Below are 144179 nucleotides of genomic sequence, written 5' to 3'. Positions count from 1 at the left end.
CTCGTTTAAACCTCTTTAACACTTTTACCCAACACTCTACTTGTTCCACATTCAAATCCGATGCAATGATTACCGGAAAAGTGCTATCTCTTCTCAAGAATACATACCTCAAATGAGGTGGTAGGGCCATAAGATCTAATTTTGGAGCCACCTCAATAGATGGTTTTGTGGTGAGAGAATCGCGATGCTTTATATCTAACTCCAATTCCTTTAGTTTGAACCAAAATTCACCTCGATCAAGTGCCGCAACCAACGACCCGTACTCTTCAATACCCTCACTCTCAAAATTCATGATCACTGCCACTAGTGCCTCAACACCAAGGCGCTCTTTGATTTGTACCTCAGGCGTACTCTCAACCCTTTCGAATATAGCAAATACTGTTTGGACCTCACCACTCTACTTCATGGATCTACAAATGTTAAAAGTTGCTTCTTCATTCTTTAATCGAAATTACATCTGCCCTTTTTCCATGTCAACCAAGGTGAGACCGATAGCAAGGAACGGCCTCCCAAGAATAATAGGAACCTCAAAATTGACCTCACAGTCAAGAATCACAAGTAGGTCGAAAATATAAATGACTCCACCTTCACTAACATATCGTGGAGTATCCCAATAGGCCTCTTCATTGTTCGATCGGCCATCAGTAACTGCGTCGCTGTGGGCTTTTGGTCACCCAAACTCAACTTCTTGTAAATAGAGAGAGGCATGAGATTTATGCTTGCACCTATATCACATAGTGCTTTAGAAAAGTGTAACAACCCGATGGTACATAGAATAATGAAAGTGCCTTGATCTTCTTTCTTTTGCACAAGAAACCTTGTAGCAATAGCACTACCATGTTGCATTCGGTCATCATCCTTAAAATTTACCAATCTCTTCTTTGTAACCATATCTTTCATAAACTTGGCATAATCGGGAATTTATTCAAGAGTATCTATCAAAGGGACATTGATGGAAAGTTGTTTCAATATAGTAATAAAATGCCGGTATATACTGTCCTCGGTGTTCTTCACCAATCTTTGCGTGAATGGTGGTTGTGGTCTAGGAATGGGGATCACCTTTTGGGGTATCTCTGCTTCTTTCACCGCTTTGTCTACCAACTCACCATTAGCTTCTACTACCTCATCATCTTTTCTCACCTCATCTTCTAGTACAGACTGTATAGGTGGATCAATGGTTTTCCTACCCCCTCGAGTAGTAATCGTCATGCAATGTCCATCATTTTTTGGATTTTGAATGGTATTGCTAGGAATAGTACCCAATTGACGTAGGTTCACCGCAGTAGACAATTGGGCCATTTGCAACCCAAGATGATTGATTCAAACAGTATGTGCATCCACCTTTTGCCCAACATTAGCCAAATTTCGTCTCAACTACTTGGCGTGCTCATCACTAGCAGCAAACATCCTCATCATCTTTTGTAACATATCTTCAACTCATGCCATACTACCTCCACCATCCCTAAGAGCAACTTCCTAATTTTGAGGCGGAACATAGGGACAACCTCGATCGTATCTATTACCATAGTTACCCCGGTTGAAGTTGTTGTCACGGTTGTAGTTTCCGTCTCGAACATAATGGCTCTCTCTGTTGTAGTTCCCACAGTTCCGACCTTGATTTCCTTGACCTTGGAACCACTTCTCCTGATTGGAGCCTTGGGCGTTCAGTTGAAAACCCCCCGTCTTCTCATTCACTGTATAAGAATCCTCTTCATAGTAGTAGTCATCCTCTGGCGGTGGTGGTTTAGTCAAATAATTCACCGCATTTACTTTTTCTGCTCCCCAGTGACATTTTTCAATACCAACCCGAGCTCAATTGTCATTTGAGCCATCTCTTCACGAATCTCATATGCGGCCGGGTTGTGTGTAGCTTGCACTGCAAAGGTGTTTCTCCAAGTGTACGAATTCCTAGTGCTCCAAGCCTTATTGTTGCGAGAGATTTTATCCAACTTCTCCGCGATCTCTTCATACATGCATTCACCAAACCCCCCCACCCACCCACCCGCAATAGTATCTAGCACTGCCTTATTATTATCATCTTTCCCCCGATAGAATTACTCTTTCAACGACTCATCATCAATGTTGTGGTTTAGGACGCTTCTCACAAATGAGGTGAATCTATCCCAAGATCTACTCACCAACTCCCCAAGCAATGCCACAAAGTTGTTCACTCTATCTTTGTGGTTGAGCTTTTTAGACATTCGGTAGTACTGTGCTAGGAACATATCCCTCAACTGGTCCCAAGTATAGATCGAATTATAGAGCAACTCAGTGAACCACATTACAGACTCTCCCGTTAGTAAGAGAGGGAACACTCTTAACCCGATAACATCCATGTCCAAGTTTGGACTCCCTACACAACTCTTACACACCGACCTCAGTTTAGTGATGTGATCATGTGAATCCTCAAATGGTAACCCCGAAAACAAACCTCTGGCAGTGACCATCTGCATCAAGCTACTAGTTACCACGAATGTGTGACCCTATGGTAGAGGAAGTTGGATAAGAGGCCGTCAGAGTGAGTGATGTTGATGTTGCCCCTATATAAATCTTGAGGGCGTGAAACTGGAGGTTGCCTCTTCAAAGCACCATCGCCAGGGTTCTCCACAATCACTTGGTTGTGAACATCAACCGACGGAGGAAGCTGATGGTTTGATCCCATCAGCTATATTTGCGGGATTCTATTGGTTATTCATTCTGCGGAGTGTCCGGTTAAGTTCAGGATCGAATGGTACGATTAGTTCTCCTTGAATCCCTGTATTTGGCATACACTAAAGCTAGACCTGAGACAAACAAAAACAACAAAAAAAAGTAAAATTAGGAAATTGTGGACTAAAATTCAGTAAATGTTCTTAAAGTTAATCTAAACCCACCTTCCACGGCAGCGACGCAAAAATTTGATACGCTCAAATTACATTTTCCTAAAGATGTATAAGCGATCGTATCAATTAAAGAACCCAAATATAAGGTTGGGGTCGATCCCACGAGGAAAATGATTTAGACTTAACTTTGATATACGATAACCTCTATTTAGTCAAGTCCTTTCCGAAATTAGTAATTAAAAGGGGGGTTTTGTGAAGCAAAATTGTTGCAAAGTTATGAAATCAAACAAGTAGCAAGAGCGAATTATTAGTGTTTATCGAGTTGTGAGAGAAACTAAGGTGTAAGTGTTCCTCATAGGTTCATAACGCCATAATACTAGCTATAAACATTCTTTCCTAGTGTTTTGCATGCAAAATGATAAGTTCTGTATCTCTAAATTCTTGGCCCGGCATTTAGAGAATTTCACCCCGTACCTTGGTCCAGCTACGTGTGTCTAAGTTACTAACCCTTAACTTTACTTCATATTAACCATCATATCCTATGTTTGACTTAGTTATTACTTCGCACCAATCAAAACTAGCCTATTAGATAGTATCAACTAAAATCTATGTCGATAATTCTTTTCCTATTAACTACCCCCTTGGTCCGCAAGTAGCAATAAGGCGAGTTCTAACGCGTGCACTCATTAAAAAGATTTCTAGACGAAAGAATTATCGATGCATGCAATAACCTATTTGAGAATTGTTATTTATCTAGGTTTATTTTGTTAATCACCCATGGTTCCCACAACCCTAGTTATGGATTCAGTTACCCATGCTTAGAAGAACACAATTCATAATTGATAAATAATAAATCATTAACTTACTTTGACAAATTCGAAAAAAAATCCATAAATTCAACTTGAAATCACACAATTATCTTGAACACCAAATCCGAAAATTTGAATTAATTGCAAAAACAAATCTACAAGGACAAAAGTATGAAATTTGTAAAAGAATCCAAAACCAAAAACGATGTTTTTCACCCTATTTATAATAAAAATAGTCCTAAATTAAAAGGATATAAAATAAGGAAAGTTTGTCCAAAATGCGGCTTCAACTGAGGACCCCCACAGACAGTCCGTCGATCAAACGACGGACCGTCGACTGCCTCTGTCGGTCCATACTTAGCATCTTTTCTAACCCTACACTTTACACCTTCTCGAATCTAATCGACGGACCAACAACACAGTCCTTCGACTCACTTACGGTCCGTCGATTTTTCTCGTCATTCTATAATTAGCTTCTCTTCAACATCAGGTACTAGGACAGTCTCTGATCACATTGACGTTTTGCTAGGATGCTCGGTCGACCGACCGTCGATCCTTCCGTATCGCCACACTTAGTCAGAATTCTCCGAGTTGCTCCCAGAAGCCTAAACCTTCAATCGACGGTTACCATTTACGGTCCATCGATGGAACGAAGGGACATCGATGGCTTCGTGGGTCACTTCTCCACTGATTCTTCACAGCATTCTGCATTTTAGTTTTAGACAACTTTCCTGCAAAACAAAGACAAATCATATTAAAATTACTACAAGAAGGCTCTAGACACACACTAATCTTAAGGAAAAAGAATTGAAAGTACCGTGAAACCATGGTACATCATTCACACATATAAACAATGGCAACATTTGAACCATTATACAATTACTCAGGCAACAGGCTTCCATAAGTAGTCACTAAGCATTTCAAACTCAAATCATAACATTAGGCTACCATCATTCAAAATAATATAGCAATACACCATTCCAAAAGAGACTCATTTTAACCATAACAAATTCTAAGATGCTCTAACTATATCATGACACACATTTCTCAACATAACATTCTATTCCACATAGGTCTCATATATAGCCACAAAGGACATCATATCCGCATAACCTATCATTTCTCATATTTCACATACATAGCCATAATTGGCATCACATAATCAAAGCATGCCAAAAGTCACCTTCACACATACTCATCAAACCATAAAACCAACATAAGCATCAAAACTCACCTTTTCTCCTCAAGCATATAAATACCATCTCATCCAAGCAATCACATATAAAACACAACCGGACAAGAAAACATATAGAGAGATCTTATAGAGTTAAGTTCTATGGCACGATATGAGAATGATAAAGAAGGGAAACTTTATTGACCTATAGTCTCTAGCTCATAGATGTGTCACGACTCACCACTGGTGATCGAGACTTTACTAGACGTGGCAATATGAGACTTTTGGAAAATAAAACCACTTTCATAAGCATCATGCTCTGATACCAGGTTTGTCACATCCGGGGAGCACCCCCTAGAAGTAACATGGCGTACTTGACCTCTCGGAGGTGTTATACAAGCCCATAGTTATCATTCATCGCATTGTCATAGGTAAATTTTGTAAAAAATTTAATACATTCATAGCACTTCATATGCTAGAACATCATTTCATTTTATATAAAATATCATAATACATAGTTTAATACTCTACTCTCTTTTTTTTCATCCTAGACTCAACATCATAAAGAGTATTTTAGGGACACGGCCCTTACAACGTAATATATAAGTACAATGTATAAGATTTTACAGTAAACTAGACATAGGACATCCTTGCACGTAAGGATTCATTTCCTTGAGATTGGGAATCACATACCAAGCGCTTCAATCATAGAGACGTCCTTTAAGCATCCATAACCTACACTTTGTGTAAAAAGTAGAGATGAATGGAGTTAGTACAAGAATGCACTTAATATGTCAACCATGCATTAAAAGGACATTTTTACTTGAAATCATATTTCATGTTTTTCGTGAAAACTTCATAAAACCTTTATACTATAGCATTTATATCATTCGTATAATTCATATAGACATATTAAAAGACCAAACATAATATAAAATCACACACAAAATTTAAGCCACATTTGGGTTCACTTCAATGTGAGCTATTTATACTTTACAGTAAGTATTTTCCTCTTTACATTGAATACCTTTTCTTTAACTCCTTAACCTCCCAAGTAACCCTCTGGTGATACTTGGTGACATGCATCACCTTAAGGCCACAACGAATCATTCACACATCCTATGTAAGCCAACACATGCCATCATAGAAGTATAATACCTCAAAGACACATTTAAGCTAAGACCATAAGATCATTACAATAAGCTACATCAACTTACACATCTATTCAATTCACTTCACATAAATGCATTATAAGGCCTTACTAGTGCAATGTATATGTCAAACCCCATAACCTCACACATACTTAGTAAACATATCATAAGACCACAAGTCTTATCATCCAATGCATACATCATCGAGTAACTGAAGACAACTTCATTCATGTCAGCAAGACCCTCATCACATAGTCATTAAGACCAACATATTGCATATAAGAACAAGACCACATCATGTAGACTCATACCATGCACATCTTCATATCAAGTAGACAAATACTAAAAAGTCATGAATAAGGAACATACATATAAACACATGCATTAGAACACCTTCATAGGATTTCCCTCAAAATCCACTTGTGCAATGCATAGGTGAAGTACCATAACCTACCTACACTAAGCAACTACTCTTAGGTTATCCTAGTTAGGGTCCTTAATTTACTTCATCGTCCCGTTTACTTTATTAGGGAAACTATAGCCTTAACAGACACTATGACCATGTGTGCTACATGGAATTTGGTGTTCTGAAGTCGTACACCAATGGAAGGTGTTCTTACCTAGCCAAGGTAGAATATTAACACATGCTAGCATACTAGTGAATTCACTTGCTAGATCCTATGTGGATAGAATAGTTATTGAACTTGGAGGTATAGATGTAAACATCTATCAATTCCCTTGGGCTTTGAGGTTAATCACCTCATGAGTCTTGTGGTGACCTACCTTCCTCCAATGGGAAGGGACGCCCCTCACTTCAAGTTCACCCGGTGCAAAGCTAAGTTCCCTTTATTTAAAAGTCTTTTATTAATTTTACTTTATAAATTAGGCTTAGAAGATTCATCCCTTCATATGCTTAGCTCATAGGTCATAGATGAGAGTTCATTAACCTAAATCATGTGAGAAACCCTTTCACTTGGACATAGCAAATGTAAGCACCTATCTAGATGTAAGGTTCACATGAGCACACCTTTCAAGGTCCTTCTATAACATCTCACAATTCGAAATAACTAGGAAGAATCTAAAATTTTGAAATAATCATTTTTGGAAATAATGAAAATCTGAAAATTTGTTTAAGTTAGGAAAAATTCAGTATTGGTCAACTTCAAACGGCCAAAACTCCTAGTTCGGGATGAGTTAGTTGTAATTCCAGATATGGTTGGAAATCTCTTGGAATGATCTTTCCAGCGCCACCAAGTTTGCGAGATATCGAGTTCGTATATGAGTAAGATATGCCATTTAGAAGTTGGATTATTAGAATAAGGAAAGTCTAAAATCGGATTTTAAAAGGGTAGTTTTCTCTTTTCCTTACACTTTCATTTTCATTCATTTTTTGCAATTACTAAGGGGTCCAAACAAAACTAACTTAATTTACACTTTGGAGATTTTGAGTTAGTATTTTAGAGAAGAGAAAAGAAGAGAAGAAAGGAAAAGAGAAGAAAGATTCATCAAGATCATCAAGTTTAGCTTGTGGATTTCGTCAAGGGGTTATCCCTGCGAGCTATGTGAGATTATGTAGTGTTGGGTCCGTTCACCCAGCAACAATCATGTTTAATTCTGCGATTTTATTCCTAAAAGAGTTAGACATTGATGTTCTTGAGTTGTGTTCTTAAATTATTTTCTGTCTTGAACTTACATGTGAATTGTGATTAATGGGTTTTCTTGAGGCATTTTACTGATGTTAAGAGTCGTTTCAAATTAGATTCTAGTGTAATTGTGTGTTGAATCAGAATTTAAGAAAGTATTGAGAAAAGGAATTAATTTAAAATGATTTAGGATCAAAAAACGAGTTGAAAAACTCGTCAGACACACCTGAGGAGCAGGTTGCACGACGCACCCCCATAGCGCCAGGCAGATTAAGGCAGCGCGTCTGCAGTGCACTCAAAACGAGCCTCAGAACTTTGGGTCTGGTGTGAAGCTCTCAGGATGCGCCCAAATCATCATTTTCACCAGTTTTTCATCATTCAGTCTGCTTAAGTCCTTTCAAAGTGTACTAACACTTTTTTGACTGATTCTACCTACTCTAAATGACTTCTAAGCATCTGGAAATCATCCAGAAACATGAATCATAATCATGAATTCCATAAATTCAGATTCAAAAAAAAGATAAGAGTCGAGTCTAAGAGTTAATAAGCAATTCAAGATGACTTCATAAGGTTTTCAAAAGTCTTTCTCAAACATTTTACTTTGTTTAAGGCTTAGAATTTCAAGTTGAGTAAAGAGTAAAAATTGAAGTTCATTTTTTCAAAAGTATATGGAAACTACGAATTCCAAAGGGTTTAAAATGTTTTCACATTTAAACAAGAAAGAAAGGAAACTTTAATTTCCAAAATAGTGTTTGAGATAGTAATTAAGTAAAGAGCCTTTGAGCGAGCTTTTCGGTAAAGAGCCTTTGAGAGAGTTTTTCAATAAAGACTTTGAGATATTTTTTGTATAGGGACTTTGATCTAGTTTTGAGTAGAGAGTCTTTGAAGTAGTCTTCAGTAAAGAGCCTTTGAGCTAGCCTTTTAGTAAATAGACTTTGGACTAGTTTTCAGTTAAGAGTAAATGCTTTCATAATTAAGCAGTAAAGGAAACTTTGATTTCAAAGATATACTTTGAGCTAAGATGTTGAGAAATTATCTCAAATAATAGAAATAAGTATGTTTTTTAAAAAAAATATAAGAGCTAGTATCATATTTTGGGATTAGTATTAAGCACCGATATGGGGGAGAGTTCGGACAATTCACAGCCACCACAAACTATGTAGCCACCATGGGTAGAAAAGGTTCATATGTTTGAGATGATTTCTTAGTTCTTTTTAGTATAGATTAGTGTATTCACTCGTAGTTCAAGTTCTATACTTATGGAAAGGTATAGGACGGTCCTAGCAGCGTTAGACAAAACAGTGTATCATTACAATAACTCTTAAGTGACGATTGTCGGTTAGAGAAACTCCAAAAATAGTATTTTGTATTTTTATATACATTAGAAGTATTTGTATTTTCATATACAAATAGAGTTCATATTGTATCTTTGCATACATAGAGAGTTAGTTTGTATTTCTAAATGCACAGAGTTGAAAATCATGTTTAAAGCTTTTCTTTATATTGCACTTGTTTTAATATACTTTATATTGAAAATATTTTTGCTATGTTGAGTTGAGTTGAGTCAGTTAAGTTCTTCAGTTCCTTTCAAGCTTATGTCTATTTAGCATTCCAACTCACATACTCATACATTCAATGTACTGATGTCAGTTGGATTGAATCATTTTATGATGCAAACATAGGTAATCAGGATCATCATCCAGCGCATCATTGATCCAGTTGATCACTCAAAGTCAGTTGGTGAGCCTCCTTGATTTCCGTAGGATCCTTTTATTGTTTCAGTATTCTAGTTCAATAGGTAGTATTGGGTATTTTCCCGATATCCATCTTAGTTTAGAAGGCTACATAAATAAACAGTCAGTTAGTTCTTTTGTCTTTACTTTGCTATTGGCATATGTTAAGATTTGAATGGCCACTTTGGCTAAGTTAAATGTTTATTTTTAAAACATTATGGGTTCAGTTTGAGAAAGTTGAGTTATTTAGCATTTGAATCCTTTTTCTTATTAAATTTATCCGTTGAGTAAGTAAGTCATGCCAAGGGTTCACTGGGGCCAGCAATGGTCCTCGAGTGCCGGCACGCCCAAGGTATAGGCTCAGAGCGTGACACCAACCATCACCCGAGACCATACCCCAACCCAAATCCAAAATTTGACCTTAACCTCGACCCGATAATTGACTTCGAACACTATCCGAAGTCACGCCCCAAGCCTACAACCTAGATGTGATCAGAACTCAAGAATCATTATTGGTCCCAAAGAGAACCCTTTGCCTGACTCAATAATCAGTAGGAGACTTACTCAACACTACATGAACTCAAATGCAAAGATTTAATTTAGAATGTGGTGACGAAGTTTTCTTCTTAATTTTTGGCCCCAGTTCATATAGAATTAGTTGATATCTTCTAAAATCTTTTAGATTTGTATACCCAAAATAAGTAAATGAAAATATACTCAAATATCTTCGAGAACGACCCTCAAACTAAAACCCACACCTCAAGAACACATCAAACTCCAATAATAAAGATTCGAAGACCATAACTTCAAGAAAACTTGTCTAGAACTTCAATACACAGATTTCATGGACAAATTTAAAATATATATCCATGATTTGCGTAGTGGTGAACGAACCCATCCCTATGAAAGAGTACATACCTTGAAAACTTGGTAGAGTTTAAAAGAGAACTCAAATATCTTTCATTTGATATCTCATAGGTCACTCAACTCATCTTGTACAGAAAGTTATGGTTATTTGAACTTGACCCAAAACTCATAATCTAAGAGAAACTTGAACAAACCTCAGTTTAGATCTTTCTAATTTAGTTCTTTCTAGATTTAGCTCTTTCAAAGACCGAGGTGTTACACCCGAGACCTAACCCTAACCTCGAGTTGAGACATGACCCCGACCTTGAATTGAGAAATCAACCCCATCTTTGAACCCAACACGCGACCCCAACCCTTACCCAACCCAGATCCTGATCTTGACCCGCGATTGGACTTTAATTTCTCACACGACCCCAATATAAGACCTGCAGTTGGCTCAAACCCCAACATAATTTAACCCCAAATCCAAACCCATACCGACCTAGGACCCTGACCTAAGTCCTAACCCTGACTGGTGACCTACCCTGACATGATAGTGACTCCGACATCAAAATACCAACCTCGACCATAAACCCTAACTTAAAACATGACCTGAACCGCGACCTGAGATATTGACATGAGATTTGGCCCCGATATGTGACCTAATCTCAACCCCAACAGCAAACCTTGATTCAACCTTGACATTTCCACTCGACTTTGAAATCTGAACCCTAATTTGACATTGACACTCGAATTGAGATTTTTACTCGAGACTCAACATTGAATGAAAACTTAATTCTATCACAACATTCAACCCCAACCATAACTAGACACCATATACAAACTTGATCTAAAACCTACCTTGAGACCTGACCCGACCCCAACTCGAGACCCACCTTGAGACTTGACCCTAACCCCAACCCCGATGTGAGTCTAATATTTTCTAAGCACAAATCTCTATCTCCTCAAGAATTTCAACATAACCAAGAGAGAATTTCCTTGAAACATTATGAAAGCATTGTAGTAATACTTTGGCCACAAATTCGTGCCAAAATCAACAAATTGGGATGTGGATTGCCTTTATATGAAACATTTCATTGCTTAGAAATTTTACATAGTAGATATTAACACAAAAGAATAATGTCAAAAAATCTGTAACGGGTATTTAAATAAAAACATAACATTGCATTGTATAAACTAAGGGGAAGATTAAAATTTCCAAAAATATTGTCCTACCAATGTTAGATTGGTTAAATAATGTCTTTAGATAATTCGACAGATATCCATCGAATGAAAAAAAAAGGAATAAAAATGAATAAAGAAGGAAATTGAACTTTGTGCATGTTTAAAGAGATTACTATATATCGAGGGAGTACTTTTTAGAAGTCTTTTTACATTGTTTTAAAACATATTCTAAGATTTGACTACTTGAATATGAGAATGAGGAGAGTTGAGTTCATGTTTTCAAAATGAATATGGGGTAACTATGTATTCTCAAAGTGTAAATGCTTTTACATTTATAATAAAAGGAAACCTTGATTTTTAAATAAGCTAATGAGGAAATTTGTGCATCTTCTCTTTTAAGATGATCTTTTAAGTAATAATATCAAACTTTGAGGATGACGAAATGTTTTCAAACATATGAGCATGAATTATATTATTGCAAGTAGTATTGAGCATTGATATGGGGACGAGTTTAGAAAACTCAAACTAGTTTATTTGTGAGTTGAACACTTATGTTCATTTGAGTAAAATGCGTGAACTATTTATATATGATATTCCTTTGAGTCGAGTTTGTTTTGAGATTTCTATTTCAACTGAGCAGTGAGCCAAGCCAAGGGTGTAACATCTCGCAAATTGAAAGAACTAGAAAGAGCTAGAATTAGAAAGTAGAGTAATTCTTTTGGAAATAATAAAAATCTGGAAAACTGGTTAAGTTTAATTAAGTTTGATTTTTTGGTCATCTTCAAACGGACATAACTCTAAGATCAAGATGAGTTAGGTTTACTTCCAGGTATGGTTGAAAATCTCTTGGAATAATCTTTGCGCGGCTTCCAAGTTTGCGCGATTCCAAGTTTGTATGAGTGAGATATTCCCTTTGGAAGTTGGACTATTTAAATAAGGAAAGTCCAATCCGGATTTAGGAAGGGCATTATGGTCTTTTCACCCTATAATTAATTAATTTCACTTTTGGTAATCAAGTTGGTGTCTAAACTGATTGCATTCAGTTTATGCTTTTGAGAAACAAGTTAGGGTTTGAGCGAAGAGAAAAGAAAAGGAGAAAAGAGGAGAAGAAGCAAGGAATCGTCAAGTTCTTGAAGCTAGGCTCGTGGATTTGTTAAGGGGTGATACCTACAGGGTATGTGAGTTCACATAGACTTGGGTCTGTTCACCCACACGCCAAACCTTTTTTATATTGTAATTTCGCTCTAAAAGATTAAGAATTTGATGTTCTTGAGTTGTAATCTTAAATCACTTTCGTTCTTGAATTGAGGATGATATTGATGAGTTCTTGAGAGTTTAAGATTGATTATTACAGTTTTTGTGTTAGATTCTTGTGTATATGTTGTGGGTATGTGGATCTAAAGAGATGGAGAAAAATTGAAATTAGGCGAATTGGGCTAGAAAATGAAGAAGAAAAATGTCGAGCAAATGTGGAACCCCATGCTTGAAAAGAAAGATGTCATTCTTTTTTAAACAAATTAAAAAAGAAAGGAGATCATTCTTTTCGGAATGTAGAAATCTATTTTTTTCATATTTTATTTGTGATTGTAATCACTTTAAAATTTATTTAAAACAATTTTCGTAGTTTAAATTAATAAAGAATTTATTTATGATAAATTTTAATAGCCTTATCTTCTATTATTTAATCCCACATGATAGGATAATATCAATTACAATTACTTAAGAAAAATACTAAACATCAGTTTGATCTATTATTGAATATTTTTAATGAAGAGAAAATCAATCAACATTATTTGTAAAAATCTTCATGTTCTTATCATAATATAGTAAATGGAGCTTACCGAAATATAGCGTGTATATATATCAACGTATAATGGGTCTTGATATATTGGGTCGTGGTGATAAATAAAAAATCATATTTGAAATATTAGTATTTTATTATAAAATTCCGTAACAAAATGGATAAAAGGGAGTTTAATTGCAAATTTTTTTTATTTTTAAACAATAATATGTAACTCTTAATGAATATGGTCATGAGATATAATAAATAAAACTTGAATCAGTAAATACTTAAATATGATCATGTCGTAGTAAATACCACGTAGCAAGTTCTTTTTCTTTTTGATGATGATGATGATTCTGAAGTAAGAAAAAATTAATATGGTAAAGATTTAATAGCTTTTACCTTTTATTAATTTCAAAATCCTACATAATAGAAAAATAATTCAGTGACAAGTATCTAGGAAAAAATACTAAACAACAATTTGGACTATTATAGATATATAATTAATGAAGGGCAACAAGTCAATCAAAGAATATTTGTAAAAACTTTCATGTTCTCGCCATATATAAATATAGACAAATAGAGCCTACCAAAATATAGTGTGTATGTACATCAACTTGTAATGGGCCTTGATATGGTAATAAATAAAATAGCATATTTGAAAGTTTAGTATTTCCATAAGAAGATTTCAAAAACGAAAAATATAAAAGGAACAACTCATATCCTAATCCTACCTACACAAAACTCAAATTTCATATTGGAACATTTTATCAAAGGCATAATACATATATTGGACCTTAAACTTGGCTTCAAATTTTAACTTTGACCTCCAACTTTCATAATGCACAAACAAGAACTTTAACTATCCAACTTTTAAATAAATAAACACATGAGTCCTACATGGAAAAATACACGTAGGACAGCACGTAGGACAAAAAATGACATGTAGAATGACACGTAAGACATGTGTGTCTATTTGTTCAACTTTATACAAGTTTAAGTGTCTTCTTATGCACATCCAACACTAAAAGGCATAAATGTAATTCGAAACCAAGTTAAAGGGCATATTTATGTATTATGTCTTCATCAAATGGACTCATCCATTGTCAATGAAATTAATGTGTTTCCCCAGATTTCTAATGCTAAAAGAGGTCCCGTTCATTCATCCATTACAGGTAACAATTTTAGTTTGGAGATTAATCTAATTGCTAAACATGCTTACACTTGTGGTGACAACATTGTTGAAGGGTGCCACTCTAATGCTACATGTGGTACTAATAAATACAAGTTATTATCATGGGATATTTTTGACAAAGACATTTCTGCATTTGATTTTCCTTATCCATTATAAAAGTTTAAATCGGATGGTGTTCATAAAATTTTGGAGACTAAAGATGATCTTATCCAACGAATCTTGGAGTTTGTTCGTACAATGGAGAACGTTATGCCTCAGTTACAGGATGACAATAGTGTTTGTGTCATTCTAATATTTGTTAAGAAAGTTTATGTTCCTCCTCAAGAATTTGAACTTACTAAAGTGAATATGCTTTTCCATTATTATGCAAACTTTGCACCACTATTTTGGAATAAAGTTCGTGATGAAATCAAGCTATATTTGGGACAGGATCCATCGCGTTTGTATGAAGAATTCCAACTCCTAAATGATTTCGTGTAAACAATTGCAAGGAAGACAATTAATCGGAAAACATATTTCAATGAGGATTGTGAAAGGGCACTAATAGATTCTTTAGTTGATCTAGCTAGAAGAGAATTCATGCCATTGCCTGTAATAAGATCAATTATGCAATACTTACAGAAAGTAGATTTTACTGAAAATGAATTGACAGAGGAGTGTTCGATATGCATGAGCAAGTGCTTACCTGGTTCAGAAGCATACAACATGCCTTGCAACCATAGTTTCCATTCTGGATGCTTTGAGACCTGGCTTCTGAAGACACCAACTTGTCATATGTGTCGATTCAAGTTGCCACCAACTGAGTAAAAGTAGAAGTGTTCATCCATTTCTGGCTATTCGTTATTTGCATCGTTGTTTTCTGTTAACTTGTTATTCAAATTCTTAGTTGTAATTCAGGTACATTAAGAGTAATATATACAAGTATTTATGTGGGAAATTGATTTGTTTCAGCTCTAATTAACCTTACTTTTCTTGTTTATTGTAAGGAAATTATGATGTAGTCTGTAAACCTGTCGCGATTATCTTTGCAAAATCATTAGTTTAGTCTGCAAGTAATTAGGAAATTGGATTCCAAAATCGAAAAGGAAAAATAAAGGTTAATAGTGCCTATGACGAAAACAATACTAACAATGTATAAAATTTCCATCTCTTATTTTTGAATGCCTTTATCACTGTACAATGGTCCTATATTTATACAAGAATGAAAATTCTGCTGCATTATTTCCTATTAAAAGAATGTCATCGACATATACGGCAGCTATGGAAATAGAGGAGCCTAGTATTTTAAAGAAGAGAGAATAATCATTTAAAGAATGACTAAATCCTTTAAAATTAAGAGCAGCAGTTAACCTAGCATATCATTGTCTGGATGTTTGTTTAAGTCCATAAATGGATTTTTTTTTTTGCAAACAGACATGGTTAGGAGTAGGAGGGAAAACACCAGGAGGGAACTTCATATACACCTCTGCATTAAAATCGCCATGCAAAAATGCATTGTTGACATATAACTGAAAAATACCCCAATTATGTTTCACATCTGTAGCTAATAGACACCTGAGTGTGGTCATCTTGACCACGGGTGAAAAAGTTTTATTGTAATCCACACCTTCTCTTTGAACATATCCTCTGATCACCAGCCTAGCTTTTAATCTTTCTATAATGCCATCAGTGTGTGTGCTGCTTTACTTTATAAACCTATTTATAAGGTAGTGACCTCTTACCTTCTAGTAATACAATAATCTCCCAAGTTTTGTTAAGTTCTAAAGTTGTAAGATCCTTGTCCATTGTTTCTTGCCAACCGGGATTATGAGCAACCTTCATATAATTGAGAGGTTCTTGTATACTAGAAATGGAGTTTAGCATAACTTGATTTGTAGGAGATAAAGCACTAAAATAAAAAGACTGAGAAGCAACAGGACTCGAGAAACAATTAGAAGAAACATCTGTAAAATGAATGGCATTGCAGACATACGAATCTAAATAAGCAGGTTTCTTGTGTGTCCTATTGTATTTTCTTAAAAGAGTATAAAAATAGAAGAAGGTGAAAGAGTGCACAATAGGAATAATGGAATTATTTTCAAAATAAAAAACGTGAGAATTAGAAGAAAAATCTTCAATAGGAGAAGCATTATTAGGATCAGAAACACAACATCATCAATAGTAGACTCGGAATAAGGAGGAACATGAGAAGGATTAGACATATTAGGTAAATGATTTGAAGATGAAGGAAAATATTTTTCAGAAGAGGTGTACTTAAAAAATGGAAAATATTCATGGAAAATTAAATCCCTGGAAACAGATATTTTCTTGGTCTGGAGATTGAGAACTTTATAACCCTTTTTACCATAAGGATATCCTACAAAAACACAGGGATGGGATTTGGGATCAAATTTAGTTCTGTGAGTTGGTAATGTAGATACAAACACACACAACCAAAGCATTTTAAGTGACGATAGGTAGGTTTGGTATTAAACAATATCTCAAAAGGTGTTTTTGATTTTAAGACACTAGAAGGAAATCTGTTTATAAGGTAGATTGTTGTTAACAAACATTCTCCCCAATAGCTAATAGGAAGATGGGATTGATATAAGCGAGCCCTTGAGGTTTCCAACAAATGCTTGCGTTTTCTTTTTACAATACCATTTTGTTGAGGAGTGTGTACAAAAGTTCAGATTGCAAATTCCCACTACCCAACTCAAAAGCATTATCAGTTCTAATTATTTTGACTCTTGTATTGAACTGCCTATCTACCATCTGAATGAAAGAATTGAAGGATAGTAAAAGCATTGGACTTTGTGCTAACAAGATATGCCAAACCCTACTAAAGTCATAAACAATGGTAAGGAAATATCTAAAACCATTATGAGTGGGATGTTTATAGGGTCCCCAAGTGTCAACATGAATTAGTTCAAAATTAGAAGTAGTAGATATGTTTCTTGAGATAAAAGGGAAGCTTAGATTGTCTAGCCATAGGACAAACAATACAAGGAGAAGAAAACTTGAAACAAGATGTAGAATTAGGAAAACATTCTTCATATTACTCATTGGCATATGGCTAAATCTGTAGTGCCACAACTTTTCTTTTACATTGGAATCAAAACAACTAGAACAAGCATTAAAGACATCTCCTAGAAAAGTAGAAAAAGAGAAACTATGAAGCTTAGAATTGACAGGAAACTTGGAATTGATAGGACTGTTGGTAGAGACTATTGGCTGAATGATCTTGAGGATATAGAGATCATCTTGGTCTTTACCAATCACCTGAGGGCTCTTCACTGAAGGGCCCTGTAAAATCAAACAAGAGTTAGGGGTAAAAAAGATGGACTTCTGAAGCTGCTTGCATAACTTGTGAATTGATATGAGATTGAATTTAAAATAGGGAATGCGTAGCACATTTTCTAAAAAAAATGTGAAGAGATTTTCACAGAACCATTATGAGCTACTTTGACTTTGTGAGAATTTGGGAGAGTGAAAATTATAGATTTAGTAAGAAGTCCAATATTAATGAAAGAAATTTTATCAGAAGTTATATGCTCTGAAGCACCACTATCTAGTATCCAAGAACACTTATCAATTTTAAGTAAACTGGCATGAGTTCAATTTTAAGTAAACTGGCATGAGTTTTAAGACATTTGGTCATACCTGAAGATATCATGTTGAAAGATGAATCTCCTTGATGCTTCTGATTCATCTTCGGCAAGAGCCCCAAAAGTTGAGCAACATTCTCTGGAGAAAGATTGTTCACACTTGCAGCATCTGAATTTCCCTGTTGTGAACTTTCCCCTGTATACGCATTTAAAACAGGAGATAGCAACTCGATGTATTGAAGAATATAATAACTATCCGGTTTGTATATATAAAAATACAATATAACTCTGTGAGAGTTTTTCTAACCGACAATCATCACTATGAGCTATGTGACAATCCATCGTCTCACCCAGATTGTCAAAATTGTCCTATACATTATCGGGGTATAGAACCTCTCAACTAAGTGGATCCCCTAGTCTATGCTGAAAAAGCATTAAGGAATCATATAAAAAGTATGACCCTTTCTGCCCACGTTGGTTACATGATTTATGGCGACTTGAGTAATCTGAACTCATTTTCATATCGGCGCTTAATACTACTCCCAAAAATGTACTCAACTCATATGTTTAAAAGAACATATCTCTTTCTCTGGTTTGAGATAATTGCTCAAACCACCCTCTTAAAAGAGGTAACTACTCTTGAAATATTTTTGAACTCATAACTCACTCAGAATCCTTAATTTCTCTTTTATCAATATAAAAATTGATGCACCTTGGGAATACATAGCCCCTGATACTCATACTTGAAAACTCTTTCTCAAAAACATTTCAAAACCATATTACAATATGATCATTCATGACTCGGAAATTCATACTCCATAAACATTGAGGTATATCTAATACCATATTGCTCATACATTGATGATATACTCGATTGTCATACGAATCATGCTTCACAAACTTTTTTCTCGAAATTCATCATTACTTTCTCAAAAGTCGGTTTAAGAACTCAATTGTAGTCTTTAAAAATATTTTCAAAATTTATAACTCAAATCATAGGGTTCATAGGAAATTATGGACATGAACGACTCAACTCAAAAATGTTAATGATACCTCTCATCTCAGGACTGCTCGACTGTAGGGTTCATGCAAAATTGTGGACATGAACTACTAGACTCAAGGACCTTCATGGGTAACATTTAGGAGCCCCGTAATTAGAAATATAATCTCAAAATGATTAGGAACCCAATACTCAAGACTTAGAACTTGAAGATACTACTCCTCTCGAAGATACTCAATCGATGGAGTTCATGCGGAATTAATGGGTATGAACGGTTCGACTCGAGGGTTTAAACAACCATATGGAACACATGTATAAAAATCTTCTCATTCTCATTCTTACTTCCTCAAACTAAGTTTAAAATTCAAGTATTGGCTTTGAAAAACTTCTCTTGATTTATTATTCAAAAGAGGGTTCATGCTGAATTTTTGACATGACAAGTCAACTCAAGGATCTCAATAAAAATATAGAAACTCGATACTTAGGAATATAATTTTAAAAAGAATCGAGAATTCAATAAATCAAAATCAACTTAGATCGAGAATACTCAAATCTAGCAGCAGAATTCTGGATTTCTATTTTACTGATTTGAAAAGTAGATGTAGGGCGTGAGGACGAACTAGTCAACACTATGATACCTTACATACTTGAAAAAACAAGGTTCATAAAGAATATTGAATAATATTGAAGAATCTTGAAGAAGAACTTTATTAGAAGCCTTGAAACACTAGCTTAAAGGTAAACAATCAAGAAAATCTTTCTTCAGATTCTTAAATTAGTTTCTTAAAATCTCTATGGACAAGAATTATGATTTTCGTTAGTGATTCATAATCATATGGAGGAATTTGAGTTGAAAATAATGGAATTCTTGTAGAAAGACTTACCCTAAATAAGAAATTATGAATCTTGAAAAAGATTGAAAGAATCTTGAATGGAGTCTTCTACTTCGATTTTTTCTTAGGGTTTGAGAGAGAAGGGAATGACAGATTAAAAAAATGAAAATCTGATCATTTTGAGTCTTTTATTAGTCATGAAATTCGTTTAAAATTTTATTGGAGGTAAAATAAAAACAACCCTTTTTAAATATTTTCTCGTCGGATAAATTTGTAACAACACTGTATAGGTTACTAATATGGTCGTAAGTTTTTACTCCGGAATGGGATTGACGCAGAATTCATGACGTTGAAAAGTATATTCAAATAACTTTAATTTAATAGGTTATGGTCCACAAAAAATCTTATATTCTAAGATATATGGTTGTTTGAAGTTAACCCAAGTAGAATCTTACATCAAAACTTAATCGAAAAGGAAACTTCAAAACATATATCAAGTACTCATAGAGAAATTAAAGTATTCAATATTTATTGATAGATTCGCAAAAGAAATTCATGACTGGTGTATGGGTGAACTAACCCAACACTATGGAAACTTACATACCTCTTAGGGATCAAACTGATGGCGAAAATCTATATTAAAACTCAAAAACCTCGATGAACGCCTTGATCCTTTCCTCTTTTCTCCTTTTTTCTCTTCTTGAACTCTCAACTAAAACCATAGGCGTATATGGGGATTATATATTTGAACCTAATAAGATTAGACCCTTAAACCTTACAAAAAGAAATTAAATCTAATTTGGTAAGGAAAAGATCAAAATACCCCTCACTATTTTCGCGTAACTTTTTTTTACTAGACAACTTAACTTCGAAAAGGCATATCTCACTCATCTGAGCTTGAAACTTAGCAAACTCGGTGACGTTGGAAAGATAATTCAAAGACCTTTAATTTTCCATTTTATGACATACCTAACTCATCATTTACTAAGAGTATGGTCATTTGAAGTTGATCCAGAACTCATAGCTTAAGCATAACTTGCAAATTTTCAAATTTTGCTATTTATAAGTTAGTTCTTTTTAGAACTCAAGGTGATATATCTAGTGGCCTTAAAACTCAAGAATTTTTAGATTCCTTGGTAAAATTTTGCTCAGATTGAAAGACGGTTCGAGTCTTAGCTCAAAAATTTCCATGGTGTTGCACAAGTGTAGAAGCAAAGAGTGCGTATCGAACAACATGGCACTCAGCAAGTAACCCACAAAACAAGGAAAAACTAGCTAGAAAAATGAGAACTCCTTTCATCCCAACTGAACCGCCACGACTAAAATCTGCATAGAAATTAGCCAATATAATCGTTCACAATAAGCGGTTCAAAAGGTTTCAGAGTCACGGTTGAACAATTACATTTATATAATTCACACGAGTTAAGATTATAACTTACAATAGTCAAGTTCAATATTGGATCAATAGTATAATTGATTGAAAGAAATCGTTGAAATACATATTTGATAGGCAATCCCTTTGATGTTGGAGCTATAATCGATCGTAAATTTGTTTGGAATAAGTTTCGAATTCAATTCGTTTGAACACCAAAAACTCGTGAATTGAAAGTTTAATTTCAAATGCAAAGTGTTTCGAACACAGAAATTAAACGTTTTATTTTAAATTCATTTTGATTTTTATATCACTGTTGATTTTGATTTCGATGCAACAATTGAATGGTCTGAATGGATTAGAATTTTGTTGTGTTAGCTACTTGAAATACAAAAAAAGAGTTTGAATACAATTTGAATTATGTGATTAAAAGTTGTTATTTTTAATTATGAATTGTGATTGTTACTATAGTTTAAAATTTGTTTGTTTTGTTAAGGTGATAAAATTTTGATTGAATATATTTAAGTTTCAAAGCAAAGAATGGGTGAATATTTTGAATTTTTTTATGTTGGCGGCTTGGAATACAAAAATTTGAAATACAATTTTTTGATGTTCTACAAGTTAAACATAACATATTATACTTTTGAAATAAAAATAGATAAGAAATGCATTTTTTGTGACTTAGGATTTTTTCAAAATACAAATCGTGATTTCTTCACCTTACTTAAGATTAAAGATAGGGGTTGGGCGGGTAGTGAAGGCTCATTTAGTATATAACGACCGGTAGTAGTAGCTTCCTCCTCTCCCTGATCCTTTATGTCTTTCTCTACCGGGCCCCATTCGTCAACAAGCATTTTTATAGTCAATCGAGTACTAACGTTCGCCAACCTCTATCCAGCCCCCTATGGACAAGGGGACAAGTAAACCATCGCTTTAAGGCGCGTAGTAGTGGTAGCTTGTGAGCTCTCCTCTGAACCCTATTCTTTTTCACTGACATCTCGCTCGATAGTAATAGCTTCCTCCTCTCGTCGTCCCACCCTGCAACTAATAAATTAGGGAAGACCCAACATTTTCTATTAGCATAAGGAAGGCACTAGCTAGCACGCAACCTATAAAAGGGTTTTACAACTCCATTTGATCATGTTGCGAGTTGAGTCTTTCAAAGGACGCGGGGATATAGCAAGTAAGTAGCAAGTTTCTCCCCTTAGGACCGTTGAAAGACTAAGCGGGAATCATAAGGGCGCACAACCAAAGAAAGTCGTTGTGCGGGGATGCACATGTCCAAGGACTTTTGTTCTTCATGGTGTTTGTTATTTTGGCACAAATCATTTTGATTCTCAAAAGAAAGAATTCGAGAAGTTTCAAACCAGCTCCTGGCCTTACCCGGTGGAACTGAACGAGGGTATTTGGCATGGGCAGAGAGAGCATCAAAAGGGTTTATCAAATTGTAAATTTGTATGTTTTTTATGACTGTAATATAATTTTTGTTGGTATATAATTTAGTTATGGAAGCATTAGTTTCTGATCGTTCATTGTTAATGATGGAATGTAAATAATTTTTATATTGATTACTGATGAGTGGTGGACTTGAACTTATTTGAGGCTTTATTCTTATGATTTTGTGGCACTCAAGTAGAGAAAGAGGCTATTACCCTTTGAATTGTGTTAATTATAGGTGTTTTGTTGCTGGAAAGAAAATGATGAATAAAAGTAGAAAAAAATTGAACCTGATAGAAATTGAGACCCGATGTCGCACCTAAGGAGGAGAGTTTGGTTTTGAAAACAGTCAGCTTGCAGTCAAAGGTCACTTAAGAGAACACACATGACTCGCTTTTGTAAACTGGCTAAAATTGGTGAATTTCGCTCTTGAAAGTATTACTTTTGCGATGTTCGCTTAAGTGAACTCTCTGCCTCTCTTGCAAAGCCTGCCCAGCTAGTAAAGGGCAGAAATTGGAATTTCATAAGAATACAAAGAGGTTGGATAGAAACATTATTGAAGAATTCATTTCATATAAGATTTCTTTTAAGAAAGTTTTTGTCTATTTTCAACTTTAACCAATGAAGAACCCTAATTTGTAGATCTTAATTTTGGGTTGAGACATAGAAGGCAAATTACCTCATAATTCACTTCTCTTTGAAGATTGTGTTCTTGATAGTAAAATATATTTTCCCTTCATCATTTCTGCGTTTTGCATTGCCAGTTTGTGGGAGTAATTGTGTATAAAATTGAAGCTTTTGTGCTAGAAACAGACAAAGCTAGTTGGGTATTTGATTTATTGCTCTATTGCTTTTGTAATTCTTTGATTCCATATCTAATTTTATGAAGTTCAATATAGTTCTCATGTTGTAATCTATGATTTAAGAGTGCATGTTTAAGTTTAACTTTCGATCTTTCTGGGTTTCTCGAAAGATAAATTTGTAAAGTGGATTATTAGGTTAATAATCATATTTTGTTTTGAATCCTAAATTTGAGACCAAAAGGAGATATTTAAGGGTTACTTTGTTGAATGCTAAATTTGCCAGAAATAGGAGTTCAGATTAAGGTCTTAGATCCAAAAGAAAATATAGTGATATAATCCTTTGATATCAAAAAGAGATTAGTTTCAATTGATAATGATATAGCCTATCTATGATTGACTAAGCATGTATTGTATTGCAATGGATCGTTGAGTTTGGATAAATTATAGATTTTCCCAAACTCATATATCCCTTGCTTGATATTGTCTTTACCTAAAGCTTTTAATTAATTGCAAATATTGCTCTTGGCATTGATAATAGTGTATTATTAAGTCTAGGTTTAAACTCATATCTATATATTCTTTATCTTTTCAAGTTTAGACAAATTGTTCCTTATGGAATACGACCCCGACTCTTAGTTGGCATTTTTATTGACGATGACCGCTTACTCTTCGAACTTGTTTTGAGGATAATTTGAGCGTATCAATTACACAATAGAGGCTATAATGATGAAAGAGTATGTAACCTTTAGAAATTTATTAGAGAAAATTTCTAAACAAATTGAGTTGCTTTGAGATACAATTGTATGAAACTGAATTACAAGATAGAAGGTAGCAATGTGCGTTTGGAAATACACACCGAGATGAGTGTAATTCATAAACAAGAGAACAAGATTTTAAAGTGAGAGTGAAATACAAAGTGAGAATAAAATACAAATCTTGTTGGCATACATTTCAAATAATAAATACAAACTAACAATAAATACAAATTGAAATGAATATAATTTGAGAAATGACATAATTAATGGATACAAATATGTTAAATAAATACAAAACAAAGGAATAGAATGCAAATCATGTAAGTAGTTGATAATGAAATACATATATGAAAGGGACCGAGGGAATACATATACATATCAATTGAATACAAACTAAACTTATGAAGGCAAAATGATGCAAAATAGAGAAGTAACTAATTTAAAATTGTAGTTTGTTTATGACTTGTATCAAAAATATTTTTAAAAAAATATGAAAATTGTAGTTCGTTCGAGTTGAAAATGTATGAAAATGAAATACAATTTTTAATGATTTTACGATTTCAAAGAAAAAAAATTTGTGAATCTTGATGAGAGAGAAGTGGGAGTTCGATTTTAAAAAAACATGGAGGGAATGGGAAGGGAGAGAAAGTGGGTCTGATTTTTAGTTTAAGGAACTTTCATGTATAGCTACCATAATTAAATTAATTATTATGAAAATTACGTGGTTAAGCAAACTTATACTACTTAATTACTCATTGTAGCTATAGTTTGTTACAACCACTCGCTACTAACATTATACATTAATTACGTGGGTTGACTTCAAATTTGTATTATTAGCCACGTTTGTAATCTGTTTAATATACAATTATATAATCGATATACATATAAATTCACCTTTCTCCCACTCTCTTCCCTCTGTTGCTCTCCTCTCTCCTCCCTCTCCCAATTTCGTTAGCCTTTCTCCTCCCTCTCCCAATCTCGCTAGTCATATACAAATACATATGTATGATATATAATTTTCTAATGGATATACATATCCCACTCTCTGTCCTCTCTCTCTCGCTTCTCTACTCTCTCTCCTAATCTCTCTCGTATCTCTCCTCTCTCTCCCAATCTCGCTCGCCTCTCTCCTCTCTCTCCCAATCTCAATAGTCTCTCTCCTCCCTATCCCAAATTCTTTTGCCATATTTATAAATGCATATGCATAATATATGATTATCTAACTGATGTACATATATAATTCACCTCTCTCACACTCTCTACCCGCTCTCGCTCGTCTATCTCCTTTCTCACTCAGTCTCGCTCGCCTCTCTTCTCTCTATAACATGTAGCTATGAATTTTAATTATCAAATTATAGTTATAGAGAGTAATTAATCTATTTTTGAGTGATTATATATGAAAATTCCTCATTATTATTCTCCCTAGCTAAAGTTTCCATAATTATTAACCATAGCGATATTTTTAAGTTGCTACAACAGTGATCGGTTGTATAATATTTTTTCGATTTCACAAAACGTATAAAATTCCTTAATTCATGGAATATTAGCTCGTAAGAATTTCTTATTAGTTATATCTTCTTCGTACAACGCAATTGATCCCTTGATTTCATCTTCGTACATCCTAATCAATCTCAGTGAAAACTCATTTTCATTCTAAGAGATCCTGATAACGAAAACTTTAATTCAAGAACAAATCAATTGATTTCATCGTTGATTATACAACAGGTACATAATACAATGAATTTCACCTCTTTTTTGTTAGTTGTTTTAGAGGTTTGGTTGAATTGATCATACAACAGATAGTTGAGTGTTATAATTGAAGAATTTGTTTCCATTGTATTTGAATTGTTCTATTAATGAGGAATATATATTTATACTTGTATAAATTGCTTAATAAAACTAATTTTAGATTATTATTCTATAAATTATTCACTTATCAGAGCTTTGGTTGACTGGTTGTTTTCAACTGTTTTTTATTGAGTTAGAGTTCGTATAAATTAGTATTCATATATATTAGTTTTAGTCAAATTACTATTTTATGATTCATTGATAGATGTTGCTTATGTGGAGCTAATATCTATACAAATTAATGTTCGTATAAATGTAAACTTGATATTTGTAGTTGTATAATTGTATTATTTCAGTCAGTAATTGTATAAAATAGTTTAAAGAATTAATTTATGTTAATTATTGTATAAATTAGTATGTATAAAGATATTTCGATTTGGAAAAATGTATAAATTAATTTTAGTCGAATTGTTATTTGAATATGTATAATTCATTTATAACTATAGTTTATTTGGATTTAGTGTATGCATAAATTAGTGTTTCGTATAAATTTAGACTTGATATTTGTAGTTGTAGAATTAAATTATTTCAGTCAGTAATTGTATAAAATAATTGGAAGAATTGATTTGTATAAATTAGTTGGTATAAGTTGATTTTGATTTCAAAAAGTGTATAAATTAGTGTATATATAAATGGATTAATAATAACTGATTGATACTGATATTCAATTGTATACATGAATGTTTTTCACACCTATTTTAGTAATACATTCTGAAAAATGGAATGATGCAAACAGTTATGTTGACTATGTTATTGAGGGAATTGTTTTTAGAGAAAATGCATCTTATACAGAGTTGTATAATATAATTGCAACTTAACTAGTTGTGGGTGTAACTTTGAAGGTACTAAAATTTGAATATAAGGTTGATTAGAGAAGTACTAGGATAGTGATGCACAATGAGCAATACTAAAACACGAATTCTGGTCGAATTTATATAAATCAAAACATTGTTGAAGATTTATATTTTTCAATATATCCATTATCAGATAAAACAGAGTGGATGGTCTCTGGATACGTAATGACTTAATAAGTTCTGCCTCCAATATTTAAAAGGTCTCCTGGAAGATTAAAAAAAAAGTCTTGTGACAAATTAGCAAGAAAATAGTTGAACGTAAGGGGATAAATACATGCATTATTTGTGGCATTGCAGGTCACAATATACGCATGTTCTTTGTCACGACCCAAATCGGATCGCGACTGGCACCCACACTTACCCTCCTATGTGAGCGAACCAACCAATCTAAACCTTAACATTTCAATGGAATAACAATAAAAAGTAATGCGGAAGACTTAAACTCATTAATAAAAACCAATTCAATAACTATCAATATTCAACATCTATTATTCCCAAAACCTGGAAGTCATCATCACAAGAACATCTACGATCAAATGACTAAACGAAGAGTATCCTAAAAGCTAAAAATACATAAGAAGCTAGTCCATGCCGGGGGTTCAAGGCATCAAGACATGAAGGAGAAGATCCAGTCCAAGCTAGAAGCATTAGCTCACCCTGAAGATCCGGTGTGACGAAGACTGGCTTGAGTTACTGTTGAGTCGAAGATGACGGCACGTTTGCTGCACTCCACAAATAACAAGAAGAAAAACATAAAAGTAGGGGTCAGTACAAACCACGGGTACTGAGTAGATATCATCGGTCAACTCAAAATAGGGAACAGTATGTATTAAGCAATATCATAAAATCAACTAATATCCTTAACATGCAGCATTTATAGTTACCATAACCCTTGGTCACAACACCAAGCACATCAATGAGGACTCACACCTCCTCATCATACTCATTTGGGAATTTAGTTCATTAGATTGGATATATTATCATATTTCAAGATTCATTATCTTTATTCCCCTCGATTCGGTACGTGACACTCCGCTCCTCAATATACTATCCTGGTACCGGAACGTGGCACCCGATCCATATTCTATCCTGGTGTCGGAACGTGACACTCCGATCCTCATATACTATCCTGGTACCGGAACGTGGCACCCGATCCATATATATTCTATCCTGGTGTCGGAACGTGACACCCGATCCATATTCTATCCTGGTACCGGAACGTGGCACCCGATCCATATTCTATCCTGGTGTTGGAACGTGACACCCGATCCATATTCTATCCTGGTACCGGAACGTGGCACCCGATCCCCTAATCTCACTACTTTCATTCATCAAGCCTTCTTTCATACCAAGGCATCATCATTATCAAAGTAGATTAGGGTTTCTTTTCAAGATTTGGGATTCAATAGCTTCATCATGCTTATTTATTCATAATTACATTATCACATCATTCATGCAAGCATACAATTAAGCATATAGAAGGGTTTACAATACTACTAACACATATCATTCACTATTAAAAGTTTACTATGAATAGCATGAAATAACCATAACCTACCTCCACCGAAGAATTGAAATCAAGCAAGTTAATCCTCAAAGCTTGGTGTTTTCCTCTTCTTCTCGATCGTTTCTCTCTCTCCCTTCTTGTTCTTTCTATTTTCTTATTCAAACCCTCTTTCTTTTACCCTAATTAGTATATAATTAATAATAAAAGATGGCAATAATACCCCACTAATTAACTTAGGGTTACCTCTTTTAACCCCCAAGAATTTGAGTTATTAATATAAACCCACGAACTTCATAATTAAGGTAAGAATAGTCAAAAACGTCCCTTAAAACTTAACCAGAAATCCGACTCCAACTGGGATTGCGCAAGCTGTGACGGGCCGTCGCGCCTGCGACGGTCCGTCCTACTGTCCGTCGCATAGTTCAGAAACTTGATTTTGGGTGAATGGCCTGTGACGGTCCGTCACACCTGTGACGGTCCGTCACACCTTAGACGGTCCGTCCTGCCACTCCGTTGCGAAGTTCAGAGAGTCGATTTTCAGTACCCAATTTCAGATTTTCTAAGTGTTTTGAAACGAGACCCTGCGACGGTCCGTCGTTCCCATGACGGTCCGTCGTGGGGTCCGTCGCTTCTGCCAGTTTTTCCAGAATTGAAGTCTGCTACTCAAAACGACTAAACAGGTCGTTACAATAGATACCAATTTACCCATCATTCGTCCCCGAACGATCAAAAGAAGGAAAACAAGGGCGAAAAGGAGTACCTGAATCTGTAAAAAGTTGTGGGTATTTTTCTCGCATATCCACCTCCTTCTCCCAAGTGGCTTCTTCAACGGGTCGATTCTTCCATTGCACCTTGATGGATGCAATCTCTCTTGACCTCAACTTGCGAACTTCTCTATCTAAAATAGCAACAGGCTCCTCCTCATTAGACAAGTTCTCATCAAGCAAAATTGAATCCCAACGGATGATGTAGTTTCCATCCCCATGGTATTTTTTCAACATCGACACATGGAATACCGGATGCACTCCGGACAGCCCTGGAGGCAAGGCTAACTCATAAGCCACCTCTCCTACTCGCTTAAGTACTTCAAATGGTCCAATGTACCTTGGACTTAGTTTACCCCTTTTACCAAACCGCATCACCCCTTTCAGTGGTGAAACTTTCAACAAGACTTGTTCACCCTCCATGAACTCTAAGTCTCTAACCTTTCGATCTGCATATTCTTTTTGTCTACTTTGCGCCGCTAGAAGCTTTTCTTAAATAGACTTCACTTTCTCTATCGAATCCCTCAAAAGGTCAGTACCCCAAGGCCTAACCTCAAATGCGTCAAACCAACCGATGGGAGACCTACATCTCCTACCATACAATGCTTCAAATGGAGCCATATCAATGCTTGAGTGATAGCTATTATTGTATGAAAACTCTGCTAAGGGTAAGAAGCTATCCCAATGGCCACCAAATTCTATCACACACGCACGAAGCATATCCTCCAACACTTGAATCGTCCTTTCAGACTGACCATCGGTCTGTGGATGGAACGAATTACTAAGGTCCAACCTAGTACCCAATTCCGCATGCAATGTTTTCCAAAACTTAGAAGTAAACTGCGTACCTCTATCTGATATGATGGATAGTGGAACCCCATGCAATCGCACCACTTTTGAGATGTAAAGTTTGGCTAACTTTTCTGCATTGTAAGTCACCTTAACCGGAATAAAATGAGCAGATTTAGTTAACCTATCAACAATCACCCAAATGGAGTCATACTTACCCATTGTCTTCGGAAGACCAACCACAAAATCCATTGCAATTCTTTCCCACTTCCATTCCGGAATGGGCATTCTCTGAAGTGTTCCTCCGGGCCTTTGGTGTTCATACTTTACTTGTTGACAGTTTGGACATTTGGCAATAAAATCCACAATGTCACGCTTCATTCTACTCCACCAAAAGTGTTGTTTTAGGTCACGATACATCTTGGTTGCACCCGGATGTATAGAATACCTTGAACTATGAGCCTCTGTCAGAATAGTGTTGATCAAATCATCAACTCGGGGTACACATACCCTTCCCTTGATCCTCAAAACACCTTCCTCATCAATTTGTGCCTCCTTAGCCTCTCCTCGCAATACCTTATCTTGAATGTTGCGCAGTTTCTCATCATCAGACTGTCTTCCCTTAATCTTGTCAAGAAAAGAAGATCTTGACTCCACACTAGCCAACAATCCTCCCCTCTCATTTACTTCTAATCTCATCAAGTCATTAGCTAGAGTTTGAACCTCTCTAGCCAATGGGCGTCTAGAAGTTTGCAAGTGAGCTAGACTTCCCATGCTTCTCGCCTTCCTACTTAAAGCATCCGCTACAACATTCGCCTTCCCCAGATGATACAAGATAGTGATATCGTAGTCCTTTAGTAACTCCATCCATCTCCTCTATCTTAAGTTCAAATCTTTCTGAGTAAAGACATACTGAAGGCTACGATGATCCGTATAGATCTCACACTTAACCCCATATAAATAGTGTCTCCATTATTTTAATGCAAACACTACCGCGGCCAATTCCAAATCATGAGTGGGATAGTTACGTTCATGCACTTTTAATTGTCTTGAAGCATAAGCAATCACACTCTTCTCTTGCATTAGTACTGCACCCAAACCAGAATAGGATGCATCACAATAAACAATGAAGTTCTTACCCTCTACTGGCAAGGTAAGGATAGGTGCGGTAGTCAACAAAGTCTTGAGCTTCTGAAAGCTTTCCTCACACTCATCCGACCATACAAATGGAACATTTTGCTTAGTCAAGTTCGTCAGTTGGGAAGCAATAGAAGAGAATCCCTTGACGAATCGGCGGTAGTAGCTAGCTAACCCAACAAAGCTCCTTATTTCTGACACATTAGTAGGTCTTACCCAATTCTTTACTGTCTCAATCTTAGAAGGATCCACCATCACTCCTTCTTTAGAAACCACGTGCCCCAAGAAGGACACTGCATCTAGCCAAAACTCACACTTAGAGAACTTGGCATAAAGCTTTTTCTCCCTCAACATTTCCAATACCATTCTCAAATGCTCTTCATGTTCCTTCTTGCTCTTTGAGTATACCAATATATCATCAATAAATACGATCATGAAGAGGTCCAAATATGGCTTAAAAATCCCGTTCATCAAGCTCATGAACGCAGCAAGGGCATTCGTAAGACCAAAAGACATCACTACAAATTTGTAATGCCCATACCTCGTTCGAAAAGCAGTCTTTGGCACATCCGTTGCCCGTATTTTCAATTGATGATAACCGGATCTCAAGTCAATCTTAGAGAAGACACAAGCACCTTGTAACTGATCGAACAAGTCATCAATGCGGGGAAGAGGATACTTGTTCTTTATGGTTACCTTGTTTAGTTGTCTGTAGTCTATACACATTCGAAAACTCCCATCCTTCTTCTTTACAAACAAAACCGGAGCACCCCAAGGAGATGCACTTGGTCTAATAAAGCCTTTGTTCAATAACTCTTGAAGTTGTGCCTTTAACTCTCTTAACTCTGCGGGAGCCATTCTATAAGGGGGTATAGAAATGGGGCGTGTGCCCGGTTCGAGATCGATACAGAAGTCAATATCCCTATCTGGTGGCATACCAGGAAGATCTGCAGGGAATACATCCAGAAACTCACGGACTACTGAAACCGACTCAATCAAAGACACTTGGGTAGTGTCATCCTTGAGATGTGCCAAGAAAGCTAAACACCCTTTACTAACCATTTTTTTAGCACGAAGAAAGGAGATGATACGCACCGGATTGGAAGTGTAGTCACCCTCCCACACTAACGGATCTGTCCCAGGCTTGGCTAACGTCACCGTTTTAGCATTACAATCCAAAATCGCAAATTGCGAAGAAAGCCAAGTCATACCCAGAATCACATCAAAATCATCCATTTCTAAGATAACCAAATCTACATAAGTGTTTCTCCCCACAAAGTTCACCAAACAAGACCTATATACCTTATCAACTACCACAGACTCACCCACCGGAGTAGAAACACGAATAGGCATATCAAGTAATTCACAATGTAAATTTAGACCATTAGAAAATGAGGAAGATACATAAGAAAACGTGGATCCAGGATCAAACAATACAGAAGCCATGCTATCACAAACCAGAAGATTACCTGTGATGACAGCATCAGATGCCTACGCTTCAGACCGCCCAGGGAAAGCGTAACAATGGGCCCTATCGTTCGTCTGTCCGTTGCCCCTACCATGTTGTGATGTAGTGGCTCCAGGTTGCCCATCACCTCGGCCGTTCTGGTGACCACCATTACCTCGACCACCACGTCCTCCAGAATAACGGCCTCTGCCATGACCACCTCTACCTCTAACATTTGGAGGTCTATAACTCTGTTTTGGACAATACCTCTTAATATGTCCAATCTCCCCACATCCATAGCACTCTCTGGGTTCATGCATAGGTCTCTCAGAGAAGTGTTGACCGATCGGAGGTGGACCCCCAACTACAGTCTGTAGTGAAGACTGAATGGGTCGAACTGAGTAACCTCCGGAACTCTGTCCTCTAGAGTGGGAACCATTAAACTCACCCCCCTTCGAAACCTTTTTGATGTCGATGTTGTGGTGAAGTCGTCTGGCTTCACTCCTTCCACTTCTATCACAAAGTCTACCACTTCTTTGAAGGATTTTGCCGTTGCCGCTATCTGTAAGGCCGAAATCCGCAACTCTGATCTCAACCCCTTCACAAACCGGCGAATCCTCTCTTGTGGACTGAAACAAAGTTGAGTGGCATATCTGGATAGTGCGCGAAACCTAGCCTCGTAAGCATTAACTGACATCCTACCTTGCTCTAGGCTCAAAAACTCATCCCTTTTCCTATCCCTCAAAGTCCGAGGGATATACTTCTCCATAAACAAGCTAGAGAACGAGGCCCAAGTCATAGGTGGTGCCTCTATTGGTTGACACTCAATATGTGACCGCCACCACATTTTGGCGTTCCCTTGAAACTGATAAGTCACAAACTCCACACCAAACCGTTCTACTATACCCATCTTGTGTAGTAGCTCGTGACAGTCAACCAGAAAATTATAAGCATCCTCCGATTCAGCACCCTTGAAGACCGGAGGTTTCAATTTCAAGAACTTACTGAAAAGTTCATGCTGATCATTTGTCATTATAGGCCCAGTAGTCAGACGTGGAAATGTGCCTATGTCCAATGGAACATCCATGCGGGGAGCCATAGTAGCCGCATGTTGTACTTCTGAAACCGGAGGTGTTGGCGCAGAAAACACTGGAGGTGCCTGACCTTGATCAGATAACCCGCTAAGATAAGCCAGAACCTGATTGATCATCTCTGGGGTAGGTTGGGGTGGCATTTCCTCATTTTGCACTTGTTCAGTTTCCCCATCCTCCCCTTCTCTTATTACTTCCTCAGTCGGTGGAGGAGTCACTGCCCTAGTATCAGATGGGCTAGGTGCTCGTCCTCTTCCCCTAGAGGACGTCCTCCCACGACCTCTACCACGGCCCCTTGCCGCTGTTCTTCCTCGAGCCACAGCCCCAGTGGCTGGCTCAGTTGTTTCTTGTCTGGCCGGTGTTGGTGTTGACGTAGTCGTTGCTCTAGTTCTAACCATCTGTGAAAGAGAGTGAAGATGGTCAGATACCAATTCGTATCGCCTAGATACCAATTGGACTCAAGTAGTAGCACGAAAGAAAGAATGAAAGAGTGAAACTTTCCTAAAGTCTTATAGCCTCTCAAGGAAAAGTAAAGGTGTCCCCCTACCGTTCCTTAAGACTCTACTAGACCTGTTCTTGTGTGATGAGACCAACGAACCTAATGCTCTGATACCAAGTTTGTCACGACCCAAATCGGATCGCGACTGGCACCCACACTTACCCTCCTATGTGAGCGAACCAACAAATCTAAACCTTAACACTTCAATGTAATAACAACAGAAAGTAATGCGGAAGACTTAAACTCATTAATAAAAACCAATTCAATAACTATCAATATTCAACATCTATTATTCCCAAAACCTGGAAGTCATCATCACAAGAACATCTACGATCAAATGACTAAACTAAGAGTATCCTAAAAGCTAAAAATACATAAGAAGCTAGTCCATGCCGGGGGTTCAAGGCATCAAGACATGAAGGAGAAGATCCAGTCCATGCTAGAAGCGTTAGCTCACCCTGAAGATCCGGTGTGACGAAGACTGGCTTGAGTTACTGTTGAGTCGAAGATGACGGCACGTTTGCTGCACTCCACAAATAACAAGAAGAAAAACATAAAAGTAGGGTCAGTACAAACCACGGGTACTGAGTATATATCATCGGCCAACTCAAAATAGGGAACAGTATGTATTAAGCAATATCATAAAATCAACTAATATCCTTAACATGCAGCATTTATAGTTACCATAACTCTTGGTTACAACACCAAGCACATCAATGAGGACTCACAGCTCCTCATCATACTCATTTGGGAATTTAGTTCATTAGATTGGATATATTATCATATTTCAAGATTCATTATCTTTATTCCCCTCGATTCGGTACGTGACACTCCGCTCCTCAATATACTATCCTTGTACCGGAACGTGGCACCCGATCCATATTCTATCCTGGTGTCGGAACGTGACACTCCGATCCTCATATACTATCCTAGTACCGGAACGTGGCACCCGATCCATATATATTCTATCCTGGTGTCGGAACGTGACACCCGATCCATATTCTATCCTGGTACCGGAACGTGGCACCCGATCCATATTCTATCCTGGTGTTGGAACGTGACACCCGATCCATATTCTATCCTGGTACCGGAACGTGGCACCCGATCCCCTAATCTCACTACTTTCATTCATCAAGCCTTCTTTCATACCAAGGCATCATCATTATCAAAGTAGATTAGGGTTTCTTTTCAAGATTTGGGATTCAATAGCTTCATCATGCTTATTTATTCATAATTACATAATCACATCATTCATGCAAGCATACAATTAAGCATATAGAAGGGTTTACAATACTACTAACACATATCATTTACTATTAAGAGTTTACTACGAATAGCATGAAATAACCATAACCTACCTCCACCGAAGAATTGAAATCAAGCAAGTTAATCCTCAAAGCTTGGTGTTTTCCTCTTCTTCTCGATCGTTTCTCTCTCTCCCTTCTTGTTCTTTCTATTTTCTTATTCAAACCCTCTTTCTTTTACCCTAATTAGTATATAATTAATAATAAAAGATGGCAATAATACCCCACTAATTAACTTAGGGTTACCTCTTTTAACCCCCAAGAATTTGAGTTATTAATATAAACCCACGAACTTTATAATTAAGGTAAGAATAGTCAAAAACGTCCCTTAAAACTTAACCAGAAATCCGACTCCAACTGGGATTGCGCAAGCTGTGACGGGCCGTCGTGCCTGCGACGGTCCGTCCTGCTGTCCGTCGCATAGTTCAGAAACTTGATTTTGGGTGAATGGCCTGTGACGGTCCGTCCTGCCACTCCGTTGCGAAGTTCAGAGAGTCGATTTTCAGTACCCAATTTCAGATTTTCTAATTGTTTTGAAACGAGACCCTCCGACGGTCCGTCGTTCCCATGACGGTCCGTCGTGGGGTCCGTCGCTTCTGCCAGTTTTTCCAGAATTAAAGTCTGCTACTCAAAACGACTAAACAGGTCGTTACATTCTTGTAATAATCAGCAAAGGGAAGTTAGAAAAGATTTCATTTGAATCGTGTATGGTGATTTTATCCATTTAATATTGTCTCACTTTTGCATTTTAATATTATCTTATTTGTATTTGATACATAATCGTGGTTGGTATTTCAATTTAGTTTTAAAATGCTTCAATATATTTCATTCGGTATTAGACTGTAAAGGTAATCCTAAATCTATAACTAAATTTAACAAGTACTCTTTTGTATAACTAGTTTTGATATGTGTTATATTAAACATTGAGCATTGTGAAAGTTCAGCTTATATAGCATATGATATTTTTGGATAATTTTGTATAATTAATTTTGATGAATTCATAAATCAACAGGTAACATTTGCAGAAATACTGAGTCCACTATATACTTTAATTTAACTATATAATTGCATATGACATATAAACTGACGAACATTTATGGTCAGCTTGTATTCTATAGTAATGATTTCATTTGTATAATAATTTCTTAATTAATTATTATAAATTTTCAAAAATTATTTTATAATCTGTCAAACTATTTATTTGTACAAAATTAGTATATATCAATTTATATTCACAAAAAAAATTGTATAATATATGAAACATCATCAAATGGAAACACAAAACATAATTTATTAAAAAAAATAATAAATCCTATAAAATGTTGTTCTCGTCAAACTGAAATATTAAAAAAGTACTAGTGCTACTATGAAATTCGAAACAAAAATAAAAAAAAACATACAATGAAACTAAGAATTGTGATATGTTCAATACTATCGAGATCAACATGAGATCTGAGTGGCTTGTCTAGTGTCTCACTATCACTAATCGCCTCAACGAATTTTGAGCATGCCATAATTTCACAATAGTATCGTGTATTTTCTCCGCATTAAATCAGGAGCAAATGAACCTAATGAAATACCATTTTCATCACTAAGAACTCTGCTTTTGCTGAAATATATACAAATACGGAGTTATACAAATATGAGTATAACTGGAAAATAAAAAAATTTATGCAGTTTGATAAACAAATATACAACATAAATTACAAAATAATGATAACACTATTGAAATATACGATTTTGATTTGTATATACATGTACAAATATATACAAACAGTTACAAATGTGGACATAAATTTAGATATAATTTTAAACATCTACACAATTATATATTATACAATTGTTTAAACATGTACATATATACTATACAATTGTAAAACAAAAGGATTATACAATTTTAAAATAAATATACAACACATATTTTAAAATAATGAAAACAACTATCAAAATATACAATTTCAATTTGTACGTACAAATAGAAATATACAAACATTTATAGATATGGATACAATTTTAGATCCCAACTTCAAATATTTATTCAATTATATATTATACAAATTACCTCAATCCTTTCAAAATGTAGTTGTTCAGTTAAATTGATTTGGGCATCTCTTTGTTACTTGTTGATGCAATTTTTTTGCTTTACGCTTCTTCTGTGAAATCAAAACATCAAATGATGTGTCTTCTTTATGTTCATTCACTTTTTTATTCTTTCTTTTTTAATTTGAAGCATGCATGACTTTGGACATCTTCAATGGGGTGTTACAGGAATTCAATATAACCTTTTGTTGATTAACTCGAGATTTAGCAATGGATATTGAAATTCCTTGGAAATCCTGAGTTAAAGCCAAAGAAAAAAAATGAAAAATCATCCAAATTTGTTGTATCAGGAGGTATTTCTTCATCCATATTTTTGATTGTATCAGAAGAAAAAATTGAAAAATAACAAAAATTTGTTGTCATATACAAATATAAAATACTAGAATATGACTGAAACCGCCAAAACAATTACGTAAAAAATCTAGGGAAAATTAAGAGAGAGAGATTGAAATTTTGAAATAGATCTATACTTAGGGATTTAAGGTGAAGAAATTTAGAAGGAGGAATATGTAAAGAGAATCAGTAGCGCCTGAAATGGAATAAAGAGGAACACTTATACAAATTGACAAGCATAATTGTGACCAAAAAAAATAGGTGGCTAATGATAAATAAGATAAATTGTACCTATTTTAAGTAATTAATTAATATATGCTTATTTTTCTATGTAATTTTCCCTATATATTATTCAAATGTAACACATTTACATATATACTATACAATTGTGAAACAAAAAAATTTATACAATTTAAAAATAAGAATAGAACGCACGTTTCGAAGTAATGACAACAACTATCAATATATACAATTTCAATATGTATATACAGGTAGGGATATACAAATATTTCTAGATATGGATATAATTTTAGATATAAACTTCAACCATTTATTAAATTATAATTATACAAATTACCTAAATTCTTTAAAATGTAGTTGTTCAGTTGAATCAATTTGGACATCATCTTTTTTACTTGTTGATGTGATTTCTTTCATTGTAATCAAAACATCAATTGATATGTCTTCTTTATGTTCATCCACTTTATTGTTCTTTCTTTTTGAATTTGCAACACGCATGACTTGAGACATTTTGAATGGGGTATTACGGGACTTTGATGTAACCTCTTGTTGATTAACTCGAGATTTAGAAATGAATCCTGAAATTTCTTGAAAATCATGAGTTAAACCTAAAGAAAAGAATGAACAATCATTCGAAATTTGTTGATTCAGATATACCGTATAGTGATTCTCCTAGAATGTGTTTCTTCATCCATGATTTTGGTTGTATCAAACGAAAAAAATTGAAAGGGCACAAAAAATCACAATTATATACAAATACAAAACACTAGAATAAGGTTATAACCGCTAAAAAAGTTACCTGAAAAATCTAGGGACGAATTGAGAGGGAGAGATTGAAATTCTGAAATAGAATTATAATTAGTGATTTACGGTGAGAAAAAAAAAGTTAAAAGGAAGAATAGGTAGAGAGAATCAGTAGTACATGAAATGGTATAAAGAGGCGCACTTATACAAACTGACAAGCGTAATAATGACCAAAAATAAGTGGCGAATTGTAAATAAGATAAATTGTAGCTATCTTAAGTAATTAATGAATATATGTTTGCCTTTTCATGTAAGTTTTCCTATATATATCATACAATTGTGAATTATAAAATTTGAAAACAAGTATTAAACACAAATTTCAAAATAATGAGAACAACTATCAAATATACAATATCAATTTGTATATATAGATAGGGATATACAAACATTTATAGATATGGATACAATTCTTGATTTAAACTTCAAACATTTGTCGTACATAGTATACAAATTACCCCAATTCTTTCAAATGTAATTGTTCAATTGAATCAATTTAGGTATCTTCTTTGTTACTTGTTGGTGCAATTTCTTTTGTTTTACGCTTCTTTTTTTAAATCAAAACATCAACTGATTTGTCTTTTGTATGTTCATCCATTTTTTTGTTCTTTCTTTTTGAATTAGCAACATGCATGACTTCAAGAATCTTCAATGAGGTATTACGGGACTTTGATATAACCTCTTGTTGATTATCTCAAAATTTAGAAATGGATTCTGAAATTTCTTGAAAATCCTAAATTAAACTCAAAGAAAAGAATGAAAAATCATTCGAAATTTGTTGATTCGGTTTTATACCTCTAGTGATTCTCCTAGAAGGAGTTTCTTCATTCATGATTTTGGTTGTATCAAACGAATAAATTGAAGAGACACAAGATGTCGCAATCATATACAAATACAAAACAATAGAACAAGACTATAATCGCTAAAATAGTTACCTAAAAAATCTAGGGACGAATTGAGAGGGAGAGATTGAAATTTTGAAATAGATTTATAATTAGTGATTTAAGGTGAAAAAAAAGGTACAAGGAAGAATATGTAGAGAGAATCAGTGGCGCATGAAATGGTATAAAGAGGCGCACTTATACAAACTGACAAGCGTAATTATGATTAAAAAAATAGGTGGCGAATGGTAAATAAGATAAATTGTAGCTATTTTAAGTAATTAATCAATATATGTTTGCCTTTTCATTTAATTTTTTCTATATATATTGTCACGCACCGAGCCTACCCTCTGATTGGGACCGACACTTGAAGACCATTGCTGGCCCTCAAGCGAACCCTTAACCTGACTACTTAAATCAGTGGAATCTCAACTTTGACACGAGTAAAACATAAAAAAAGAAATAAATGACACTTGAGTCTTAATAACTGAAAACAACTCCAAACTGAAATACTATAGTCTATGAAGCCTCTAAACTATCTAGAGAGGGATGTCGGGACAGACCCCAAAACATCCTAAAAACTAAGCTAATATAGAAATGAAAAGGATGTCCTCCTGAATGCAATGAGGCTCACCACAAACTCTGAAGATCAATCTGGATCAACGAAGCTGTCACGACGCACAAGTACCCCTAAAAGTTAGGGAGAACCCTTGGATTGGGACAAGGCCTACTTCTCCCTTTGGGGTCTTGTACAAGCCCTTTAACTATAGTTCATTACATAAGACATGAAAAGTAGTGCGGAATTAAAACTTTTCATGACATTTAATATAAAAAGGAATTCTTTCATAAATACTTAGAGAATCTCATCGTCACAAGCCAACTCAAAGACACGACAAAATATCTTAAGGACACAACCCTTTACATTGAAAGAAATACATAATAAGTCTTTAACTAAAGAAACTAAGAAAAGGACTATGCCCTCGGATATGTGAGGACATACTTTGTCTTGAGAAAACCTTTCCCAAGCTTGTCTTCTAAACTTCAACCTTGCTTCCAAAACCTATACTTATAGTATAGAAAAGTATGGGGTTAGTACAAATAATGTACTAAGTGTGGCATATGCAAAAACATGCAAAAATGGACATTTTAGTAAAAACATATTTTCATGCCAATTAAGTAAAACACTCAAGATATTGAAATAAAACAACATAAGAATCACCATTTAACACTTAGACAAAGATTACATAATTTTAACCAAAAGGGACCATTTTACAGTAAGCTTTTCGAAATTACAATGAGCTCTTTTTAACATTACAGTGAACTATCCTTATTTTAAAATAGTGAACTTTCAAGGCTAAGCAAAGAGAAAATGAACTCATTTCCTTAGGAGATTCTCTATCTAAGGTTACCCTAAGACTCACCAAGGTGAGACATGAAAAAAATGCACATACACCTCCTTCAATAGACACCAAAGTGATCCTCATGACTACCCCTTTATGGCTTACTCACCTCGAGAGAACAAGCCCCCACTCAATGACAAGACATTCGAAGAACAACTCAAGCAACACACCAAGACTTCCCTTTCGGAATTCCTACTTAGTGCAATGGGTAGATGGCGTCCCATTCCACAACCTACCCTAAGTAATACACTCTTTTAGAAGGCTTAGCACCAGGACTCCCCTTTCGGAAGGTCTAATAGTGCAATGAATAGATAGCGTCCCATACGACCACCTTCCCTAAGTAGTACGTTCTTTTAGGAGACTTAGTTCATTTAATTCGTATAAGACTCACCAAGACTCCCCTTTCAGAATGCCTACCTAGTGACTATGGATAAATAACATCTCATTCCACTTCCTACCCTAAGTAGTACATTCTTTTAGAAGACTTATCACTTTAATTACTTTTGTTAGGTTAACTTAACCGACATAGACCATGACAGATAGATTTGGAATTCCTATATTAACCGCTATCGAATGAGGGATCCTCACTTGCCTAGAGTAAGGCCATTTTCTTAGCTTTTACATGGCTTTCTTAATAGCTACACCTATGTGGGTGAATAGTTAAGGGATAAGGAGATTGCTACTAAGTAACTCATTCTCTACTAACGAGGAGTACTCATATAAAGAGGTACATTGGAATAAAACATCTCAACTAACGAAGTGTAATCACCCCTTCTTGATATCCTCTCGGTGCTAAGCATAATTCCCCACAGATTCTCCACATTTTATCATGTAGGTCAAGGATAACTAGTGAACACGATATCTCAACTCACGAAGGGTATTCATCCTCCGACCTATCTTAGAAAGCTCTTAGGATGCAATGAGATTGCTACTAAACACTTCATCTCAACTCATGAAGAGTGTTCACCCGAAAACTCCCATTTTTACTTAACTTAGATTCATTCATTCATTTAAGTGTGTGTGTAAGTACATGTGAGCACACCTCACACATAAGCATCATTTCATTTACATTTAACTTCTATATATGCTTAAACCTTCATTCACATTACACACTTTAACATGCTCAACATATATGCTTACTTCATTTAGGCATAATCTATGCAAAACATACAATTCAAGATTCATAATGCATATCAACATGAACCTCATCATTATCACTTCATTTCACACACTAGGCCTTCAAAATCATACTCACAATACATACCAAACATGACCAAATACAATAAGTGAACACCGCCACCAAGAAGATGGACCATACTACTCAAGAGCATTTCATGATAAGAGATATACCATTTAACCAAGATTTCACCACCTATAATCAATTCTTCAATCATAATAATATGGCCCTTAGGGCAGTAGCTAAACCATAATAACAACATAAGGGAACTAAAGCTTAAACACTACACAATCATGTTCATTTAACCCTTTTCTTAAGCCAAAAGTTGGAAATATACATAAACATGAGTTCATCAGGATTTTGACATTAAAATTATCAATTAACAATAAAAGAAACATATTTGAATCATTAAAACACTTTTACATGAAGACCCATGCTTATAATCAAAACTAGAAGAATATAGAGTTTGGTAACACTTTTTGAAAATCTTTTGGAAATAACTCCTTGAATGGAAGAGGGTTCAAGGATGAATACCATATCTCAAGTAGAATAAAACCCACTAATTTTGATAAAGAACTCGACTACCAACAGCCTTCCTAGCTCCTTCTTGACTTCTAGCTTCTACAGAGTTTGAGAGAGTCTTTTAAGAGAGAGGGATTTCGGGTTTTAGGAAATGAGGTCTAAAATTAGGTCATAGGGTTAGAAATACTTTAATATACCTAAACAAACCTAAAACTATCACCGTAGGTTTATAAAAGGCTTGGTGTGAATTTACCAAACACCCCAAGCCAAAACAGAAAATGATAGCTTTTCACATCCAGCATTAACGACTCCCAACCAACAGACCGTGTGTCAAAGGACGCCCCATTGGTGAGGGTTCATTGGTTGGGTATGCAACCCTTAAAACATGCAGACCTGCATGTCCAATCGATGGACCAAGTCGATGAGCCATCGATTGGTCAAGTGGCCATCGACTGGTTCCGTTGGTGGACATTACCACGCAATTCTAAGCTAAGTCTTGGGCCCTTCTCTAGGGCCCCTCGTAGGTCCTAGGTGGGGTCGTACCCGGACGTTAAACCCCTAAACATAGTCTTCTAGGTATTAGGAACATCCTATACCAATTTCAAACAAAACAAACACGTAAAACTCACTCAAACACATCAAGATGCATGAACACTTTCTAAGACACACCTTCCAAATGTCATGGACGTTCTTGGACGATTGACCTCCAAACTTCACACACTACCTAAGAACACTAATTTAACTCATTTTATTAAAAATTAACTCAATAAACAATCACGAATCTCTACTTCACCTTAGTTTGTTTTAGGGTGTTACAGAAGCGCTGCGTGCTGATCTTGGGTCATGCGTCTGCATCATGAAATGATGCAGGCCAACTGACATCAGTACATTGAATGTATGAGTATGCGAGTTGGAGAGCTAAATAACCACTTAAGCTTGAAGGTATTAGATGAGTTTACCTTGGCTCTTCTCAACTCAGAGTATACTTAACTCAAATGATATACATATATAGCAGTTTAAATCACATACAACTTAGTTCGTTAAAGGAAATGCAATAACAAACTCAACTTTACTTATATAAGAAAGTAATATCGCCTCTGTGGGAGTTTCTCTAACTGACAACCATCAATATGAGCCTAAGTGATGATACAACTTCTTACCTCACATTGCAAGAGGATCATCCTACACCTTGCCATTGGTATGGAACCGTACTCAACTTAGTGGATCCACTAGCTCTCCTTACGTGATCATCTAAAAAGTATGACACGTCAATTCCCATGTTGGCTACATGGTTTACATGGAGACTTGAGTTAATATGAACTCTCATCTCCATATCGGTGCTCAATAATACTCCTAAAAAGTACTTTAGCTCATACTTTTAATAAAACTTCCTTTTTTTGGGTTGAGATAATTTACTGAACTCATTAGCTTTAAAAAGCTCCTTTTTGGAAATCAATGTTCCCCTTTTAGTTCAAAACTCTTTTGGAACTTCTAGTTCCCCTATTTACTCAAATGTGAAACATTTGTAAAACATTAGGGAATACTTAGTTCCCTTATATATTTTTGAGAATTGAACTCAAATTTTGCTTTTTACTTAACTTGAAACTTTAACTCTTAGTGAATACTTAGTTCCCTTATAGCTTTTGAGATATGAACTCAACTCTTTACTTGACTTAAATTGAAACTTTAACTCTTAGGGGATACTTAGTTCCCTTATAGCTTTTGAGAAATGAACTCAAACTCTGTACTTAACTTGAACTTTAATTCTTTAAAACAAAGTGAAAACATTTGTGAAAGACTTCAGAAAACTTTACCTTGCCTTGCTTCTTAACTTCTAGACTTGGCTTTTAACTTCTTTGGCTTTGATGTTACTTTTTTTGAATTGAATTATGAATTCAAGGATCAGGATATCATGTTTATGGATGATTTCACGATGTTTAGATGTACCTTAGAGTGTTGGAAACAACTAGGAATGAGGGGTACATCACTTACAAACTAGTACAAAAAGATAGAAAAAGAGCGGGGTCTCTAGGGAGTCCTGGAGCTCTGAGAGGCGCAGAGATCCATAGCTTGAAGGAAAGTGGCTGGTCTCAGGAGCGGCGCACCAGAGCCTGACGGACAAACTCTGTCCTGAGGGGCTTTAGAGGCGCGGCACCCCATCACCCCCCCAATGGGTTTTCCGACTTTCTTCTTCGTTTTTCATCTCTAAAACTTCCCAAACTCCCATGGATCTAACCTTAAACACTTAGGATCCATAATTAACTTATTACCCAATGATTTAGACACGAAAAAGTCCTAAAACATGGATTACAACTAACAACGATCAACAACAATCCAATCAACAAAAATGCCAAACTTTCTTTCAAGATTCCAACCACTAACATGAGTTAATTCATGAACTTAAATGATAAGAATGAAATTGGTGTGTGGGTGAAGTAACCCAACATAAAGAGCCCACATACCTTGTTAGGGATCACCCCCAACGAAAATCCACGAAGCTAAACTTGGTGTTTTCGCGTCTTCTTCTTCCTTCTCCTCTTTTCTTCATGCTTTCAAAACCCTTGTTTATTTTTCTAAGTGCGTAAATTGAATGGGATCAGCTTAGACCCCAACATATTACTCCAAAACAAAATAATTAATTGATTTAAGGAAAAGACCAAAACACCCTTACTAAATCCGATTTTGGAACTTTCCCTGCTCAACAGCCCATCTTTCGAAGGTCATATCTCACTCATACGACCTCAAAAATTTGCAAAGTTGGCGTCGTTGGGAAAATCTTTTAACAAAATTTCCATCCATATAAAGAACTCACCCAAAATCCTCCTGAGATTGAAGTTATGGTCGTTTAAAAATGCCCAAAACTCACTTTTGAAATCTAGAATTTTTCAAGATTTTCCCATTTTTTTCCAAATTTAATTCTCCTTGCTTTTCTTAGCTTAATTTTAGTTTGTCTAGAATACGAGATGTTACGTACACATACACATATATACACAAATATGAATTATACAATTGAAAACAAGTATACAACACAAATTTCAAAAAATGACAACAAATGTCAAAATATACAATATCTATTTGTATATACAGATAGGGATATACAAACATTTATAGATATGGATACAATTCTTGATTTGAACTTCAAACATTTATCGTATATATTATACAAATTACCCCAATTCTTCCAAATGTAATTATTCAATTGAATCAATTTGGATATCTTCTTTGCTACTTGTTGATGCAATTTCTTTTGCTTTACGCTTCTTCTTTGAAATCAAAACATCAACTGATTTGTCTTCTTTATGTTTATCCATTTTTTTGTTCTTTATTTTTGAATTAGCAACATGCTTTGGGCATCTTCAATGAGGTATTACAGAATTTCGACATAACTTCTTGTTGATTAACTCGAGATTAAGCAATTGATCCTGAAGTTTCTTGAAAATCCTGAGTTAAACCTAAAGAAAAGAATGAAAAATCATCCAAAATTTGTTGATTTGGTTGTATATCTCTAGTGATTCTCCTAGATTGTGTTTCTTCATTCATGATTTTGGTTGTATCAAATGAAAAAATAGAAAAGACACAAAAAATCGCAGTTATATACAAATATTAGATACTAGAATAAGACCGAAACCGTCAAAACAGTTACCTCAAGAATCTAGGGACGAATTTAGAGAAAGAGATTGAAATTTTGAAATAGTTTTATATTTAGTGATTTACGGTGAAAAAAAGTTTAGTGGAAGAATATATAGAGAGATTCCGTACTACCTGAAATGGTATAAAGAGGCACACTTATACAAACTGACAACCATAATTATGACAAAAAATAGGTGGCAAATGGTAAATAAGATAAGTTGTAGCTATTTTAAGTAATTAATTAATATATGTTTGCTTTTCAATGTAATTTTTCCTTTCCGAAACTTTCGCAAATAACCACTACAATAAACTTAGGTATGATCCATAACTATAGTTTGCATATTTACGGGCTGCAATTAGAGTTTAAGCTACACCATTCGTATAATTTGCAGGATTGTAGAATTCACGGGTACATTTGTATAATTCAGTTTAAACTCGAATTAACGAATTTATACAATGAAAAACTTCAAAAGTGTAAATATTGTACAAATTTTAATTATTCAAACGTGCTAATTATACAAAACTAAAAATCTGAGCCATATAATTATTACTAAAAGTAGATCGTGCATTGTAACTTAAACAAACTATAGTTATGTTAACTAATTAACTAGTATATATATTTGCTTATACACGTTTCCCCTAAAATTAATACGACGTTTGATTTGCAATTTAGAAACTCACGTAACCAATACTATACTTATATAATTCTAACTAGGGAAAATTGTATATAATGACAAACTAATAAATCAAATTAATTGCTATAACCACCATTTGATTTAACTGTGTCCTGTAGCAAACTGTTTGCCAGCCACCTCTCTCCCTCAAACTCTCGCTCTCCACTCCCCCCTTTCGCTCCATCTCTCGCTCTCTTCCTCTCACTTTTTATACAAACACAAGTGTATAAAATCTATTTCTATTTGTATAAAGCAGAGGAAATTGTATAAATACATATATTTTTGTTTCTTCTCTCTCCCCTCTTCCAGTTCTCGCTTGCCACTCTCCCTATCTCGCTCGTCATCTCGCCTCTCTCGCTTATACAAACAGAAGCGAAATGTGTAAATTGTGTTTCTTTTTGTATAAAACGAGAGAAAATTGTATATAAACATGCAAATACATATATTTTCGTCCTATACACTTATAATTATACAATAAAAATACTCCCTTGCCCAATTTCTTCTGCCTTTCTCTCTTTCTCGTTTTATACAAATTCAAATTGTATATAACTTCTATCTTTTTCGTTTTATACGATTCGATTCAATTGTATATTCTCTGCCCAAGTCTCTTATGCCTTTCTCTTTCTCATTTATACAAATTCAAATTATATAAAATTGTTCTATACACTTATAATTATACAATTTGTTTTATACACTTCGTTTTATACAATTTTCTGCCCAAGTCTCTTTCTCTTTCTCTTTCTCGTTTAATGCACTTCGTTTTATACAATTCGATTTAATTATATATGTATAGCGAATTATACATTTATATATTTACTATGAAATGCAATTATGCAAACTTTGCAATAACATATAATATGAGTTTTATGTTTGCTATATATGAAAGTTTTCCTTCTAACTATCTACCTAAAAGTGATTATTTGTCAAAAAAAATTCAGATTTTGCTTTTATGGGCCGAAAGGTTGACTACAGAGTCAAAGCCCAAATTCGTATCTGAAAAACTCAACGTCCTCTTCCTCAGTCATTTCACTTCAGTTCCAGTATCCGTAAAGCTCCGACAGACGGCGAAACTGGAAAGACACGATCAACAATGGCGGGAACTTCACGGGGAAGTACTCGGAGCAGAGCTTCGAAATCTTCCACTGAAAATCCCCAAATCCGTAATCCTAATCGTATTCTACGGAAGGATAAAACTAGAAATAACAGCTTAATTCGCATTTTCAGCGTCAACCTCAAATTCCTTATAGGATTTGGAATTATTGCCTTCGCGATCGCACTTCTTTTCATTTGTACACTCATTAATCCCATGGAGAAACCTCAAAAACCAAGAGTTATCACTCCACTTCCAGCTCCAAAACTAATGGATCTTCCAATGGTAAATTTAACTCACAAACAATTGATTTCTTTTCCATTTACAGATTTTCTCTTTTCATTTTGATGATTCTTTTTTTTCCCCTGCAGTTTCAAGGAGAGCATAGAGAGAGCTTGTATTGGGGTACTTACAGGCCTCAGGTTTATTTTGGAGTTCGCGCAAGGTAAGTATATTCTGCTCACATGGTTTCATTTTCTACCTCTTGGTATACTTCTTGTGTATGGGTTTTCCTTTTCTCCTACAACATAAATCATATATTATTTGAATCAGTATATTTCTCATTGGTAGAATTTTTTTTATTTCATATAAGTTTGGGTTGTATCATTTGGTGTCTTTTGCCTATAAGTAAAAGTAGTAGAATGTACGTAGAGGTGCACACATGGGAAGTGTCATAAGTCTTTTGCCTATAACTGAAAGTAGTAGAATGTAAGTAGAGGTGCACACCTGCGAAGTTTCATAAGTCTTGCTTTAGGTTGACGGAGTACAAAATTAGTTAATATATATGAATGCTCACAATAGTATTTGGAATGAATTCTTCCTTGTAGAAAATGGATGTTGAGGATTGGTAGAGTTGATCCAACTAGTTTGAGATTGTGACATGGTAGTAGTAGTTGTTGTATCTTAAGCGACAAGGTAAGGATTAGGGCTTAAAGAAAGTTTTATGTTTTTAGATGGTTCTTTCTTCTCCCTTTATCTTTTAATTTTAAATTGTCCATGAGTCAGGTTTGTCTTCATGAGTCTTGGTTTGTGATGTAAATAATGTTGTTACCGATGTATCACAATCTATAATAACAAAAATTGTGCCTTTCTCTGATAAGGAAAATAATTATGTCCTTTCATCACAATAGTATTTGGGCATCAATCAACATCAAGAGATAGCAAACCATTCTTTTTCTTGGGAAACATGGATATTTTTTTAATTTCTTTTTGATGACTATCTTCAATGATTTTTTTAGTTAACTTCTGTTCCATTATGGCAAAAAAAGATTGTTCTTCTTAGAGTGAGAAAAATCTTTAGAGCTTTTAGATATTAGTGAGAATGTTAATGGATGTTTTTTTTGCTAATTGAAAAGAGTCGTCATTTTGAAGATGACTGAAAATTGATGAAACTTTTCATATAGCATGTACTTGAATTTCAATTGCTATGGTCCTTTTGTAAGGATAGAATCATGCATAGGATACGGGAAGCCTCTACCAAAAAATGGATAGAATATAGGATGGAGGGATACTGCTAGGAGAATTCTTTAGTTCCTAGGCAAACCTTGCACCTTCTTTGTCGCACCACACCAGAGTTTTCATGTACAAATGTTGCAGTTGAACAAGTTTGGTTGGAAAATGGGGTAAATGTTGCAAAAGTGGTGAATAATATGATCAAAATTGCACCCAAGGGTGTAGCCTAGTGGTTAATAAAGTGGGATTGATCACCATGAGGGCTCAAATTCAAATCCTAGTAAAAACAAAAACTCTAGGTGATTTCTTTGTAATTGTTCTAGCCTTAATGGACAATGTTATCTCGTATCTATTGCTGGTGGGAGGTCCTGTGGAATTAGTTGAGGTTCGCACAAGTTGACCCGAACACTGCAGTTATAAAAAAATATGGTCAAAATTAAACCAACTGTAGAAACATTTCATATTTCCTGAAATCTCAAACTGCTTGAGTGACACCTTTATCGATCCATTCCATGTATCCTAAAATCGGAAGTGATTTTTTTCTTGGAACTGGTAACATTTCCTAGATTGAATGTGATTCAAAGCCGACTTAACTAAAAGATGGCAAATTACATCCAGCATTAGAGTAACACATCTTTCCCATAACCAATTCTTCCTCTATCATCCGCCAAAACAAGAAGCTACGAGGGTTGAAGAAAACAAATGATTTTGAAATAGGAGAAGACTTTCATTGGGTTGATGGTTGCCGGTGTCCATCACACAAATGAACAAGGTGAACTCAGGACATGTATGGGTAAAAGCCTACTAGGTCTTCTTCTTCATGCTTGGTCTGAAGGTAATTGCAAATCCATTGAAGATATTTTTGGTGGTTTTGTTGCATTGGATGTTGAAACAAAAGAACAATCGAATCTAGTTTGGGCTTGTTTATGCGTCAAAGTTTCTCTCTTAGATCCTCCTTTAGGAGTGAGGGGGAAATAGGAGACTTAAAGTATTGTGTCTTGATCGCAGATGACACTATTCCTTCATCATAATGGAGCAAAGTCGATGGTTATATGAGTAGCTACCTTGAGTCCCAAAATGCTAGTTGCAGTCAGTAATAGACATGGTTGATGTAGTGGTGGACCACGTGAGTGACAAACAACGCCAAGATTAAAATGATGCTAATGAACCTTTTGGAACAAAAAACATAGATTGGCCCTATTATTTTAAAGAGTCCAATGTTATAAGAGGGAAAGCAGAAGTTAAAAAGTAGCCAAACCAAGCAAGGCTAGCAAGTTTTTATGGCAAAAAAGTCTTACTTCTAATTCATCCATCCCTCCTCAGCCTCTATAGAACATTTAGATGAAGCCTGCACATATACTACACTCGATCCATGATCTAGTAGTTGATGATGAAGCTGAGTGAAGGAATTACTCTTTTTGTGTGCCAAGGTCAGTCTCTACCACCACTCCTTCAGTTGCTGACTCAGATTCTGAATCGTCGTTACAATTAAAGTGATTGTCTCTTTCTTCCCTTATGTGATTCTGACGATCAAATTCAAAGTCCTATAGTAATTGAGACATCAAAATGGAGCAATTCGAAATGGGGAAAGCATGCAAGACATTTAGAGTAAATGCTTATGGGTTTGAACATAAATCCTAGATATGATTCTATGAGTAGTGGAAAGAGACAACTCCATTAAAAATCTATGAAGCATAAAGGAGGAGAAAGGAAGTCTAAAAAGAAAGGAGAAACTAATGAAGGTTGATATGCTTGGTGAATTGTGACGGGGGAGAAGAAGAACAAGGGGAGGAATACCAATCCTTTTCTGGCTGAAATTAAATTTTTGATTGTTGAATGACAATGAGAAATTTTTTTCTTAATTTTTGATGTGTAATATTTATAGATAGAAAAGTTACCAGTTCCAAAATTTTGATAAATTTTTATAGTCCCTTTGTCCAAAAATACTTGTCCACTATTGACTTTGCACACTTTTTAAGAAACTATAAATAAAAGGGTGATTTTGCTATGTCACCCTTTAAATATAATAAATACTATGCCTTGAACAAATAACTGGGAAATGACTATAATTAATGAGAAGGATAAATTAGGAAGTAAGTGTTTCTCTGTATAGATTTTGGTAGTTATTGATTATGGTTCCTTTAGTTGTATCTGAATCTGTTACTGTAATCCTTTCCACCATCAGCTTGTCAATAGTGTTAAATCTTTTATGGGCTGTAGCCATCCTGTGAAAATACTTGGTATTTTTGTCTCCGTGTTTGAGCCAATATACTCTGGACCTCTGCCTCCAAGCTATTTCCTTGTTTTCTGCAACATCTTCAAACTCCATTGGAAGATATAATTTCTGATGTAACTCATCCTCTAACGGTAATCTCAACTCTTGAGTCTTGTCTAAAATTGACAGCTAATTTAGAATTGCCTCTTTCCTCTGATTCCAATTCTTCCTATTCTCCAGCTTCCGTTCTTTTAGCTTCCCTATTAGCATCCGCAACTTGGAGGCTAGTTTATAAGAGCCCGTACCAGATGCTCACCATTCTTTAACTTTGCCCGTGAAACCCTCCACCCTTAACCACCACTATCAAACTTGAAGTAAGGATTCTTCAAATTTAGATCTCCACATTGAAGCATAATTGGATTGTGGTCTGAACCTATTCTGGGAAGCATGTTATGTTTAATCAGTGTGAAGGTCTCATCCCATTGGGAAGAGAATAAAAACCTATCAGTTCTGCAGGCTGACATATGATTGTCCCCCTTTCTCCATGTGAAGGACCCCACAAAATCCAAATAAAGAAGGATCGTTGAACTCCATCTCATTGATCCATTCAGAAAATTCCGTCATTGGCGTAGTAATTCTATATCCTTCAGATCTTTCGTTTGGATATCTTGCGTCATTAAAATCTCCACAAGCTAACCAAGGCCAACTACCCAGCTTTGATGTTGATGAAGTCTTGCCAAAGTTCTCTTCTAATTATTGGGTCACAAAAGGCAAGATTTACTGCCCTGATTCCAAAGAAACCAGGTGCTACAGACTTGAAGGAGTTCAAACCAATTTATCTGGTTGGTGGGAATTGGGATGTACAAAATCATTGCTAGACGGTTAGTGAAAAGGCTTAAAATTGGTGAACAAGCTGGTCAAAAGAGGACAAAATGTTGTTACAAAAAAAAGGACAAAAATTCTCCCAGACACGAATCCCAATGTAATTTTTAAAAAGCATCTCACTATCTAGAAAATCCACCGGTGGTAGGAGAAGAGCAGTGATCATCACCCCGGAGTGGTCTCGAAATTCCGGATGGATGGACATTGCAAGAAAATTATCAGTTTTTACCAATGCTAAGGTTCAGAGAACAGTTAATACAACACACAGGGAAACAAAGGAGGGTCTATCATATGCCGATACTGTCAGAAGTAACAAATGGACTACAAGAGATTTTAATGATGCCAAGATACAACAAAAAGGCAACTTGCTGGTTATTACAGATGCCATACCAAAATCCCAATATGACAGTTTAGCTAAGAGTGTGGTGGGAACGTTGCCGGAAGAACTCCCAGATATCACATTGTCATAGATACGTAGATGGATTGGGAGTACCTGGAGACATCATCATGGCATCAATATATATGACTTGGGGAATAATCGATTTTTATTTGAATTCTCCAATAGGACTGTTGCAGAACACGTCGTAAGAGGACACTGGTTTTGGAAAACACACAAGTTGAATCTTCAATGGTGGTCGCCGACTTCGAACTCTATCCATGAAAAGCCGGAGCAGACTTGGATCAGGGTAGTGGGTCTACCCCTCCAACTCTGGTCCCAAAAAGTCTTTCTAGAGAGAGGGAATTTCTGTGGAGGTTGGATTCGGACTGAAGATGAGACGGAGCTTCGTAATCACTTGAAATGGGTGAGGTTAAAAGTGAGAGGTGATGGTGACTCTGTTCCTAATTCAATACAGCTGGTTCATGAGGTTTTGACTTTCAAAGTTCATATTTGGGTGGAGACGCCTTGAGGGTGGTTTATGATGAGAGAACTCCAGCTGCCCCAAAAAACCAGAGGTCCAAAGTCTTGATTGAGCATAGAGGGGATGAGAGCCTTTTAGGCTATACAGAGGTTTCTGGACACGTGGGCTCTTCGTATGATCCAGTAATTCTGAAACAACGTGTTATACCAGCACGTGAACCTTTGCATCTCTCAACGACTCCTAAGAAATCCAAACTTGTAAGAAAGGGGGAAAAAATGGGCCCGGATCGGCTGACACAATTCATTTCAAGTGGGCCTTTCATTGAAGAACCATTCACTCAGTTAAATGATCCAATCATTGCGGAACTTGAAGCCAATTCTACTCCTTCATCAGCCTCTAGGTTCAATAAAATAAAAGGGACAGAACTGGAAGAAAATGAGATGAAAAATGAAGCTGATACAGAAGATATTGTTGATATAGAAAAAGTGGAACTATCAGACAAGTGCCCAAACTTCCCTGAATCTCATCTACCTTGTGGAAAACTTTCGTTTCCAAGAACTTAACTCACAGATAGGTGAAGAGAACAAGTCTTTGACAACAATTGAAGATGTAGTTCCTTTAAACCAACGTAGTCTAGAGGAAGATGATGATGCAGATTTTGACATGCCAATTTGGATCCTCCAGAACATCATAAAATTAGCGAAGGATTTCGGAGTAAACATTAAGGGATGCAAAGAGGAAACTACGAGGCTTTTCATGAAGATCGACAGTATGAGATAAAATAACACTGACAAGGGGGGGGGGACAACTTGAATTCAACTTCAGTAGTTAAAGGCTCAAAAGAACTTAAGAGTCTAGAATGTGGGAGCAACTTCAGAAGTAATTGTACTAGACTCAGGGAGGTTTCACATTAGCTAGTGATAAATGACAATCAAGATAATTTCATGGAATGTAAGGGGCCTAAATCAGGCAAATAAGAGGTGTGTAATTAAGAATCTAATCCAAGGGTGGAAGACTGATGTTTGTTTTTTTCAAGAGACCAAGATCCAAGGGGATGTGAGAAACATTATTCAAGATTTATGGGCGAACAGAGGAGTTGAATTTTGTCAACTTGAAGCTAGTGGTACTAGAGAGGGCATCCTAATTCTTTGGGACGGGAAAGTTTGGACAGGGGAGGTTAGCAGTGTGGGAGCACACTCTATATCCTTCAAGTTCACAGGTAAAAGTCTCGACTTCACCTGGGTAATTACTAGCATACATGCTCCAAATAATAGAGAAGAAAGAGAAGAAGTCTGGTGGGATGTTGGGTTAGCTAGAGGTCTGTTCAATGGCCCTTGGGTAGTTTGTGGGGATTTCAACACCGTTAGATTCCCCTCTGAGAAGAAAAATTGTTCAAGGATCACAAAATTGATGACTGATCTCTTCGATTTCATTGAAGATATGAGCTTATTAGACCTTCAATTAGCAGAAGGAAGGTACACATGGAGGAAAGGGGACAAACATGACATTGCTGCTAGGCTAGATGGTTTCTAGTGTCTGATGAGTGGAACGAAGGCTTCAAAAATATCAAGCAATCAATTCTGCAAAAGGTCACTACTGACCACTCCCCAATTTTATTACAATGTGGGAAATTGGGAGCCTGTGAGGTCTTATTTTAAATTCGAAAATTGGTGGCTGCAGACTGAGGGTTTCTTGGATAGAGTCAAGGAATGGTGGAGGCCTTTTGACTGTGAAGGAAGGCCAGATTTCATCTTAGCGTTTAAGCTGAAAGCATTAAAAGTTAAATTGAGAGAGTGGAGCAAATCAGCACAAGGAAATTTGGCTTTACAGAAACAGACATAGTCAACCAACTTGCTGAATTTGAGAAAGTCCAGGATCAAAGAGCTCTCTGGGTAGAGGAGATCCATTTAAAAGCTGAACTTCTGCTAGGGTTTGAAAATATAGCTAAATATGAGAAGATTGCATGGAGACAGAGATCAAGGGTCAATTGGCTGTAACAGGGCAACAACAACACCAAGTTCTTCCACAGAACTGCCAACTCACATAGAGGATACAATAAATATAGATGAGTTAAATGTGGGTGGTGAAGTAGTTAGAAATCCAGAAGACATAAAGAAGGAAATTACAACCTTCTATCAGAACTTATATTCTGAAATAGAAGCTTGGAGACACCTTCAGGTGGGTGCTGAATGAATCACAAAATTAATGCCGAAGATAACTACGTGCTTCAAAAGGAATTTGAGGATCAAGAGATCTGGGATTGTGTCAAACTCTGTGCTAGTGATAAAGCAACTGGTCCTGATGGTTTTACCATGGCCTTCTATACCCATTGTTGGGAGGCTATTGGAAAAGATGTGATTGCTACAATCAAGAACTTTTATGAGAGGTGCGTCTTTGAGAAAACTCTTCCCATGTGGCTTTAATTCCAAAAAAAATTGGTGCTAAGGAGCTCACTGACTTCAGACCCATTAGCCTAATTGGTAGCGTGTACAAGATCATCTCCAAAATTCTCACCAAAAGAATCAAAATGGTTATGCACAAACTGGTGGACCCCCAATAGTTGGCCATTATAAAAGGGAGACAAATAATGGATGCCATTCTTATGGCAAATAAGTGTGTTGATGCTAGAACTAGAAGCACGGTTCCGGGCATCCTTTGTAAGCTAGACATTCAAAAAGCTTATGACCATCTCAATTGGAAGTATCTGTTGGAGACTCTTTCTAAAAAAGGTTTTGGAGATAGATGGTTAAGATGGATGAAGTTTTGCATCAGCACTGTGAAATTCTCTGTTCTAATAAATGGCTCTCCTACAGGTTTTTTCTCTTCACAGAGAGGTTTAAGGCAAGGAGATCTATTATCTCCCTTTCTTTTTATTATAGCTATGGAGGGACTAAATGATATGTCGAAAATTGCTCAAGAAAAGTCGTGGCTGAGAGGTTTTAGGGTATCCAGTAGAGTGGGGGCTGATTTGGAGATTACTCACTTACAATATGCAGATGACACTCTTGTCTTCTGTGATGCTAACCAGAACCAACTCAAGATTTTAAGGGTAATTTTCGTTCTTTTTGAAGCTATCTCTGGGCTTCACATGATTTGGAACAAGAGTTTCTTGTATCCAGTAAATGAAGTTCCTGATTTACCCTCTCTGGCTAGGATTTTGGGCGGAAGGACGGGAGTTCTACCAACTACATATTTGGGGATGCTGTTGGGAGCCTAAAGCAAATCTATAGGCATTTGGAATGGGGTGATTGAAAAATGTGAAAAAAGGTTGGTGAATCGGAAGAGCCACTACCTTTCTTGAGGAAAATTAACACTGTATTAGATTCTATGCCTGTATATATGATGTCACTTTTCCCTATTCCTGATGGTGTTATTGACAGACTTGATGCTTTGAGGAGTAATTTCCTGTGGGAAGGAAATAGTGAAACCAAGAAATTCCACTTGGTAAAGTGTGATACTCTGATTAAGAGTAAACAAGCAGGGGGGGATGGGGATACGGAATTTAAAAATTCAAAATCAGTGCCTTATGATGAAGTGGCTATGGTGATTTGCTTCCAGAGAGCAAGCTCTGCGGAAAGACGTAATACAAGCTAAATATGAAATGGAGGATCTCTGGATAACTAAGACGGTCACTAGCACTTATGGATCAAGCCACTGGAGAGCCATCAGAAATCATTGGCCAAAGCTCAGAGAAAACTGCAGTATTAAATTGGGAAATGGAAGGAATAACTTCTTTTTGGGAAGATAGATGGATAGAACAAGGATCTTTAATAACCTTGTTCCCGGATATTTTCACCCTAAACCAGCAACAAAGAGCCACTGTAGCAGAGATGTGGTCAAACCAAGGGTTGAATCTGAGCTTTAGAAGACCTCTAAATGACTGGGAGATCCAAAGGTTGGTGGAGTTTTATAAGGTTTTGGGGCAGTTCAAAGGAACTATTGATGCACAAGATAGTTTGGTAAGGCAGGATCACAACCGGGACAATTTCAGTGTTAGAAGAGCGTACAAAAAATGTAATCCTTATAACAATCAGGGGAATGGGTGGCCATGGAAGTTGATATGGAAAACTAAAATCCCCTACAAGGTGTCTTGTTTTACTTGGTTCCTTGCCAAGCAGGTAGTTTTGACCCAGGAAAATCTCATGAAAAGAAATATTCAACTGAGTCCTAGGTGCCTTCTATGTGGTGAAGAAGAAGTAGAGACTGTTAACCATCTCTTCCTGTACTATAGAATAACCAACATTTTGTGGAATGTCTTTATCAATCATAAGGACATGAAATGGGTTATGCCTAGGAAAGTTACGCAGACCCTGAAGTTATGGAGCAGTTATGCAAGCATTTCCGAGATGAAGAAAGGTGGAAAATTATTCCAGCTTGCATCTGGTGGTCCGTGTGGGAAAAAAAGAAATCTCAGATGCATCCAAAACAAGAGCAATTCCATCCAGAAGATTGAGATGAATTGCTTAGTTTTGTTTCTTTTTTAGTGTAAACAGGATTACATGCTAGATCTAGAATCAATTGAAAATGTTTTAGGTTCCTTGTAAATTTTGCTATAGGATTAAAGATCTTTTGGCTACTCTCCACAATTGTAATTAGGAATCTGTAACTTATTGTGGCAGGTTCTGGTTTTTGTTTTGGAATAGAATACAAGTTGTTATTGTCTCACAATGTCAAAAGCATTGTATGACTTTTATAAACGGGAGACAGATCATGGATGTAAATCTTATAATCAGTGAGTGTATAAACTCAAGAAGGAAAGGTGGAGTCCCAAGATAATGTGCAAGCTGGATATCAAAGGCCTAAGGTCATGTGAAATTGGAACTATTTATCGAATACTCTTAGACAAATGGAGTTTGGAGTGCTGGTTGAAATTGATTGAATACTGTATAAAACAGTCAAGTTCTCTGTTATGATGGATGGGGAAACAATGGGTGTTTTTCATCAGAAAGGGGCTTAGACAAGGTGATCCTTTCCCCCCTTTTCTATTCATCCTTGCTATAGGGGGTTCTGATAGCATGATGAGAATTGCAACTCACAAGAGGTGGATCAGGGGCCTTCAGATCAGTGATAGAGTGGGGGACGAAAAGTAGATATGTTCTATGCTTTATGCAGATGATACCATCATCTTCTCGAAGCCAGTAGCTAAACATATCAAATATATCAGATTAATCCTGGTCCTCTTTGAAGCTTGTGAGAAATTTTGGAGAAAATATTATTGAATTGCGTATCTAAATTGTTACATGAAGATCCTATTTATAGACACTACATTGGAAACCTTTTCCAACTAGAATTCCTATTCTTATTCCTATTCTAATTCCTATTCTAAGTAAGAAATACGTATTCCTATTCTAACACTCCCCTCAAGCTGGTGCATACAAATCATATGTACCTAGCTTGTTACAAATGTAATTAATACGAGGACATGTGAGAGACTTGGTGAACATATCTGCAAGCTGATCATTCGACTTCACAAATTTTGTAACAATATATCCTGAGAGTATCTTTTCTCTGACAAAGTGACAGTCAATCTCAATGTCCTTAGTCTTTCATGAAACACTGGATTTGATGCGATATGAAGAGCCGCTTGATTATCACACAGAAGTTTCATCTGATCAATTTTGCCAAATTTTAGTTCTCCCAGTAACTGTTTGAGCCAAACTAACTCACAAGTTGCTGTCGCTATTGCTCAATATTCTGATTCTGCACTAGATCGAGCAACCACATTTTATTTCTTACTCTTCCACAACACCAAATTACCTCCAACTAAAACACAATATTCGGATGTCAACGTCTGTCAGAGGGTGATCCTGCCCAATCAGCGTCTGTATATCCAATGATATGCTCATAACCTTGATCCTCAAAGAGTAGTCCTTTGCCGGGGCTGACTTTATATATCGAAGAATACGAACAACTGCTTCCCAATGACTATCACAAGGGGAAGTCATAAACTGACTTACAACACTCACAGGAAAGGAGATGTCTGGTCTAGTCACTGTGTGATAATTCAACTTTCCAACAAGTCGTCTATACCTTTCAGGATTACTAAGTGGCTCCCCTGTCCCGGAAGAAGTTTAACATTCGGATCTATCGGAGTGTCAATAGGTCTACATCCCATCATTCGTGTCTCCTCAAGAATGTCTAAGGCATACTTGCATTGAGAGATAACAATGTCTGATCTAGACTGAGCAACCTCAATACCTATAAAATACTTCAATCTGCCAATGTCTTTAGTCTGAAAGTGCTTAAAAAGATATTGCTTTAAATCGGTGATACCCTTGATCATTATCGGTGATAACAATATCATCAACATAAACAACCAAATAGATACATCGACCTGGTGCAGAATGTCGATAAAACATAGAGTGATCAGCTCCACTACGAGTCATGCCGAACTCCTGAAGTACTGTGCTAAACTTCCCAAACCAAGCTCGAGGAGACTGTTTCAGACCATAGAGTGACCTACGCAAACGACATACAAGGCTACTAGACTCCCCCTGAGCAACAAAACCAGGTGGTTGCTCCATATAGACTTCTTCCTCAAGATTACCATGCAGAAAAACATTCTTTATGTCCAACTGATAAAGAGGCCAGTGACGAACAGATAGAAAAAGACAAACAGATGCTATATTATCCACAGGAGTGAAAGTGTCACTATAATCTAGCCCAAATATCTAAGTATACCCTTTGGCGATAAGACGAGCCTTAAGTCGATCAACCTGACCATCTGGACCAATTTTGACTGCATAAACCCAACGACAACCAACAGTAGATTTACTTGCAGGAAGGGAGACAAGCTCCCAAGTACCACTCTTATGTAAAGCAGACATCTCATCAACCATAGCCTGCCTCCATCTAGAATGAGAAAATGCTTTACCTGTAGTCTTAGGAATGGAAACAGAGGACAAAGATGACACAAAGACATAATAGGGTGATGATAGACGATGATAACTTAAGAAGGTATATGCGGGTTAGTATTTCGAGTAGATCGTATACCTTTTTGAAGTGCAAGCGGTGGGCTAGGTAGAGGCAAGTCTGCAGTAGGAGCATGGTCTGGCGCATGACATGAATCATCTGGGACTAGGGTTAGACGTGGATGGCGATGATAAGTTAGTAGTGGTGGCACTGCAACTGGAGATGTAAACGTAACTGTAGATCCCTCAAAGGTTGGCACAGGTAAAACTTGAGGTACGGGTAAGACCATAGAGACATCAGTATGATCAGAAGATGTATAGTAAGGCTGAGACTCAAAAAATGTAACATCAGCGGACATAACGTATCGATGAAGATCATGTGAATAACAACGATACCCTTTTTGAACTCTAGAGTAACCAAGAAAGACACATTTGAGGGCACGAGGAGCTAATTTATCTTTCCTTGGGCTAAATTATGAACAAAGCATGTGCTCCCAAAGACACGAGGGGGAATAGGATAGAGATGTGACTGAGGAAACAGTATGGAATGTATAACTTGATTCTGAATAGACGGAGAGGGCATTCTGTTAATTAAACAACAACCTGAAAGGACTGCATCACCCCAAAAACACAGTGGAACATGGGATTCAATGAGGAGAGTGCGAGCAGTCTCTATGAGATGCATATTCTTTCTTTTTGCGACACCATTTTGTTGAGGAGTGTATGGACAAGATGTTTGGTGAATGATTCCGTGGTGAGGCATAAATTGCTGAAATTGGGATGATAAGTATTCTAAGGCATTATCACTATGGAAAGTACGAATAGAAACACCAAACTGATTTTGTATTTCATCAAAGAAACTTTTGAAAACAGAAAATAACTTAGAATGATCTTTCATAAAAAAAACCCGAGTACATCTTGAATAATCATCAATGAAACTAACAAAATAAACGAAATCCTAAGGTGGAACTGACTCTACTAGGACCCCAAATATCAGAATGAACTAATGAAAAAATAGACTCTGAATGACCCTCAGTGCTACGAGAAAATGTAGCACGAGTGTGTTTCCCAAGTTGACACGACTCACAATCTAATGTAGATAAACTAGACAAACTAGGCACCATCTTTTGCAGTTTGGATAGATTCGGATGTCCCAGACGTTTTTGAATTAGATCTGGGGAATCTATAACGGAGAATGCTGTCAAGGAATTTGCAGAGGTAAGATAGTAAAGGGGTTGTGATTCATGTCCTGTTCCAATCATCTGTCCTGTACTGCGGTCCTGTATGAGGAAAAAATCATCGAAAAAAGTTATGCTACAATGTAGGGATTTCATCAAACGACTAACAGATGCTAGATTAAAAGGAGAACTAGGAACATAAAGAACAAAGTCTAGGGTGACAAAAGATAGGGGTTTGGCTTTTCCAACCCCTTTTGGTTTTGTCTGGATCCCATTGGCTAAAGTAATAGCTGGAAGAGATTGCTAATAAACAATATCGGATAAAAGTGATTTATTACCAAAAATATGACCAGAAGCACCAGACTCCACGACCCATGTTCCAACAGTACTAGATTGCGACACACAAGCAAAAGAATTACCCGTGACAGACACATCAGGTTGTGCAACCGAAACTACTTGTGGAGACGTTTGCTTATTTGCACGATACTGAAGAAACTCATCATATTCTATCTGAGCAATATGATTGGATGGTTGATTAGGTTGAGCACCATATGCTACTGGTGGAGATGACTGTTTACTTGCGCGATTTCGAAGGAACTCTTTATATTCCTTTAGAACAACAGGATCATAACTGGGTGGTGGACCATGCAAAATATGACATATGTCACGAGTGTGTCCAGACTTATGACAATGATGACACTTGGATCGAGGTTTACCAAAACGTCCTCCCCCTCGCCGATTCTCCGTAGACTGATATGTACGGTTTTTAAAGGTTTGAGATGCGAGAATAGAGAAGTCAACAGTGGGTGATGAAACGACTTTGTGATTAGGAGGTGCCACAAAACGAAGGAGGTGAGAGAATAATTCATCGATTATAGGAACTATAGGGCTAGCTAAAATCTGATAATGCACAGAATCATTATCAGGAGGAAGTCCAGCAAGAGTAAGAACTAGAAACAATGTTTGTCTATGTTCTTGTTGTTTTTCCACATCCGTAGTTACTGTCATCAACGTGTCGAATTCCTCCATGACTGCCTGTACCTGTCCCAAGTAAGTAGACATATCGGATTCTTGTTTCTTTAAGTTGGTCAATCGAGATATCACATCATAGAATCGAGAGATGTCATTAGTGTATAAAGCACACGCCTTTTCCCAAACTGTATAACACGTTTGGAATGGGCGAAACAAGGGCATCAATTTGGAATCAATCGAACGCCATAGGAGATTACATAAGTCTTGTTCGTTAAGTGATCGTGTACACCTTGACCCTTGCACCACAATTCAACAGACGAAGCCCAAGATAAATTGTTTGAACTTCCCAATAGAAGTTCTGAAGTGATTATAGGGCTAGAATTTCCAATCCCTATATTTTTAGAACCAAAAACATCACATCCAAAAGACATTATGCTAAATTTGTCTCGGGAACAACAAAAAAATCTTGATTATTGAGATCTGATCGTCGGAAAATTCAAATCTTGAAAAAAATTTGCCGGAAACAGCTTGAAACTAGCCGGAACCCTAATTCTGGCGATCCAATCTGGTCGGAATCAGAAAAAAAATTACATAGTCAGCCTCGGAATGAAGAGGCGACTCAGATAGAAAAAAAAATTGTCGAAAAAACTGGCCGGAAAAAGTCACACGCGCCGGCGCATGGGTCTGATAGTTCGCCTCGAAAATCCTACCGGCGGCGCGTGTAGCACTAGTTTCCGGTGGGGATGACTGGGCTTTGCTCGCCGGGAAATTCCGCAGCTAATGGTGGTGTCAATTTTATGAAAACCGTGACGGAAAATAATAATTATCCAGACAGCAACTAGGTTACCGGAAAATATTAATTTTTTAATTTTTTTTTTCTCACAATTGCTTTGATACCATGTGAGAAATATTGGAGAAAATATTATTAAATTGCGTATCTAAATTGTTACATGAAGACCCTATTTATAGACACTACATCGGAAACCTTTTTCAACTAGAATTCCTATTCTTATTCCTATTCTAATTCCTATTCTAAGTAAGAAATACTTATTCCTATTCTAACAAAGCTATAATAGGTTTGAGAGTTAAATGGGGAAGAGCAACCTATTCCCAATAAAGGAGGTCCCAAGATTCAAGAGTTGGCAAAACATTCTGGGATGCAGAATAGAACTGTTGCCTACGACCTATCTTGGAACGCCTCTGGGTACTTAACACAAGGCATTGGAAATCTGGGATGGGATTGTTGAGAAAACGAAGAGGAAGTTAGCTAATGGGAAGGCCCAATACCTGTCTCTAGGAGGGAGTTAGCTAATGGAAAGGCCCAATACCTTTCTTTACCCCTTCTTGTGATGTCCCTATTCCCACTTCCAGCAGAAGTGGTGAAAAATCTTGACAGGCTGAGGAGAAAATTCCTATGGCAAGGAAATAAAGAAGGGATGGGGTACTGCTTGGTAAACTGGAAAACCATGATTCTTAGCAAAAAAAGAGGGGGCTTGTAAATCAGAAATCTGAACCTACAGAATGAAAACTTGATAATCAAGTGGTTGTGGAGATACACTTGTGAGGAAAGAGCCTTGTGGAAAGAAGTCATAGTGACCAACTATGGTTAGCTCAGTCCCTGGTGTACGAAAACTGTCTGTGATTCTTATGGAATGGGCGTTTGGAGGACTATCAAGAACCTATGGCCAGTATTGGAAGCAAATATTTGTCTCAAGGTTTGAAATGTTACTAAGACAATTTTTGAAGGATGGGTGGATTGATCTAAGTCCTCTTAAGGAGGTCTTCTCCAGACTTGCACCTAATTTGTGTGAATCGTGAGGTAACTGTTTCTGATTGCTGGACAACAACAGGTATGGGACATCTTATTTCAGAAGATTACCAAATGATTGGGAGGTAGAATGAGTGGCTCTTGGTTGGTTACTAAGAGGGTATGACTAACTCAAGAAGTGTTGCAGAGAAAAGGAAGAAAGCTTGTTCCCCGATGTTTCCTATATAATATGACAGGGAAAACAAACAAACACCTATATTTGTATTGCAAGTTTACTACCCAGCTATGGAGCCTCTTCCTCATCACTACATGCACTAGTTAGATCATGCCAGAGCATACATCAGACCTTCTGAGCTGCTGGGTTAGGAGGGGTGGAAGCAAGAGCCAGAAGAGGTAGTGGACATTAATCCTATCATGTATGTGGTGGTCAATATGAAGAGAAAGGAATGATAGATGTTTTGAAGACATATCCAATTCCATTCATAAAGTAAAATGGAATTGTATTTTATCTTTGCTCTTTTGGTGTAAACAGTTGTGTATATAATATACTGCTCAATTATAAATTTAATGGGAAGTTGTAATTGCTTTTTTTTTTTTGAGGTGGCCAGCATACCCTTAATGCTAGAGACTACAACCTTACCAGTTTGAAAAAAAGAGATTCATAGAATTAATGTGGATAGATAGACTTTCTTGGTTATTGTAACTTGAGCATAAGAATAGAACAAGTTCATCTTTCGCTGACATAATCAGAAGAAAGTATCTTAATCTTACAAAGTGGTGATATCATTTCACCGCGCTTTACCTAATTCCTAATATCATGAAATGAATGAATGCGAGCAGTTTCATGCTATGACATTTGGTGCAGAGATTTGCACAAATACATGGTAAAGTTCTGCACTCACTGTATATTAGTTTACCATTTCTATTTGAATATTTGAGGAATTGAGGTTATGGAAAACAGAAAGATGTTGGAGATAAATAGAATGCTATAATGCTAACATCCTGGTGTTTATATCCCGTTATCCCATTGAAAATTTTGAGTAGATTTTGTTGGTTCAACTTGAGAAAAGCGATGACTAACTGTGTCACAATTGAGCATTTCTGTCTAGGCAACGGACTTGTTGATGGATCAGTTACCATGGTCTGTTGGAAATAGAAGTTTTACTTATACTGGGGATGCCCATAGTGGTGGTGTCTTGTCAAATCTTTTATCATTTCTCTATTGTTTGTATACTACATGGTTCTTTTTTTTATATGTTTGTAATGGACTCTTTTATGGAGCTTCACTTTATATGTTCTTATAATATAAAATGCAGGACTCCGCAATCATTAGTTGCTGGCTTAATGTGGCTTGGAGTCAAGAATGAGAGGTATTTCATGCGTCATGTATGCCAAGATTCAGATGAGTTGAAACAATATGGCTGGACTAGTCATAATGGACGGGATTATGGACATCAGGTTCTGAGTGAACAGACAATGACCTTGACTACTAGTTTTCTGAAATCCAAGGATCATGGTAGTGGCTATGGTGGAGACTGGGCTGTTCGAATTGGAGTGCAGAGCAATGAGTACTTCTCCTTACCATCTCTCATGATCTTCCTTTCTTTAGCCTGATATGCAAATACTTGGCTCTTGTTAATGTCGTGCCTGTCAAAGTAGAAATTTGTATACAGTCAGGTTATCTAGTAAGGAAATAGCACGTTGCTCCGTCTTATGTAAAGCGTAGTCATTTGCTACAGATTTTCATCTGTTTTCTGCAATTAATGATATATAGGTGTCATTGGTTGATTGAATGACCCAGGCAATCAACAAAATGAGTTTGTCTTTATTTCATCAACTCCTTTCTTGTTTGGTATCATGTTGTGAATATGTCTGCAGGTCCATTATGCATTATGTGGACTGTTTTGTTGGAGAGGAACAGATGTTAAAAGGGAAGAATATCATATTTCTTTTATAATGAGTAGGTGTTTACATGATTTATACTTTTGGTTTAGGTTTGTCTGGACGATAAAAATTTTTGTACTTTGAGTGTAGGAGCTATAACGTAGAAAATGTGAATCACTTTCTGATTTTTTTGGAAAATATGAGGATGTAGTGGAGAAACTGTAATGTTGAGGTAGATTGTACTCCATACAGTACCATCTTGGTTCTGATTTTAATAAAATTTACTTTATCTAGGAAAAAAAAAGGTATTTCTTGGAAGATATATCTGTATATATTGGTCAAGAAGAGAAAGCTTCTTTATACTTTTACATCCCATAAAACAAGAGCATTTATACAAAGAATCCTTTGACTATAATAGGAAAGGCAGTGAATTACAGCTAAATAATAAAATCAATCATCTCCTACAATTTGGCAAGAGTAAAATCTCCTAGAACCATGCCTTTTAAATTATGCTAATCAACAATATGTAAGATCATTTCAAGTTGAATAATAAATTTCATGTTTGATGGTATATCTTGACTTAAAGTGCACGTACAATACATTAGAAAAATGTGTGGTAAAATTGCTGAATGAGATTAGAGTGCCAGGACTCTTGAAAATTTGTTTTCCCCTTGCATCTTTAAAGCAGTGGGATCAGTGATTGTGGCTGTTGGTTATTTTTTCACGGATGATCATCATTAACTTAACTAGGGTATTCTGTTCTCTTATTGAAAGTCTCTACTGCATTTACTTCACAAGTTAATTTTGTATTGCGACCACTTTAAGCATGAGTGATATTCTTTTCTGAAAAGCTGTATTTCCAACTGAAATCTTACTATAGTTATGAATTTGTATCTCCGTCTCATGTCTTTTATCCCTTGAACAATTGACACTCAAATTTCTTCACAGATCTGTCCCTGATGAAGAAATGTTAAAAACCGCACACTTGTTTTTTTATGTGGCTGATGAAGGCGGGAAAAGTCTTACTTTGGGTAGCCGAGTCTTGGATATTCATGGTGATTCTATTTTGGCATCAGGATCACGTAGTGACATTGGAGACTGGCAGCTCCACTTATTTTCAGAGGTAATTTGCTGACTGATTTTCAAATGCAATTGAAACTCAACTATCTCAGTGATCTTCAATCAGCTGTGATTATGCATCTATTCATATGGGTCTTTGACCTTTTAACTATTGCCTTATACATGTTTTCTCAAGATGTGAAGCTCTTCAGGGAAAAGGCTTGGGCTAAAATCTCTCTTCTGATTTTTGTAGGCTTATTATTTAAAGAGGATACCGATCTATTTAAAAAATTGTTTTTAGCGGCACTGAATATTTGAAGTGACAATGCTACATTGAGTAGTCTTTCTCTTTTCTTTTCCTTTTTTTTTGTGTTCTTATTGGAGGTTTCTATGTCCTTCATTTCTGTTGCTTTGTGAGGATAGCTAAGTAGGAGCCTAGGAGGTCTTTTGCGGTCCTCGGGTAAGGTTAGGCACACAATAATCATGCTTTCCAATTGTTTGTCACGTACAACTTTTGGAGGTATGTTGCTTTGATTAAGTTTCTGTTAGATGCTAATGGATTCATTACAAAATATATATCGAGGGCTATTTTTTGGTTCACATGAAGATGAACTCAGGAAAATATTGCTTTAGCATGAACTCAGGGTGAAGTAACCCTCCAGAATCCAGACAATTGAGCTGGAGAAAAGTTTGTGAAAAGTAGCTGTTCAAACCAAAACCGACTTCACTCTTGCGTGTTGAACTATAAGGATGATGGTTACTGTAAGGATATAGCTTGGTAGCGAAATAAAAAGTGCAATAAGGAGGGGATATGACTAAGAATACAAGGTGTATTACAAAACTTTTGGAAGAAGTAAAAGTCGAGAAATGCTAACCTGTCATGCTTTGCATTTCCAGTCTTTCTAAAATTAGATGAGTTGGAAATAAAAAAAAAAAAAGAACCTCAGTCATTTCTACCTTATATACTAGTTTTAGTGGGGTAGTTAGAATGTTAGTTTCCATGTTTCTAGAGGAAAGGATTCCACGAAACAAGACAGTGGGGCCTGATAAGTAAGGAGGAAATGGTGGAATACTCAACCAGCTTGTATATGGTGGAAAATTTGGAAGAAAAAAAAGAGGAACTTGAGGTGTTTGAAAGGCAAATATAGTCCATTCAGAAGATATATGTTAACAACACTTTTTGGTTCTGTCTTTGGTGCAAAATTGAACTTGTAGATGCAGTGCTCTGTTAAAGAGCTTCTAGTATCCATACATGTTTAGGAAGGGACATAAATCTTTTTATTTTATTTTATTCTTCACAGAGTTTCCAGAACACTCAGTGTTGCTTTGGATACAACCATTCACATTTCAAAGAAAAATTCCTATAGGGAAGGATGTAATCTCTCAGGTCTAGATATGGCTTTTTTTTCTACCAAATTTCAGTCAACCACGAAGAGAGCTTTGCAAAGGGGAGATAACTGTTAAACTTGAGTTAGCATGCTGGTTTTGAGGTTGCTTTATACCAAAGTGAGGTTGATGATGACGACTTAGTTGCATCTTTAACACCTTATACATGTATATACACTGCTTTCATCACTAAATTGTACAAACAATAAATCCATATAAGGCCAAGGGATTGTTAGCGTTTAAAGATTCTTTTTAAGAAGCTTGTGTTTTGGTCATTCAAAGCATTGTTAAAAAGATCCATGTAACTAATATTTCTGCCTTCTTTTCAAAAGATAGGTATGAATAAATGTTATTTCTATAGGAGAACTGACCCCTTCTGATCTTAGATGTTGTAATTATATGGGAGAAACCTTGATTATGTTGTTATCACTTTCTTTCCTGAAGACTGCATGACTGAGATCCCTCTATTATAATGTTGTTTTCCTGTAGTTTATTGCTAATTCTAGAAGATTGCTTTGACATCGTTTTATTACTCTTTTGAATTGCAAATCTGTACTTCATATTTTAACACTACAAGAACTGAAATATTAGCTCTGAATTGTACTCTATGACCCTCTTTTTAATGTTTCAACAGGTGGTCCTATTGTTTATCATTTATCTGCGGTTTGATTTTAATTTGAAGAACTTCTTGTAGGATGTATCTGGAGTACATTATTCTGGCTTCAAGACACCTCACATTCACAATCTCTCTGATCTAGTCCAGGCAAATTTGGCAGTCCAAGTACGCATACTATTCATATTTGTAGCTACATTGCTGGAAGTTATGTCAAATCTTACAGTTTGCCTTCTACCTTAGTAGTTGGCCACTTAGTCTGTTGCTTGCTTTTCGTCCATGTTTTGTTAGGCAAGACAATTTGGCCATTTACAGCTTTCGGACTCATCTGATGATTCTCCCAGCATTTTAGTATTTCAGGTACGTTCTCAGTCAATTATAACTATCTTCAGTACTGCTGATCTATATATTGTTAAGTATGTTTTTTTAATCCAGATTTCTGCTAGGATTCCTTTCAAAGCAGACATTGTTTTTCTTTCTGGAACCAGTACTCGTGATTCAAGAGTTGAAGAACGGGCCAGCAGGCTGACAGGTTTATGCTGAGTTCATTAGAGTATGATTGGCATAAAAAAGAAATCTTTAGATATTTTTGTTGATAAGTGGAAATCTTTAGATTCTTTTAAGCCCATGTGGGTCTATGTGTCCTCACTGTCCATATCGATCCGTTTAAGCCCATCTGGGTCTAGGCGTATACTTTTCCAAAGTTCAACCTAATCCAAACACGGAGGATAAATACTTAGGAAGCTACAGAACTCGGGATCCTTTTTCTGTAAATTCCTGTTATAAGTTTTTGGTTGCTAGACCGCAGAGTAATAACTCATGGCCTTAGAAGAACATATGAAGACTAAAGCCACCACTTAAGGTGGCTTATTTTGTGTGTGGTAGTTACAAGAAAAACATTCTTGAAACAGGATAACCTCCAGAATAGAGGTTTCAAGTTTGAAACAGGTGCCATCTTTTTGGAACAAATCTAGAAACCATTAACCTTTTTTTCCCACTGCACTGTTGTTTCATAATGATGAACTTTATTTCTGAGTATGCTGTGAATTAAACGGACAATGCCTGAAGATACAACTGATTTGATGAGAAGCTGAGAAAGAAGGGGCATGTCAAAAGAACAGCAGAAATGGCGGAGAACTATTCTAACATTATATGGTGGCTATTTAGAAAGAGTCAAAGAGAGAAACGTGAGATGCTTTCAAGATACAACCTACTATAAATAGAAGATAAAAAAACATTTATATACTTTTGTTTTCTTCTTTGTCGAAAGAAGAATTAATTAGTGATGTAGAATCGCTACTAGACATTCTTGAATACATGCTGATTTGATGAGAAGCTGGATCATTCTGTAAATATTTCAAGCACAATTCATAGGACATAATACTTGCCATTTTCTCATCAAATAATATTATGGAAGCCAGTTACTAAATTCTCAGGAGTCCCTATTATGTGAACTTTCCTCATTGACCCTAAAGTTAAATAGTATATTCCGTATTTCTTATACGTGTTTAAGAATAAGTAAAACTGTCAATTTAAGTAAGCTGTATAATCCCACAAGTAGGGTTTGGGGAGGGTAGGATGTACGTAAACCTTACCTCTACCTTAATGGGGTAGAAAGGTTGTTCCCGACAGACCCTTGGCTCTAAGCATGCTAACCTAGTTGAAATTATTATGAATTTTCATTATGCATTCCCCATTTCTATTGCCATATCCCGTATACCAGTTGACGTTTGACCTTGGTCATTGTTGTCTGATTCTAGGAGCAAAAGAAATGTTATTCAAAAAATTTCTTGCCCCGAATTTTTTACTAAACCAAAATTGTGTGAGAAATATAGGAAAAAAATATTATTGAACTGTTGTTGTGTCTACATTATTACATTGAGACCCTATTTATAGACTACAATTCTTTACCAAGTAGGATACTATTCACTTTTCTTATTTCTATTGTATTCCTATTCCTATTCTAAATAAGATTGTGTAAACCTATTCCTATTCTAATAGGATTGTATAAACCTATTCCTATTTGAGTAGGACTGTATAAACATATTCATGTTCTAACAGTAACTATATGTTGATTAAGTTCAGTTTGGGGAAATTATCTATGTTATATTTATTTTTTTCTATCCTCATCCTGAACAAAACTCTTCCCATTGTTCCAGGTACTTCATTGACTAGTTTATTCTCTGAGAAGCAAAAGGAGTTCGACAATAAGTTTAAGAAAAGCTTTATCCTATCTGATGAGGTATCAAACAATTTATAATCTGTGTCCCAGGTTATGCGACAAATTGCATGAGTGTGAGATATTTTTAAACCAAATTTACCTTGTACCCACACAAATATTTGCAGTACAGACCTAGGTGAGTAAAATCATACATGTTATGAATGTGTAATTATTTTAACTGAAACTAACCCATGTTTTACTATTAAATTTGCTGCATCGATCTAGGAAAGTAAGCATACTGAATCCATTCAATGCTCCTAATGCCGTCAATGTAGTTATAATGTTTTTCTATTTATATCGATGCACGTCTAAAGTTCACTATGTAATTTGATCACTTTGGACTGAATTCAATTTCAATCTGTGAATACTCTACAAGTTCTTTCAGATTGTGGAAAAAATATGAATGTCTATCATGCTTCTTATTAAAAGGAATGACTATCGAGCTGATGACAAAATCGTACCACTTGTTGTATGCTGTATTACTTGCAGTTGGAAGCCATTTCTTTGTATTAACTTCCATGATGCAACATATCTCTCTATATATATACATATAATGCTGAACTTTTATGTCTTATCTTTACAGCTTGGTTTGGAGCCTGTGACTGTTGGTAAGGCTGCTCTTGGAAACATGTTGGGTGGGATTGGATACTTCTTTGGCCAGTCAAAGATTTCACTTCCATCAATCTCCACTGTAAGAGATCCTAGAAGTGATTCCCTGCTATTTTAGAAAACTCGCAACATGTGCAATAACCTAATGACAGTGTTAGATAATTCTATTTTTCTCATATATGCAAGAAAATATCTAGAGCTCTGTGATGAAGAGCATATCATCATATCTGAGCCTACAATGTAAGAGCTTTAAAATATGGCCGAATTAGGAAGTTACTCAAGTAACTATACTTTTTCTCTTCTATGTTTGTCAAGCAAGAATATTTCGGTAATACTGCATTTAAGAATCACGTCAGTCAGTCTATGATGGGAGAATTTTAGGAATGGTGCTATTAGTGCTTGAGTGGTTACAGGGATTATCTGCTGTTTCTCTTGACTTGAGACTAAAGTTGACTAGAGGAGAGGATACGTTGCTGAAATCTTGAAAATAAAGAGTTTTAAGAAGTATAGATGAGGACACCTACTAGGTTCATGTTCTCATCTCCAATTGCACACTTCTCAAGGGGCAAAAAAGCAGAAAATGTCCTTGTTAAAACGTAAAACTAATTACAAATATATTTCTTCATGCTAAAGTTGCAATTTCATAACTTTTGACATCAAATTTCACTTACCTTCCCAGAAAGGATGATAAATGGAAGGATTCCCCAAACTGCCATCTAGTCAAGTTGCCATTTGTTTCTTGTTTCCTTGGCTTCAGGAATCTAATGAGCGGGGAACTCGCATAAAATTGGCTTCCCTACATAACCCCAAGTATATGCTTCAAGATTTTGGATGTACTGATGATTAATTTGCTAAGTTGATAATAGGTGTAACTATTACTCAAGACTTGTACCTGGTCGCAAAAGTTCTTTGGATGTCTAAAGCACTTTTTGAAGTTATATTATTTTCACTCTTGGATTCCTTTAGTTGTTTGTTCAAGAATCATAACCATTTAGATGTCTAATGAAGTTCTACAATGGCTCCTGACATGTACAGCCTAATGCTGGGGATAATTCTGTCTTATACTGGCCTGCTGAGCTATATACAGCAGTTCCAAGTCGGCCCTTCTTCCCAAGGGGCTTCCTATGGGACGAAGGTTTTCATCAACTGCTAATTTGGTCAGTGACTTGTTCGTTTTTTTTATTTGTTTTCTACTGCTTGAAAATAGTATTTTAGCTGGTTTCTAGTCCCTTTGATTTGCACTTATAAGGGAAATCTTGAATCAATCAGGCGTTGGGATGTATACATTAGCTTGGATATCATTGGACATTGGTTAGATCTGATGAATATTGATGGATGGATTCCGCGCGAGCTAATCTTAGGTGCCGAAGCATTGAGGTAATATATGGTGGATCCTGTTAAGCTTAGTTAACTAGCTCATAGTTTTTCTTGTAATCCCATCTGAAACTTCTATGTGGTCAACCTTGCAGTAAGGTCCCAGAAGAATTTGTTCTTCAGCATCCAACTAATGGAAACCCACCGACACTGTTTTTGGCCTTGCGAGGTATTTATTTCTCTACCTTTTCTTCGGAACTTTCTTGAGAAGATATCCTTCTCATTGGAATAGCTATAGCTGACTGCATGTTATTATACTGTCTTGTAAAGTTAGTATTGGTTCACAGTCTGTTTTTTGTTAGTGAGTAGTTTGCTTAGCTTAACAGTTTGTTTGTGGTTAAATATCTCCCATTATTAGTTAGTTAGTTTCTGCTTAGCTGGCACCTAGCTTTCTAAAGTCAGTCAGTGGATTGGGTGTGTATATGTAGAGGTCTCACAAGAATGCATTTTAGTTTTCACTTTTCTATTTCTGAAGCTTCTCTCTTTTTCTCTAGTGGCTTCCCAGTATCCTCCATAGCTAGATTGGACTTTGTTGTTTGCTGCCATTGTTTTCCTGCTTTAGATCTACTTCTTCTACATTCTTCCCCTAGTTGCAATTTTTCCCTAGTAGCAAAAGTAGTTTTTTAGATCATGGAGACACAGTGTATAGTGAGCTCTTTCAGTGAAGAGCAAGTTAAGCTTCATCAATGGTGAGTGCGAATGTCCAGCTCGTGAGTCCTCCAAGTGTCAACCATGGGAGAAGTGTGACGACATGGTCACTTCTTGGATCTTAAATTCTCTGATGAAAGAGATCAAAGATTGTGTGGAATAAGCTAATAGTGCTGCTGAATTGTGGAAAGAATTTGAGGACTTTTTATGAATGGACCAATGGAGCCAAGCTTTTTTGCAAGGAGCACTTGACATTACAAGTTATCACACAGATTAAGAAGCTTTTGGGGGTGGGGGGTGGGTGGGTGGGTGGGGGGAGTTAAATCCATTGAATGCGAAGAGTCAGTGCACTTGTGGAGCGAAAGAGAATCTGCACAAAGCAGAACAGGACAGGAGATTCATTCAGTTCCTTGTGGGACTCAATGAGGTGAACACAATTGTGAGAGGAAGTATCCTCATGATCCACTGTCTTCGGTGGCACAAGCCTTTTCCCTGCTAGCTCAGGACGAGAAAGGGGGAGATGAGGCCCTCAAATCAGCTGTTGAGTCTACTGCTTTCAATTTCAATATGCATGGAAATCTAAATTTCAGGACAAACCATTCTGCCAATAGCAGCTCCTTTGGCTCTCTTTTGGGCCTTCATGTGGCCCCAAATTTCTCCTCTATTGGACTTGAACCATGTAATACGTGTACTCGTGTAGCACTTGGACGACGCACTTAGACCACTCCTTTCTATAATTGTTAGGCTCATTCTTGAGTTCTTCTTCCACGATAAGCATCTCCTGGGTTTCCCATTGAACTCTGTCAACCTCTAATGCAAGTATGCCACTGTGGATGCTATCAAGTCTTCTTCCTTATTTGAAGATCTTTCAAAACACAATAGATACTATACGTTAGTTATTTGGTGCTGGAACTAACAAATAACATGTCAACATCAATGTTATCAAAAGCGAAAAGCTCAATAAATTCTTGAGGTATGTTGGGGCTTTGAGCTATTAATCACAAGCATGAATGATAAATACATGGCAATTAAGAACTTGAAAAAAATTATGATAATGGACTCGTTTGGTCATGCGATATGAAATCATAATATGTAATCATGAGATGAAGTTGATGTTTTGTTTGGACATGCAATTTGGACTTTTTATATATTATATTGTATGTTGTCTCGTTAACATAAAACCCCATAAGTTTTAAAACTATTAAAATTGTCACAGTTCTTGATACAATCTTACCAAATAAGCAAAAATTTATAAAATCACATAATACACTACCACAAAGCTATTCTTAAAAAATACAACATTTATCGATCAAATCTTAGTTCAATAAAAAATATAATTGAAAAATTATTTTTATTAATTCTTTTTGAAATTGATTATTTTTTTACAAAAATAATTTTTCAATTCTATCTTTTATTGATTCAATATAATCTTACCATTATAGTTGGTCTTGTCCTCGATATAATGAGAAAAAAATATTTTTTATTAAATGTTGATTTTAATGAAGTAAAATAAATTTGATAAAAGATAACGAATTTGGTGAATATAAATTGTAAACAAGAATTGATTTGAAGTAATAATAAATTTCACTTTGGTGAGAATAATCTTTATATGAGATATAAATGATTTAAGATGTAATGATATGAATTAGAAATTTTATTTATATATGAAACAGATGGCTAGTAGATATATGTGGTTCTTTTTTACAAATATAACCTTGTGGGTCAACTTTTATATTTGGAAAATCTCAAATTATGATTTTTGGAGAATTTGGGATTTCATTTCGATGATATGAATTCACGGTGAAATCGCATGTCCAAAGGCTGATTTCATCTCATGATGTGAAATCGCATGGCCAAATGCCTAAAAAGTGAAATATCAATTGTTTGGTGTCACATCTTTAGGATCACACTCATTGGCAACGAAAAGTATGCCTTAGCTTTGATGACGACACTGAAGCGCCCATAAAGCGAGGCTAAACACTCAACATGTTCCGCGCCTTGCTTTAGGGCTGAAGCGCGCCTTTGAAACAATAGTTAACATGAAACTCAGGCACATGAAGCATGATAATGTAATATCAGGTGCACAAACAACAGAAACTGTTCCTGAGATGAGGGTTAGAGAGCCATTGGCTACTCTGACATAATTCATGTTAGGACTAAAATAGTAATTTTGTTAGAGGAGCCTGTCATGTGTCTATTATCACTTGAATTAACAAATGAAGAATCAAGGTGAGCATTAAAGGCCATTATTGATTGCACATTATTAGATGTGGAAGCAAAAGGTGAGTCAAGTTCTGTCAGGAGTCGGCGTAAATGCTGAATTTCATCTGAAGACAGTTTTTCGCAAAGATGTTCTCCTGGATGTTTCCACATTTTCTAGAATATTAGCCAAACCCCTTGATGGACCTACACATTTTCCCCCATGATTTATGTTGGTATTGCCGTGTAGTTTCCTACTTGACTCTTTTGTATCCTTGGTTTTCCACAATAATTACGCTGTATGTAACTGTTATGTGAAGTGCTCAGCTAGTAGTTGTTCAGGATCTCTTCTTGTTGATCAGAGGAGTATGCATTATTGGAACCAAGAATTTGAATGCTGATTTGATTATACACAGTTTCCTTTTAAACCAATTTTTGAAAGAAAACTGCATCATCGGAGCACTCTGCTTGGAGATCCTGGTGATAGTCAATGTCCGGCCATAATTCAATTAAGGTGGAAGAATAATCGGTAGAAGTCAACTAACCTTGCTAAGTGACATGCGTTTTGTTTTTAATCTCAAAGATCTGGCCATTATTACCCATGCGAGAATGAGTATCATCAAGCAATAATATTATTTAGAGATTCAGATCTGCGTTCAACAATGTGTATCTTCTTAATATTGTAGAGCTTGAACATATTCTTGCACTTTCCCAGAGTCTGAGGAACAACTTGCTAACAATATGACAAAATTTCAGCTTACCACCCATTTGCTGCAAGTTCTGCTCTATCCATCTCAACATTTTATGCATTGCAGACTTAATTGGACTGCAGTTTTCTCCATCTGTTCATAACGAACTCTAGTTAAACAAGTAATCATAGTAAGTTACTCATTTCAGATCTGATCTCCAAGCTGAAGAAAGAAAAGTTTGCTGCAACTGAGGCCAGGGATATCTCTGTCTTCTTGGATCGGGCATTTGTCCGCCTCGAAGCATGGTTCAAATGGTTTAACACAACTCAAGCCGGTAAGTAACCTCTTTTGTGAATTTTATTTACAAAAAGGTCTCCATCTTTTACTGTTTTTACTAGTTGATAAACTGGGAATGTGATGTTACTAGTTACTATGGTATCAGTCTAACTTTGGTTTGTTTATTAATATTTTCTGAAAAAACATTTAAGAAGATTGCCTTCTGTTTGCCAGTGATCTTAAATTTATCTAATTCCTAGGTGTAGAATTAGTGGTGAGCATGATTTACATTTGTCAGATTTATTCCATTTGTTTCCGCTGTTAAGTTTGTGCCATTAAGTAATTCAGAACTGACAATGTGTGTTTTGGTTGGTACTGGATAAGTTTGAAATATCTTTGTCAGTTCAAATGGAAAATATGTAAAAACTGATATCACTTACCAATGTAGCCTTCAAAGCCTTATGATCTTGATAAGCTTGATATTATCTTTTAGTTTACTTCATCAGAAATGTATCAATGAGACTTCACTTGTGGGGTTACACTAGATTTTTTGTTGTTGTAAAACTGTATCAATGTAACAATAATCTTCAAGCTTGCTGCTGACGGTTGGCAGATAAGTCTTTGGAAGCTAAACTTTGTACGTTGCAATCTTCTTTGTAGAAGTGTTTAAATCTGCGGTAGCTGTAGAAGTACACGTAGAAGAGGAAATTTTCCAATTGAAAAAAAATATGTTTTTAGCACTTTATGTAATGAAAATTATAAAAAACTTCAGCAAGGTTTTGCATCAAAAGAAATCGATGTTAAAGCTATCAAGTGTTGATGGTGAGGTGGGAAAAAATGTTTTGGCTTAATATACGGAGCTCATGTTCTTCCCCAGATTTTTGAACTACACGCTTTCCTTTTTCTGATCTTCTATTTGAGTTGCATGTGATTGTTCTTAACCTGTTAAGTTTTTCAATTGCAGGAAAGGAAATGGGTAGCTATTACTGGCATGGAAGAGATACTGCAACGATCCGTGAACTAAATCCTAAGGTTTTGATCTAAAATATGTCTATGCTGAAAGCTTCTCTACTGATGTACTTTTCTTTCCTTTTTTCTTGAAAGCTGATAGTAATATCATTGCATGGGTAATTTTTAGTCTCCTCTCAGTAAATACAATTTCTGAAATCTTGGAGGACCTATATTAGATCCCTAATCACTCAATAACAAAACCTTAATTTTCTTTTTGTAATTATTATTTATGTTGACCAATAAATGAGATGTGGAGAGAATAAGCTTCAGAAAAAGTAACAAATTTGGCAAAGCATGAGAGCCATGTCCTTCAGCCCTGCAATATTTGTATTATGCAGATCCTATTTACAATGATCTAGTTAGATTGTAAATCACTTAGCTCCACATGTTTCTAGATAGTAGATAGCGAAATAGAAATAGCTATGGGGATACCACTTTGAGAAATGTAACTAATGTATGTGTCTTTAACCTATAAAAGGATATACGCAGAAGACATCTTCTCTTGTTTCTCTCAGTTCTCTCTTCCTTGTTTATTTCTCACATGGGATCAAAGCTTTTACAATCTTTGTGAAAATATGAGTAGTTTCTGCCTCTGGTGGGAGGCCTTATGCTGTCTGTATGAACTTAGTTTTCCATTCTTTCACAATTAGTATGTCTCTTTTCACAACCAGTTCTCTGTCTGTTTATGGACTTGAAGAAGATTACTCACAATCAGAACTAGTTGTCATAGTGAATCACAAGAATTTGAGGGCTTCGGGGAATTTTAGGGGAAAAACTGGACATAATAAGGAGGAAGTCAGAAATCTTGTTATTTCAATCGGAAGAGCAAGTTAGTGAAGATTTCAAGAAGAAGAAAAAGCTTCTTTGTATTTCTTGATGAATATACAACTCATGAGAAAACGTACTTATGCGATGAGTCCTAAGACTAATTAAGGAGAGACAATATCAGAAAAATATGAGTAGCTTCTGCCTCTGGTGGAGGCCTTGCGCTGCCTGCATGAATGGAGTTTTCCATTCTTTCCCAATCACTATCGTCTCTTTTCACAACCAGTTCTCTCTATCTATTCTATGAATTTGAAGATTACTCACAATCAGAACCAGATGGCATAATGAACCTCAAGAATTTGAGGCTTTTGGTGAATTTTAGGGAAAAACTGGACATAACTAGGAGGAAGTTTGAAATCTATAATTTCAATCTGAAGAGTAAGTGAAATTTCAAGAAGAAGAAAGAGCTGCTTTGTATTTCTTGATGAATATACAACTCATGAGAATGGGTACTGGGTACTTATAGAATGAGTCATAAGACTAAATAAGGAGACAATATCACATAATCAATTTCAATCCATTACAATCAATACAAATTACACTATCATTCTCCTCCTGTAATTAAGCTATCAAATCAATCAACACTCCCCCTCAAGTTGGTGCAAAGATGTCGCACATGCCCAACTTGCAAACCAGTGTATGAAAAGTCTGTTTGTTGAAGCCTTTGGTAAAAAGATTATCTAGTTGCTTTTCTGCTGACACGTGGACCAAAGTCAGGATACAATTCATAACTAGTTCTTTGATGAAGCGTCGATCAATTTCAACATGCTTTATTCGGTCATGTTGGACTGGATTTAGAGCTATAATGATTGCAGTCTTGTTGTCCCAACACAAGGAAAGTTCCCTTTTCCAGACAATCTCAATTCCAGTAGCTTTTGTAATCATAAAAGTTCCCAAACACCTTGGTCGATAGCTCTATAGTCTGCCCTCCACACTTGATCTAGCAACTACACTTTGCTTTATGCTTCTTCAAGTAACCAGGTTTCCTCCTACAATTGTATAGTAACCAGATGTAGATCTTCTGTCGTATAGAGATCTAGCCCAATCCGCATCTGTAATGGCTTTCTATTTGGAGAAACATACTCCTTTCCCTGGAGACGACTTCAGATACCGCAAAATGTGAGACAACTTGCATATGAGGATCTCGGGGATCATCCATGAACTAACTCACCATTCTAACTGAATAGATTCCAATGTGAGAGAGATAAATGAGTCTTCCAACCAGCCTATGATATATCTCCTTATAAACCGAATCCAACTCTACTCTGTAAATTTGTGGTTACTTCCAATGGATGATTCTGTTGGTTTGTAACCTGTCATGCCAGTTTCTTAGGTCAAGAATATACTTCCTTTGAGAAATAAAGATTCCCCTTTTTGATTTTAGTAACCTCGATTCCCAAGAAGTATGCAGTTTTCCAAGATCCTTGATCTCTAATTCTAGTGCCAACTTCTTCAATCGGGTTATCTCCTCTTTGTCATCTCCTGTCATTACTATGTTATCAACATAAACTACGACAAGATTGTATTTACCTTTGATGTCTAATGAAGAGGGTTAATCAACATTGCTTTATTGGTAATCGAAGGAGATCATTGCTTTGCAGAATATGTCAAACCAAGCTCTAGGAGATTGCTTCTTTCCATACAAGGCTTTCGAGGGTGCATAGTGTTTAGAAGCAATGCCATCACAAGGAAATTGTTAGAATTCACGGACAGTATCTGCCAGAACTTAGATGGGAAGTGTCAGAATAGTCTTGCGACCCGAGATCCGGAAATATTTTTTGGGAGAAGTCACCGGGAAGTTGTAGATCTGGCTGGAAAGCTAGCTGCCGCGCCAGGACCCTAATTTTGGGATCGGGAAAAATAACAAAACTGGTAGGGATAGGCTCGGAATGTTCCAGTGATCCCAATAGGAAAAAAATCCAAAAGGAACTGACCAGAAGGGGATTGTGTTGCGGACAACCAACCAAGAGAGAGAAAACTTGACCTCTTCGGTAAAAACGTAACCATTGTGCTGCACGGTTGATAGCTCACCTCAGAAAGACATCAATGGCTCTGATACCATGTAGATTTCAAGAAGAAGAAAAAGCTTCTTTGTATTTCTTGATGAATATACGATCCATGAGAATAGGTACTTATACAATGAGTCGTAAGACTGAACAAGGAAAAACATTATCACATGATCAATTACATTCAATATAAAATGAAAAATCATTCTACTCCTATAATTAAGCTATTAGTGTAAAAAAATCAACAGTAAGGAAGAAGCAACCGAAATGAACAAAAGGCTGGGTGACTGTTAAATTATGAAAGTAGAAGCATCAAGGAAAATTTAGGGCAACTCTTAATCGCAGGACTTGTTAAGGGTTTGGTCTAAAAATTAGGAGTAGCATCTGCCTTTATGAATGGGATACTCTTTTCTTGTGTAGCCTCTTTTTCCTTTTGGGTAAAATATACTCATTTTGAAGACAAATATAAATTGTGGAGAAAATCAAGATGAATTGTATAGTTTTGTTTTATTTTTGGTGTAAAGAAAGCTATGCTGAGGAGGCTGAATCACTAGTTGATATGATAGGATCCTTGTGAAGCAGTAGCCTAAGCTTGATTGGGATTTTGTGAAGTCTTTTGCACTGGTATGATGTAATTTAATATATATATATATATATATATATATATATATATATATATATATATATATATATATATATATATATATATATATATATATATATATATATATATGTAGTTACCAGTTTTTAAAAAAAGGGTGCATCCAGGGATGCTCTTATTTATTAAATAATAATATACCTAGCAAAAAATGAGCTAGACATTCTTCCGGAGCATGAACAAAATTAAGCATAGGATAGATCAAATAAAGGATCAGTGTAAAGATAATGACATAAAGAACAAGTAACATGTTAAATGGAATGTTTTATCTCCCTAAGTCATCCCTGCAGCTGATATACTTTGCTTCATGCATGAATTGACCATAGAACCTACCATTTCTGGCTTTTACAGACCTTATCTTCTGGACTGGATGATTATCCACGTGCATCTCACCCAAGTGAAGATGAACGTCATGTGGATCTTAGATGCTGGATGCATCTTGCAGCAGATTCCATGCACTCAATAGCGGAGCTTCTGAAGATGGATAAAGATATCAAAAAGGTATAGTAAATACACAAGTTTCTTAAAGCATCACTGTCTTGCAAAATTTGCTGAGTCCTGCAATAACTCTTGCAGGAGTATAGTTCAACTGCAAAGCTTCTCTCAGATTTTAAACTTCTTAACAAGGTACAATATCTTCTAATTTCTAATTCTTATTTCTGATGGTATAAGGTTCTCTTAGTTGGCTATAGCACCATCTGGAAGGGTTTTATCATTGACTTGTAACTGTATAGTGTAACTGCTGCACCTGTTAAAGTCTGCAACACTTATTGGATATTAAAATATATCTCAAATGTTCTTCTAATGTTTCAGATGCACTTAGACACTGCAAATGGAGCTTATTGTGATTATGGAAATCATACAGAGAAGGTATGTGGTTCATCATATGAACATGTCTGACCATTGTCCTGGGGGCAGAGTATGCATAGTTTATTGTAAATGATGATTGGTGCAGATTCTATTCGTGCTTGCTACATTCCAAACATGATCAGGTTCGTCATGGTCTTATCCATGATTAGTTCATTGATAGTATTGTCTGATGTATTTGAGTGCTCTTTCACCTTACTTGGCACATTGCACTTGAGAAAGCGTAGGTGGGTTTTATCAGGCAGAACAGTGAATCCCAAGGTAAAGAGATATGCATGTAAATTTCTGAAACCTATATGAATGAATCTATCCATCAACTTTGTTCCCTATACCCAAACTGAGGAAACCTGATCTAGAAGCATTCTCTTAACCTCATAGTGCAAATCAAAATATTTATCTTTAAGTATCCAAACTTAAATTCAAAGGAGCCCGTAATAAATGTTTCTGGAGGAGAACATAAATCGAGTTTTTCTCTTGCAAGAAAAAGTGAACTTAATGACAATTTTAAGTTGGAAAGGACCAAGTACAATTGATGTTCCAATAGGTTTCAACACGGTGTTTCCTGAATTTTTAAAATATACGTTATTTCATCCATTTAAGATATTCCTAACAATCTTTACAGTAACCCCCCCCCCCCCCCCTTTTCAAACACACACACAAAACCAAATTCAATCCTCTGTCCCTGTGGCGGTGGGTTATGGGCCACGAGAAGTGGTCTATCTTCTTTTCTCAACAACGCTCTTTTCCTTTCAGGTTCAATTAACTTGGAAAATAGTGGAGACTGGAAGCAACTACCCAAGGCGAGAGTTCATACGAGAAGTCCTAGAAAAACCTGTTCTACAACTGGTTCCTCATCTTGGTTATGTTAGCCTTTTCCCATTTATCCTCAGGCTTATTCCACCTGTAAGTCTTTTGGCATTGTTTCAGCAATATTATAATTCCAGTTGTTTTAACTCTTGATTTGCTTTTATATTTATATTCAACTTTTTTGGCTAGATAGTGGCAGTAAAAAGCTCTATTCTTTCTTCCTTTTTTGGCATCTCTTTGTTGATCTGGTCAATTGAAATTGCTCGTGCATGTTATTTTCATTCAGGACTCACAGATACTCGAGAGTCAGCTTGACCTCATCTCCAATAAGAGCATTTTATGGACTGATTTTGGGCTGAGATCCCTATCCAAAACAAGGTGATGCAGTTTGTGATATATGTGCTCACTATACTAGTTTATTACTATGATACCATCTGTTCGTAGTTTCTTCATAAAGAAAATCTGAAGAAATGTTATCTCTGTTTTTATTTTTGGGTTGTGCCAGCTCCATGTATATGAAACGGAATACGGAGCATGATCCTCCATATTGGAGAGGGCCTATCTGGATACCCTTGAATTATTTGATCGTTTCGTCTCTTCATCACTACTCTCAAGGTACGAAATGAACAACAAAAATCTTACTATAGATACTCATTTACCCTGGTAAATACTTATTTGTACCCCGTGCTTTCTTTGGTCATGGACACGTGTCATGTCCTGCATTCATTTGTTTGTGTAAATACTAGGTGCAGGTAAGTTCTTCACCCTTGATCCTTCCTGAGATCCTTATGTTAATTTATTTTTGTTTCAACTTTTGAAGAGCCCGGACCATACAGAGAAAGAGCCAAAACCGTCTATAATGAATTGAGGAGCAATTTGATAAGGTACTGGTGTTCTCCCACCTGAAACTGTTCCTTGATATTCTTAATACATTATGGTGGCTGCTCAGTTGTGTGGTATATACATGATAATGTTTGCATTTTTAATGTCACAGAAATATCGTTGGAAATTATAAACGGACAGGGTACTTGTGGGAACAATATGATCCCAAGAAAGGGAAAGGGAAAGGTGCACGCCTGTTCACTGGATGGACAGCAACTGTGCTATTGATCATGGCAGAAGCTTACCATGAAGTTTAGGATCACCCTAATGTAGCAAAAGCAATCATTTTTGACATATTGAATTCAGACCTCCAAAAAAATACATTTTACTAAAGATTTGAAGGCGACTTCTTCTATTCCCTCAAGAGTTATGTTGACATATTGCAAATGTGCAACTGGGAAGAGCAACAACTCGCTTGATATGCCGAGTAAGTTCATCTTACATAATTTATTCAGTATGGTGAGGATTCATCGTGAATTGAAAAAATTACATAGTAAGGCAAACATGTGATATGTATTTACTATACAAAATTATAGTATATTAGAGTGAGTTTGACTTTTCTAGTAATTTTTTAGCTCATCTCTTGTTCGCTTCTTCCTCTCTCTCTTCCTTTTGTCGCTCACCTTGTGCAATTGACAGAACACAGTTTTATTAGATATGACAATGATACAAATACAATATTGTAACAGTCAATAATACAAATTAGCTGTCAACTGTTCAAAAACTTTTCAATGATGCAAAATATAAATGAGACATTTCAATTATACATATCCTTGTTTACGGTTTAAAACATAAATTGTAAATTTCAGTGATACTAATAAAATGGAAAGCTTTTTAATGCAATAAATGGTAACAAATTCAAATATAAATATAAACACGCAAGGCAACAAATACATATTTAGTTGATACAAATATATTTTTTAGATGTAGTTGTATTTTTTGATACAATTATATTTGATAATACATTTTATTTGCTAATACACATGATACAATTTTGTATCAACAAATGCAATAAGATTTTGTTCAAATTGTGTTCGTTGATAAAAAATAATATTACAATCATTGATACATTTCATACAATTGATTTGTAACTAGTACAATAATTTTACAGTCGTATTCATTAATACATGCAATTGATTTGTATAAACAAATACAATTTTTTAAAAGGGTAAATCACATAAATATGTTATATTTACCATTTATGTCAATATAATTTTTATAACTAAATATAATAATTTTTTGAAATAAAAGAAAATGTATTGTCGCTTCCTTTCTCGGTCCTTTTGCCTCTTTATCTTTTTCTTTTCTTTTTAACGATCTTCTTTCTTTCTTATCTTTCTCTCTTTTCTTTTTAAAAATTCTTCTTCTTTCTTTCAATTTTTATTTAATTAACAAATCAATTTTTCATATTTCATACTGTGCATGTCACTATTTTTATACAAAAAAAAAAAGATGAAAAGAGGAACAAAAAAATCATAAAATTGTATAAAATCACATTTTAAAGCAGAAATTTCAAATCATTAAAATTACAGAAGTAAGAGTTCACCATTGATAGTCATTATAAAGCTTCAAATTTTGATTTCATTATTTGCATTTTACAAATTTGTGATAAGTTTAAATAGGTAATTCTATAAATAATTGAAAATATCGTTTGGAGTTCATATCTCAATTTTAAGAGAGTTTGGTCAAGTTTATAATTGATTTTAGGAGAAATATTAGATTGAAATGAATTAAATATAACATTAAATTGTCTTGCAAATGTATTAAAGTTGAATTAGATGATACAATTTTAATGCAAATTAATTCATTTTGAAGTTTTTTTTTATTTATTTGTTACTATCGGATACTTGTTTAATTCATTACTGATATAACTTATCAGTTTATAGATCATTGTCATGTCTTTCGTTATTTACATTTTCCATTCATTCTTAATTTTCTTTTCTAATTCAACTTTAAATACTGTGTAATGCAATTTTAATGTTAATTTAATTCATTTCACTTTTTTTTTATTTGTTACTATTGGATACTTGTATAATTCATTATTGATAAAAGATTAATTCACTATACAGATCATTGTCTTGTCAATCATTAGCTACGTTTTCCATTCATTTTTAATTCTCTCTTCTTATTCAAATTTAACACAGTTTATTACAATTTTTTACAAATTTAATTCATTTTGCATTTTTATTTATTTGTTCCTATTGGATACTTGTTTAATTCATTATTGATACAAGTTTAATTCACTCTATAAATCATTCTCTAATATTTCATTTGTTGCATTTTTTATTCATGTTTAATTTTCTCTTCTACCTCAACTTTAATATTTGTGTAATACATTTTTAAATACAAGTTTAATACATTTTGTAATTAATTGATTGATTTTTTACAATTGGTTACTTGTTTAATTCATTATTGATACAAGTTTTATTCAGTTTACGTTTAGATCAAAGATTGTTCTTTTATTTTCTACATTCTGCATTCATATTTAATTCTCTTCTAATAATTCAACTTTAATATGTTTGTATACATTTTTAATTCAAATTTAATTCATTTGCAATTTCTTATGTCTCTTCATTTGTTATGATTATACTACTTCTCTAATTAACTATTGATATAAATTTAATAGAGTCTAGAATATTTAATTGTTCTACGAAAAAAGGGGAAAAAACAATAGTAAAGGAGACAGATCAAAAAAGCAAGAAAAAAGGGACAACCAAAAGAAAGTATGAAGAATGAAAGAGAGAAAGGAAGAAAGAAAAAGAAAGAGGGAGTGAGACAAAGAGAAAAGGAGAAAGAAAGAAAAAAAGGGAGCGAGACATAGAAAAGGAGAAAGAAAGAGAGACAGGAAAAAGAAAAAAATCAGAGAAGTTGCTCTAAATGGTAATAAATAAAAAGTATCGCTAAAATCAAAAATTATTTATTAAAATGTATCAATTTATGTATTTTTTCCTATGTATTGAATTTTGTTAGTACGCTTGATAGAATTGACTTGTATCAACAAATGTAATAATTTTGTATACCAAATATACATTTAATATCAAATACAATCGAAAACATTTGATAAAATTGTATATCTCACGGCTCCATCGGTCAATATGCTTCGCCTCTCCATGTAACTACAAATCATAATTCAAGCAAATTGTAGCATCTGAAATTAAGTCAAAACTATATTCATTTTTGAAAGTTTCCCCCATAAAGAATGGGATAAGATGAATCAGAACAAAGGACAAGTTTCTTTTTATTTCCTGTCTATAATAAAAGGACACATTTATTTACTTCTGTTTCACATTCACAAACTTTAAAAAGATACAATACTCAATTTCCACATGACAATATACAGAAAGAAAAATGTTTTATCTTAGAAGAAAAATGATATAATATACATTCTGCTCCTAGGGCTGATCAGCTGCCTTAAAAACATGACAGCTCTAGAGAAAAATGATAATCAACATTACACAAAGACGGTCTCTCCATCTTCACCAGAATACAAAGTTGCATAATTGCTACATTGGAGTTCTACTGCCGACTTCAACAACTCAAAGGATGATGCTGAATTCCACAATCTAACACCATGAGCCACTGCAAATTCAAAACCACGGCGCCCTCGGCATAAGTGCATAAGAAATTACTTCTTAGCTCTAGTGTCTATGCTCATGCGTGTGCACAGACGGAGAAGTTACCAAGGAACTCCTGATCTTTTTCCTTCTACTGAAGCAAATTTACATTAGAGTCGCATCATAATCAATTATGGGTGTGTAGTGAGTTCTCATGAAATGAGCTGCGGACATATTATAAATTAACCACATATGTAGTGAGGGCTAAAGCCAAGTCAGTCCATGCTTGGAGCATCCATCAAAGTCACAGGTCCTTAGTAGCATATCACCTTGTCACTAACCAACCAGGTTTATATAAAGTATCTTTCTTAAAATCGCGACCTGACACGGAGGTTGACTCACCTTGACGACGAAAGCACTGCGATGAAAGCATTACACAGGATCATGATCAATATTTTAGCACAATAAACTTGTAAATTTAATCTCCCTATACTTCCCCACAACTCTCAAAGCAGCAGAACAAATGGGATAAAATCAGTCAGCACAGTTGACAAACATACAATTTTTTTTAACAATATATATAACGTTTCTGCACAAAATCTATAAATCAAGCTAAAAGTCCATGTCAGGCAGAAGATTCAATAAATAAATGAAAACATTACAAACCTTGTAACAGACTATGGTATCATCTGGATACATCGCAAACAGTTTGGTTCCAAGTCGAGCATGGCAAGAGTCACAGACACTCTCATCATTTATCAAAACATGTCGCGATCTTTCCTCAAACCTTGCCAAGCTTGCATCAATATCCAAAGCACGAGATAGGTTATGGACAATCTGTAGCATTAATATCATCACATGCCATGAGCAAAGTATATTAAGTATTCTATGTTGATTCCATTAATTAATTAGCATAATTTTAGGAGACTATAATTTTCGTCCTAGAGTAGTTATAGGAATATACCATTTCCTTTTAATGTAATTAAGTCGCTACATAATTAGTATAGATTCACTTGTATAAATACAACTTCTCATGCATACTAAAATACAAAGTTAGCCTTTTTTTCCTTCTGGACCTTTTCTTACTTGATCAAGGTCTTGTTTGATCTTATATTAAATCTAGAAAATTGTTTGGTTATATTTAAAAACATGTTATTATGCACCCCCAATTTTAAAGCAATACTTATCTACTGAAAAAAAAAATGAAATTCAATTAAGCACACTTACTCTTGCAAGGGTAGTGATGCACAGATCTTTGAGATTCGAAATAACATACATGTTACAAAGCAAAGTGAGTTGACCATGACTAATACTTATTCCGAGTTAAGTGTGCTACGGGCAGGAGATTGATTATTATAAAGATCTTCAAGTGAAGGGTAATGGAAAGGGTATGATTTTGTAGCTTGTTAAATTAGGTCTTAAGGCCTAACTCACACCCTAAAAGCTAGCTCAAAGGGAGGAGGATTGCTCAAACCTTATAAGGAGTCCACCCATCTCATTAACTACCGATCTGGGACTTTTGTCATTCTTTAACATAGCTGATTTGAACCATGAATATGATCAGATGAGTTAAAGTTCTTGGCAAGTTCATATTTCTTCTCTTGAATATGCATGCTCCTATGAAGAGAGTCGATGAGGTTGCAGTAACAAGCTCCAATAAATAGTCGGAGTCAATTGTCTCTCATGAATAGCCCAGGATGATATCTTCTATTAAGATTACTTGCACTGTGATTATTGTGAAAAGTCAAGGCATACAGTGGAGATATGCGGGAAACTACATGACAGATCGCATACCAACAAAGAGGTCATGGGGGAAAATGTGTAGGTCCTAAAAGACCTGGCTAATATTGCAGAAAATAAGACATCCAGGGTAAGGGCTTCGAGAGAAACTATCTTACTATGAAACTCAACATCTTTACAGACTCCTTGACCAAACTTGACTCACCTAAGTTGTCAGATCTAATTATATGCAATCAAGTATTGTCTTTACTGCTCCCTTAATTCTTTGATTGTTGATTCTTGTGCGAATAGACACGTGACAGGCTCCTCTAAAGGCTAACAAAACTACAGAGCCAACCCCCGACTCTCAAACAGATTCTATTGTTTGTAAACATGATACTACATAATCATCTATTCTTCGTGTACTTGAGTTTTCTGTTCACATGTTATCAATTAGCTCCATTACCAAAGAATTTAAGTCATAGCATCAAGTTTTCCCTGATCATTGTGTTTTACAGGAAATTCAAACAAGAAAGAAAATTGGCAATGAAAAATTGCATAATGGCTTATACATGTTTGATGCGACTCGAGACTCTGGTTAGAAATATTTTTATTCATTCTGATGTAAATGGTCTTACTCAGACACTGTTTCTTTGTCTGGAATTCAATGGTTTATTTACTTCTACTGATTGTTGCACTAGGCTGACTTGAGTGTATCTACAAAGGCCAAAAGTGAAATTTTCACTTGTTTTTGGTCATCAAATAACTATCTATTCCTTCAGCGAAGCAGCTACAAATCTGTGGAACATGTTCCTCTGTATCCTAGGAGTCAGTTGGGTAATGCCTAAGTCTACTATGGATTTACTCAACTGCTGGAAAGGTATTGGCAGCAGAGGAACCAGTGAAGATCGGTGGAGATCCATCACAGCTTGTGTCTGGTGGACATTGTAGAAGGAGAGAAATTCAAGATGTTCTGAAGGCAACGGGATCAACAGCCAGAAGATTAGAATCCAATGCTTTAGTTTACTTTACTTTTGGTGTAAACAGGATATGGTAGGGGATACAGCAGACAATTGACTTGCCTTAGTTTACTTTACTTTTGGTGTAAACAGGATATGGTAAGGGATGCAGTAGACATAATTGACTTCATAGGTAACTTGTAAAAACCTTTGTTGAGTAGTCCTCACCGAGGAAAGTGCACCAATCATGTGTGAATTGTAAATTGTTCCTCATCATCTTTTTGTTGATGAGTTTTTGTGAATAAAAAAGTTACCTTTGCTCAAAAAAGTATATCGTTGTTGGGTAGTATCCTACACAGGAAGGATACAAATGCTATCATCTTCCCTCCAGGACATCCTTAGTGAGCATGAATTTCACCTTCTGAGAGTTTTGCCCTATTTTGGTATTACACCATCACCTCTTCATGGGGAGAGCAAGTAGGGGAAGAGATGATCCTCCCTAGGTTCACTTTTGAAACTACTACAACAGGGGAAAGTAACATTGGAGTAAGAATTAAGGAGAGACTGTTGGGACATTTGGATAGACCTGATTTGAAAACTTCTCAAGTAGAACTAGAGCAGAAGAAACCATTATGTGATTTGTCGTGGTTAAATCCTCTTTTACCAGTGAGTTATCTACCTTGCCTAATGAGATAGACTTATCTATTACTCACAGGAAAAAAGTTAGATCTTGTACCTTACATTCTTTATCTATTATTTTGAGGAAGAAAAAATATTTATGTAATTTTGACTCCTATAATTCCCCAATTCCCTCCTGTAAAGCCTTTGGCTTGTCTATTTCTTTTGTATTTATTCCCTAGATATGGACGAGAGCTTTTGCAGATCCTAGAGGAAAGCAAACTATGATTGAAGAAATGAAGGCCTCGTACAAAAAAACAAGATTTGAAAAGTTGCTTGGCTGCAAATGGGTTTCACTGTGAAATGTTCCTCAATAACCATGGTGTGAAGACCAGCTTTCCATACCTCAACTACTTCCACAGGATACCTGCCACTTCCCAGGATCAGGTAACTCAATCCACCAAAGCAAAGGACATATTGGAAGAATCACGTAGTATTTTTGAATCTACTGGGATTTGAACCGGAGACCTTGTGTTCTCAACCCACTTGATTGACCACTAGGCCACAAACCTTGAACGCACTGTGAAAAATAATTGTGATAACTCGATTGAAAGATTCATAGCAAGATTGGTGAATAAACTTACCGAGTTGATTATCAGGAAACGTTTACCATAGTTGCAAAGACGACCACTCTAAGAATTCTATTGTCTTGTGCAGCTAATCTTGATTGGGCCTTGCAACAATTGGATGTGAAGAATATATTTCTTCATGGAGACTAGGAAGAAGTGTATAAGGAGATTCCTCCCAAATTTGATACTGAACAAAGTCAAAGGAAAGGAGTGAAAACTGAAGCGATCTCCTCGAGCTTGGTTTGACATATTCTTCTTTTACCAACAAAGCTGACATACGAGCACACCTCTTTGACAACATCAAAAGGTAAAATCACTGTTCTCGTCATTTATGTTGATGACATAGTAATGACAGGAGGAGACAAGACGGTGGCCTGATTGAAGAAGTTGTTGGCACAAGAATTTGAAATCACAGATCTAAGGAAGTTGTAATCTAGATCAAGAGAATCTTTCTTTCTCAAAAAGAAGTATATTCAAGATCTCTTTAAAGAAACTGGGATGGCAAGTTAGCGAGGAGAATCAATTATTGAAAGCAATCACAAGTACAAACAGGGGTTGAGGATAAATTTATTAGGAGAGGTATCAGAGGTTGGTTGGAAAACTCATGTATTTCTCTCACACTAGATTAGACAAGTAGACATAGCCTACTGAGTCACCTTGGTAAGTCAGTTTATGCATGATCACGGATATCCGCATATGCAATTGTCTTTCTCATTTTGTAGTACCTGAAGTTTGCTCCAGGAACAAGGTCACCCCCAGATAGAAGTTTTTACAAATGCAGATTGGGCTGGATATTTAGATGACGTAGGATCTACATCCATTATTGAACACTCGGAGAAGAGAACCTAATTACTTGGAGAAGTAAGACATAAAGTGATTTACAAGATCAAGTGCAGAAGAAGAATATAGAGCTATAGCCTAAGGTGGTGTATGTGAGCTTCTTTTGCTACAAAAGTTATGGGAAGAATTGAGAGTCTGGGAAAAGGAGAACTTTCCTGTGCTGCGACAACAAAGCTGCAATCAATAGCTCAGAATCATGTTCAACAAGACCGAATAAAACACATTGAAATTGATCAGCACTTCCTCAAAGAGGAAGTTACTAGTAGCACCTTGAGTCTGCTTGATGTACCTTCAGAGAAACAGCTAGTGAGTGTGTTTACGAAAGGCCTCAATAGAAGGACTTTTCATACTGTGGTTTACAAGTTTGGCATGTAGAACATCTTTGCTCCAACTTGAGGGCAGTGTTGCTTGTGTCAATAAACTAACGTGGTTTTAGTATACTTAAGTTTTTTTTACTAGTTTAATTATAGGAATAGAATATTTTATTTTGTTGTAATTGATTGTCTTCCCTTAATTAGTCAGGAATCACTTGTATAAATAACCCTCTCCTTCCTTAATTAATTAGGATTCACTTGTATAGATAACCTTTCTCCTAGAAACTAAGACATACTAAAATACAAAGAGAACTCTTCCTCTTTCTCAAATTCTACACTATGCACTGCAACTATACCACTGAACAAAATACTAGACTCATGGTACCCAGGAAAGTATGAAATAACAATGCAATTAGGACATACTTCACTACAGCATCCCGAAAAAGAACACCAGGAATATATATCAACAGTCTCATCACTAGAAAAAGATTTTGTAAACAGCTTTCAATCAGACATGGAACAACTTGTTCTCTGAAAAAAAGATTGTCATCCAGCTTTCCAAAGCTGTCAAATGCATGTTTAAGGTAAGCCTGAATCTAGGTAATTTAGCCACTTGCCTTTAGGATGTAATCTCGACAAGCCTTGTGCCCTTTAGAATATCATATATATCCAAGCAACTAATAGTACTCAGATCAAAAATGTACATACTACATACTATCATGACTCAACATAAAGGAGAGACGCCATGTCAATTGGTAAGTTTACCTTTACAGCAATTCATGCTGAAGTTTCAAATAACATAGACAAAGCATATGTATTAAATCAAGAAAATACACACAGCATTACCCCTCATCCACGCTCTAACATATTGAATAAGCTAATACTATTGTAATAAATTCTTGAGATCAATAGAAATTCATCCCTGAAGAGTAGAACATACTTGGCCTTGACGATGATGGTGAAGTCGAGCTCTCAACATCCTTAATATTGTCTCAGAAGCAAGTTGAAGGGGCATATCTGGTGACAATCTCTGCAAAGTGAAACCTCAACTCAGAATGAGTAACGTTGACATTGTTAGTAACTTTTTGCAAAGAAAATTAAGTCAAATAGATGTTATTTGCCTTCTCATCATCTGGTTCCCTTAAAACAGCATGAAAAAATAATCCAAAACAAATATACATTGTCTAGTTATCTAAAATGATTTTATCGAGTAACCTGAATACTTAGCAAATGAAACTATGAAGATACAACCATTGAAACCCCACCCCCATCCACCCAGTAATTTAGAAAAGGTAACCTAAATATCATTAGACCTATCAAGTCATCAGACAATTCTTTTTTCCGGCCTTTGAAAATTTAAAATCACCATAAACAAAACTCAGACTTCATCTTTCACTATAGAAAGGCAATTCTAAAAGTTGATATCCAAAAATGGTATCACTGTGTTACAAGTTGCATAATTAGATGTTTGGAACGAAGTAAGAGGACTACTTCTAATCTGTAACGCACTATGTGACTGAATATGCACCAATAGCTAAAATTAGGACAAGAAAACTTAATTTCCCAAAGAAAAAAGAATATGCTCCAATCTTCAAGATTTAAAGAAGAGGTTCCCTGTTTTGACAAGTGACAACCAAATATTTCGTACTCTGCTAATAACAAAGATCCAACATTTGGCTATTGGTAAAAATCAAAATTTCTACTTTTAAGGTACGATGAGATGTTTTTCCTTCAAATAAATTTCTAGGATGACTTTTCTCTTCTACCATATTTTATTTTATAACTTTGGAGATAGGTTCTCATACTATAAATCCAGTGCGAAAATTAATCAGATTTTTGATCTTCCAGCCCAATCAACCATGTTACTGACATGATATGGTGGATAAACAAATACTCACTCCGTCCAAATTTATGTAGCACCATTTGACTTGGCATAAATTTGGTAAATTATGGGCCCCCTCAACCCTTTCCACTTAAATACCAGACTTTTGTTTGCTCTGTTGTTTGAACTTGTAATATGTATCTAACCAGCACACACACGTAGTGTTGCCACTAAACCAAAGCCCTGGGGGTAGAACAAGCCTTTTGTCTCCTCATTGACCATTACATGAGTAATAGAGCAGAAGAAGGATAAGTTTTAGTACCTCCAAAACTTGCAAAGGGTCTAGCATTTCTCCATGATTGTGCAACAGGCGCACAGCAGCTTTGAACATAGGCTCTTTACCATTCATTGGCTCCAAATACATTTCAAGCAGCCTAAGAAGAGACAAGGTAAGGGAAAGGCTAAGAGAACTTCTACTAGACCAATAATCTAAAGAAACAAATGAGAGAATACTGTACTAACTGCATGTAAGCATCTGGCCTACCGATCTCAGCACAATATTGTTCTGCAGCTTCACAGTCTTCCAACTTTCTGCCAGATGAACACAACTTTAAATTACAATCCCACAGATAGTCATCTTATTCAGAGTAATTGCCGATTCAATTATGAAATACATATTTAGCAACAATGTGAATACTAAGATTTCAAATATTTTCGCCTGTTTAAGTGAGGGACTTCACATGTAAAGCAGCAGAAGAGCATGTCAACCATGCATTGCTCACATTTGGAAAACAGAACATCTTTTAAGTTGTTCATTTGTTATGATAAAGCTTGTTGTGATGTACCCAAGCAATAACCAAACATTTATGAACTTACAAGGCAAGAATTTGAAGCACTAATGTTTCTTGACCGAGCTTCCTGTAAAGAATAGCCTGTAATGAAACCATCAATAACACAAGGACTGCAAATCACAAGGAGAATAAAACAGTTCAAGCTGTTATCCAGCAGAGATGCATATGCCATTATTTCTATGAAGGGCCTAAATTTTTTACTGACCTTCTCGAGCCATAACTCGGATCCTTCAACCAAGTCAAGAACCTCCTCTGGATCATACAAGTCAGACGACTGTAAAAAAAATTGCAATCTCTCTCTGACATGAGTATGAAATATTGAGTTGTTCCAACGGTCTGAGATGTTTATCTCCTTATGGTTTACACCTTCAAGATTGTGCGTAACATGCTCCTTTTCACTAGCATCAAGTGCTGATTTAGAAAGCAAGAGGGCATAAGTTGTATGAAACCGTGTGTCACCGGAGTCTTGATCTTCAATTAACCACTGGAGATATCTGCACGGTAAAGCTTCAGTTTATAATTCAAAGAAACATATAGACAGTTAAATGCCTCATTAATATACAGATACATCTTTATAAGATAATATTACCCAAACCAATTAGGCACCCAAGGAAACCAATGTTATGGATAAAAATTATATTGAACAAATTAAAATAAAAGGCAAGAAATTTAGCATGCTACATGCTACTTGCTTTTTTCAGCTCTCATCAGGCTAAGAGTGACGGAATGCAATTTTTAGGATATTCTTACAGCTAGTTTGTGTTGGTACTTGCAATTTTTCAGATCATCTTGTGTGACATCATAAATTATTGATGAAAGGAATGATTTTGAAGAAATAGGCTTGTACTAAAACGATCTAAAAGTTTATGAAGGAACTTGACGAAGAAGCCAACAGATGATCAAGACATATTCATTAATGGATATACTAGGTCAAACAATAAAACCATAAATTTACTGTGTTTATGTATCACCTTATGATTTACTAAGGCCATATTTTAGTCCATAACTGCCTAAGTCACACTACAGAACCTTCTAAGAAAATTTCCAAGTATTAGTAAGTTCCATTTCAAAATAAAATAAAGTACTTCTTTTTTTCAAAAAAAAAATATTTTACCTTAAAACCTTTTTCCAGTACTAGAATAGTTTTGTGGCCTTGGTGCTTCAATGTTAACTGTAAGACCATTAATCTACTAAAAGACTGCTTTTTAATGGATTTGCCAAGTAAGACAAAGCTAGAAAGTTACAAGACTAAAAGAAAGTACACTTGGTCACAGTTTGAAAACAAAGTGCAGACTAGAACGAAGATAATGTCAAGCACTGACTAGACTCTTAAGGTGGCAAATCCAACTTTTAATCTTCTGCAGCTCCTTCCAGATTAATTTTCATCTTCTCCTTCATTTCAACCGCAAACACAAACCATCATCACCAAATTCTCAATCAGACTGTTCTCAGTTTAGGTCTACAATATGCATTTGATATCAAAACAAGGGGGCAGCAGGGCAGGACCAAAACAAGCTGCTTATCATTCGCAAAGTGATACAGCGCTCAGTTGCTCAAAAGACTTGTTAAGAGGAGGAAGAAAAGGAAGAACTACACTTTTCTTTATGGAAGTAAATAATCTCCAAAATGAAGGCAAAAAACTTGGACCAGAGTACAATCAAAAATTGCATACAGATGTTACACTAGCCACCAATCTTCACTTCAGGAGACAGATAGCAATAGGTTTAAAAGAAGTGGAAAGGAGTGTAAAATCACAAAACCACTGACCTTAAAAGAATGTCGACTTTTCTGGGATCAATCGCTGCGATTACTTCATCTGTGATTGAAGGCTTGCATTAAAAGAACGCCACTTTATGGAGACACTACATTTATAAATAAGCAAAAGAAAAATGTGCATGCTAAACATAGTCATTAAAAGTAAATAAGCTGATAGTATATGTGAAGAAAATAATTTGATATCTAAAAAAGGTGGCGTCTAAATTGATCAACAAACATCAAATGGCTTTTGTAAAGGGGAGGCAAATCATGGATGCAACACTCATTGCTAGTGAATGCACGGACTCAAGAATGAACGGAGGAGCCCCTGGTCTAATGTTCAAATTGGATACTCAGAAAGCCTATGACCATGTGAATTGGTCTTTCCCTCTGAGTACTCTCAAACAAATGGGATTTGGTAGCAAATGGATGAAGTGGATTGAGATATGTATAAAAACAGTCAAGTTTTCTGTCCTTGTGAATGGGCAATCTGTGGGCTTTTAGAATCAGAAAAAAGGTTGAAACAGGGTGATCCTCTCTCCCCTTTCTTAATCATTTTGGCAATGGAAGGCTTTGATAGTATGATGAGGATTACAACACAAAACAGATGGATTAGAGATTTTCAGATCAGAGATAGAGTGGGGGAAGAAAAAAAGTGGCATATGCTCTATGCGGATGACACTACCATTCTTTCTGAACCTACAGCATAACAGATTAGCTACATCAAGAGTGATTTTGGTTTTGTTTGAAGCAGTTTCAGGGTTGAAAGTAAACTTTGGAAGAAGTGGTCGCTTTCCTGTTAATGAGGTCCTCAGATCCAGCAACTTGCAAGTATACTGGGATGCAGAGTGGAGCATTTGCGTACCATCGACCTGGCATGCCCCTGGGTAGCGAACACAAAACAATGGAGATATGGAATGGTATTCTGGAGGAACTGAAAAGGAACTTGCTAGATGGAAGGCTCAATATCTATCCCTAGGGGGTAGATTGATCCTCATAAACTCTTTTCTGGACTCTTTGCCCACCTGTGTGATATCCTTCTTCCCAATCCCAGCAAAGGTGTTGAAAAAATCTAGACAAGCTTAGAAGGAACTTCCTATGGAAAAGTATTGAGGGAAAGGGTTATAACTTAGTCAACTGGAAGAAGGTACTTCATAGCAAAGACAGAGGGGGTTTAGGATCAAAAATTTGAGGCTGCAAAATGAAAGCTTTTTGATGAAATGGTTGTGGAGATACACTGAGGAAGAAGTAGCTCTTTGGAAGGAGGTTGTAGAAGCAAAATATGGAGAACTAAACCCCTGGTGTACAAAAAACACCTCAGAACCATATGGGGTGGGGGTATGGAGGACAATCATGAACTTATGGTCACAAATGGAAGGAAAATATGTATATCAAGGTGGGTAATGCAAAAAAAACTAAATTTTGGAAAGATGGTTGGATAGACCAAACCTCTCTTAGGGAACTTTTTCCAGATTTGTTTGTAATCTTGTTTCTAATCTGGGAGAACCTTGATGCTAAAGTGAGTGCCTGTTGGACAGAACAGGGATGGGACATATCTTTAAAAAGACTACTTAATGAATGCCAGGTGGAGAGGGTGGCAATGCTACTGGGAAAACAAGCTGGAATGATTATAACCACAACAGCAACATACAAGATCCTGCGTGAACATAGTAAGGATGGAGTCTTTCAGTCAACAATGCCTACAAAAGAGAACTACAAGGGATGACAGGGTGCCTAAATATAATTGGAATTACTTTTGGAAGAGTGACATTCCTACAAAACTGAAGTGTTTCAACTAGTTAGTGATAAAAGAGAGCATAGTTAACACACAAGTTTTACGGAAGAAAGCCAGGCAACTGGTCCTTAGGTGTTCCTTGTGAAAATTGACAGGGGAAACAAATAACCATTTCTTCCTGCATGTTTACTGCTCAAATTTGGAACCTGTTTCTCAATATCACAAGCATGAACTGGACAATGCCAGAACGTACATCAGATCTGTTGAGCGCTGGATTAGGAGGGGAGGCAGTAAGAGTCAAAAGAGATGGTGGAAGTTGATACCATCATGTGTATGGTGGTCAGTCTGGAAAGAAAGAAATGATGCTTTGAAGATAGATCCTGTTCCATCCACAGTTAAATCGAGTTGTATATATCTCTACTTTTTTGGTGTAAACAACTTTATATAGATAATATAGATCAGATTATAGATTTGATAGAAAATCTGTAAGTATCCCTTTTTGCACAACATACCCTGCTAAAAAATTCAACCTTACCAGTTAGACCATCTCCAACCCACCTCTATTTTACTCTCCGTCTCTATATTTGGAGAGTAAAATAGAGAATGGGCACTCCAACCCACCTCCAGATCACCCTCTATTCCTCAAATTTAGAACTACTATTCACACACTCTATTTCACTTTTTCATTATTTTATTATTATTTCTATTACTTTCAAATTAACATATTATTCTACATATAATTTCATCAATTAAATATCTAATATGCATAATTTCTAATTAACATATTATTTTACATATAATTTCATTAACTAAATATCTAATATGCATAATTCTTTTTTTAAAAAGATATTATTTAGTAATATACTACTTTAGTTTTAAATTAATAATATTTTAATTTTTTTTCTAATTTCATCAATAATAAAATTTTATTGTATTATTATTTTTCATTATAAAGAATACACAAAATTAAAATGGCAAGATGAAAAATTTAATTTAAAAATACAATACATGATGCGATAATTTAAATACAAGATAACAATAAGTGATCTCAATGCACCAATTCAAGATGCCGTAGAGGTTCCAACTCCAACTATAGAAATGATGGTAGATGAAAATCTCCGGTTTGAACAATTTTTAGCTAGACATAAAAAAATTAAGGACAAAAATGTTCATTTTGAACTCCATAATGCATTAGTAGAGCATTTATGGGTGCAACATAATAATTTTGAAAAATTAAGTGTTTATGTAATTGTATGTCACTTTTATTTGAATTTGTCCATTAGTTTATGTATTATATTATATTTTCTTGCAATTAATATTATTTAAGAAATAAGAAAATAAAAATGAAATAGAAATAATAATATAATATTGAGGAGAGAGAAAAAGATTCCTTTTTAGAGAGTAAAATGAGAATTGGGTTGGAGTTGGTTGTCCAAAAAACTAAAGAACTCCATATTTGGAGAGTAAAATAGAGGATTGGATTGGAGATACCCTTAAAAAGATTATATTACCTAAAACCTGATACTTTGTCCTTCCCAATTTATGTGGTGGAGCTTAAGTGGGCACGAAGTTTAAGAAAGAAAGCAAAGACTTTTGAAACTTGTGATCTAGAACAAATCATAGAAAGAATGCATCACTCAACATAATCTTAGCAAGAGGAACATATACACTACCATAGATGCTATGCAGTGTGCCTACAAGATAGACAATCGATCAACCATCTTTTCCTTCAGTGTAATTTGGCAACTGATATTTGAAGCATGCTCCTTTCTATTTTTGGACTCAATAGGGTCATGCACTGAAAACCAAATGTATTCCTCTCCTGGTGTTTATGGAGAGTTGATAAATCCATCAAGAAAATCTGGCTGATGATATCTGCTAATATCTTTTGGTGTGAATCGCACACATTTTCATGGCGTCACAACTCCAAACCACACTCTTAAACCTATATGCCTACTTAATTTATTTAGTTGGAATAGTCTTAGCACTGTAACTAGCTCTAACCAGTTTTACAGGTTTTGTTAGCTCCCTGAACCTAGTATAGTTGTTCTATATGTACTGGAGCTATCATGTAGCGGACGGTTTGAAACACTGTTTAAGAGGTGGCCCCTATCATTTTCCACTTCAATATCAGGCTTCTGTCTAAGGCAGGGCTCCAACGGTGGCATGCAACTGTGTTATGCATGATTTCTTGAGAACAAGAAGAGGCATAAGAAATAAGAATTGTAAAGAAGAGGCTCGATTCACAAGCATAACTATAACGGTTAGTAGACTGCATATTTAGTCAGACACTTTAATGACCTTGTCAAGTCGGAGTCACGGTTAGTAGACTGCATATTTAGTCAGAACACTTTAATGACCTTGTCATGTCGGAGTCGGATAGATATGTTTTTCAAAAATAATGATGAAGGTAGAAAAGACTAAAATATTTCACATAGATATCGCATATAACATCAGATGATGTATTCATCTCAAGTTGAATAATCTTAGGCTATAAACAGCATCCAAACTTTTTAATGACGCAAAGATTATCAAACAACACAATTTCTGACAACGAGTCAACCTCAAATTGCATTACAGATTGAAGGGAGGGGATACTTAGATGGCTATTTGACAACTGTTGAACCATTGAAAGTAAACATCCTTACAAGAGTTGCATGAGTTTAAAGTACACCCAGTACTTTCTAAGAGCCATTTTTGCAGATGGATATCCCATTTGAACATCACTAAATACCATAAAAAGCAAGACGTACCTGGTGGGAGTAGATCTGTTCTTTTCTCTGACACAAGTACTTGTACAGCTAACAGCTGGTTGATGTCTGCAATCTAAAATGGAAACTAATAAACTTAATTAGCAGGCTGAAAGCAGAAAGCACCTGAAAAATCAAAAAAGAATCATCATACCCATCCTAGATGTTGCAGTACTAACTCCTGATCAGATGATGACTCAAGAATTTTGGAAGCCTCCATTACAGCAGTCTCTTGATCAGAGGAAATACTATTTATGGTATCTTGTAAGTGGTTTGCACCATGTGAATCATTCAAGTAGCTGGATGAATAATTTCGAGCCAGCACACGCCAGATTGAAAGAGACTTTGAGCTCATCCCTTTACTGGCGTACAGAAAGGCAAGTACCCGCAAATGCCCAGATTCACTCAGCAATAATTCCAACTCCTCCTGCACTGTCCATTTAAGTTTTATGGCTATCCTTCAAAGAAGATGGCAGATCCCAACTTTATGATTAAACTATTTATAGCAGCTAAAGCAATTACAACACCTAAAGATCTGCATACAAACATTTCTTTACCTTATCCAAGAAAAACCTTTCAACAAGTATGCTGGTATCATAGCATTCCTGAAGTTTGCGAAACAAATAAGTGTTTGAAATGCACCTGAGGGTGAGACCTAGCGATCTTCAAACCATGAGAAATCAGGGTTCAAATCCCAACAGCAGAAAAAACACTAGCTGATTTCTTCAACGGAGATACGAGATCTCAACTTTAAGATTCTACTGTTTACTAGCAAATACAAGTACTACAACACCTAAAGGACATACATACACATTCCTACATTAAGGAGAATCAGCCATTGTGTTAGAAATTTCAGGATTTCATAATTTTGAAGGTGGATTTTGGTGCTAGATGGAGGAAGTCAGTTAAACACTGAATTTCTACAGCTAGGTACTCATTATTGGTGTATGGCAACAATGTGATGTTTCAAGCAGTTAGAGAACCCTGACGCAGGGGACCTATTATCTCTGATGTTGGTCATCTTAGTTATGGAGGAAGGGGATAGAATAATGGGTAGAGCTGTGATGGGTGGATAGTTGCAGGGTTACACTGCAGGAGTTGGGGGCATGATACCGACAGTATTTCGCATCTATTATTGGCGGAAAAACACTCTGGTACTAAGTAATGAGGATAAAACTCGGTTAGAATACTTGAGAGATGTCTTAACAGGCTTTTAGGTGGTCTCAGGCCTCAAGATCAATCTCAAAAGTGAGAAATTATACTAGTTGGTAAGGGGGAATATTGTATTGCTAGCACTAGTTCTCCACTGCAAGGATGGAACTTTCCCACTACCTATCTTGTCTTGGCACTTGGTGATTCAAATAAGGATCAAGCAGTATGAAAACTCAGTAACTCAGAGGACAGAAAAGATGCTCGCAAGATGGCAGGAGAAATATTTTATGGAAAAGGGAAAAGGAAGTTCTTACTAAGCATCCCAATATATTTCAATTTTCATGTCTTTGTTTCACGCTCTAGCTAGCATAGTGCCACAGGGAAGTTGGAACGAGTCCAAAGAAGTTTTCTCAAGACTTATCAGTGGGACTAAGAAGCTTTACTTGGTGTGATGGGAGACTGTCATAACTCCTAAATGCTGGACGGTTTTGCAGGCAAAGACTTAAGGGTTTACAATTAGGATTTTTAATAGGTAAATGGTTGTGGAGATTTGGAAATGAGGAACATACTTTTTGGAGAGAGGCTATGTGCTCGTACACTCCAAGAATGTTGTTGTACCCGTATCGGATCCTCCAAAGTATACGCACTACTTTTGAAAGATCCGACATGTATATGGAGGCATTTTGGAAGAGTCCAAGCAACATAGAAGATAGGTAATAGAGAAAAATACAGGGTCTTGGAATAGGGGTGGAGGACAAAAAATGTTACTATGCCTTATGGATGTGGTTGGTGGAGGAACATGTTCAAGTGTTCGAAGAGTTCATATGCAATGTGTCATTTAAGGTAAGGGATGTGAAAAGAATGAGCTTTTAGGGATAAACGTGGTGTGGGGATAATATTTCGAGAACCACATACCCATACATTTGTAGAATTTTATATCAAAAGGAGATGACAGTCCAACGAGTCGGGAGCCTATGAGGTGGAGAAGGTTTTTTGAATTTGAGGTTTAGGAGAAATTTTCAAGGTTGAGAGGTAGCAAAGTTCCCAGGACTAGTCGCTTTGCTTCACAAACAATGTTGAACACATGATAGTGAAAGGAGAGAAATAGGGGTGAGGAACAATGGGTCTTTTATGTTAAGTCTTATTATGAGATGTTTCTGAAGGGGGAAAATGTTGTCTTTCCATATCAATCAATTCGGATGCCTAAGATACCATGTAAGGTATATTCTTTCACTTGGTTAGCAGCTATGAAGCGGAAAAAGGTTACTTATGTTGATTGGTGCTTTATGTGCAAGAATTAGCGTAAAGATACCAATTATCTTATTCTACATTGCCAAGTAGCATCAAGGCTATAGTGGGACTCTTGAGATGGTTAAGAACAGAGAGGGTAATCCTAGGCCCTTCGAAATTTCAATGGGAAGTGTGATAGATGGGGAGAAGACGCAGGTTGCTCCACTTGCACTTATGTGAATCGTATGGAGATAATGAAATATAAAAGCTTGCGAGGGTGTTGAGATAAATTTTGTACAATTGAGGAGTAGCCTATTATCGTAACAACTTTTTTCAGTCTCCATGAAGTTTTGTTGTGTATGGTGATAGAGTGCATTTAGTACAAAACCATATCTTTTAGTTTCTCTTTTTGTTTTTTTTATCACTCCTTGATATGAGGGTTTTGGCCCAATTGTTGATAAAATGTTGTTACCGTATCAATATATCTACATCAACATATATACTAAGGCCAATAATTTTACCTTAAACAAAAAAGAGACATGCTACCACTAGAGTTATTCCTATAGTTTGCGTAACAAATAAGTGTTTGATGGGCAACCTAGGGGTAAGGCTACAATCAATTAAGTGTGTTAAAACTTAAAACCATGAGAAATTAAGGTGCAAAGCAGAGAAAAACGTTGTAGGTAATTTCTTCTTATCGGCCCAAGTGTTAAAGCCTTGCTGGGTACAGTTACCCAATGCATGTGTTGGTGGGAGATTGCATGCAATATTATCAATGCGAAACAACGCAAAAAAGATCTAAGATCTATTGGGGCTCTAAAAGCAAAGTGCAAATAAAGTGTGGGTTCTGCTGAAAAAAGGCGCAATGGAGAAAAAATACATATATACATGTCTAGTCCAAAACTAATAATTATAAGCATGAATAACAAATAAATGTGCATAGAAATTAAATTTCTTCACGATAAAATGAAATATCAATTGTTTAGTGCCAACTCTACCGAAAACACTCATTCGTAAAAAAAAATTTGTGTTAGAGCTTTGATGACGACACCATAGCACACATTAAGCTACGCAAAATGCTCAACATGTTTTTAGCTTACTTCAAAGTGTAAATGTGCCTTGATAACACTGATAGTATGTGTCGGTGGAATAGTCAAAATGTGTGAAAGTTGACCCAGAGGCCAACATTAATAAAAGTACTTAATATCACATACATCAACAAATCAACACATGAACTACATTTTGCTCCCCGCACAACAAAGAAAACAACCAAGAAATCATATATTAGACAAGATAGAGCAAGGTTTTATAGACATACCACTACGCAACTGTTGTCTGATGAGGCAAGTCTTTCCATGTCATCAACACGATTTAGAGCTCTGTAAAGGTACATCAAAAGAGTGTCAACTCCTCCGCATACGGAAGGAGCTAAATCTTTATGTCGTGATGCTTCTAAAAACCTGTCATGAGAGAGGGGAGGGATTAAGGACCAGAGAAGGCAAAGGCGAAGGCAAGTAAAACCAAATTGCACATAAACATTAGATAAAAAAGTTTAACAATCTAACTTTATAGGTGTGTTCCACAAACTAAACCAACTTCAAAAACAAACTAAACCAAAATATGTTACAGAAATGCAATTAACCAAGGGCAGAGACATATTAGCTTCAGTTTTTTCATCCTACATTTCTGTTAGCACAAGCGTATTAAAAGGCAATTGAGACTCACCCCAGGCAAGACACTGCAAAAAGCCCCGACACTCATGTGTGGGCTTAGTTCTGTCAGGTTTACACCCTAAGCCCCTGACTGTACGCCTTAAACACAACTAACACCCAATGCTCAGGGCTTGCCTGACAAATTTTACACAAACTATGTGTCAAATTATTTAGTTAACATTGTTGACCCTCAAAATTTTGTAATGATACACTTGATAGTTTTTCATCAATAGAAATAAGAAGATTGAGAGTAACTCAAACAACAAGTCGTATAATATTGCATATTTACTATTTGAAAACACCATGAAGGTGGATACTGCTTAACATTTTCTTAAAAAATACATAGCCAAATTTTACATCTTGTTTGCTCTTCTTGTTTTTCTCAAATGTCTTAAAAAATTATATTTTATTATTTCACTATTTACAAGTAATTATAATTTTATTCATGATGGAGTGATGCTTTTATTATTATGCTAATATAGTTTATTGTTTATTTTTGTTTTAAGGAGGTAAATCTCATAGAATAATAGTACTATATTTAAGAAATTATGATTCTTTTATTATTTGAAAGTTAGATGTTAAGAGGTTGATTCGCGACACGCGATAACTTTTACATCAGCACATTATTTATACTTGTAAAATCTTGTTAGTAGTTTTATTTTATGAGTTAGTGTAATCATGGTTATAAGTGTTTTAAACTATATATTTATTTTGATAATTTGGTGTTATTATATTATTTTTAGTTTTTTACTACATTAAAAATAAAAAATTGAAGATCCAAGGGACTTACACCCCATGTGTCGGAGCTTACGTCACGCCCTGTGCAAAGTAAAACGCCACACCTTTTAAAACATTAGTAAGCACCAAAGAGACGATGCCAAAAGCATTTTCTTAGCATATTAGCATAACTGATCCCTTTGTGGTCATTTCCTTATGTTCTCAACTTATGAAAAGATAATGAAGATACAATAGAGATACTTAACGCATTCAACTCAAACTTACACTTGAAAATTAGACATTTCCTAAAGGAATTAACCTTGTAGTCCACAATTTATCTAGGTAAGCGAAAAACATATGAAGGGGTCACTTCATAGCTTTCTCTCTATCATATATCCTCGGCACTATTCATCTCAACCCCATAAACCTATTACCAAGTCCCTCTCAATTTATGGTCTTTGCTTAACAGTTTTAACAAAAAAGTCTCTCAACCTATCATACATATACTCACTCACGAGAAATGATATGTGGTTTTGTTTGTTTGTTTTTTGACAAAATGATGTGGTTTTTTTTTTGAGAAGGTAACGATATGTATTTTTATTTCCAAAAACTCAAAACCTGCCACATTCCTAATTAATCCTATGACAAAAATTTCAGTGATCCTAAGATATTCATAACTGATTCTAGATCTTCCATATACTCCTGTTTACACCAAAAATGAAACAACACAAGACAATTCATTTTAATCTTTTGAATAGTGTTGCTCTTGTTCTGATGACATCAAAGGTTCCTTTCTTTCCACGTTGACACCAAATACAAGTTGGGATGATTTTCCATCTCTCCCTGTGACCAGAGATGTTGGAATAACTACTCCATATCTTCAGGGTTTTACTCTCCTTGGCATCACCCAATTCAATCCCTTTTTATTGATGAAAAGGTCCCACAACTGGTTGGTTATCCTACAGTTTTTCCCCACATAGGAAACATCTAGGGCTCAATTAGATACTCCTCTTCATGAGATTTTCCCGAGTCAAAACGGCCTGTTTAGCAAGTAGCCAAGTAAAACAAGACACTTTATAGGGAATTTTGGCTTTCCAAATCATTTTCCAGGGCCACCAATTGATTTGGTTATTAAAAGGGTTGAACTTTTTGTGAGCCCCCTTGACACTGAATCTTCCTTGCTTGTGATCCTTCCATTCCAGGCAGTCTTGGATGTTGTTTCTTCCTCTGAATTGTTCGAGAGTTCTGTAGAATTCTAATACTCTCTGGATCTCCCAATCATTGAAAGGTCTTCTAAAGCTCAGGTTCCATCCTTGGTTTGACCAGTGTTTTGGGAGGCGAGAAGCGGAAAAAAGCGACGAGGGATTGCTTCACAGAAGCGAGAAGCGTGAAGCGAAGCGCGCGCTTTTTTTTTAAAAAGCGACATTTAGTATAAAAATAAAAAAATACTAAATAACTAAATAGAGGTAATATAGTCTTAGATTAAAAGAAAATAGATAGTCAATAATACTCATAAGTAATAACATATAAAGCAAAAAATCAAAAACATAATTAAATCACAAATACTCAAACTCCTATTCTTCAACAAGATCCTCAAACTCTTCAAGTGTCATAACCAAGGGTTATAATTGGTCATCATCTTCTTCATCATCAGAAGTGTCAAAAAATAAAAAAAAAGAGTTGCTACCATACACATTGATCACAAAATAAAAACGAACAAAAAAGAATCAAAAGAATTTAAAAAAACAGAGGAGGCAGTCAGTAATTGTGAACAGAAACAGAGAAGATCATGGCAGAGAAGAAGAGAAGAAGAAGAAAAAACTACAGCAGTCGCATCGTGAAGAAAAAAGAAACTCACAAAGATGAAGCAAAGGCAAAGATTGTATATTTCAGGAGAAAAGGAACTCACAGATATGAACTAATAAACATCGGTTAAAACTTACCTAGAGTCGCGGTCGAGGTGTGAAGAGAGACACAGTCTCAGTCGCGGTTGTGAAGAGAGAAGAAGCGAAAGAAGAGTCGTGAAAGAAAAATTAAGTTATATTGTATATTTCAGATTTTTAAAAAAAAAAGACTATTTTTTAAAAAAAAAACCCTAATTGTCGCTTTTTTATAAAAAGCGCGCTTTATTGCGCTTTTGCCTTAGTGTCGCTTCTCGCTTCTTTATCTGAAGCGAGCGCTTTTTTCAGATCGCATCGCCTCAAGTGAAAAAAGCGCACTGGTGTCGCCTCGCTTTGAAGCGCGCTTTTTTGCGCTTTTCACAACACTGGGTTTGACCAAACCTCTGCCACATAGCCCTCTGTTGTTGGTTAAGGATGAACACATCAAGGAAAAGTGTTTTTAAGGGACCTAGTTCCAACCAGTTATCTTCCCAAAATGAGACCTTCACACCATTTCCAATTTTGATTTTGCAATTCCCTCTATGTTTTGTCCATAGGTTCCTTATGGTTCTCCAAAGGGTAGTTTCATAAGTGTTGGTCACCATGCTAGTTGACCAATGATCTTCCATTTCATATTTTGTCTGAATCACCTCCTTCCACAAAGCTTGTTCATTGGAGGGTAGTCTCCAGAGCCATTTCATTAGTAGACATTGGTAATGATATATGGTTTTTTATCTGAACAGGACCATTGCTCCATAAATTAAACAAAGCTAGATTTTTTCTAGTTATAAAGCTTACATGTGGTGACACAAAATCATTTTTTACCTTCCATTACGTTCTCACAATAGTTGCACTTCTCAAATCAACCGAGCTGAGGTAAGAATTTGAAACATGTATGCTCAATTCTCAACAAGTTGCTCCCTAAATTACTTCCTGACCTATTTTATATGAAAGTTGAATAGTTTTTGTTCTTCGGATATGAAGTTTTCAAATGTTCCAAAATATATTTGATAGTAATATTGTACTTTATAGATCTTTTTATCTAAATATTATCTCATAAAAACTTAAGCAATATCCATATTCATGAGAAAACTGAATGTTTTGACCTTTACATCCCAACTCCTTCATTCTATTTAGGACAAAAGGAAGAATGAGCCTATAGATCAACAATAAATATACATTACCCATCACATTGGAGTTCATCAAGGCAATTCAAGTCCTACAATATAACTCTGATGATCCACTGATTTACTCCCTCCGATTCGATTTGATTGTCTGGTTTTGGTTTTTTGACTTGGTACGGAGTATTACAAAATAAAGAGAACTTTTGAATCTTATGGTCTTAAACTAAAGATATCCAAAATGTACTTAAATGACTTTTAATCTTGTGGTCTTAAACATGTCATGCGGAAAGTTGGAACTGAAGAGTTACCAAAAAAAGGACAGAGCACTCTTTCTGAAATAGATTAAAAAAGAAATTACAACAAACAAATTACAATAGAGAGAGTGTAATTATGATGTCCCTCGATGAATGTAAAGCATAGCGTTCTTAAGTCTTCTAATATTGAGGACATTCATATCCATTTTTCCTCTTTGTCCTCTTATACCCACAATAGAACTGGGCTACAATTCTCATATAATTATTCTCACGATTTATGTGCAAGCAAGTTGGATTGGTCACCCATTATTTAAAAAGAAAAAGAATCACTCATAGAAAGTCCTGAGAATAAATCAGTTTTAAAATATCCTGATAAAAAAATAATACTCCTTGTCAATAAAAACCTGGTCATGTTTTTAATTGCAGACTCCAATAAATCAGCTCTGCTTGGTGGATTTTGAAGAAACTCATCATCAACTGCAGTCTCAACGCCTGCTTTCTTAAGGAAAATAGCTCTCTGAATACCAGTTAAGCCATCGTCCACAACTTTCTCAAGAAGTGATGGAGGAGGATGCAAGCCCCAATACCTATTCCTTGGAACCTGAGAAGACAATTCCAGTGAGATAAAAGAAAAATTCAAATAAAAAGCTTTCCTACAAAAGAAAGGGAAACAAACTGAGAACCACACATAAGTGAGAGACATCAAAGGCCAATATATATGACAGCTAGAGGATCATATTTTTACTGAATGACTTTCAGAGTTCGTTTGAATGGAGAAATTTCTATTTAATAAGGGGCCTCAACTTTCCAGATTTAACATGTCGACTGTCATATATAATGATTCAAAACTAATAGTTGAAATAACTATTGTGGCCATTGAAAGCTCTGGAAAACTTCTATTGCTAACTTAGACATAAGAGGTAAATTGTCACAGTCCCATTACGTTATGCATACCCTGCTAGGAAAGAGAAAATATTGCTCAGAATTCATATACTAAAGGAACAAGGAGAGCATTATGGGACTTTTGTGAAGAAAGAAGAGCTTAACGGGTTTTTCAAATAATCTCTATTATGGATGAAATAATACAAGTCAATGGCATACTTATGGTAAGATCAGTTTACTTAAATCCGGAGAAAGAGACGAAGGTCAGTCTTTTGCATGATTGGTAGCAAGGCAATTATTACAAAGGACAACAAAAAAGATAAAGAATTGGCTATATCAATTGGTACTTCATGTGTTAGTGCGCCAGAGAGGATTGATTCAGCTATTGCTACACTGTTCGATAGCATATCGATTATGGTGCGCAATCTTGAGCATATCGGAATGATCAGGGATACCCGACTATGTTAAAGCAAGTCAATAGGACCAAACTCTCGAGAAAAGAGACAGAAACGAAATATGATATTACTCGGCACTTATGAGGATCACATGAAAACAATGAACCCAAAGAGTAACAGGATTAGGAGGAACTGAAAAAATGGAGCACTCATTAGATACCAATAAGTATAGAAAAATTAGGTGCTCTCAGTAAAGAATCGTGTTTTTGCTTGAGATTTTCTAGTTTTGAACACATCTCGGACAGGATTTCCACCTCCTATCAAATGACTTTACTTGTCCTATCAAAATAAAAATAAGAGTTGAAATAATCGCTTAGTTGAATTTGTATTTTCCGATCAAAGGTGCAAAGCATGCTTATAAATTTCATAATATAGTTAATCTTTTGCAAGAGGAAGTAAATTCTGCAATGAGGACTTCCAATTTAGACCAAGTTGATAGAAATGCTAGCATACAAACCCAATATGACTAGCTCCGTACTCATTGTCACCCTTTACTTGGGACAAGACATTGAGAATTGTAGCAGTATATCAGCATTTCCCTAATTAACATATGAAGTAAGTTAGAAAATGATTTCATTGGTAGTCTTTGATAATCAAGAGAAAAGATTCATCAATTCATGACAAGTGTTAAAAGTAGCTCAAGAAAGTAGTGGCATAAGCAAGACAAAGAATGCAGCAATAAGAAAAACAAAGAAAAAACTAGAAGAAGAATAGGTTGCTCCTAGTTGGTCCTTTTCTGCCCAAAAAAGAAAGGGTACACTGATACATATAATTGAACACATAGATATAGTATGATATGATCATTTTTTACTTACTAATAAGGCATAAAGTATGACTGTGATACTTCCTGGAACCAAGAGCTTGACTTGGGCCTGACAACGGTAATTAGAGAGCAATATACGAAAAAGATTCTAGAAAAGAGCAAATGTAGGATGACTTGACAGACTAAAGAAACTAAGAGCCCATCTAGATTGGCTTAAAAAAAGTAGTTTTTAAGTCAAAAAATAAAAAGTCAAACTTAAATGACTTTAAGTCAAAATAATAAGTAGGGGGAGAGCTAATTTTGGGTTTTGACTTTTTTAAAGTCATTTTAACTTATTTTGAGTATGTTTAACCTTGTCATACACTTCCAAAAGCTAAAATGACTTATCAGTAGGCTTGACCAACTTTTAAGTCAATCCATACCTGCTCTAACTTGACTCATATATAACTGATTCAAAGATCATGTTGTAAATTTATCAACACATGTACCACCATAAAAGATGCAGATCCACACACTGAAATGTAAGTGCATGCACAGAACAACCATTGATAAACCAGCACAGAACAACCATTGATACACCAGCACATACCAACAAGGACCAACGATTTGGGTCTCGCATGATAAATGGAAAAAGTTCTGAAGGCTCCATTGTTTCTGAAAGCAAGAAATGATCAATTGCCTCCTCAAAGCGTAGGTCAAATAGTAAGAGGAATCCCACTTGAGCATGAACAAAAGAGAGTGTCTCCCTTGTCATTTCACCTTCATTTTGAAGTTCTTCAACCAGTGATATTGCTTCCCTAAAGTTTTTCTTTCGCAATAAGTCTTTTATTTGTTCTTCCGAAGGCACCTTCCGATAACACATAACCTGCCATCAGAACACAATACAGAATAAATCTAAAAACTCTAATCAGGAGGCTTTACTATGTTCCTTTTAATTCCTAAACAATCTATGTGCTTGTAACTGAAGTGGAGTGAATGGGGCGGTTGGGATGGGTTCGGGCAAGTTGAGTAAAAATGGTGATAACCCAACCCGCGCATATTAAGAGGGTCAAAAACAGTTTGGGTTATAAACAGGTTTGACCTATTTTATATAGGGTTTATAAAAACTTTATTTATCCAATATTATACATTACTAAATATGAAATTTAAGCATTACTCTCGTTAATAAAGAAGCTTTGATAATAAATTTACTTAAAAAGTTGCACTTTCAAACATTTATATATATTCGATGAAGGTACACCAGTGTAATATGACATTAACTATCCGTCAAGACCCAACAAAAATAGCAGGCGATTCCTAATCTTCAGTATAACAAACTAACAAATGCACAAAGTGTGATTACTTCATTCTTCTATCAAGCCACCATACACAAATAGCATGATTTGTGCAAAATAGCTTAAATTTTGACTTAGGTTTCTTGCAACCACATAGATGACAATAGCTAAAGAGTTGTTTGATCATAAAGAGAATCTTCTATAATTTCGCACTTGAGGGGTTATTTCATGGTTCATCCGGTCATTAATAACTTGATTATTTCTAGATAATAGTACAACATTTGTAACTATTCACACTCCTCTTCATTCACCTTAGGACAGCAAGGGTAGTCAACATGGCCTCCAAGATTCAGTATTTGTATACAAATTTTCTTTAGTATCCTACCATGATTCTCTTTATTTCTTCAAATTGCACAATTTCTGCTCCTCCAAATTCCAATTAGTAATTGGTCAATGTTGTGCCTTTCATGAGTTTTAAAAAAAAAAGTTGTGTTGTGCTTCTTGTGAGTTGTTGTCATTGTTTGGAAAAATCTAGTGTTTTTGCCTACTTCCTTTAACCAATACCAAAGTACTTAGGATTTCTGTCTTCAATTTGCCTCTTCATTCTTAGCAATTTCCTCCAACTTCACAGCACAGTTGCCTGATCATCATTTCATCCTCATTAAGTTCATTCTACTCCTACATTTATTCTAGTTCAACCAACTCATTCAATAAGCTATTTTTTGTAGATTAGTTCCCGAAAATTATTTCTGCTCCACTCCTTGAGCTTGATTTTGAACATCTTTAATTTCCAGTCTAGCCTAAAATCAGGACAGCCTTGTATCTCAAACTTATCCTCCATTGTTTCTAGTGGTTGTTTGTGTATACGAATTGCCTCATGCACTGGAATTAGGTGTATGTCTAAATTTTCGGGTTCTACACAATTACGGTTGTCCATGACCTGCCTGCCTTGCCTTTTCCTTTCTCTGCAAGGTGGTCTTAAGAATCGGGAGGCCATCTCCTTCAAATTGATGAGACGCTTCTCTATAGAAACACTGAGGAGATGAAAGCATAGTTATCCAATGGATTTTGCAAACATGTTCTTTTTTTCTTTCTTTTTTTTTTGAAACTGGTAACATTTTATTCCTCACCATTAAGGGTTATGTTGGCCACCTCCAAAAGTGTTAGTTACATAAACCAACAAAAAACAAGACTACTTACAAAGCTCCTATGAAATACACTAGTTGAATTTCTTCTTCTATGTTCATTTCTTTACACTAAAAACCTAAAGTAGTAATTACTTTCCACTTAATCTTATCTATAGTGCATTCTTTCCCTACAAAATTCTCTGATTTCTCTCCTTCCTAATGCTCCACCAGATACAAGCAGGTATGGTTCTCCACCACCTCCTCTAGCTTTTAATACTTCCCCCCTTCTGACCCAGCAACTTAGTAGGTCTGCTGTATGTTCTGGCACAATCCAATTTAGACTCATTACATTGGTAAATAGAGCCCATACTTGTGTTGTTACTTTGCAGTGGAGAAACAGATGATTGTTGGTTTCTAGGGCCTCTTTACAAAGATAACATCTTGGGGCAATAAGTTTTCCCCTCTTTTGAAGTTTATCATGTGTCAGGCAAGCTCTCTTAGTTACCAACCACGTGAAACACTTCAACTTAGTAGGGGCTACACTTTTCCATATAGCACTCCATGGCCCTTATTTCTTCCCCGCAATTGTGGCTAGATCCCTTTTATACATTATGTTCACAAAGAATTGACCATCAATACGATGCCTTCATAACAATTTATCTGTTTCTAGATTTGTGCCAGGAAAATCTCCAATCGAAGCTAGCATATCTGTTACCCACTCTATTTCCCAATCATTAAGAAATCTCCTAAAGAGTAAATTCCATCCTTGTGGGGACCAAACCTCTTGTATTTTGCTGTCAGAATTCAAGCATATGGAAAACAACCCGGGAATAAATTTTCCAAGGACCCTTGACCAGTCCAGTCTTCCTTCCAGAACAGAGCCTTATTTCCTCTACCAACCTTTATCGTTACATTGTCTCTGAAAGCCAGCCATAGGTTTCTTATAGTCCTCCATACTCCCACACCATATGTTTCTATCACTTCCTCCGAGCACCATTGGTCTTCCTGACCATACTAGTGTTGAATGAGTTCCTTCCATAAAGCTTGATCTTCCAAATTGTATCTCCACAACCATTTGGTGAGTAAGTAGTTGTTGTGTACCTTTAGGTTTCTTACTCCCAAAACCTCATATCTTTTGCACTGTTGAACCGCCATCCATTTAACTAAGTTGTAGCTCTTCTCAATCTTGTTACCTTGCTAAAGGAAGTTTCTCCTCAATGAGTATATAGCTTTGACTACCTTGCGGGGAATCGGAAAAAGTGACATCACATATGTTGGCAAAGAGTCTAAAACAGAATTAATCAAAGTGACTCTTCCCCCCAAGGATAGATATTGAGCTTTCCAAAGTGCGAGTCTCCTCTCTGATTTTTCCAGTACATCATCCCAGATGCTAATTGCTTTATGCTTAGCACCCAATGGAATACTTAGATAAACGGTAGGCGGCCTCTCTATCTTGCACTTCAATATATTAGCCAAAGCTTGAATCTATTGGACCTCTTTAATAGGTTAAATGCTACTTTTTCTCCAATTCACCTCAAGCCCAGAGTATGCCTAAAAATTTACCAGAATAATTCTGATGTGACAGAGTTGTTCCTGCTCTGCTTCATAAAAAATTATTGTGTCATCCGCATACAGTAAATGAGTCATATCCATCACCTCATTAATCCTGTTTTTGATTCAGAAACCCTAATTCAGTTGTTTAAAGAAGTTCTCCTCATCAAACTGTCCAACCATTCCATGGCAATGATAAACAGGAAAGGGGACAAAGGGGTCTCCTTGTCTAAGACCTCTTTCAGCAAGGGAAAAAACCTATTAATGGAGAACCTAGTGGTTTTAATACAAAACTCAATCTACTTGAGCCATGTAGGGCCAAAATCCATTTGCCTACGAGTGTTGATCAGGAAGTCCTAATTAAGATGGCCATAGGCTTTTTCAATATCCAGTTTGCACATTACCCCTGACACATCTCCTCTAATCCTAGTTCCAATACATACACTAGCAATTAAAGCAGCATCCATTATTTCTCTCCCTTTAACGAAAGTCATTTGATTTTTGTTGACTAGCTTGTCTATCACCTTCTTCAGCCTTTCTGCCAACACTATGGCAATTATTTTATAAACCCCAGTAATGAGACTGATTGGTCTGAAGTCTCTTAGATCATTTGCCCCCACCTTCTTAGGAATTAGAGCCACAAAGGTAGCATTGAAACTCTTCTCAAAACTTTGGTGACAGTGAAAGTGTTGGGAGGTCTGCCTCAGATCTTCCTTCATAGTTTCCAAAATGCCATAACCATTAGGCCCAGGTGCTTTATCAGAAGCACACAATCTTATTCCTTCTAGCACCTCAGACTCACTGAATTCTAAAGATAACCAGCTTTGCTCCTCCATTGTTATTCTCTGTACGTTAAGAATATTTAGTGAGGGTCTCTAATTTTCTACCTCCTTATACAAATGGTGGTAAAAACCCACAATAGAGTTCTTGATTTCCGCCGGCTCAGAGAATAACTCTCCATTAATATTTAATGACTCAATGGTGTTGATTCTCTTGTGAGTTGTTGCCATTCTATGGAAATACTTCATATTTTTATCGTCATTCTTGATCCACTGAATTCTAGACCTCTGTCTCCAAAAAATCTTTTCATTTTTTGCCACCTCCTCGTATTCCATGCTCAAGTGTACCTTTAGAAATTGTTCATCACCAATAAGAGATCTAGTCTCTTGAGTATTCCATGTCCCTTATCTGACTCAAAATTTGCTCCTTCCTTGCCTTCCAGTCCCCCCTATTCTCACTGCTCCATTCCTTCAATTCTGTTTTAAGCAACCTCAACTTAGTAGCTGGTTTGTAGTTCGGTCTTCCTAGCACTTCAAAGGAGCTCCACCATTCATGAACTTCACTTCTGAAACCCTCCACTTTAAGCCACCACTTTTCAAACTTGAAAAAAGATCTCTTGAAGTCCTTATCCCCACAAGTTAACACAATGGGATTATGGTTAGACCCCAAGCTAGGCAGAGTACATTGCCTAATTTGAAGGAACATTTCATCCCATGGGAACGAGTATAAAAATTTGTCAATCCAAGAGGCATTCCTATGATTTGCCCCTCCTCTCCAAGTGTATGAGCCCCCAAATAAAGGGGGGTCAATCAGCTCCAATTCGTTGATACAACTGGACATATCTATCAAGGCTCTAGAAAGCCTGATACAATTGGTTTTCTCCGAAGGAAATCTAGCAATATTGAAATAAATCCCCACATATTACCCAAGGCCCTTCACAGAGACTCCGCATAGCTCCTAATTCTTCCTACAACTCCATCTTTCATTTCTATCACAGGATGCATACACTATTGGGAGAAACCAAGTTAGTTCTTGATTAACTCCACATAATTTTCAAGTAATTGATTGGTTTCCATATTCCACAATCTCCCCGTTTCTATGATCTTTTGTCCCACATAACTAAAATTCCACCCTTGCTGTCAATCACTTCCAGCCATATTCCCCCTATCCACCTATTCCCCCTTAATTGTTGTATATAATCCCTCACTGCCCCATTTAGCTTTGTCTCCATCAAAACTATAATATCTACCCCCTCCTGTTGTATTCTGCTTTTCACCAACTTCCTTTTACTCTCCATGTTTAAACCTCTAAAATTCCATGATAGAATTTTAAATTCATTGTAACTGGGTGGCATAATTTCTCCCCCTGCTTCTAGATTCAATCCTAGGTTCTCCATCCTTGAACTTCACATCAAAGATTAGATTTTTAAGCTCTTTAAGGATTATCTGATTGTCCTTATGTTCTGTAGCACTCGAGGCTAAGGAGCATTCCTTTTTCCTTCTTTGATCAATTTTTAATAAAAGGGTCAAAGCTTCGCTAGAACAACCATCAAAAGACATTCCAAACATTTGGCCGAGTCGGAGGATATTATCTTGTACCCATTCGTTTGTTTTCCCCTCCTCCTCTTTGCTGCATCCAGAGGCATCACAATTGAGAAATATCAGATCACTAAGAAGAATTAATTGTTGAGAATTCCCCTGTACCTCCCCTTCCTTAGTTTTAGCACTTGTCTCCTTTATTTCCAACATAATCGACTTTGAATGACGCTTCTCTGTATTGTCCACCTGACTTCTTGACACTTCACTCCACATACTCTGTTCTATGCATGTTGACAGTATTAGCTGCCAAATATTATATCTTTATTAAAAGGCTCAACAACCTTTTCTGGGCTTTTGTTTAAATGGGTTGGTTGGCCCAAATAATTTGATTGGGGTTTCACTTGACATGCAGCAGTAGGCCCCGTATGCATGTCCCATCACATCCACAAGATCATTTCCCTCTCTCCTTAGCTCAATTCTCTGTGAAGTCAACATCTGCTTTATGGCATCAGCAGCTTTTTCTATATGGCTGCTGGACCCCACAACACTCCTTAAATGCATTTCATTATCCACAAGATCCTTTCTCTCTCTCCTTTTCCCAAAAACCTGGGAAGTCAACATTTGCTTTATCGAGTTAGCAGCTTTATCCTTCACTTTTCTAGCCTAGGACCGACTTCTTGGCTGTCAAGCTCAACCACCTCAGATCTGCGAAATCTTGTTGGAGATTCAACCCAAACTGGAAGGGGAAAAATCAAACCACCATCTTAAATTTCAACTTCCCTGGGAATATTTTCAGTGGGACCTTTCACTTTGATTCAAGCCCATCGCAAATGGTTTTTTATCGTGGTTTCTTCTTCTGTCGCAAGCCATCCCTCACATTTATCTCCTACACGATGCCTATAAGCCTTTTTGCAAGGATTCTAGTTTCAGGGGGAGTTCTTGACTAGTTTTTTTTTTTATATAAAATGTGGTACGGCTACCATTTGAGCTAGTTGGAAAAAAGGTTAGCTAACTTTTTGGGAGGCGGTGATGAAGACAATAAAAAGCTTTACTGGATATTTTTTAATACTATGTGCCTACCTATTCAGAAAGGGGCTTTGGGTCCTCCTACTACAAAAGATGGGGCAGCAAAAAAGGGGTGAAATGGCTTCAATAGCTTTCGATAATTTATTTATCATTGAGGAGTATTAAATAGGCCACATAAAATAGATAATATGCATTATTTTAAATTTATAACAATATAAAATATCTCAACTACTCAAACAACATAACTAAAGTTCAAAATTCAAATTCATCTAAACTAAACTTATTCTGGTAAAAACTATTGCAATAACTAAATGCAAACTTCAACATAATGGTTTAAAAGAGTTTGATCGGGTCTAACATTCACTTAAGTTGATCCATTTTCCTTTTAATGTTGGGTAAAAAATAATTAATTTGGGACCAAAATTACTTCCTGCACACACAAATCCAAGCTCATTCCTTAGAATTTATTGACCCAATAATAAAACACTAACAATGTCCTCATTGGGGCTCCGTGCACTTGGAAAAGGCTGATGCGATGGGAAACCATCGACTAGTTACAATGCTCCAATAAGATATTAAGAGGGCTATCACAGACAGGTACATATTTATATTGAAGTGGAAGAAGTATTAGCTGCCATAAATGCAGTGTACCTGACAAGGCACCTAGGCCTGATGGGTTTGTTATGGCATTTTATCAGATTTCCTGGGACTTTATCAAGCCGGACTTGTTAGCAACCTTCCAACATTGTTGGTTGGTAAAATCTTGCAATGCTTCATTCATAGCACTCATCCCCAAGAAAAAAGGAGCAATAGAGCTGAGAGACTACATGCCAATTAGTTTAATTGACAGCACTTACAAGATTGTTGCAACATAAAGATTAGAGAAAGTGAAGGGAAGTTGGTCTCAAATCATAACAAGGCATTATTCAAGGGAGGCAAATTACATATGCTTCTCTCATAGCTAATGAGGTCCTATACCGCCAGTAAAAAATAGAGGAATGTTGGTTTGTTATGCAAGTTAGACATTGAGAAGGCATTTGACCAGCTGAATTGGTCCTACATCATTTCTATCCTCAGGCAAATGGGATTTAATGAAAGGTGGATCAAGTGGATAACATTCAACATATCTAAAGTTAAGTACTCAATCCTCATCAACAGAAGCCTAGTAGGATTCTTCTCCCCTCAGAGAGTATTAAGGCAAGGTGATCCTCTCTCTCCTTTCCTGGTCATAATACCAATGGAGGAACCGAGCAAGTTACTGGACAAAGCCAAACAAATGTAGTAGATAAATGGTTTTGATGTAGGGAGGGAATAGAGCAATCAACATCTCCATTTGTTATACACAAATGATACACTTTGTGGGGCTGAAAGAAGTCAGATCTTATTTATAAACCCAACTCTTTTGATTCTTGAAGTCGTTTCAGGTCTCCACATTAACATGTTGAAAAGTGTATCAACCTTGTTAATGAAGTGCTTAATCTAGAGGGACTAGCAACCATCCTTGGGTGCCGCATTAGCGCAATTACAATTACCTATTTAGGATTTCCTCTTGGAGCTAAGTTCAAAGCAGAAGGCTTCTAGAGTGGATCTGGAGTGGAGTCAGAGAGAAATTTGAAAAGAGACAGGCTTCTTGGCAAATGCAGTATTTATCTATGGGAGACAGACTTACTCGAATCAGTATTGTGTTAGATAGCAGTCCAACTTATAATATGTCTCTCCACCCCATTCCTAGCAAGGTATAGGAAAAACTTGACAGAACAAGAATGGATATCCTTTGGGAAGGAAACAGCAATGTGCACAAATTTCACCTAGTCAAATGGGACGAAGTCATATTACCTAAGAGGCTAGGGGGTTTAGGCATAAACAATTCAGCCTTGCACAACAAGTGCCTCCAGATGAAGTGTCATGGAGATGCACACGAGAAGAGCAAAGCTTATGGAGGGAATCATAATTGCCAAGCATGGAGCACTGAATCATAAGAGATCAAAGTTGCCATATTAACCATATGCGGTTGAGTATGGAAGTATATGTGCAAGCTATGGGAAGAGTTCTCACAGTTTCACCATCTTGTAGTAGGAAATGGCCAGAGATCAGTTTTTCTAAAGACAAATGGCTTGAGAATTCTCCTTTAACGTTCGACTTGCCCAACTTTTCTCGGATAGCTAATGACCCTAACCCAATAGTCCTACAGAACAAGGAAGGAAATATTTGGAACCTAATCCTCAGAAGGAACCTACAAGATTGGGAGTTAGAGGAAATGATGCTACCCTAGGCACAGACCAAATCAACTGGGTAGGGAAGTTATAGATAAAAAGAAATTATCAATGAAGGAAGCCTACAAATTTCTAAGCCCACTCAACACAATCACAGAGAGTTGGTCATGGAATCTTATTTGGAAGAGAAAATCCCCCCCCCCCCCCAAGATAAGCTGCTTCAATAGGACTAGCATGCATGAAGCATATTTGACACAAGTCAACCCACCAAAGAGGAAGCTTTGAATGGTCAACCAGCAGCTATTTGTTGGAGTAATGGAATCAGAGAAATAGAAGATAACTTTGATGGGATATCAACTACCTACTGATCTCTAAGAGCTAAATGTCTTATGTTTTTGTATAGATGGGTTTATTTGTCCCTATAGATTCCCTGGATATCCTTTCGAACTTGGCTAGCTCCTTTTCTTTAGTATAATGTCTGTAGTGTAGCTTCTTAGTTATCTCTGCTACTACTCTTTTGTAACTTACAAGCATCTCTTTGATGCCAGCAATGGAAACCTTTACTTCATTAAAAAAAAATTAAGCCTTATCCAATTGAGTGCATTAGTTCTTAAAACTTAAAACCTTATACAAAAAGCATTAAGTGCAGACTTTTTATAATTAAAAGTTATTAAAAGTTTTTATATTTCTATGCGCAAGCTAGCCTGAACACACCATCTCAAAGAAAATAATGTATAGTACCTTTGAATCTGTTGCCACAAGGACAAGCTTTCCTCTTCCATCCTCCTCATCAGCCACAACACAAGGACTACCTACTTCCCCAACAATTTGAACTCGCTGAACATAATTCCCTGATTTCTTATGATACAGCTCCAACTTCCCACTCCTTACCACCACAACGTATGCCCCTATCTCCCCCATGGTCTCTGGAGCTTCGCTGAAAACTAAACTACCACACACAGGCTGTCCTTCACTATCCACAATAACACCGACATTATCCACCATTAACATCACCTTACACTCCTTTGCTAACAACTTCATCCGTGGGAGCACAGATGGATCGGGCAATGAGAATATCACACCACACTGCCCACTTGCATACGAATACAAATAGTAAGCAGTCCTAGTTCCAACAAAAACAGAGTCATCAACCCATGATAAACACATTATTCCGTCTGTAAAATCACCCTGAACTTCCTTCAAAATTACAGGAGAACCACTCAAAACCAGCTCAACAAGCAGCAACTTCTTCCCCACTGCAACCGCAAAAAAACATACATCTTCTTTTCCATTGTTTAAACTGCTAAAAAATCTCTTACTTACAAAATTAACATTCTTCAACAGACTCAATTTTCGAACTGGTTCAAGTGAATTCAAGTCGAGCAAATAAATAAAACCGTCGGACAGAACAATGAGTTTTTTTATATGACTAATAACGTGGATCGAAGTGACAGGCTTACCAATGATATTGACCCGCAGGAAGAGTGATAAACCGGAATTGGGGTTCAGTGAGAGGGAAATAACGTCTCCGGAGACTGTTCCGACAAAAACTAGGGTTTGGGAATCGGAATTAGTGGTGATTGCTATAGAACGGATCGGAGGAAGATGAGGAATTGAAGGGTTTAAGCCGGCGAAAAGTTGAAGAACGTTCCGGGAATGAGATTTGGGTTTGGATTTCGAATTCGCCATAGAATTATTGCGTTTTTCTTATGATTGAGATCTCAATGTATAATGTACTGTTTTGTAAAATGTTTTTGCAGGTGTGGACTTGAAACCTCAATCTTTTGTATTTTTAGTTATTGATGATGAAGCATAGAGGAAGAGAAAGAGGCGCAAGTGGGTTTAAAGTAGAGTTTATTTGTGCGTTTTGGTTTATTATTTCACGTTTGATATCTGTATTAGAGTGAGAGGATTAATAAATAGAGTTTCTTTGTTTTGGTTTTTAGATGGGTTTAGAGTATCGTTTATTTATTTGTTTTGATTTTCTATTCGATGATATCAAATTTAGAATAGTCCCTTTGTTGAAGGCTGATTATTTTGAATTTATACATCATAGCGCTTTATTCGGAAAAACACTTTATACTAAAACTCAAATCTAAAATTTTTGATTTAGAGATTGAACGATCATATACGTTATATGGCAAGTAGAGTTTGTTACCAAAATGGAAGTTCTATGAAAATTTGAAGAGCAAAAAGTAGCAAATGGCTCAATACGGGTGGCTCTATGCTTAAAAGGCATACACATTAGGCTCCCAATTTTTTGATTCTTTTGTATTTTTATCAAAAATAAATTATGCGTTAATTTTTTTAAAAAAATTAACTACTTATACTTCTCGATCACATTTTATGATTTTAACTTATATTTTTATCTAAAATTTGTCAACTTATTACAGAATTATATTAACAATTTATATAATGATTGTCTCAATGAAAAAATATTTTTCAATGATGAATTAATAAAATCTCATCTAAAATTAATAATCAGGAAAAAAATCGAATAGATCAAATATAAAGAAATTAAATAAAAATTGCACCTAAAAAGTTAGATATCAATCAATAAATCGATCAATATATATGTATGTATATATATATATATAACTCCTAACCTTTCATATTCATAGCCTTCAAATTATTTAATATAAAAAAATATAATTTCTAAATATTACACCTATAAAAATCCACTTTGAGACGTGAATGATGATCATTTTATTTTTATTTTCTTATTCTTCATTTTTTGTTTCTTTGATTTGTTAATTTTTTTGTCTTCTTTGATCAGATTTTTGCAAGAGATGGATGTATAATGAAAAATGTTAGATATTTTGCATAGTTTGATTTTGTGAGGTAAAATAATTTGACATGTCTAATATCATTATCACTTTTGTTCTATTGTAATTATACATTTGATTTATTAGTTTGGATTGTTGATGATACAAATCATGTTTTTTTGATAGAAAGATAATTTGTTCATTTTCTCTTTTGCTTCTCTTTGTAGTTTTTTGAGATTTTTTTTATTCTTGTAGTTTTTAAAGACACTAATTATTTTTATTCACTTTGTAAATTTTGAAGAATTGGATTATATTATGTTGAGAACATGATCTGTAATGACCCGGACTCGAAAGGTAATTTTAATAATTTTTAATAAGAAATTTAAATTTAGTCAAATGATTTGCAGGTAGTTGGTTATTTTTAATAATAATGGGTCAAGTGTGAATTTTTTTTAAAATAGGATAGTAGGGATTATTACCTTTAATACATAATTAATTTAGAAAAAGAAAAAAAAGAAAAAGGCGAATGAAAAACTGACCTAGACGTGCGGCAAAAAAAAAGAAGCGAGAAGCGGTTCATGTAAGTTCAAATCAAGAATCTTCGTAAAATTTATGCATATTATAGTTTATGTTATTGTTAAGGGATATTTGTCACGGACTTTTTGATTCGGACAATGTTCCGTGCGGCACTAGACGGTTTACTCACGACTCTTGCACGTTCTTGCAAACTCTAGTAAGCCTAAAACTCAGATTGCTAAGAAAATAAGAAGTAAGACAGAACTTTGGAAGAAGGAACTTCTATTACTTGAAAAATGATTGGATGCTTTACAAGTAAAATAATCTACTATTTATACTACTCTAATGCTGCCTAAGAGTTATTAAATAAACTATACAAGTTCCTAAGACTATGCCTACAAGACAAGCTTCTAAGTCTTCCAAAAAGGAATCCTAGATGCTCTTAGTCTGCCCCATGATCTGCACAAGCCTCCCAAAGGCTTGAAACTGATGAAACTGCCGCCCCACTACCATGTGTAACAGCTGAAACTGTTGTAACGGCTTTCTCTTCACCTGCTGCTGGCCCCCTTGGCTGCTGACCTGCTTGGTCAGCCTGCTCCCTTGCGCCTGCTGCGCCTGCTGGCTGCCTAGTTGGGTGGCGTTCAGCCTGAATGGATGGCGGGACGTCACAATCTCCCCCACCCCATGATGCGACGACCGCGACGCATTGCTGCAAGAACTCCTGAATTTTGTCTTTGAACTGCCACAAGTCTTCGTACTTCTCCCATGTGGCTTCCTCCGAAGTTTGTCCCTTCCAATGTACGAGAAACATGGCACTGGCCTGCTGTCCTCGTTTCCGCTTGGCTTGGTAATCTATGATAGCTTCAATTCCACGATCATGCGAGGCAGTAACGGTGATAGGGGCCCGTTGTGACTTGTTCCGGCTGGGATCGTCCTTGTCCTCATGATAAGGCTTAAGGACGCTGGCATGAAAGACCGGGTGGATCTTGAAGTGTGGAGGTAACTCCAACCTATATGAAATCTTACCCACCTTGGCAACAATTTTGAACGGACCCTCATATTTCCGCACCAGGTTGTGATGCATGCCTCTAAGCGCCTTAAACTGCCTCGGATTAAACTTTACCAAAACCATATCACCTTCTTTGTAGTTGGTGGGACGTCGCTTGCGGTCGGCGAACTTCTTCATCCTCCTTGCCGCCTTGCTCAAATAAGATTTGGCAAGGTCGAGTTGCTCTTCCCAACCCTTGGCAAGGTTGTAAGCGCCCAAACTCTTCCCCTCGAACAATGTTGGCAATGAGTGCGGAGTTTGGGGTTGCTGGCCCGTTGCTAACTCGAACGGTGTGCGCCCTGTAGATTCACTCCTCTGCAAATTATAAGAAAATTGCGCCATGTCTAGGAGCTTAGCCAATCTTTCTGATGTGCACTAACATAGTGCCTAAGATAGCATTCCAACAAGGCGTTGACGCGTTCAGTTTGGCCATCAGTTTGGGGGTGGAAACTGGTGGAGAAATGAAGTTTTGAACCAAGAATCTCGAAGAGTTCACTCCAAAAGTTCCCTGTAAAACGAGGATCCCGATCACTAATGATGAACCTCGGCAACCCCCAATACTTCACAACATTTTTAAAGAACAATTGTGCAACTTCCTTAGCAGTACAACCGGCTGTGGCAGGCATGAATGTAGCATATTTGGAAAATCTATCCACTACGACCATAATAGTGTCAAACCCGTTTGACTTCGGTAAGGAAGTGATGAAATCCATAGATATGCTCTCCCATGGACGATCAGCTATGGGTAATGGCTCCAACAGCCCTCCTGGTTGCTTTGCTCTACCTTGTCTTGTTGGCACACTAGACAAGTCTGCACGTACTGCTCAATCTCCTCTCGCATACGTGGCCAGAAATAGAAGGCCTCCACTAACGCCCTCGTTCTCTTCTGTCCCGGATGCCCAGCCCACGGAGTGTCGTGGCTTTCTTTGATAATACACCGCCTGATGAACCCGAACTTTGGTACATAAATCCTCCGGCCAGTGGTAAGCAGGAATCCATCTTCTACCCAAAACCGTTTGGTTTGGCCTTGAGCAGCCAGCTCCATAATCTTCTTGGCTTCCGGATCGCGTTGCATACCGTCTTTGATTGCGCATTGGAATTCACTACGGACTGAGGAGATGGCCGCTAATTCAGTCTTTCTGCTCAATGCATCGGCTACCACATTGCCCCTTCCTGGTTTGTACTCCAAGTTGTAGTCAAATTCCGCTAAGAAATCCTGCCAACGAGCCTGCTTTGGTGTGATCTTCTTCTGCGACTGAAAATAGCTAGTGGCAACATTGTCAGTTTTTACTACAAATTTGGAGCCTAATAGATAATGCCTCCATGTGCGTAGACAATGCACAATGGCCATCATCTCCTTCTTCTGTACAGTGTACCGTCGTTCCGCTTCATTTAGCTTTCGGCTTTCGAATGCTATGGGGTGCTTCTCCTGCATCAAGACTCCCCCAATGGCAAAATCAGAAGCATCCGTATGGATTTCAAAGGTCTTGGTGAAATCAGGCAGCATCAAGACTGGCTCTTTAGTAACCGCAGCCTTAAGACCCTCGAACGCTTCCTCGCACTCCTTGCTCCACAACCAAGGCCTATTCTTCTTCAGCAGCTCGGTCAGTGGTGCAGCAATAGCGGAGTACCCGCTGATGAACCTGCGATAATAATTAGCAAGTCCAAGAAAAGAACGTAGCTCGTTCATTTTCGTAGGCGCTTCCCAATCTTGGATCGCCTTTACCTTTGCCTCGTCCATACGAAGCTCACCTTGGCTGATCACATGGCCCAAGAAATGTATCTTTGGTTGGGAGAACTCACACTTCTCCCGCTTGACATAGAGCTGATTTTCCCGCAAGACTTTAAAGACCTTCTTCAAGTGCTCTACATGCTCCTGCAAAGTGCTACTATAGACGACTATGTCATCTAAGTACACTACTACGAACTGGTCCAAGTAGGGATGCAAAATCTCGTTCATCAGCGTGCAAAATGTGGCAGGTGCGTTGGTTAAGCCGAAAGGCATCACCAACCATTCGAATGCTCCATACCTGGTCACGCATGCTGTCTTTGGCTCATCCCCCTCTGCAATGCGCACTTGATAGTAGCCTTTCCGGAGATCCATCTTGGTGAAGTATTTGGCCTCTCCAAGACGATCGAACAAATCTGCGATCAGCGGGATTGGATACTTGTTCCGGATTGTGATCTTGTTGAGCTCCCTGTAATCAATGCATAGCCGCATCGATCCGTCTTTCTTCTTCTGAAACAGCACCGGCGCTCCATAGGGTGCCTTGGATGGACGAATATGACCTGCTTCGAGGAGCTCTTTCAATTGCTTCCTCAGTTCTTCTAATTCAGGCGGAGCCATGCGATAAGGTACAAGCGCAGGTGGCTTGGCTCCCGCCTCCAACTCAATCATATGATCTACCTCGCGCCTTGGAGGTAGTGTCTTCGGCAGCTCCTCCGGCATCACATCGCTGTTTTCCTGCAAAACAGATTCTATGATAGGTGGCAGTGGCTGCATAGCACCATGGTCTTCACTCGAACTTGCGATGGTGGCTAAAAAGGTTGGTGCTCCTTTCTTCAGGCCCTTCACAATCTGCATGGCCGACAGTTGGGCATATCCGTCTTTCTTCGGCACCCTAATAAGAGGTACCATACAAAACCCTTCCCCCTCCATCACCATGAGTTGTTGAAGGTAGGGATCAATCATCGTGTGGCAACGTTGAAAGAATTCCTGCCCAAGGATGACATCGGATATATCCAAAGGAGCTACGGTAAAGTTTGTCTTACCTTTCCACCGTCCTAAAGTGATGCTGACCCCATGAGCAATTCCACACACGGGAGTTGGTGGGGCGTTGACCGTCTTGAGGCGATTGTTGCTTGGAACAATTTTCAGTCCCAATTTCTCTGTCGCCGCCTTGGTCATGATGTTAGCCTCAGCCCCGGAATCTACCATGGCCCGAACTGCTTGCCCATTGATGGAGATATCCACATATTGTGTGCTGAAATCCCCCGGATTATCAGCCTGCTTTGCTATGGCACCACAGATTCCAACCATGCCCAACTGAGTGGTGTCTGCCGGTTTCGCCTTGTCTTGTGCCTCCTTTTCCTTCCGCTCACGGACGATGGCACTAAGACTCTTCATCTCTGGGCACCTGGCGTAACCGTGTTGTCCGCCACATATATAGCACCCGTCTCCTCTGCTGGATTGCGTCCGCTTCTCCGAGAATTTTCGGCGTTCAAACCGTCTGCCATCGGACTTGGGTGTGTCTTGCTGCTTGGGTTGTGCCGACGGTTCTCTGCCTCGTCCACGGTCTCCCCCGCCTTTAGCTTGACTGCCCTTTGCCTCCTTGCCCTTCGCCTTGTCACAACGATCATGTTTGAAATCTGTCAAGGTCTCGGCTTGAGTGATGGCCTCATCGATGGTTTTTACTTGACGCCGCTCTAACTCGGTCCTCGCCCAATTCTGTAGCCCGTCCATGAAGGTGAACAACATGTCATCCTCCGTAAGTTGGGGAATCTGGAGGGTCAAAATTGTGAACTCTTTCACATAAGCCCTAGTACTTCCCGTTTGCTTCAACTCCCGAAGTTTGCGCTTCATCTCATAAACAGCATTGTTGGGGAAGAAAGCTTTCTTGAATTCCTCAAGGAATTTTTCCCATGTGTCAATGGTGCGTGTGCCCCTCTTGATCTCGACATCTTTGCGTTTCCACCACAACATGGCTACGTCGGAAAGATACAACACGGCAGTGTTGATCTTGCTTGCATCGCTCCTGACCCGATTACACCTGAAATAATTTTCCAAGTGCCATAAGAAATTGCCTACCTCTAGGGCGTCTCGGACACCCTTGAATGTTGGTGGCTTGGGAACCTCGACTCTAGACTCCCTTTCCTGGCCAAGTGATGTTGATGCTCCAACCTCCCTCTCTTCTTCGAGGGCTACTACCTTGTTCTTCAGTGTCTGGATCGTCGTAGTGGCGTCCAACAACCTGAACTCCAAGGAAGTAATGGATTCCTTCAACTCCAATTCAGTCCGCTTGCGTAGATCCAACTCCTTCCGGATGGTGTTAACTTCCTCAAGGGAATTTTCTTCAAGGTTTTTAACATCGCTGCCCAAACCATTCAAGCGCTGCCCCAAAATCTCAACAGCAAGTCTTGCCCTCTCAACGCTAGCAATCCATTCATGTCCAACAGTGACGTCTATAACGTCTTCGCTGACGTCGTCTTCACTTTCCTCTTCTGTATTCACCTGGAAAGATGTTTGTCCGTCGCCGGGTGGAAGATCATTTGGTGGCAGATCGCTTGATGGTAAACTGCCTGATGGCAGACCGCCTGGTGGAACACTGCCTGATGGCAGGTCGCCCGAGGGGACACTGCCTGACGGCAGGTCGCCCGGTGGAAGACTGCCTGTTGGCAGGTCGCCTGGTGGAGGGTTGGGCAAACTGGGTTCGTTGCCCTTCTTGTTCTTTCCCTTTTTGTTCTTCTTTCCTCCCTGAACGTTGGGGGTGCCGCCACCGTTTCCTTCGTTCGTCATTTTCTTACAATGAACCTGGCTCTGATACCAACTGTCACGGACTTTTTGATTCGGACAATGTTCCGTGCGGCACTAGACAGTTTACTCACGACTCTTGCACGTTCTTGCAAACTCTAGTAAGCCTAAAACTCAGATTGCTAAGAAAATAAGAAGTAAGACAGAACTTTGGAAGAAGGAACTTCTATTACTTGAAAAATGATTGGATGCTTTACAAGTAAAATAATCTACTATTTATACTACTCTAATGCTGCCTAAGAGTTAGTAAATAAACTATACAAGTTCCTAAGACTATGCCTACAAGACAAGCTTCTAAGTCTTCCAAAAAGGACTCCTAGATGCTCTTAGTCTGCCCCATGATCTGCACAAGCCTCCCAAAGGCTTGAAACTGATGAAACTGCCGCCCCACTACCATGTGTAACAGCTAAAACTGTTGTACGACTGTCTCTTCACCTGCTGCTGGCCCCCTTGGCTGCTGACCTGCTTGGTCTGCCTGCTCCCTTGCGCCTGCTGGCTGCCTAGTTGGGTGGCGTTTAGCCTGAATGGATGGCGGGACGTCACATATTGCTGGAAATTGTTTTGTTTTGTTATTAGCAAAAAGATAAAATAGTCTAATCATCTTATTTGGCCGACATTTAATCATGAAGAGGCAAATTTACAGTAACAATGAGTGCAAAATTAATTTGGGTTACTATGAACATTGACAAACTATACTTTGACATTAATTAATTTAATTTATGTTTAGTTGCTCCAAGATTTGTCATTAAACGTGAAATAATATTCTTAATTTTCTTCTTTTTTTTATTAGTGAGAGTTTCAAAGCTTCTAAGGCCATTAAATTAAAGTAAATGGTGACAAAATTAATGGAGCAAATTTTGAGGAGTTTTATTTTTTTAAAAGTTTATTATTTTGTATATCATTCCTTCTTTTCCAGTGTTAAGAATTAAGAATAAGGTATACATTATGTTGTAAGTTGTGTAGGTTATGCGGTACCAATTATAATTTTAATTTTTTATTCTATTTTCTTATCGTGTTATGAATCAAATGTCAATATATTAGGTTGGGTGATTGATTATTGGTAGTGTTATGCATATTGCTGGAAAATTGGAAAAAAGAAAAGAAAAAAAGACAAAATAATTATCTAAAAGGGTTAAAATTATTTAAGCCGTGGTGACTTGTGCTTGTGGGTCCCTGGGAAATTATTATGACTAAATTACGATTGTCATATAGTAACTAGGAAGTAGGAGAAGTATATCCAGTGGGGACGTACGAATTTTTTGAGTTCAGAAGTGGTGCTCTTTCCGTGAATGATTGGTGAGTCGGCTTAAATTTTTATTATCATCACATTATGAGTTCAATTTTGGTATATTAGGATATCTAATTAAATAATCATATCATATGAATACCATTTGAATTATGATACTAGAAAATTGACATTTAATTCTTGACTTGGAACTTAAAAAATATGATAGTTAAAATAATAATTGACATCAAGAATGATGAACTTGATAAATATGTGGGTGTTGTTAGCTTCAAGACCTTATTGTGAAAATATACTTGAATAGATTGCATCGCTTTGGAAGTTCAACGGAAAGTAAAGGCTCAAGTCCCAGAGTGATTATTCGATTGACTATGACAAGTGGATTTTTAAACTCTTGTTAAGCATATAAAATTCGTGTATTTTCTTGTGTGATGTTTGAGAATGATTTGGAGACTTAGTGCTTAATTGTTGGTGTTGTTATTAAAATGGTTATCTCCTCATTTTTATTTGAGCATGTCATTTATATTGCATCTGAAACCTGGTGGTGATAAGTGTTATGTGATAAGAGATGAATCATTTTGAGGGTCGTATCGTGCGCCGCGATGGATGCTATATTTCGAGCGACGTATCGCATACCGTGATGGTTACATTATCGAGGGTCATATCGCACGGTGTGATGGATGCATGGACACATATGTCCCCATGGGTCCAGAATGAGAGACAGCGGGTGTGTATCATTAGGGCAGTCATACATCACTATACTTGACATTGCGCTTCATGGCATTGCACATTTTATAATTGATGAACTAAAACTCGTGTTTTGCTGATTTTATGAGTGATTTTCTATGAAACTTGTGACTATTGAATTTTGAGATGTTATTGAGAATATGTAACCTGTTGAAGTGTTTTTGTTGGATTGTGTGCTTTGTAAATTGTGAACCGTTTGGTTGGGCTGATTTTTATGCAGGTTGTAGTATGGAGGTTCGGATAGGGTGTAAAGAGTACCCGTATTTCGTTCTCTTATCTTATGTTTAGAGATTTACTTGTTGGGTAGCGTGTGGTTTGGTACTCACCTCTCGCTTCTACAAATTTTTATACGTTACAAGGTCGGATCTTCGTAATACCTTTCATTCTCTTCGTTTCCGAGGCATCTTGTGGAGAATTGTAAGGTAGTTGTTTATCATCTCAGCGAACCTTCCTACTTACGTTTATGACTTTGTTTTTACTTGAAAGACAACATCATTTTAGACTGTGTATCTTATTTCAGTTATGTTATTTTGCATTAGAGGCTTGTGCACGTGACAACCAGGTTTTGGGGATTAAATTAAGTTGAATTATTTTCGTAATAGTAATTGTTATCATATTTTGTTTTTACTTCCGCATTTTTTCAAAATTATTGGGTTAGCTAACTTGTCTTTGTGGATAAGACGAGTGTCATCACACCCATTTTTGGGTCGTGATATTATCCTTTTTTCCTCTTCAAATCATATATAACTAAAGGTGTGACCAGGTTCCTCTAGAGCCTGCAGTCACACCTTTGCTTCAGGATACATTATTGAGGATGTTAATTGTGCTGGAGGGATTTACTTAGGGTGGTGATGCAACCGTCACACCACATAACTCTCAGACTAGAGAGGGGGCTCAGACCCAAGAGAAGTATGTTGCACCAGCAGTTGGGGGTCAAGTTACACCGGTGGTTGTTATGACAGAGGATGAGCAGCGTAGGTATGAGAGATTTTGAAAGATGGACCCACCTCAGTTTCACGGTGGGAAGAGTGAGGACACTCATGAGTTTCTAACTATATGCTGAGAGTTGCTAGAGGTGGTTGGATTAGCTGAGTCAAATGGGGATCGATATGCTACACTCCAGCTTCGTGGGCCAGTGAGAGAGTGGTGGAGGACTTATTCGGGGGCTTTGCCAGTTGGATCTCCTCCAGTGACTTGGCAGAAGTTTTATAATGCATTTCATGATCGATTTATCCCTTGGAGCGTGAGAGATGAGAGTCGCTTGAGGTTTGAGAATCTGAGACAGAACGGTTTATTGGTTACAAAGTATGAGGCACGTTTTTTCCAATTGTCTAGGCATGCGTTTTCCATTATTCCATATGAGACGGAGAGGATCCGGAGATTTGTGAGGGGATTGACTTTGTCTATCAGGCCAGATGTGTTTTGGGCATCTAGAGAGGGGGCTTCTTTCTAGTCCATTGTGAGCGTCGCCAAAGAGGCGGAATTGATGGAGAGAGGAGTTTGGGGACTATAAAAGATCCCGTACATCACGTCAGTTTCATGGTGCCTCATCTGGAGGTGGGGGATCACAAAGAGGGAGTGGTTCCTTTCAGCAGCGGGGACCCATGCATGCATATATACCGACATCCTATGGTGGTCATATGTCGAAGGGTTCTTATAGCCCGGGTCAGGGCTCGTATGGTCACAGCAGCGACCTACAGGGTGAGGCAACTATAGTGGGTTTTCAGGGTCCACATAGCAGTTCCCAGGTTAGAGATTTTGCTTTACTTGTGGATATCCCAATCACCTGATACGGCAGTGTACTTCTCAAAGGGCTAGTGATGGGCCTCGACCTAATTCTTCATTTATGACTAGACAACCAACACCACAAGGTGATCCCTTAGTGGTGGATCGAGTTTATAGATCCTGTCTTGTTTCTTTGGTTGAGTATGACACTTGGGTAGACTTAATTATTTTGGGGATGGTAGACTGATGTTATCTTGGTTATGGACTGTCTTTCTCCTTATGATGTAATCCTTGATTGTAATGCTAAAACTGTGACCCTAACAATGCCTGGTGTTCTAAGGGTTGAGTGGAAGGGTGTTAGTGGTTCTTATCCTAGCAAGGTCATCTATTTTATTTATGCTCAAAGATTGGTGGAGAGAGGGTGTTTGTCTTACTTAGCTTTTATTCAGGATACTAGTGTTGACCCACCTCCCATAGACTCTGTTCAAGTGGTTCAGGAGTTTCTCGATGTATTTCTTTCTGATCTCCCAGGTGTTCCTCCCGATAGTGATATTGATTTTGCTATTGATTTGGTGTCGGGCACTAAGCCTATTTGTATCCCTCCCTACCTTATGGATTCAACAGAATTGAAAGAGTTGAAGGATCAGTTACAAGATTTATCGAGTAAGGGTTTTATTCGCCCTAGTGAGTCACCTTGGGGTGCCCCTGTATTGTTTATGAAGAAAAAGGATGGGACTTTGAGGATGTGTATTGATTACAGACAGTTGAACAAGGTAACAATGAAGAATAAGTATCCTCTTCCACATATTGATGACTTATTTGATCAGCTACATCGAGCATCATGTTCTCTAAGATTGATTTGAGGTCCGGGTATCATCAGTTGAAGATTAGGACATCAGATATTCCTAAGACAACTTTTCGGACTCGATATGGGCATTATGAGTTCCTAGTGATGTCATTCGGATTGATTAATGCCCCTGCAACATTCATTGAGTTGATGAATGGGATGTTTCGACCATACCTTGACTATCTTGTGTTTGTTTTTATCGATGACATCTTGGTTTACTCCAAGACTGAGTAGGACCATGTCCGACACTTGAGGATTGTACTTCAGAGGTTGAGAGAAGAGAAGTTGTATATCGAGTTCTCAAAGTGTGAGTTCTGGCTTACTTGTGTGACATTCTTGGGACATGTGGTGTCAAAGAGGGTATTAGAATAGATCCGTCCAAGATTGAGGCAGTTAGAGGCTGGTCGTGACCTACTTCACCTACTGAGATTCGGAGTTTTGTGGGATTGACAAGCTATTATTGACGATTTGTTCAGAGTTTCTATACTATTGCAGCTCCATTGACTAGATTGACTCGACAGGATGTGGGTTTTCAGTGGTCTGATGAGTGTGGAGAGAGCTTTCAAAAGCTCAAGACTTTTTTGACTTCAGCTCCTGTGTTGACTCTACATGAGGAGGGTGTAGACTTTACTGTGTATTGTGATGCTTCAGGAGTTGGATTGGGTGGTGTACTATTGTAGAAGGGAAAAAAATTGCTTATGGTTCTAGGCAATTGAAGTCCCATGATAAGAACTACCCTACTCATGATTTGGAGTTGGCGACGATGGTATTTATACTTAAGTTATGGCGTCATTATTTGTGTGGGGTGCACTATGATATCTTCATTGATCATTGGAGTTTTCAGTATATCCTTAATTATAGGGATTTGAACTTGAGACAACGGAGGTGGCTTAAGTTGCTAAAGGACTATGACGTGACCATTGCCAATGTTTTGGAAGATGATTTGAGTAAGAAGACTCCTAGCATGGGGAGTCTTGCATCGCTTAGTATTGAGTAGAGACCATTGTCTAGACATGTTCACATGTTAACTAACAATCTTTTCCTATTGCAGATTTCAGAGGAGAGTGATGGGATGATTGCTTTTGTTGAGGCACGATCTTCTTTAGTCGAGCAGATCTCTGCGCACCAGTTTGATGATGATAAGTTATGTCTCATTCGATACAAAGTATTGAGAGGAAAAGCCAAGGAGGTTGTCCTTGATTCTGAAGGTGTCTTAAGGATCGGAGGCAGGATTTGTGTGCCCAAGTCAGGCGAGTTGATTAGATTGCTTCTTGAGGAGGCTTATTGTTCTCGATATTCCATCCATCCGGGAGCAGCGAAGATGTATTATGATTTGAGTCAACATTACTGATGGTGTGGGATGAAGAGATATATTTCAAACTTTGTTTCGAGGTGTTTGACTTGTCAGCAGGTCAATTCTGAGCAGTAGTGGCCCGGGGGTGTATCTCAAAGGATGTCTATTCCCACTTGAAAGTGAAAAAGGATTACTATGGACTTTGGTGTGGGTTTGCCTACCATAGTGGGTGGTTATGACTCCATTTGGGTTGTTGTTGACAGACTGACCAAGTCTACCCACTTCATTCCTGTTCGGGTGAAGTATACGGTAGAAAAGTTAGTCGAGATATATATCAGTCAGATTGTGCGACTACATGGGGTTCCTCTTTCAGATCGAGGTTCATTATTCACTTCTAATTTTTGGAAAGCATTACAATATGGTCTGGGTACTCGGTTAGATATAAGTGTAGTTTTTCAACCTCAGACAGATGGACAGTCTGAGCAAACGATTCAGGTGTTAGAGGACATGCTCCGGGCGTGTGTGACTGATTTTGGTGCTAGATGGGATCAACATTTTCCTGTAGCATAGTTTTCCTACAACAATAGTTATCACTTCAGTATTCAGATGCCCCCATTTGAGGCATTGTATGGCAGACGGTGTAGATCCCCGATCGGTTGGTTTGATTCTACGGAGATGGACTCTTTGGATATAGACTTGCTTAGAGATGTTATGGAGCAAGTTCATATGATTCAGCATAGACTGTTGACAACCCAGAGTCGACAGAAAAGTTATGCAAACCGGAGAGTTAGAGCCTTGGTGGATAAAACCCAGTGAAAGAAAAATCTAGTGATGGAAAAAGAGTACACATATCTAATAATACGCATTATGGATGCCTCATTAAAAACCTTACAAGGAAAATCCAGTAGGTTAAAACCTTGTGAGGAAAAAAAAGTACATCGCGTATTAACTCCCCTAATGACAACATTAATTCAGAGACTAGAATCTTCATTTTTCAAGCTTGTGCATCACTTTCTTGAAAGTTGTAGTTGGTAGGGACATGGTGAATAAATCATTATAGTATTACTTGAACAGACCTCTTACAAGTTGATATCACCATTCTTGGGAGCTCATTAGTGTAGAAAAACCTTGATGAAATATGATTTCTTCTATCTGCTTTTATGAATCTTCCCTTCAAGGTCAAATATTTCTGCAAGTTCCTTACTTTTAACTTCTTTAAGCAAATAATCTATTGCCTTTTGAAAACTCTTCAAGAGTTCCAATTCTAGTCATCAACTTGCATAATAATACTTGTATATGTTCTATACATTTTGAATCTATTTAATCCTTATGAGGATGATAAACATTTTTTCAAAAACTTGTATATGCTTTAGATTTTGAACCCATTAGATATTTTCATATCAATTTTGTCAAGTAACAACATTCAATATTAGATATATGACATCTTATAGTGCCTAGATTTCAAGTCAAATAAGCTTTATGCTTACCAAGATGCATCTTTCCACTTTTCACTTGATAGTTATTTATACACCAACATGCTTTTATAATCGTAGAATTTATATCATAATAATATTTTTACAATATTGCGTGCTATTGTATCAAAGATATCGTCAACGATATACCATTTTGCATCGATTCACAATACCACATAACTTATTGAGATCTCATTCACTTCATTATTATTAGGTAGCTACCCCTCTCATGAGGTTTCATTAAGTGTTATGTCGTAGGCTCTCCAAGAGCACATTGTCTCCTTATTATGATCATTTTGATTCTTTGATCCTCCCCTTTTTACAAGGATTATTTTATTTAGAATTGATTAGTCTATCATGCTTCATGCATGTCATAGACTTTATCCTTAAGGGACATTCAATAGATGTATTTACAACTCTTGTGTTGTTTCTAGTCCCCCCCTTATGTTAGACAAACTAACATATATCTCAATCTTTTGGACAATCTATATTTGTGTATCATTGTATATTCGTTGATTATATACTACATACCAAAATAATCAGATGAAAAATATTTGGTCCCTGACCATAAATCAATTAAAAGAAAATTTGATCATAATTTATCGGTCTGATTCATACAATTACGTTTGTATGTAATATCATATTTCACATCAACACATGAAACTTTATTTTCAGAAGCAATGATTCACTATGTGAGACATTTAATGTCACATCATCTATATATTTATCAATATTATCAAGATGAATTATCTTGATTTCATATTCTGAAAGTTGTGCGTTTAGCTCAATTATCTTGCACACAATTTTGCGAATGTTAAACTGCAAGTTAATAACAAACGCACATGTGATAATCTTTTTGATGTATCGTTTTATCATATCACATGATAGGTAAACGGGCACATATTCATCTTTTATATTTTTTAGAATTTAGGGATTTAGTCCCAACTTTAGTTGATCCAATCAACTTGTCATGAGAACAAACAACAAAAGAATTCTTCAAGAATCTTCTAGTTTTTCAATGTATGTTCACTACTCAGTATGCACATCTTTGGGACCACCAAATTATTCATGCCAACTAATAAATTTTTAGTATTTGTAAACTCCAAGTTTATTATGTCATGTGCCTTTTTACTTTAGTAAATTTTCAATTTATTATTATTATACGAGAAAATTTCAACATGAATACTCTGAGAGTACATTTCAAATATCTTTTTCCTCAATTACTCTACCTCTTCTAAAGGTGAGTCGTAATCACATCACTAAATAGACTACTCTGATTATTAAAAAATTATGCATGTAATCGTATTATTCGTGCCAACATTTTTTGCAAACATCAAGTTGCGAGATAACAATCGACACGCATGAGACCATCAAGAAGAAACATCTATTACGACCATTAAGTATCTAAACAATCCACTAGGTGGATGAATATGTCCACAAATATTTGTATACGTTCCTACAATGCAGAGAATTCAATCTTAACTTTCGTATATGACGGTCTCACAATTAACTGTCTTGCTAATAAACAGTACAAAAAAATTCATCATTTAAAAAAAAATTTAGTTTCTTCCATGGATGTCCATTTTAATTTTCCATAATTCTTCTAAACATCATAGATTAACGATGTCCTAGACAATCGTGTCAAACTAAGAAAGTATTGGAATTAGTAAATTTCTTATTTATCATATAATGTGTCTCAAATTGCACTAATTCTTGTTCAATACAAGCCTGAATATAAAACATGAAACTTTTCTATAATACATGTCTTCTTAGGGACATCCTTGGTGATACCACATCATTGATCAAAGATCGCAATCTTTCCCATGCCTGGCATGGTGGCTTACACCTCATTTCCTTTAGAAAATGGATTTATATTTTAAGCATTTATCAGAAGTTCTCATTATAGATGAATGAAACACAAACGTGTGAGTATATCAAATTATGATAGCTTTAGTAACTCATTCCATATTTATATGCATTATTAAATAACTTGTCTTCTTTCAGACATATTATGCAGTACTACCACATTCACTTTACGTAATGAAGCAAATTCAGTAAATTTCATGACTTATCATCAAAAACACATTAGTTTTTATTTAGTCATTATTATATCATCAATATGGTGCATTAAAACTCAAATTCAATGTCTTATCCATATAAAAGTGTCTTAGGTCATGAATCGATGGGTCTTGAACCCAATTTCTTATCATCATGGTGCATCATGACTTTAACCTAATGTCTTACCCTCTTTGTGCGATTGGACATAAATCCATCGTCTTATTCTTTTGGTGCGATAAAAATTAAATCTATCGTCTTACCCACAATGAGGCTCAACCTCAAGCCTTTAAAAATAATTGCAATTTTATCACTTTTGATGATCATTAACATGATTATATATTATAATTGCACAAAAAATTGAGACTATTGATTTCTTATAATCAACATTAGCAGTTAATAGATATAGTTTAATAGATCACATACCTCGTATAAAGATTGAAAACATACATATAACTAAATTGTGCTTATTTAATATTAAAATAAATTAACGAATTCTCTTCCTATTCGGTTAAAATTAAACGTATACAAGTCAACATGTCTCTTTAAATACTTACTTTAGATGGTACCTCCAGATCTTTACATAAATAATTATAACATAAAGAAAAATCATACTTTGAAGATATAAGAATCTTATTGCATAACTTATGCAAGATCTCTTTTGCTCCTTTTCCGTCTTCTTCATAATTCTTTAAGAATAGAATAATCGTGCTGATAATGTGTTATGAAACTATATGAAATTAGAAGACGAATAAAGTAGGGAGAAAGAGAAAGATTTCTTATTCCTCTTGAAGTATATTCAGGATTCATTAATCTTTCACAAATCGTATTTACAATGAAGAAAAATCCTTTATTTATAGGAAAAACCTTACTTGATCCCAAGTAGGATTTCTAACCATATCCTACAAGGACTCCACATAATTAAACATTCACTGTAATTAAAATTATTTATAACATAGATTATGATTTATTTCATATTGTCTTATTGCTTTCTTAGTGTTATGTTCATGTAAGTTTAGGGTGTGTCGAGATCCTATTTGACATGTTTGAGGATAGTTTGGGTATGAGTTTTAAATTAATGTATCATTCAATGTGTGTAACTAAATGATCCACTTACTATTTTTGTAGCTATTATATCAATAGATATTCCATGTGACAGTTAATTTTTAGTTTTATGCATGATTAAAATCTTCTAAAATTGAAATGAAAATATCCTGATTCTCTATGTATTGTATTTAGTATATATTTTTTTTAATTTTACAATTAGAACAAAAGTAATACTTAGCCTAACACATATTTATCATATGGCTAGCAATTATTTGATACTGCATTAAGAAGCTAACAAGTATTTGACTAGAATGTAATGAACAAAAATAATTTTTAAAATCCAAAAATTCTCTCTTTCAAAGATATCCAACAGAAAATGAATTATATGTAAGCACAATATAAATATAAAGTTGTAATTGCACAAAATATAATTTTTAATCAAGAAAAAGAATTCTAATTGAGATCTTCACAACACAATTGATGCTCTAAAGCTGCCATTTCACATACAAAAATAAGTATATATCATTTTTTTCCTCAAAAAATCTAATATGAACCACCTAAATTTTCACTTGACCTCATCAATCTATAAATTGAGATTATGAAACTTTGGAAACAGAAACGAAAAAAAGAGAATGATCTATTTTGTTTGGAGAAGAGAAAACTACTTTGATAAAGAAATGGGCAAAGAAAATGAATGATCTTTGAGGAGTGTAGTTTGCTCAGAAAATTTAACTTTACTAAAATCAAACAGGAGTAAAGAGACAATATATTAATATTCCACTATATCTTACTAAGATAATATTTATTAAAGTTATTACTTAAATTTTACCATACTATATACTCGATATGATTTTATGATATTGTAGTAAGATTTCTTCTTTTTTGCACTAGAGTAGGAGATGAAGAAATAGGAAATATAAAATGAAATTAAAATAAAGGGCAAAAAGGTCTTTTGACATTTATTGTACCTAAAAATGGGATGTTTTGTTCAACAATCAAAGTATTGGCTAAATATTAGTAAATATTTATCAAAAAATGGTCATATCCGATACCATAATGGGATTAGACCTGTAGCTCAAATTAATACTTATGGACATAAATATCTTATGATATTCCAAGTGAAAATACTTCAAAGATTCAAAACAACTTTATGCTTATGATTAAGTCAATATTTTTAGCCTTTGTGATAAAATTATAATGTGGCAACTATGAAAGAAGATTGCGGTTTGGGCATTAGAGACTTAGCACTGCACAACAAATGCCTACTTATGAAGTGGTTGTGGAGATACACTCAAAATGAGCATACCCTTTGGAAGGATGTGATTATTGCTAAACATGGAGCACTGAACCACTGGTGTTTTAATGTTTCTAACAACGCCATATGTAGTTGGTGTCTGGAGTAGTATAAGCAAATTATGTGAGGAGTTTTCTATGAGTCCGGACCCTAAAGGGTACAAAATATTAACAAAAATTTCAAAACGGTATAAAATTTTATATTTAGCAAAATGGTAAAATCTATGTATCAACAACGACTTATCCCACCGGAAAAAGCAAAATCGCTGCCTTTTTGCAAAATGTGATTTTTTTAATAAAAAAAATCGCGGCCAAGGCAGCGATTTTAATTTTTTTTTTTAAAAAATAAGGTAAATCTAAAAAAAATATGGAAATCGCAGCCGAGGCTGCCTAGAAAGCGACTTTTTTTTAGTATTTTTAAATATCGCTTTTCACGTAGCGATTTCATAAACTGTTATAAATATACTCATGATCATTACTTCAAGAGATCATTATTTCTAACTGAAGTGTGGTATTATGGGAGAGTCTAGCTAAAATTTCAGTCATTTGAATTTTTTTCTCATTGGATTCAACTAATAGGTAAATAAAGTAATGCTTTTTTATTTCTTAAAAACTATTTTTCTTATATGTAATATATTTATATTATTATTTTTATAGGTCTGATCAAATTCAAAATGCAGTGAATTATTGTACACAAATTGTAAATAATAATGTTTGGGTGATGAACGAGTTGGTGAGTTGCACAATGATGAACCTTCCAAGCATGAATTAACAGAGAGTGATGATATGTATGACGAAGATGATGATAATGTGGATAATGCACCTATTGCATCCGTTGAAGTTCAAAGTATGAATTATCATTCTACAACGATTCCATACTTAGATCACACTGAACAAAATGCAGAAGATTTTATCTATACGAGAGATGACAATTTCGTTCGAACGACACTTTGGAATTCAAACAATCCTAAACATATCAAGTCAGGTTCGATTGTTGAAAACTAAATATTTTATAGTTGTTTATGTATTTATTTATTTATTTCATGTTGATTAATTTAATTTGTATATGCAACTAGATATGTTATTTATGAATAAGATGCAACTGAAATCTGCAGTAAGAGTGTATAGTCTTGCTATTAAAAAAAAATTTCTTTGTGATCAATCCAAGAGTAAGAGTTGGAAAGTTATTTGCAAGCGTCATGAGTTAGGGTGTGATTGGATGATTCGGTTTAGAGAGATTTCAAGCGGTATGTGGAAGACAGGAAAAATAGTTGAACCGCATACTTGTCTTACAGATAACTATAAGGAGGATTATTTCAATTTGAATGATAACATGATTTCCACTTCATTAATGTCATATGTTATGCAAAATCCAGACATAAATATTAAGATGATCCGTGAAATTATCAAAGAAAAACATCACTACACTCCTAGTTATAGAAAATCACAAAAAGGTCGAAGAAAAGCATTTCGAATGGTTTATGGTGATTTTGAAAGTTCATTTAAGGATTGCCTCGATACATGGTTGCACTACAATTATTCAATCCAGGCACTATTATTGAGTGGGAGCATCATTCTACAACAATGCAAGGTGAGAAAAGTTTTAAATTTCTTTTTTGGGCTTTTAAACAGAGCATCGATGGTTTCAAAAGTTGTAGGCCGGTCATTTCTATCGACGGCACACATCTTTATGATTTGTATGATATCAAATTGTTAATTGCGGTCGGAATTGATGCGAATGAAAATATTTTTCCACTTCCATATGCTTTAGTTGCACGTGAGAGTTTTGAGTCTTGGTCATGGTTTCTCAAGTTATTATGGACACATATAGTTTGTGAACGACTAGGAATTGGTCTTATTTCTGACCGTCATCAAGGAATTTTGCAGTGCGTTCAATCTTATGA

The 144179-nt window shown here is 36.2% G+C and overlaps 3 protein-coding genes across 6 annotated transcripts; 1 reads left to right on the top strand and 2 right to left on the bottom strand.

Moving 5' to 3' along the window:
* The first annotated feature begins 48025 nt into the window (after positions 1–48025).
* Positions 48026–85047, top strand: LOC101267114 (mannosyl-oligosaccharide glucosidase GCS1). The gene is made up of 22 exons (XM_004239157.4): positions 48026–48501; positions 48588–48661; positions 65771–66022; positions 67287–67461; positions 69478–69564; positions 69688–69756; positions 69832–69928; positions 71556–71638; positions 72201–72308; positions 73262–73383; positions 73496–73603; positions 73696–73769; positions 77345–77470; positions 78377–78444; positions 82264–82413; positions 82489–82539; positions 82726–82782; positions 83533–83682; positions 83873–83964; positions 84092–84201; positions 84407–84470; positions 84581–85047. The coding sequence occupies exons 1-22, from the start codon at positions 48217–48219 to the stop codon at positions 84723–84725; spliced, it is 2547 nt and encodes an 848-aa protein (XP_004239205.2). The 5' UTR covers positions 48026–48216; the 3' UTR covers positions 84726–85047.
* A 2643-nt stretch (positions 85048–87690) lies between these two features.
* Positions 87691–123646, bottom strand: LOC101266820 (vacuolar sorting protein 3). 4 transcript variants are annotated; one of them, XR_741402.4, is made up of 14 exons: positions 122434–123646; positions 112773–113048; positions 110488–110684; positions 105715–105856; positions 102169–102441; positions 102018–102090; positions 97542–97590; positions 95980–96268; positions 95800–95855; positions 95468–95514; positions 95246–95357; positions 94042–94131; positions 88689–88859; positions 87691–88440 (listed from the first exon to the last, which is right to left on the bottom strand). XR_741402.4 is itself a non-coding variant. In XM_004239156.5 (14 exons), the coding sequence occupies exons 1-14, from the start codon at positions 123379–123381 to the stop codon at positions 88348–88350; spliced, it is 2838 nt and encodes a 945-aa protein (XP_004239204.2). In that variant the 5' UTR covers positions 123382–123646; the 3' UTR covers positions 87691–88347. The 4 variants fall into 4 exon arrangements, 1 of the variants encoding a protein (XP_004239204.2); XR_002027824.3 differs by having other exon boundaries at positions 95446–95514; positions 95800–95841; XR_011221151.1 differs by having other exon boundaries at positions 95800–95841.
* Positions 123647–126760: 3114 nt separating this feature from the next.
* On the bottom strand, positions 126761–130537 carry LOC138348638 (uncharacterized). Its single transcript, XM_069298196.1, has one exon. It carries the CDS (start codon positions 130535–130537, stop codon positions 126761–126763), a length of 3777 nt encoding a protein of 1258 aa, XP_069154297.1.
* Positions 130538–144179: the final 13642 nt, after the last annotated feature.

This window comes from Solanum lycopersicum, chromosome 5 (genome assembly GCF_036512215.1).
Source record: "Solanum lycopersicum chromosome 5, SLM_r2.1".
Taxonomy (NCBI): Eukaryota; Viridiplantae; Streptophyta; class Magnoliopsida; order Solanales; family Solanaceae; genus Solanum; species Solanum lycopersicum.
Note: the sequence above shows the minus strand (reverse complement) of the source record. Positions and strands in the feature narration are given on the sequence as shown.

Excerpts from the sequence above, each read along its gene's own strand:
- LOC101267114 (XM_004239157.4), top strand. The coding sequence starts at position 48,217 with ATGGCGGGAACTTCACGGGGAAGTACTCGGAGCAGAGCTTCGAAATCT. Across the intron at positions 73,384-73,495 it reads TTTCATCAACTGCTAATTTG|GCGTTGGGATGTATACATTA; the intron begins GTCAGTGACTTG and ends TGAATCAATCAG. Across the intron at positions 84,471-84,580 it reads TTGAGGAGCAATTTGATAAG|AAATATCGTTGGAAATTATA; the intron begins GTACTGGTGTTC and ends TTAATGTCACAG.
- LOC101266820 (XM_004239156.5), bottom strand. The coding sequence starts at position 123,381 with ATGGCGAATTCGAAATCCAAACCCAAATCTCATTCCCGGAACGTTCTT. Across the intron at positions 102,442-105,714 it reads CAGACAACAGTTGCGTAGTG|GAGGAGTTGGAATTATTGCT; the intron begins GTATGTCTATAA and ends TGGACAGTGCAG. Across the intron at positions 95,358-95,445 it reads AGGCCAGATGCTTACATGCA|GCTGCTTGAAATGTATTTGG; the intron begins GTTAGTACAGTA and ends GTCTCTTCTTAG.
- LOC138348638 (XM_069298196.1), bottom strand. The coding sequence starts at position 130,537 with ATGACGAACGAAGGAAACGGTGGCGGCACCCCCAACGTTCAGGGAGGA.